General features: G+C 45.6%; 4 protein-coding genes across 5 annotated transcripts in view; 1 reads left to right on the top strand and 3 right to left on the bottom strand.

Annotated features, from left to right (window-relative positions):
* The window catches only part of cldn19 (claudin 19), an 8,767-nt gene extending 5,697 nt beyond the window's left edge, over nt 1-3,070 (bottom strand). The window contains exons 1-2 of the mRNA XM_068017481.1: nt 2,621-3,070; nt 840-1,004 (exon numbers count right to left, since the gene is read on the bottom strand). Coding sequence (XP_067873582.1) covers nt 840-1,004; nt 2,621-2,843 — 388 coding nt within the window. The 5' untranslated portion in view covers nt 2,844-3,070. The remainder of the gene's footprint in view (nt 1-839; nt 1,005-2,620) is intronic.
* A 37,835-nt stretch (nt 3,071-40,905) lies between these two features.
* On the bottom strand, nt 40,906-86,920 carry p3h1 (prolyl 3-hydroxylase 1). The gene is made up of 15 exons (XM_068017480.1): nt 86,397-86,920; nt 74,706-74,858; nt 73,559-73,748; nt 71,778-71,909; nt 70,227-70,366; nt 67,487-67,576; nt 65,411-65,463; nt 64,179-64,300; nt 62,486-62,613; nt 58,676-58,771; nt 57,337-57,487; nt 53,920-54,037; nt 50,162-50,237; nt 46,844-46,984; nt 40,906-44,344 (listed from the first exon to the last, which is right to left on the bottom strand). The coding sequence occupies exons 1-15, from the start codon at nt 86,841-86,843 to the stop codon at nt 44,015-44,017; spliced, it is 2,367 nt and encodes a 788-aa protein (XP_067873581.1). The 5' UTR covers nt 86,844-86,920; the 3' UTR covers nt 40,906-44,014.
* A 4,663-nt stretch (nt 86,921-91,583) lies between these two features.
* Nucleotides 91,584-123,226, top strand: c37h1orf50 (chromosome 37 C1orf50 homolog). The gene is made up of 5 exons (XM_068017479.1): nt 91,584-91,721; nt 97,087-97,202; nt 118,052-118,138; nt 120,998-121,129; nt 121,643-123,226. Exons 1-5 carry the CDS (start codon nt 91,631-91,633, stop codon nt 121,826-121,828), a joined length of 612 nt encoding a protein of 203 aa, XP_067873580.1. The 5' UTR covers nt 91,584-91,630; the 3' UTR covers nt 121,829-123,226.
* Nucleotides 123,227-134,019: 10,793 nt separating this feature from the next.
* ap5b1 (adaptor related protein complex 5 subunit beta 1) lies at nt 134,020-143,248 on the bottom strand. Of its 2 annotated transcripts, none has more exons than XM_068017476.1 (3): nt 143,171-143,248; nt 138,595-138,753; nt 134,020-137,409 (listed from the first exon to the last, which is right to left on the bottom strand). In XM_068017476.1, the coding sequence occupies exons 2-3, from the start codon at nt 138,739-138,741 to the stop codon at nt 134,779-134,781; spliced, it is 2,778 nt and encodes a 925-aa protein (XP_067873577.1). In that variant the 5' UTR covers nt 138,742-138,753; nt 143,171-143,248; the 3' UTR covers nt 134,020-134,778. The 2 variants fall into 2 exon arrangements, with proteins under 2 accessions (XP_067873577.1, XP_067873578.1); XM_068017477.1 differs by lacking the exon at nt 143,171-143,248 and adding an exon at nt 141,049-143,118.
* Nucleotides 143,249-144,179: the final 931 nt, after the last annotated feature.

The raw sequence follows: 144,179 nt of genomic DNA, 5'->3' as shown, positions 1-144,179 counted from the left end.
AGGACACCAGGAGAACTCCCCTGCTCCTCTTCAGTGGCATGGGATCTTTTACATCCACCCGAGGGGGCACTCTGTGCCTCAGTTTAATGTCTTATTCAAAAGACAGCACCTGCAACAGTGCAGAACTCCCTCAGTAACGCACTGGAATGTCGGTCTTGATCTTTGTACTCAAATCCTGGAGTGGAAGTTGAACTCATTACCTTCTAACTCGGAGGCAAACGTGTGACCAACAGAGCCCCAGCTGGCACAAAAGATGGCTTGAAATATTATGATGAGCACCAATAATATCTATAAGCAGTGAGCAAATGATTTCTAGTAATTATTACAGATGGAGGACAACGTCCCACGGTGGAGGATATCACCAAGCTCGAGAAAGGAAAGGAATGAGGTAAATAAAGTCATTTTTAGATGACTCCAGTTTTAAAAGCATTCAGATTGTAGGAGGGATGAAGGATTGAGGCAGGTCAAGAGTTCCAAGATTTTGTGGTTCTTGAAAAGAATGATTTGGAGAAGGGGTCCCTACAACAAGTTTACTTTAAACACAATGAGAAAGCAGGGAGGAGGATGGGGAGAGGCGATCTGGAGAGACACAATGAGCACAACCCCATTGATTGAAAAGAAACAAATAATTGGTGCAATCACAGTACAATCAGACTTCAGCAATTCACAATGATGTAGTTAAAGTTACTCAGTCGGGCAATCTTTATAAGATCAGAAACATAACGGGGGCGTCATAACAATTATAGAAAATGCCAACTTAGTCGTTGCTTCTAGTACATTATCTGACTCGATCCTCTTTTAATAATTTGATATAGATAAAAAAAAAACTATAAACTAACCAGCCATGAGAAAGAGCACCCCTCCTGAGATTGCAATCCTGCTTTTGGTGAGTGGATTATTGTCTCCTACTTTTGTGCACTTCATTCCCACCACACTGACAATGATGGCAATAAATCCAAGGACAACTGAAACAATCATCAGGGCCCGGGATGACTGGATGTGGGCTTAAAAAATGGAAAAAGGCACAGAGAGGGAAATTAATAATGATGCAGCATTCAGTCCTTAACCAGACATAGGAATTCTTTTAAATTCATTCTACACAATGCAATGTCGCCAATTCAGTTCACAAAATATCTCGATGAAAAATAACCATTCATAAATCCCTTCAAATGTGAACTTTCATCACACAAAAGATGTAACTTTTCTGCATTTTAAATTCAATTTTACAGTCAAGAATTTTGTTTTAACTATAAGATTTCTCTTCTGAACACTAAGAATAGAATTACGAAAACTGCTTTTAAAATGCATCGAACGTTTTATTATATGTATTAAACAATTCAGTTCAATCATTTATTTGCATCTTGTGATTAATGTATTTTTGTGCGGTTCAATTTTCAAATCCACTGTAAGTATAGTTGAGTCTCAACTTTCAATTAGTAAAGTTTCAGTGAGTGTGGAAACCCGGGGCAGGTAACTGCATGTGACAACAGGAGATGTTGGAAGTACTTGGCAGGTCAGGTAGCGAATGTGAATAGTCAGTGTTTCAGACCGATGACCTTTGAAAAGATCATCAACCCGAAACGTTAACTCTGCTTCTCTCTCCACAGATGCTGCCAGATCTGCTGAGTATTTCCAGCACTTTCTGTTTTTATTTCAGATTTCCAGCATTTGCAGCATTTTGCTTTTTGCGATGTGACAGCCCTGCATCACAAGGGGTGACCCTAATGGCAAGGCGCCACCCCCAGCCAAAAACACCTTTGTTGTAAGCTTCAGACAGCGTCTGCTGGTTAAAGTGGCAGTCTGATTTGGATCTTGAGAATAGATCTTGTGAGTTCACTCTGCCGCTGGCTGTGTTGAATCACCAACTCTGGTTGGACGTATTCCTGAAAGTTTCATCACACAACCACCCGCATCCGAGCGCCCTATCCCAAGCCTCCCGTCATTGTCCCATCCTCAGGGCACCCGGCCCTCCACCTGCCATTGGAAAGCAAGCATACTCTTTCTTGCCGGACTGGATGGTTCTTGACTGTCAGGCTTTTTAACCCCATCTCCAAAACGTTTATAACTAATAAATGAAAGTGTTCAAATAAAGTGGAAAAAAACACCCTTTTTAATCCCTTTATGATTTATCTCCCTGTTCCTCCCAGCAGGAGATTAAACTTTAATTCCTGGAGACTCGAGGACAAGATTGGAGAATTGGCAACCCCTGTTGAGGGGATATAAAAAAGCTGGCAGATTCTAATCGGTTTACTGTAGTAATCCCCAGTCGAATAACAGGCATTGCACTGGAACTAGTAACAAATAAATAGATGCGAACTTCCTTATAATTTGAAATTAACTGTGTTCATTTATTAAGAAAGCAGATAACACAAATGGCTTGTAAACTAGTCGCCGCTGTCTACAGTGACGTGTTGTAGTTTAAGCAGGCGGTGTTTGAACCTGTTCAATTTCACAGAAGGCGCCTTACAAACTCGTGTCAATTTCCACTTTAAGCCGAGCCTAGCTTGTCAATTTCACTGATAAGCGCGGACATCAAAACAACGCAGATCACAAGTCAAACCACTCGTAAACTGTATAATAAACACACACAGGCGTTGGAAGTGAAGGGTGCTTTACTCACCGTCCAGCAGCAACAGTGAGTCGTACACTTTGCATTGAACTTGCCCGGTGCTTTGGGAGGCGCAGGACATCCAGAGACCCTCGTACAGCCCCACGGCCGTGATAATCGCATCCCCGGCATAAGAAGACTGTTTCCACTGGGGTAGCGCCGTGGTGGAAATGATCCCCACCCAACCTCCCAGCGCCAAGAAATAGCCAAGCAACTGAAACCCCGAATTTGCCATCGCGAACCCTCTCCCCGAATTCTTTCCTTTCCCCCCCAGTTTCCGTTCAAACTCCAGTCAAGGGATAACTCTCCAGTCCATGCAGGGGCTCATCAACGTGGTCAGACGGAGGGAACTTCAATGAAGAGATGGATAATGGTGGGAATGCCCCAGAGATTGGTAACGGATTTTGAGTTGTATTGTGGCAAACAGCAGGCAGTTTGAAACACAAGAGCGGGGTCATAAATTTCTCACCAACAAAGCTTTTGACGTGTTGAAAGCAGATGGAGCCGGCCAAAGGCGATTGGCTCCCTTTGCATTTCAGTAACTCCCTCTTGGAGCTGTGAAATTAACTGAACCTGGGTTGTCAACAAGGGAACTACCGCTAAAACTGGACCAGCCCCTCAACTCTCACTGCCACCCAAAGACAAGCTGCATGTTGTAACTGAACGAAATATGTCTGCAGTTTGAATTTCTGATTCTATTGCATTCACATATTTAGTAGCTTTTCTCCCACTTTTTCTCCTATCCTCTCCTGCAGACTCTAAGTTATGGATCCACAAGTCACAATGGTTCTCCCACTCATTGTGTTGAACATCGAGATTTTAAGTGTTGCCGGGCTGTTTAATCGTGGAGGCAATCACAGCCTGAACCTCACCTTGTTCTCACCCAACATCCACATGCAAACACCGTGCAGCCATGGGGATGGTGAGAGAGTGGATAATGATCAGGGGCAGCTCATTTTCCCCTTCCACAGCTGAGGGATGCTGAGTCCCAACTGTTGCTCCAAATGAGATCAGCTAAATGAGCACAGAGTTGGGATCAAACAGGGGAGCCTCTAGTCTGCATGACTTAATGCTGTGTCAGCCACCAAAGAGGCCATTATATAAAATTACATCCCAGACAGTGACCCTCTCGCACATTTGGAAGAGGTGAGAGCATTGGCTGGAGCCAATATTGCACTTATTAAACTTTACTTTTAAAAGTGTAAAATAAGCACATTGATATGCGTAAAGCAGGTTAAATGTTAGTTTTTCACTTCTGGACATGGATTAAGATCCAGCCTAGACTAATGAGGTGAAAATCTGGTTCCACTGCCTCCCCCATATTGACATGGTTTGGTTAGCCTCAACACCAATCCTGATAGATGTGGGCCACACCACGGAATTGGCATTAACCTCACTAAGGAAAATCATGGGATAGCTGGTTTGGGAATAAAATGTGTTGCTTAGGTGCTATAGGGATTTTCAACTGAAAATGGGCTGAAGACACACTAACAGCATAAGATAATCCAAAGTGAGAAAGGACCATTTGGTCTATGAAGCTCACCCTTTCCAGGCCCATGTGGGATTATTCTTCCCTCACTGTATCAACACATGTTGATCTCCTACTTTAAGGAACGTGAAAAGGGAGATTTTCCACTGTAGCATCCCTGGTGCATGAACAAAAAAAAACCATGAGGTGGGGATGGACAACCTCCCCACAGGCACTGCTAACATGTACTAGGAATGCAACTGTAGAAAATATCCCTAATGTCCTGACCCCTACCCTCTCTGCTGCTTCATCCACCTACTCAACATATATCTATCCTGCTCTCTTTTAAAGGTGCTAATTGACACCAGATCAGCTTCCTTCTGTGGTAGTCTGTTCTGCATGCCCACTATTCTGTGGCAATATAAAGGTTTCTTTCTAACTTCTAACCATGTTCGAGGCTTGTGAATTTTGTATTTGTGTTCTCTATTGTTCATGTTAAATAGGTTGGCACTTCAATCTTATCTGCATCTTTCATTAGTTTAAAGACTTGAAACACATCTCCCAAGGTAACTAAATTCGAGACTTTATCCTCTCTTTATAACTTACTTTTCTAAGGCCTGGCATCATCCTGTTCACTCTTCGATGAACCCTTTCCAATGAACCCCATATCCTTTTTGAGGTAGAGTGACTAAAATTGTTCAATAGGCCGCACCATTCATCTGTACATCAATAAACCTTCTTCTGACTGTAATCTAATACCCTCCAGGCTCTGATTTAGGAACCTGGGATCATTAGGAACAGCAATAGGCCTCTCAAGCCTGCCCTACTGTACAATTAGATAGTTGGTGATTTGGACTTCAACTCCATTTACCTGCCTTTCTCCTATATTCCCTCATTACACTCACCTAACAAAACTCTACTGACCTCAGTCTTGCCTCATTAATAACTGCTTCTCACTTACCAGATGCTGATATGGTTGTTACAGAGCAGGGAGAGTTTAGTGGTGGCACTGGGTGCCTGAAATCTCCCAGCCTTTAACATTGAATGGACCACAGTAACTAAAGGAGCAAAGGAACCATCCATGATCAATGCAATACTCCCCCAGTATTTACAATGCGGACTGGTCAACACCAATGCTCATGGTGCTAACATCCTGCTATGCCTCCATTATACTTCTAGTGGTTGTGCAGAGCTGGTTGTCCTCTCTGCTCTTTTTGATCACCAGGATTTGGAATGCTTGCTATACCTTTTAGCTTTATGAATTGTACACAAAGGAGTGGGTCAGTAATCAGCATTTTGAGGTCGGCCAACCCCATTCTAGAGGGCTGTGACTGAGTCTTCTAGACCAGGAAGGTCCTATTTTTGATCACTGGTCTGTGCTTGAATCTGCTAATCTCAGATAGTGTGACAGTGGGAGTGCCATCACATTTCTCAATAATTCTGTGACAAAGAGGGAAACTAAAGAAATAGAGTTTCGATAGTGTTCCTGTTTGGAAAGTGTGCTTGTGTGGACGCTGGGTGAGGGTGAGATCAGGTTCAGCAATGATACCCCATAGTCTCACTGATCTTCATTATCCAAGTCCCTTCTGTGAGGTACCGGAGAGTTGCAGGACCCCATGAAATCCAACGTATGGGTCCCCATCTACAGGACAACCCAAAATGCAAAAAGTAAAACTTCCATTATGTGTCAGAGCACTGTCACTCAGAGGATAGAGCCCAGGTTCTCTGAATAAGAATGGAACTTGTTTCAGGGAGACAAAAACTGCAGTGTGATGTTATCCCATGTACTTAGCATTACCCAGCACCCCTGGTGGTTCAGGGAGCTGGGTAAAGACCAGGCTTGATACTGACCTGGTTGATCTCAGCCTGAGCAGAGGTGGAGAGCATTACAATTAATTTCAGCTCTCCTGGTTTAGGCAAGGCAAAACTGATCAAGGTTCCCACTCCTGATGGCTATGCAGAGGCCCCTGTTGAAAATGTGGGTGCGGATATCAGATGAGGACAGGATTAGCCTCAGTTATGATGAACCTCAGGGTAAAATAGCCTTTTGGCACTCAGTTCAAGCTCAGGTAAAATATAGTCTCTTAGTCAAGATATTAGACGGTGACCCAGGCCTGTGGAACCGGGGATAAAAACAGAAAGCGCTGGAAATACTCAGCTGGTTTAGTCGCGTCTGTGGAGAGAGAAACAGAGTTAACGTTTCAGGCCTGGGACCTTGCATCAAAACTGGCAAAGGATAGAAATGTAATAGGAAGTGAAAGGGGGAAGGGGGAAGAAAAACAAAAGGGAAGGTGTGTGATAGGAAAGAGGGCAGGAGAGATTAAATGACAGAGATGTTATGGAATAAAAGGAAATGGAGTGCAAATAGTTTTAGTAAAAGACAAAGCTTTAGTCCAGAGAGAATGTTAATGGCAGAATAATGAACGGCTCTGTCCAAAAGCAAATACATGAAAAACAAGTTTAGAACAGGCACATGGTTAAAAAGTAAAGTAAAATAAAATTTTAAAAAATTTAAATGGCAGTCAGGTTCTGAAATTGTTGAACTCAATGTTGAGTCTTGAAGGCTGTAGAGTGCCTAATCGGAGGATGAGACTGTTCATCGAGTTTGCATTGAGTTGGGGAACCAGGGTGTCAGTCTGAGAAACAGATGAAAATATCTATTATATAACATTCTGTCTGTAAGAGATGTCAGTGGACTGGTCAGTGGGCTGGTCAATCAGATGGTCAGTGGGATGGCTAGTGGACTGGTCAGTCGGCTGATAGGTGGGCTGGTAAATGGGCTGGTCAGTGATTTGGTCAATTGGATGGTCAGTGGGATGGTCAGTGGACTGGTCAGTGATCTGGTCAATCAGATGGTCAGTGGGATGGTTAGTGGACTGGTCAATCAGATGGTCAGTGGACCGTACAGTGATCTGCTCAATCAGATGGTCAGTGGGATGGTTAGTGGACTGGTCAGTAGGATGGTCAATGGGATGGTCAGTGATCTAATCAAAGATGGTCAATGGACTGGTCAGTAATCTGGTCAATCAGATGGTCAGCAGGATGGTCAGTGGACTGGTCAATGATCTGGTCAATCAGATGGTCAGTGGGATGGTTAGTGGACTGGTGAGTGGGATGGTCAATGGACTGGTTAGTGATCTAGCCAATCAGATGGTCAGTGGACTGGTCAGTGGGATGGTCAGTGATCTGGTCAATCAGATGGTCAGTGGACTGGTCAGTGACCTGGTCAATCAGGTGGTCAGTAGACTGGTTACTGGGGTGGTCACCATTACAAGAGGCAAGAACCTTCTTTGACAAACCGCAGCTTCTCTGGGCACATCCTCACCCTTGCCATTAAGATTGTATTTCCCAATGATGTCCACAGGAAGCTTCACCTTCTTCTCAAACACCTGCTGTTTCCCTCCTCCAACCAGCACTTTCCTTCCCTACTTCCATTTCCTAGCAGACCACTGTATAATATAATAGGCAGCTGAATTGATATTTATCCATTTTACACTATCACTCAAAGTCAAAATTACCCCCAGAAAGGCAAGATCAAGAGTAGTGTTCAGCTGAGGCAGGGAGGGCAGGAAATAATTGGACTGTTACAACCAAGTGAGAAAGGTATCTCGGGGTCCCTCTCAGCCTTCACCTGGTCTTACCGTAACAGGGTTTAATTTTTAAACACACCATGTTTTTAACTCCCCCTTGGTGAATCCTTGTTCACCGCTTTCCAATTATAAGGCAAAGAAACCAGCACAAACAGGTTTTCTTAGGTTTAAAGAAGAAAAGTTGAAATTTATTAAATTTGAAAAACTCGAATTCGGTTGACGCCTATGGATATACGACGTGCCCATACTAGCATGCACACGCGATACACACAAGCAAATACAGAAAAGAGCAGAAGAAAAATAAAGTGGAAAAGTTTGAGGCAATATCTGAAGAGTTTTTGTTACGGCTCGTCGAGCTCACTGTAGAGTCCTTGATTGTAGGTAGAGCTTGCTTTTTGTTGGGGCCCAGTATTCTTCTTAAACCTTGTTCGCTGTGTTTTCAATGGATTCAGAGGCTTGTGAGAAAGGGGTGGGAGCAGACAGGAGAGATCTTCTCAGTCCAGGAGCAAACAGTCTTTCTGAGTTCAAATTCTCTGTGGCCAGTTCAAAAGAAAACCCTGGAACAGCCAGTTAGTCATGTGACCAGCTGGTCTAACCAGTCCTGGGCCCTTGTAGATTGTATCCTCCTTAGCAGACCCTGGAATGCGCTTCCTCACCTTCAATATCTGTTAGTATGTAAATGTTCTTTCTCCAGCCACAGCTGATCTGTTTAACAAGTCATTTCCTCGCTCCAGCAACAGATAAAAATCAATGTTCATATGACAAAATCAATGTGCCTCATTCTTGGCAGGGGAGGGGCCTGCATGACATACCATGGTTTACAGATGTAAGATTTTTAATAAGCTTTAGGCTGATAAATAATATAAAATATAAATGTATTCAGATCCCATTTCAAAGTCTTATATTTGTTTTAATTTTTATAGAATACTTTCATTACCAACATATGAATGTATGCACATACGAACATATGAATTAAAAGCAGGATTAGGCCATTCAGCCCCTTTAAGCCTGCTCCGCCATTTAGTAACATCATGTATCAGGACACCCAGATCTCTCTGTACCTCAGAGTTCTGCAATCTCTCTCCATTTAAATAATATGCTCCTTTACTATTCTTCCTGCCAAAGTGGATAAGTTCACATTTTCCCACATTATGCTCCATTTGCCAAATTTTTGCCCACTCACATAACCTATCTATATTCCTCTGCAGACTCCTTATGTCCTCTTCACAACTTACTTTCCTACCTAACTTTGTGTCATCAGCAATTAGTAACCATACATTTGGTCCTTCATCCATTCATTTGATATAATTTATTGTTAAATAGAAAATCACTACAATTTGAGAAGAGGAGTAGAGTTGGTTGGAGCTTAAGAGCTTAACTGCAGTACGGGCTGACAAGCTGGCAGATGCAAAACAGAGGCATTACAATGCCATCATTTGCAAGATGGTGTAATTACGGTATAAGAAGTTTACATGAGTAACGTCCATTATAAATGTGGATATGGGAAATATAATGGAAAAGTTGAGACAAAAGTGTGGCAGAAATGTGACAACAAAAAACATTGGCAGGAAGTGCAAGTTACAAGCATTTTTTTAAGAGATAGATTGGATTTTTCCATAGTAATTATGGGAAAACTGTCAGTATTCACCGTCATTACACTGTCAAACTGACAGCAACTTCAGGAGTCCACATATGCGCAGTTAAATGTGGAAATCCAGAAGTTGCTGTCAGTGTTTCTACATTTCTCCATAAGCTGCATTGTTGAAGTCTCTGCAGACTACAATCAATTAGAAATCATTGAGATGATGAGAACTTCCACTTTCAGCTATCAGTCTCACTGTAAAGACCCTTGTTGAGTGAGGTGGAAATGGGTTTTTAACAGTGAATTAAGTTCATAATTGCTACTGAAAAACCTCTCTGGTTTTGAAAAAAATAGTTTTATATTTATGGAATGTCAAATTTCTCCATTATGACAAAAAAATTCCACATTTTAAAAATTCTTTCTTAGAAGGTTGTTTATGATACTTCAGCTTGTATATTAATCTGATGTGCATGACCCAATCATTTTTTTAATTCTCTCTAAAATGGTATTAAAAGTAAAGGATAATCCGTGCTTTTAACTTCCTGGTTTGCTGTCTGTGAGAATTCTTAAATGTGATTGGCTGCTTACACTGCTTGATGACATCACTGTTGCTGGATGTATGGAGCGCCCCTGGACTTAGCACCAGATTCAAACTAACGCCACCGAGATTGCTAGATCTTTGTGGGTAGCTTTTCTCAAGGTCAGCGGAGAGTGCCGTCACTCCACCTCTGAGCACAAAATCTGGGCCATCACGCCTTTAGATATAGACAATATATCCTGAATCTATAAAAATGATGACCTTGGAATTACTTGTTGGTGCTCCAGACCTCCTACCATAACGTCGGCAAGCAACTACGGGATTTCTCACAAAAAGGGCATAAATTACTATTTTCAGCCGCTCTGGAGGTTTCACCCATCTCCTGCCGAAGTCTAAGCAGCAGAACCAGGAAACTTTCACAGAATATTAGGACCCGTATGCCTGGTATGCATTTCCTATGAGGCAGTCTTCTTTCATGTTCTTCACACTTCGGTTGTCACACAGAAATTTCATGTACTGCCACTCAAAAAATAATAAAGAAGCAATGGCAGTCATTTAACACAGGAGTCAGAAAGTCTTGAGATCTGTGAGTGGCTTTAACAATCACACTTAAAAGAAATAAAGCCTGGGTTGCAAATTGCAACCGGTATAGCAATTAAACTCTGATGTCTCCCAATATTTGCTTAACAGCTACTAGACTTTGGGTCCTTAAAGGGCTTCAGGTTAGCAATAGAATAATACATGCTTCATTATATCGATAATCTTTAAAAAAAAATATTTGAAATTGGGAAAGAAAGTCAATCATTTGTAATATATGAAGAAACTTTGCCCGCGACAGAAGGCAGCTTTTAATTCATTTCAGAAAAGCCAATCTGTTCTCCAACTGATCTTCAGGAACTTCTTAAGAACAATTAAGTTTCAATTGTCCCAGCAATTATATCTTCTGGCCTTAAAGGGACATGCTACATTACACGCAACTGGAGTTTAGCAAGAGAATAATGCATTGTGCATCACATGGTAAAATGGTCCGGGCCTTCTAAAATAGTGACCTACAGTGAGCAACACCATAGGAGGTTTATAAGCATTCCTAAATATTGTTGTCATTTTGGAGCGAAATCAGGAAGTATATTTTCACGCAATTCGTAGTGGAAATCTGGAAAGGTTGTGGATGCTGAAACTATTTAAATTTTCAAGAGTGAGATCGGGAGAATTTCGTTAGATAAGGGTATTGAGTGATATGGAGCAAAGGCCAGTAAATGGAATTGAGGTATAAGTAGGTGAACTGTGATCTAATTGAATGGTAGAGCAGACTAGAGGGGCTGAGTGGTCTACTCCTGCTCCTATGGGGGAAAAAAACTGGTGTAATCTAATTGTCACTCTCATAGAATAATCTTGACAAAGCTATAGAACTGGACTGTGGCTTGTGTCTGTTGTGAATTCCAAGCCACCACATTTTGTAGTAGATGCATTTATTTTGTTGCATTTACGGGAAAAGGTCCTACATTGTGGGGCCAAGATGAACTTAAAATAAACTTTTATCTATAAATTTAGTGTCCCTTTTCAAACTTTAAGATTGTTGTCAGTTTCATTGCTATGTATGACTACATTGTGAATTAATAATTTAGGAATAAAATAATCGACTTATTTTAATTAATTATAAGGATATTAAATTATCTCAGCAAGATATTCTTGAATTTTTAACATTGAAGAGTTCTGATAATTGGCTCTGTTTCAATGAGCCTGAAGATTGCAAATCTTTGTAAACTGCAAAGATTTACATAAATGATGTGTTAACTTTCCTCGGTTGATGGAGTTGAAACGTTTGAGGCATATGTGCATTATAGAGAGAAGGGAGAGGGCAGTACAGTTGACCAGAGTTGGAAGAACAGAGGGTTTGAGTAATGAGAAAGGGCTGGAGGAGGTTGAAGAGGAATGCTAGTAGGGGTCCACTTAAGGATTTGTAGATAAGAATGAAAATTTTGAAGCATTTGCACTGAGGGATGGGAAGGGAGCCACTGGAGGACACTGAGACTAGGGTAGCGGGAGAGCAGAATTTGGTGCAAAATAGGAGACAGATTAGCGGAGCTCTGGAAGAGTTAGAGGTTATATATGATGGAGCTCAGTAAACCAGTGAGGAGGATGTTGGGAAAGTTACATATTTGTCACATGTTGGTTCTGGAAGTTCAAACTATTCTTGCATTTTCTCTCCAATGTGAGAAGATCTGACAGTGAGAGTAATCAGAATAGGACAGGATGGGTGGATTCATCCAGGAAGGATAAACACTTTGGTGAGCTACTGGTGGTCAGCGGACATCCATACTCCACCATTTTTTTTATTCGTTCGTGGGATATGGGCGTAACTGACAAGGCCAACATTTATTGCCCATCCCTATTTGCCCTTGAGAAGGTGGTGGTGAGCTGCCTTCTTGAACCGCTGCAGTCCATGTGGGGTAGGTACACCCACAGTGCTGTGAGGAAGGGAGTTCCAGGATTTTGACCAGCGACAGTGAAGGAACGGCGATATAGTTCCAAGTCAGGATGGTGTGTGACTTGGAGGGGAACTTGCAGGTGGTGATGTTCCCATGCATCTGCTTCTCTTGTCCTTCTAGGTGGTAGAGGTCACGGGTTTGGAAAGTGCTGTCTAAGGATCCTTTGTGCATTGCTGCAGTGCATCTTGTAGATGGTACACACTGCTGCCACTGTGCGTCATTGGTGAAGGGAGTGAATGTTTGTGGGCTGCTTTGACCTGGATGGTGTGGAGCTTCTTGAGTGTTGTTGGAGCTGCACCCATCTAGGCAAGTGGAGAATATTCCATCACACTCCTGACTTGTGTCTTGTAGATGGTGGACAGGCTTTGGGGAGTCAGGAGGTGAGTTACTCGCCACAGGATTCCTAGCCTCTGACCTGCTCTTGTATTTATATGGCTACTCCAGTTCAGTTTCTGGTCAATGGTAACCCCCCAGAATGTTGATGCCATTGAATGTCAGAGGGAGATGGTTAGATTCTCTCTTGTTGGATATGGTCTTCGCCTGGCACTTGTGTGGCACAAATATTACTTGCCACTTATCAGCCCAAGCCTGGATATTGTCCAGGTCTTGCTGCATTTCTACATAGATTGCTTCAACATCCAAGGAGTCGCGAATGGTGCTGAACATTGTGTAATCATCAGCGAACATGCCCACTTCAGACCTTATAATTGAAGGAAGGTCATTGATGAAGCAGCTGAAGATGGTTGGGCCTCAGACACTACCCTAAGGAACTCCTGCAGTGACGTCCTGGAGCTCAGATAATTGACCTGCAATCACGACAACCATCTTCCTTTGCACTAGGTATGACTACAACCTGCAGAGAGTTTTCCCCCTCATGCCCATTGACTCCAGTTTTGCTAGGGCTCCTTGATGCCATACTCGATCAAATGCTGCCTTGATGTCAAGGGCAGTCACTCTCACCTCACCTCTTGAGTTCAGCTCTTTTGTCCATGTTTGAACCAAGGCTGTAATGAGGTCAGGAGCTGAGTGGCCCTGGCGGAACCCAAACTGAGCATCACCAAGAAAGAAAAAGAAAGAAGAAGTGCCGCTTGATAGCACTGTCGACAACACCTTCAATCAATTTACTGATGATCGAGACTGATGGGGCGGTAATTGACCGGGTTGGATTTGTCCTACTTTTTGTGTACAGGACGTACCTGCGCAATTTTCCACATTGCAGGGTAGATGCCAGTATTGTAGCTGTACTGGAACAGCTTGGCTAGGGGCGCGGCATGTTCTGGAGCACAGGTCTTCAGTACTATTGCTGGAATGTTGTCAGGGCCCATAGCCTTTGTAGTATCCAGTGCCTTCAGTTGTTTCTTGGATATCATGCGGAGTGAATCAAATTGGTTGAAGACTGGCATCTGTGATGCTGGGGACTTCAGGAGGAGGCAGAGGAGGATCATCCATTCGGCACTTTGGGCTGAAGATTGTTGCAAATGCTACAGCCTTATGTTTTGCTCTGATGTGCTCAGCTCCCCCATCATTGAGGATGGGGATATTTGTAGAGCTTCCTCCTCCTGTCAGTTGTTTAATTGTCCACCACCATTCACGACTGGATGTAGCAGGACTGCAGAGCTTGGATCTGATCCATTGGTTGCAGGTTGCTAAGCTCTGTCTATCGCGTGCTAATTCCGCTGTTTGGCACGCAAGTACTCCTGGGTTGTAGTCTCACCAGGCTGACACTTCATTTTGAGGTTTGCCTGGTGCTGCTCCTGGCATGCCCTCCTGCACTCTTCATTGAACCAGGGTTGGTCCCCCAGCTTGATGGTGATGGTAGAGTGGGGGATATGCCAGGTCATGAGGTTACAGATTGTAGTTGAATACAATTCTGCTGCTGCTGATGGCCCACAGCACCTCATGGATGCCCAGTTTTGCATTGCTAGATCTGTTCTAAATCTATCCTATTTAGCACGGTGGTAGTGCCACACAACACGATTGAGGGTATTCTCAATGTGAAGACAGGACTTGGTCTCCACAAGGGCTGTGCGGTGGTCACTCCTACCAATAGTGTCACGGACAGAGGCATCTGCAGCAGGCAGATTAGTAAGGACGAGGTCAAGTATGTTTTTCCCTCTTGTTAGTTCCCTCACCACCTGCCGCAGACCCAGTCTAGCAATTATGTGCATTAGGACTCCATCAGTTCAGTCAGTACTGGGGCTTCCGAGCCACTCTTGGTGACGAACATTGAAGTCCCCCACCCAGAGTACATTCTGTGCCCTTGCTACCCTTAGTGCTTCCTCCAAGTGGTGTTCAACATGGAAGAGTACTGATTCATCAGCTGAGGGTGGGGGGGTGCGGTGGTAGGTGGTAATCAGTAGGAGGTTTCCTTGCCCGTGTTTGACCTGATGCCATGAGACTTCATGAGGTCCAGAGTCGATGTTGAGGACTCCCAGGGTAACTCCCTTCCGACTGTATACTACCGTGCCGCCACCTCTGGTGGGTCTGTCCTGCCAGTGGGACAGGACATACCTGGGGATGGTGATGGTTGTGTCTGGGACATTGTTTGTAAGGTATGATTCTGTGAGTATGACTATGTCAGGCTGTTGCTTGACTAGTCTGTGGGACAGCTCTCCCAACTTTGGCACAAGCCCCCAGATGTTAGTAAGGAGGACTTTGCAGGGTCGACAGGGCTGAGTTTGCCATTGTTGTTTCCGGTGCCTCATTCGATGCCAGGTGCTCCATCCAGTTTCATTCCTTATTGACTTTGTAGTGATTTGATACAACTGAGTGGCTTGTAGGCCATTTCAGAGGGCACTTAAGAGTCAACCACATTGCTGTGGGTCTGGACTCACATGTAGGCCAGACCAGGTAAGGACAGTAGATTTCCTTCCCTAAAGGACATTAGCAGACCAGTATGAGTCAATGCATCCTGTGTGGAGGGCAGGTAAGTGGAGGAAAATAATGGGAGTGATTTTTAATGAACCAAACAGCATGGGTAGTGTGCCTGCAATTTCCCACATTCATTTCCTGCAAACACTGCCCCCCATCTTCGAATTGCCCCTTATTTTTTGAAATTTTCTATAATTTGTGCACACCAAGATCTCACAAACAGCAATGAGATAAATGACAAAATAATCTCTTTTTAATACTGCTGGTTCAGGATAGATATTCGCCAGAACATTGGGGTGAACTTCTCTATTCACCATCAAATAATGCCAATGGGATCATTTATATCCACCTGAGAGGACAGACATGACCTTGTTTAACATTTCATCAGAAAGACAGCACCTCCAACAGTGCAGCACTCGCTCAGTACTGAAGCATCAGCCTAGAAGATGGATTTGAATCATTGAAGTTGGTGCTGAATCCACAATCTTCTGACACAGAGGTGAGGAGCCTCCCACTGTGACAAGCCTGGCATATAAATGACCTCATTTAGCAGTGATATTGCACACCGGGATTCACTTAGTATTCTCGCTAAACAACCTTTGATGCAGAAGGCAGTAACAGGTTAATGATCGCATTAAAATAGCACACAGTTGACTTTAACTGGGCCTTGGACAACACCCAGAGGGAATGAAATCTACAAGGAAGCATATTTTTCCAACAGAGATCTATATTTCCACTTATTTTCGTGCCTTATGATTTGGGGCTATTGGTTATTAATGTTTTCAATGAATTTGCGCCAACAGCAAAACAAATATCAGAACTCAATCCTATATCCAACCCCCTTCCCTACCCCCTGTCCTAATTCAATTTTCCAAAAGCTCTCGGTGATTTCAATCCCTAATTTTCCTTTCCTAAATTTCACTTTGAGTTTCCTCATCCCTCTTCTGATTATACTGACTTCTGCTGCAATACAATTATAGGTGTCAGTAAAGAGGCCAACCTTTGGACAGTGAGTGTTGGTGAGGCCATTCCACTGTGGGGGGAATCACAGCCACCAGTAACCTGTCCTCACCCAGTGACCGCACACCGGCATTCTACAGAAGGATTGCACTGATCCTAACTGATTTGTTTTCTCTTTTCTTGTAGGGGCATTGAGTCTAATTGTAGACCCCCCCCCCCCCCTTCACTGCTGCCCCTGAGGTCAACCAACTCAGTACAGACCAGGGGGTGTAATCTCAGAGCCCCCTAGTAAGCAACCTCCCCACCAGCCCTGCCCACCCCACCCCTGGCCTGTATGGCTCAGCATCACACTGAGCAGTGCAGTCACCAAGCTATGCCACCGGGAGAAGTAGAAAATATCCCCTGGTAGAGATATGAGCAAAAGAAAACATCCAGAAATATTTTCAGTGAGTGGAATGCACTCAATTCCACATTAAGATTAGCCAGGCACATTTAGCTTAATGCTGGGCTTCAATTGCTCAGTTTCTACATTACTGTTAGCTATTAACGCCTGGAACAAGGTGAAAACTAAAACATTAAGGCAACAGCGGAAATCCCCTAACAACAAGTATACAGATTGTTCAACTGGCTGAAAAATCAGCCAACATGTCAGAAATTCCTTTGTAGCTCCACCAGTTTGTGACCCTCTTCATTGACCCCTTTGTTTGATGCAGCTCCATAGATGCCATTCATCATTTGGTAGCTCAGCCAAGTACCAATCATCAGCTGTGATCCCGGAGAGTGAGTATCAGAGACTAATTGAACATGGATAAGCTTGATGCCCAGTTGCATGCTCTTCCAGTGAGAGAGGTGGTTTAATAATAGTGACCATAGGTGAGAACTCTGCCACGCTTGCTCCTCTCTAACCTGGGGACCCTGAGGTCGGCTGTTCCTCTCAATGAGATCAGCTAACCCAACACATACCAGGGGTGAGATCTGGAGTGATTCCTGGGCAATGTGGCTCTGGTTGAACTGGCTGAACTCAATCAACAGTGTCTCTTTAAATGCTCTCGTGACTGCACCCTCTTCACATTGAAACTCAATCTCACTGAGCATTGGGAGAGCTCATTTGTAATGTTAAAGGAATGACCAAACATAACATGACATCCTGTACCTTGAAACAGTCAGTTCCCAGTCGTGTGAAACTAACTGATTTCCCTTATTAGGTGTGGCAGTGAAAATTCATCAAGGATTCAATAGGTTAAAGAAAAAAAGATCTTTCATTTATATAGAGCCTTTCACAACTTCACACACCCTGACATTCCATCACATCCTAAAAGGGGAATGAGAGGTAGAGTTGCGGAGAGGTTTAGGGAGGGAATTCCAGAGCTTAGGGTTTTGGCAGCTGAAGTCACACACTGGGAGGCTGCATTTACTCATAAGGCTGTCTGGGAACCTTTCTTATGCTGGAGATGGAGCTGAGCAAAGTGCATAGAGGGTCATCAAGTTATTTAACCAGTTTCAACTCCTATATTGCAGCATCAAACATGCTGGAATGTTAATTATTACCATTAGAAAGTAATGATAGCTTTAAGAATGCAGGCTATTGCTGTGCATTAACCTCCATGGTGATTGGAATGACCATTTTATTTACCTGTTAATGTGATGTTAACCTTGGGCAAAGTAATAACCAACAAACAGCATCATTAGCAAGCTATGATTCCACACATAAACTATCCTGATGTGGCAGGAACTCTGCTGTGGTATTAGGTTGGCATTTCCTAGCAAAAGACAGAGGCAATTTAAAGACAAAAGCACAGCATATGTGAGGGCAACTTGCGGAGGGGTAAGTGTGCAAACTGAATGGAGGTGTTTCGCAAATCGGTCACCCAGTCTGCGTTTGCTCTCCCCAGTGTAGACAAGACCACATCGTGAGCATTGAATGCAGTATATTAAATTGAAAGAAATATAAATAAATCTTTGTTTCACCTGGATGGAGCATTTGAGACATTGGATGGTGAGAAGGGATGAGGTAAAAGGACAGGTGTTGCATCTCCTGTGCTTGCATGGAAAGATGCTGTGGGAGGGGAGGGGGTGTTGGGGGGTGATTGAAGACTGGTCCAGGGTGTTGTGGAGGGAACAGTCCCTTCAGAATGCTGAAAGGGGAGGACAAGGTATGTTTGGTGGTAGCATTGGACTGGAGATGGTGGAAATGGCAAAAGATGATCCGTTGAATGCGGAGGCTTGTGAAGACAAGGTTGACAGTCTATCCCCTAGAAATGGAGACAGAGAAATCAAGGAAGGGAAGGGAACAGTCAGAGATAGACCCTGACTTTGAGCACAGTCCACATTGGAAACATAGAAAAAGCCCTTAAAAGATCATCAACGATCTTTCCTTCTTTCCATAGAAGTAACATTAGTACATAAAGTGTGCCCTGTAGAATGTTAGTCCACTTCATCATAGTATTAACTGGACTACAATGGTCTGGGAGGCCTAAGTTTTAGTTTCCTGAATGGATAGCCTATACTTTATCAAGGTGTATCTCCCACAAAACAGAAATGCACAACACAGGGTCAGAATTACATCTCTTAGACCTGTTTAATACTTGGAGCAAAGCAGTAGGATTAGTGTTTGACCTATCCAAATGTACCATACACAATCTGCCCTCTAATTAGGATTACCACAAACTAGCTGAATGTAGCAATCACAGTCAAGAGGGCTTAACGTCAACTGCAGCACAAGTGAGTTTACTGATTAACCTAACAGTGGGAAGAGTACAGCATCACCTGCTCAGAAAGATCCTGGTAGAATGACCTGCGTTTGTGATTTTATTTTGAGAAACTAAGGTTGAAGGTCATGTCCCTGCATGCAGAACATCACCAAAGTTCAAAAGAGTAGGAAGAAAGAACCTGTTTTAATATAACACCTTATTGCATACTCAACACATCCAAAGCATTTTACAACCAAAGAATTATAACAGTTGTTGTGAAGACAGCCATTTTAAATACTGCAAAATCCCACAAACAGCAAATTAGTGACCAGTTGACCTGCTTCTGTTGGTGTTGATTGAGGGAGAAATTTCTTCAGGTCATTTTCCAGTCCTCACTGGATACAGGTGTGGTGCCGGAGGATTGGAGGACTGCTAATGGTGTACCTCTGTTTAAAAAGGGAGCAAGGGATAGACCGAATAATTACAGACCAGTCAGTCTACCCTCAGTAGTAGGCAAATTATTGGAATCTATTCTGAGAGACAGATAAACTTAGAAAGGCACAGGTTAATCAAGGATAGTCAGCATGGATTTGTTAAAGGAAGATCATGTTTGACCAACTTGATCGAATTTTTTTGAAGGAAGATTGATGAGGGTAGTGTAGTTGATGTGATCTGCATGGATTTTAGCAAGACTTTTGACAAGGTCCCACATGGCAGCGCAGTGGTTAGTACTGCAGCCTCACAGCGCCAGCAACCTGGCTTCAATTCTGGGTACTGCCCGTGTGGAGTTTGCGAGTTCTCCCTGTGACTGTGTGGGTTTCTGCCGGGTGCTCTGGTTTCTTCCCACAGCCAAAAACTTGCAGGTTGATGGTAAATTGGCCATTATAAATTGCCCCTAGTGCAGGTAGGTGGTAGGAGAATTGTGGGGATGTGAGAGGGAATATGGGATTAACGTAGGATTAGTATAAATGGGTGGCTGATGGTTAGCACAGACTCGGTGGGCTGAAGGGCCTGTTTCAGTGCTGTATTTCGCTATGAATGGCAGACTGGTTAAAAAAAAATCCCATGGGATCCAGGGAAATGCAGCAAGGTGGGTACAAAATTGGCTCAGTGGTAGGAAACAAAGGGTAATTGTTGACGGGTGTTTTTGCAATTGGAGGGCTGTTTCCGGTGGTGTTCCACAGGGCTCAGTACTGGGTCCCCCGCTTTTTGTGGTATATATTAACGATTTGGATGTAAATGGAGGGGGCATGATCAAGAAGTTTGCAGACGACACAAAGTGTGGTAGATAGCAAGGAGGATACCTGGAGGCTGCAGAAAGATATTGATAGTCTGTTCAGATGGGCAGAAAAGTGGTAAATGCAGTTTAACCTGGAGAAGTGTGAGGTGATGCATTTGGGGAGGTCAAACATGGCAAAGGAATACACAATTAATGAGAAAATACTGAGAAGTGTAGGGAAGTGAGGGACCTTGGAGTGAATGTCCGCAGATACCAGAAGGTAGTAGGACAGGTCGATAAGGTGGTTAAGAAGACATATGGAATCCTTTCCTTTATTAGCCGAGCTATAGAGTATAAGAGCAGGGAGGTTATGCTGGAACTGTATAACTCAGTGGTTAGCCCACAACCTGAGTACTGTGTGCAGTTCTGGTCACCTCATTACAGAAAGGATGTAATTGCACTAGAGAGGATGTTGCCAGAACTAGAAAATTGCAGCTATGAGGAAAAATTGGATAGGCTTTGATTGTTCTCCTTGGAGCAGTGAAGGCTGAGGGGAGATTATATTGAATTGTACAAAATTTTGAGGGGCCCGGATAGAGTGGAGGTGAAGGGTCTATTCACCTTAGCAGAGAGGTCAGTGACTAGGGGGCATAGATGTAAAGTGATTGGTAGAAAAATTAGAGGGGAGATGAGGAAAAACTTTTTCACCCAGAGGGTGGTGGGGGTCTGGAACTCACTGCCTGAAAGGGTAGATGAGGCAGAATCCCTCAACTCATTCAAAATGCACCTCAAGTATCGTAATCTGCAGGGCTACGGACCAAATGCTGGAAGGTTTTAGAATGGGTGGATCGTTTTTTGGTTGGCACAGACATGATGGGCCAAGTGGCCGATTTCTGTGCCTTAAACTTTCTGTGATTCTATGAGAGAACTCTCTGTTCTTCAGATGATTCCATGGGGTCTTTGGCTTGAATAGACAGATGTAGCCTTGACTTGTGACACCACATTGCGCCAGTACTGCACTGAAGTGCCAGTCTAAATGATAGGCTCAGGTTGTGGAATAAGCCTTAAACCCAAAACTTTCAACTCCAAGGTGAAAGCACCACAGCCTGAAACAAACTGTTACTTGCAGAAGATGTCGCTAGAAGAGATAAATATAGGTCACCAAGTAGGTGTTAGATGAGATTCGGGTTCCAACGACTGAAGATTGTAAGAACAGTTGTGATTTAGCCTTTCCCAAACATGTAGTCCAACTGCTTACTGAAAAAAAAAACAGTCTCTGAAATCTTCAATTTCCCTTCTCAACAGATATGTATACAGCTTCCCATTTGACAGTTTCAAAGGTCTCTCATACGTCTGACCTTCGACCTCTTCCTAAGACAAATGTTTCCTCTACTGAAATAAACACTGAAAATGCTGGAAGTCTTCAGCAGATCCGGCAGTTTCCATCCACATATGCTGCCCGACCTGCTGAGTATTTCCAGCATTTTCTGTTTTTATTTCGGATTTCTGTCTTCTGCAGTATTTTTCTTGTGTATTCGTGTCCCATCTCCTGCTTTCTCTGGACTGTCATTGGAGCTGTTGATCAGACTGTCAGATATATTTTTAAAATGGAATAGATCAGTATACGACGTCATTCTATTACTTAATTGGAGAATTATCTCCCAAGACTGAGAAAATTGTGGTGCCTGTTATTTAAGTAGAGAAATAATTGGCGCCTTCCACTTTAAAGTTACAGAAAATTTTCCTAAGTCATTCCCAATCTCATTTAAAAGAGTGAATAAATGGGACTCAGTCAATAGTTTCCATGATTGCAACCAAACAGAACTATGAAAGCAATCAGCTGAAGTGGGAGAGTTTTCTGTGATGAAGGACTCACTGTTCCTAGCAGGTTCTGCACTAAGTGTGTGCAAGCTTGTTGAACTGAAAGAGCCTCACAGTTGTCATTTTATCAGAGTACTTGGACTTGGACATTAGACTGCACATCAACTTGAACCAAAGAAATACTCTTACCAAAGCTACGGGCTCTGTAATTAGTTAAATATACTATATACACTGGATGTTTTCCAAGGCTTTAGGATTAAATGTTTGAACAATACAAAGCCGCACGTAACATTAAATCCTTAGAAAAACTCTTGGTGGGAGAGGAAATGGTCTTTTTCACATGCTCCTTGAGCCGCTGGTACTGAATGCATCAGTGATTTGAAAAGTGGGTATGACCTAAGTGCCTGGTAGTGCAGCTGACTCACAGCGAGGGATTGTTATATGTCTTCTGGGATGTGGGTTATGCCAGTGAAGATACATTTGTTGCTCATTCCTAGATGCCTCAAGAAGGTCAGGGTGGGCTTTCCCCGTAGCAATGGTTTGTACAACTCATCTCACTTGTCCCCTTCCAAGGGGATTAAAGGTCAATTTGTTTTTTTAAATGAGAACTTAAACTGAGGCCCTGACTGCCCCCTCAGGTGGATGTAAACGATTCCATCACATCACAGAGCAGGGGAGTTCTCAACTGTGTCAGGGCCAATATTTATCCCTTAACCAACATCATTTTTTTTTTTAACTAATGGTTTGGCCATTATCACTTTACTGTTTGTGGGAGCTTGCTGTGTGCAAAATGAATGCTGCTTTTCCTACATTAAACAGTGACTACAAGTCAAAGTACTTGATCAGCTGTGAAGCTCTCCAGTGCAAAGAGCTGTCCATGACTGAGTGTTGCAGACTGGCACATTCCAAGGTCCAGGACTATGTGCTGAGGGAAGCATTAAAGCTTGGGGCAGCCGGCGCACAGGCTCAATGGGGAAAGACCACTGTGTAAGGTCCTCCCGCCATAGTAAACCAAGGGGCTGGAAACTGTGTAAAACCCCTCGGGCTGTATACACCCCAAATATGGTTTTGCTGTAAAATGTACATTGTATGTAAAATGGAATGGAAGGGTTGTGAGGCAACTCACTCCTGTATTGAAGAAAACTGATTTCCTTTGCACTTTCTGGAATGTCAACTGTTTTGAACTGTTCTGTAATGTATTTTTTTTTATAGATTTGTATGAATAAAGTATATTTTTGGGGAAAATTAATGGGCGGCACAGTGGTTAACACCGCAGCCTCACAGCTCCAGCGACCTCGGTTCAATTCTGGGTACTGCCTGTGTGGAGTTTGCAAGTTCTCCCTGTGACCGCGTGGGTTTTCGTTGGGTGCTCCGGTTTCCTCCCACAGCCAAAGACTTGCAGGTTGATAGGTAAATTGGCCATTATAAATTGCCCCTAGTTAGGTAGGTGGTAGGGGAATTGAGGGAAGGTAGGAATATGGGATTAATGTAGGATTAGTATAAATGGGTGGTTGATGGTCAGCACAGACTCGATGGGCCGAAGGGCCTGTTTCAGTGCTGTCTCTCTAAATAAATAAATTAAAATAAATAAACAGCTGTGAAGCACTTAGGGACATCCTGAGGTTTTTAAAGGTGCTATATAAATGCAAGTCTTTATTTCTTTACAGTGTGGACTGAAGTTGTGTGTAGGCTGTACCTGCTCGGCCTTATAGGTTCCTTCCCTGAATGAAAGTAATGAGCCGGTTAGGCTTTATAACAGTTTAGTGTAACTTGGGATGGGTAATTTGGGATTTCAATTCACAACCATGAGTTGCACAAGAGCATATGAACAATGACAGACTGGAAAAGATCCTCTGGTCCACCCAGCCAGTCCCACACAACAGTGATGCCTTGTGTATCACAACATATCTACACACTCCACTCAGAGGCAAAGTGATCTCCTGGAAGAGGTGAAAAAGCGGATTAAAAATCCAGGCCAAGTAGGAAAGAAAATCTGCAAAATTCTTCTCCGAGCCCTCATAAACAATCAAAACTAGTCCAGGAGATCACTCTGACCCTGCGGCTTAGCCACTATATTACCAATATAAGGAGGATGACTATGATCCAATGCACTCTGGGCCATTTCTTAGCATCCTCCTGGACCTCAGCATTAAAGAGCTCCCGGCATTCCTCCCAACCATGATGTTACACCCCACTTAGGTGGCGGGGAACAGCTCGCTTTCCCTCTCAACCTTCCCAACCAGGATATTGTGGCATGAGACTTCCTGACAAAAATAGCTGATTCTAAATCATGTGCAACTCTGCAAACTGATCCCTATACCTGGCTCCTGCCAATAGCTGACTCGCCTCATCGCAATACTCGCCGTATAGCCCAGGCAACGTTACAGAGGTACACATACTGGCCCTGTCCAGTATGCAAGTCTATGGTGACAAAGCCATAAATTCATCAAGAAGTACACTCAACTATTATTTCAAACTACTCTATAAGGCTGAAGAGTCACTCCCTGTCACAGTGTGCCATATAAACCGTATCATGCATATGTAATGACAACAATGCATATCCAAGCCTAAAGCTGAGTTTACTAATAGTTGGGCCAATGGTAGATGTCCTCTTTGCTGATGATGCTGCAGTAACATCCCACACAGAAGAGGGTCTGCAGAGACTCATCGACAGGATTGCGGCTGCCTGCAATGAATTTGGCCTAACCATCAGCCTCAAGAAAACGAACATCATGGGACAGGATGTCAGAAATGCTCCATCCGTCAATATCAGTGACCACGCTCTGGAAGTGCTTCAAGAGTTCACCTACCTAGGCTCAACTATCACCAGTAACCTGTCTCTCGATGTAGAAATCAACAAGCGCTTGGGAAAGGTGTCCGCTGCTATGTCCAGACTGGTCAAGAGAGTGTGAGAAAATGGCGCACTGACACGGAACACGAAAGTCCAAGTGTATCAAGCCTGTGTCCTCAGTATCTTGCCCTACGGCAGCGAGGCCTGGACAACGTATGTCAGCCAAGAGTGACGTCTCAATTCATTCCATCTTCACTGCCTCCAGAGAATCCTTGGCATCAGGTGGCAGGACTGTATCTCCAACGCAGAAATCCTCGAGGGGGCTAATATCCCCAGCTTATACACCCTACTGAGTCAGCGGCGCTTGAGATGGCTTGGCCATGTGAGCCGCATGGAAGATGGCAGGATCCCCAAGGACACATTGTACAGTGAGCTCGTCACTGGTACCAGACCCACCGGCCATCCATGTCTCCGCTTTAAAGACGTCTGCAAACGCGACATGAAGTCCTGTGACATTGATCACAAGTCGTGGGAGTCAGTTGCCAGTGATCACCAGAGCTGGCGGACAGCCATAAAGGCGGGGCTAAAGAGTGGTGAGTCGAAGAGACTTAGCAGTCGGCAGGAAAAAAGACAGAAGTGCAAGGAGAGAGCCAACTGTGTAACAGCCCCGACAATCAATTTTATCTGCAGCACCTGTGGAAGAGTCTGTCACTCTAGAATTGGCGCTGCTTCACAAACCACTGACCACCTCCAGGCGCGTATCCATTGACTCTCGAGACAAGGAGGCCAAAGAAGAAAGAGTGCTGAGTTTGCTCATTGTTGGGCCAATGGTAAATGTGCTATCATTAACTTTAGCCTGACTGGGTCATGAAGGCAGAAAGATCAGCCCATTCCCTAGTCACTATTTTCATGGAAAACAGAAGCAAGACTTACATTTATACAGAACTTTACATGACCTCCCAAAGCACTTTACAGCCAATGAAGTACTTTCGAAGTGTAGTCCCTTTTGTAATGTAGGAAATATGGCAGCCAGTTTGTGCACAGCAAGCTCCCACAAACAGCAATGTGATAGATGACCAGATAAAGTTTTTAGTGATGTTAGTTGAAGGACTAATATTGGCCAGGATACTGGCCGGTGGGGGGGAATTCCTCTGCTCTTGTGTGAAATAACATCATGCAATGTCATCCACCTGAGAGGGCAGACAAGGTCTCAGTTTAACATCTGAAAGACAGCACCTGCAGTAATGATGGAGTGCTGCACTCAAGCTTCAGCCTGAGTTTTATGCTCTCAACCCTGGATTTGAAACCCCAACCGTCTGACTCTGAGGAAAAAGTGCTACTCACCGAGCCACGGCTGACAACACATGTGGCTGTCAGTTGATGACAGGATTGGGCTTTGAGTACAGTGCTGCCACAATGAGAAACCTGCTGGCACTGAAATGTCTCCAACATGAAGGGGGCCACTTGGGCAAGGTACCCGTGGAACAGTAGTCCTGCGGGAATCGGCACCATCAGGGATGCAGAGGAGAATATGGAGGACCTTTTTTTAAATTGAAGTATTTTGTCAGTCTCCACAAACTGATAACATTATGTTTTGATGGCACTGAAGTTAAAAGCAATATGTTAAAAGCAAGAAAGGAAAATATATTTGCATGTTTCACTTGATATCAGAGTCAGCTTAATTCACTTGGTACGCTCTTGCCTTTAAGTCAGAAGGTTGTATATTCAAGCCAGGCTCCATGATTTGTGTGTATAACCTCAGCCAACACTTTAGTACAGTACTGAGGGATGTGCTGTTCTTTGAATGAGGTGCCAATCCAAGGGGCTCACTGCCTGTTAGAGTGGATGTCAAAGATGCTTTGCCACTATTCAAAGAAAAGTAGAGTTCACCCAGGTTCTGATCCCGCCACTGCGGAGAAACAGTCACTTGTTGGGATTTTGACCGAGGCGCCCACTTAATTGGCATGGAGACAGGCTGCCTGCCCAATTAAGGGTAGTAGGTGGTCTCTTGAAGCTGGAGGGTCAATCAAAGGTCTTCCAGCTTTAGAAGAGTAGCAGGCTGTAGTAGAGGGTAAGTAACTGAGAGGGTGCTTCAACATGGAGGTGCCCTCTCACCAACTGTTTTAAAAATCAAATAAAAATATCAAAAAGGTAGCTAGGCAGACAATGTTCAGGGTGGGGAGGGGCAATCCCTCTACAGGACAGCCTTTGGTTGCACCCGCATCCAGGCAGACCTGTAGGCCTGCCTGGAAGCGCTGGCCCCAAGCCTGCAATTGGGAGCCCATGTCCAGGCAGTTAAACTACCCCACCATTGCATTGAGAAACTAAAAGCCGACTGGAAAATCCCAGTCAGCCTCCTGAACTTACCTTTAACAAGGCTCGGAATAAGCCTAATTGGCTGCCTAGCTCGTGGGAGTGGGAAGCTTTGCCAGGCCCCGAACCTGCATCCTCTAAAATGGCTGGTGCTCGGAATTATGTCAGGAAGCTGGCACTTTGGCCAACGTCAGTATTTTCAGCCCAGTACACCTCCATTCCCATCCTCGATGAGGCCCATCCCTAATTGCCCTTGAGAAGGTGGTGGTGAGCTGCCTTCTTGAACCGCTGCAGTCCTTGGGGTTTAGCTACACCCACAGTGCTGTTAGGAAGGAAGTTCCAGGATTTTGACCTAGCAACCGTGAAGGAACGGCGATATAATTCCAAGTCAGGATGGTGTGTGGCTTGCAGCGGAACTTGCAGGTGGTGGTGTTCCTATGCATCTGCTGCCCTTGTCCTTCTAGATGGTAGAGGTTGCAGGTTTGGAAGGTGCTGTCGAAGGAGCCTTGGTGAGTTGCTGCAGTGCATCTTGTAGATGGTACACACTGCTGCCACTGTGCATCGGTGGTGGAGGGTGTGAATGTTGAAGGTGGTGGATGGGGTGCCAATCAAGCAGGCTCCTTTGGATGGTATCGAGTTTCTTGAGTGTTGTTGGAGCTGCACTCATCCAGGCAAGTGGAGAGTATTCCATCACACTCCTGACTTGTGCCTTATAGATGGTGGACAGGCATTGGGGGTACAGTACGTGAGTTACTCACCACAGAATTCCTAGCCTCTGACCAGCTCTTGTAGCGACAGTATTTATGTGGCTGGTCCAGTTCGGTTTCTGGTCAATGGTAACCCCCAGGATGTTGATAGTGGGGGATTCAGTGATGGTAATGCCATTGAACATTTAAGGGAAGATGGTTAGATTCTCTCTTATTTGAGATGGTCATTGCCTGGCACTTGTGTGACACGAATGTTACTTGCCACTTAACAACCCAAGCCTGGATATTGTCCAGGTCTTGCTGCATTTCTACACGGAATACTTCAATATCTGAGGAGTCGCGAATGGTGCTGAACATTGTGTAATCATCAGCGAACATCCCCACTTCCGACTTCATGATGGAGGGAGGTCATTGATGAAGCGGCTGAAGAGGGATAAGCCTAGGACATGAACCTGAGGAATTCCTGCAGTGATGTCCTGGGACTGAGATGATTGACCTCCAACAATCACAACCATCTTCTTTTGTCCGAGGTATGACTCCAGCCAGCAGAGAGTTTTCCCCCGATTTCCACTGACTCCAGTTTTGCTAGGGCTCCTTGATGCCATACTCAGTCGAATGCTGCCTTGATGTCAAGGGCAATCACTTTCACCCCACATTTGCCAACCAAAGTCAGTGAGAACCGAGTTCTGGGCTTCTCTCTCCTCAGATCCACTCCTACCTGACCCACAACTGCCAATAGATTGACCCACCAGTATCCTTGTGAATCTAAATTAGAATGTAGCTGGTGCAAGTCATGAGCAATTTCATCCTTCAAATTAGCATCATGATTCTGGGTTTAGATACCCAGTTAAATCCACCAGTCCCTATAGAACTGTATTGAAAAATGGAAAGATTTATATTTATCTAGTGCCTTTGCCTTCCAAAGCTACTTGAAGTCCTTACAGGTCCTTCATTTTCATATTTAAATTATTTCTAATCCTTTCAAGAAAAAATATTTTTGGTTTGAAAAGCAGTAGGCTACATCAAATATAATCCCACATATTAACATTTTTGGGCCATATTGGAAAATAAATCAGTGCTCACATTCTCCTTCATTAAGTTGTAAATCCAAACAGTGCTTTTGGTATATTCAGGGGTTGATCCCCCAGAATAAAAGTGATGAAATGTTGGCTATCTCTGACAAATCTATCTTCTTACTTTCGTGTAGTCTTCCAACATATATTCAAAGATGTTAATGAGTTGTCATGGTTTTTTGAAGGTACCGGTCAGCTTTTGTTAGCTTCTAGATGACATTTTGGGTGAGGTACTCTGAGAGAGGCTAGGGTGCATTGGGCCATATCCCATGGTGCCTCAGTGCCTTCAGCAGAGGAGGGGAGAAAATTGATAATTAAATGAATAAAATTACGCAGCAGATTTTGACAAAAAGGGGCCGAAATGGGGGGAGTACAAGCAAATTTAAAATAAGTTTTCACAAAAACAATTGAAAATGTACTAAGGAGAAACATGAACAATTACAAAGACCTGATTAAGGGGAGGGGAGGGGGAACAAAATTGACTGGAAGAGAGAGACAAACTGTAAAGTGCGGCAAAACAAGCCACTGGAGCTCAGAGCAACAATCCGTGAAGTGATTGTACCACTTCCAAAATGCTTCCTGTGGGCCTACTACAATGGATTAAACACGATGCAGAGTTAATCTCCTTTGTTATAAATGCCAGAAAGAGTCACTGTAAACTGCAGGCACCTGCTCCAGTCCTGGCAAATGTTCTCTTAAAGCGCCATAGATCCTAAGCACAGCCTCCCCTTGTGTTCTGCATTCCACATTTAAAGAATCTGAGGCCTGCTGAGTGAGCTGTAATCCTTGAGTAAGTGTAAGTGCATGCTGGGCCCGTCTCCATGGCAACTGGTGAAGGGGGTGGGGGGGGCTTTCATCTGTAGATTTACCCAAGTAAGTTTGAAGATTTCCAAAGTATAATCAGCTCTCAAAGGCCACATTTAGCGTTTGTTGGTTATCGGTTTTCTCAATAGTATAGCAACTGACTTACTTTCTGTGCTCAGTTTCCTCCTTAACCATGTAATAGATTTAGTCTTTATGAGTTTTTAACTATTGTGTATTATTGTACCACACTCACTGGATTGCGACCTGACCCTTTTCCTGAGCAAGCATCATTAAAGAAAACGGAGGAGTTTGCTATTATCATTAATTTAACGCTTTTGCTTTCATCCAGTTTGTGTTGTGTTAACTGACATGAGAGGAGCGGTGCTATAATTTACCTCAACTCAGGAGGATGAAAAATATCAACCAAGGCCCTTATATGTCACAAGATTATTCTGGTTGAGGAAGGCCATTCGGCCCTTTTTAGTTCATTAATCCATAATAACTCTAAAGTCACATTGGTAGTCAGCTGGTTCTTAAAGATGCCAGGATTTTCAGCTGCTCTATTCTCTGTGGGAGTCTAATGTATTGATGGTGCTTTGCATGAAGGAGGACTTCCAGATATGAGCACCAGCTTATCTTCGAATAGTTTGACTCTTACAATTCAAAGTGATTTTCCATATTTGCTTTTCCCACATTTACCAAAGAAAGATCCTACATTTTTATAGCACCCTTCACATTCTCAGGACCTCCCAAAGCCAACGAATTACTATTGAAGTTCAATCCCTATCCTTATGTGCAGCAACTAGTTTGCACACAGCAGTGCCCCATGGGATAAACAATCAGTTAATCTGCTTTGGTGAGAAATAAATGTTGGCCAGAACCCCTGTACTATTCTTCGAATAGTGATGTGGGATCTTTTACATCCACCGGTACAGGCAGATGACAGCTTGGTTTAATATCTCCAACAGTGCAGCATTCCCACAGTAGTGCATTGAAGAGTCATAGAATGATAGAATAATAGTCATAGAGCACAGAAGGAGTCCATTCAGCTCATTGTATCTGTGCCAGCTCTTTGAAAGAGCTATTCAATTAGACCCACTCTCCTGCTGTTTCCTCATAGCCCTACAATTTCTTCCCTTTTTAAGTGTATATCCAACTCCCTTTTGAAAATTACTATTGAATCTGCTTCCACCGCCCTTTCAGGCAGTGCATTCCAGATCACAACAACTTGCTGCGTAAAAAAAATTCTTCTCATCTCCCTTCTGTTTCTTTTGCCCTATCCAAACACCTCATCATTTTAAATGCCTCTATTAAATCTCCCCTTACCCTCCTCACTCTAAGGAGAACAATTGCAGCTTCTCTAGTGTTTCCACATAACTGAACTCAGTTTAAATTACATACTTAAGTCTTAGAGTGGGAGTTCAAAGTCCATCATCTTGGCAAAAATGCTACTTTGAAGTCAAGTTGGCACTTATTATAGTCTTCTGCAACCTCTATAAAATTACCTCTCAGGCAATGTGTCCACTAAGCTGTGGGGATGCGCATCTGTGCAGCAATCAGAAATGTATCATGCAGGGAAAAAAGAGGCGTGCGCAAGCAACGGATCCCTTTAAGATAGACACATATGCGGCAACAAGCCGACTGCATACAGCAAACAGAAGTTAAAGGGAACATTACTCACAGGTACCCCCAGCTGGTGGTTGGAAGGGGCGCCTGTGTGTGATCTTGGTTAATGTATGCAGATGGGGGCTGCTTACACCCACCATCTATGCTCAAGCAAAAATGTCTACTTTGTCTAGTGTCATGCTAGGCCACCTGCCAAGAATGAGACATATTGTCATGAACATTGATTTTAAACTATTATTGGAGTGAAGGGAAGACTTGTTAAACAGATCAGCCGTGGCTGGAAAAGACATTTGCATATTAACAGACAGTGTTTGGAAGGACAAAGCAGCCATTCCCTGACACATTCAACCCACAATGGACTTTTGATCACCAGGTGTTGAAGGTGGGGGAGCTCACATTCCAGGCTGACTGCTAAGATGGCCGAATACACAAACAGACATGGTCAAACCAGCTAGTCACATGACTAACCTGCTGGGCAACCTAAGTTTTTTGAATTTGTAGTAACAGTTTGGGAAAATAGCAGAATGCTCCTGAACTGAGAAGATCTCTCCCCTGTCTGCTCCCATCTTTTTCTCACAAGCCTCTGAATCCACTGAAGACACATAAACCCCAAGAGAGAAAAGTCTCCTACAGTGAACAAGGTTTAAGAAGAATACTGGCCCCAACAAAAAGCAAGATCTACCTACAATATAGGACTCTACAGTGAGCTCGAAGAACTGTAACACAAAAACCTCCTCAGATATTGCCTCAAATTTCTCCACTTTATTTCTTCTGTTTTTGTTCTGTCTCTATCTGCATGTGTGTATCACGTGTGCATGCTAGCTTGGGCACGTCATGTATCCGTAGGCGTTAACTGAATTAGAGTTTAGGTTTAAGTTTAATAAATTTCAACTTTTCTTCTCTAACCTAAGAAAGCCTGTTTGTGCTCATTTCTTTGCCTTGTAATTGGAAAGCGGTGAACAAGGATTCACCAAGGGGGAGCTAAAAAACATGGTGTTTTAAAAATTAAACCCTGTTATGGTGAGACCAGGTGAAGGCTGAGAGGGAAGCCTAGACACCTTTCTCACCTGGTTGTAACATTAGGTACTGGAAACCAGCTCAAGCATGTCAAACTGTACCTGGGCATCTTTTATGGAGAGGGTGAGAATAAAGAAGGAAAAATAATAGCAGTGTTGGAGAGACTTTGCAGAGTTGAAACTGCAGCGACAACATTCCATGCCTTGGAAAGGTCATCCAATGTGAGCAAGTATGCTGGAGATATTTAACTAGAAAGTGGTGTGCTTGGAAACCTCTCACACAGAGCTACGTGGTTCTGGCTGGAGTGGTCGCTTCAGGGTTAGGTCACACCTTATTATAATGCAAAGTACAAACCTTCTAGGCAAATCTAATCTGCATAAATTAACTTCCATTCATTTAACCATGTCATCACCCACAACCTCTTTCTAATGTTCAGACGCAGTCTTATAGAAAGGTACATTGTTTGAAAAAAATTCTAATTTACATTATAAGGAAGTTATAGGAAAGCCTGCATTTATATAACACCTTTCACAACCTCATGATGTCCCAATGTGCTTTACAGCCAATGAAGTACTAGTAGTCACAGTTGTCATGCAAGAATATATATCGTAATGTTATATATAAAAATGAAATCTAACGTAGTTCAATCTTACCCCTTCTCCCAAATGTTAGATTGTTTTAAATTGGCAGACTAGCAGTAATGTGGGTTAGAAACATGCCTTCTCTGCTCTGCCACCTGGGGTTCGCATTCTGACCCGACTGAAGGCTGAAGCTTTTCTCTGTCTGCTTGATGTTAGGGTCCTTTGTCAACCAGTCTCAATCTAGTTCCCAGTGGACAAAAGCTGCCCACAATTTACTGTTAATTGGCACTCTCACTCAGTGAGACTGCAGGATGGCTGGTGAGAGAAAAGGTAAACAGTGTCAAACTGGTGCAGTAGGGAGCCACTCATCTGAGGTTGGGGCTGGGTTGCATTGTTGGGGCAGTACAGGACAGCTTTACTCTGTGCCTACCCGAGCTATTCCTGATCTGGGGGCTGCTGGATGACTGGCGACGGAAGTGGGGAAAATGTCCCGCCCCTTACCTTGATAACCACAAAATGTACTGAAAAGCAATTATTCCTCATCCATAATCATTTGAGAACTAGTTAAATTCCTGTGTGGAAAATTAATGTTCCTGTTCTTTCATTCAGGTACTTCTGTGAGTCAGCACTTATATTCTTTGATCCTAGTTCTAGAATAAGTTTAATGTTAGGTGTGAGAAAATAGGTAGCTTCAAAGGATATCTGATATTCTGAAAGTGAAAGAACTTGGATTTATATGGCATATTATCCTTATGATGTCCTAAAAGACCATCCATGGCCTGAATTTTACCGGCACCCGGTAGGCAAGAACAGTGGAGTGGGGGTGGGGCTCGGTAAAATAGCAGGGAGCCACGTCAGCACGGTAGCACTCTCACCTTTGAGTCAGAAAAGTTGTGGGTTTAAATCCCACTCCAGAGACTTGAGCCACATAAGCCAGGCTGACACTCCAGTGCAGTACGGAGGGGTGCTGCACTGTCGGAGGTGCCGTCTTTTTGAGATATTAAACCAAGGCCCCGTCTGCCATCTCAGGTGGATGTAAAAGATCCCTTGAAGAAGAGCAGGGAGTTCTCTCTGGTGTCCTGGCCAATATTTATCCCTCAACCAACATCACTAACAATAGATGATCCAATCATTTATCTCATTGCTGCTCGTGGGAGCTTGCTGTGCGCAAATTTGCCATGGCATTTTCTACATTGCAACAGTGACAACACTTCAAAATGACTAAATTGGCTCACAGAATTACCTGAATGCTTTGGGATGTCGTGAGGTTATGGAAGGCGCTATATAAATGCAAGTCCATTCTTGTTAAAGTTGGCTCCGGCTACAACCTGTTATGGCAGTTTATTCTCCAGTCCCGAAGGCTGCATCTGGCTCACTGGTACCACTATGTGGTCTTTGTAGGAATAGCAACATTTTTATTTTAAAAATCTGAAATAACTCCCTGAAAGAATTCACATTAAAATAACAGCTTCTCACATCCCATGGTGCCATTGCAATCAATGGATTACCTTTGAAGTGCAGTCACTGCTGTTATATAGGCAAGCACAGCAGCCAGTCTGCACACAGCAAGATCACACAAACAACAAATGAGTGAATGATCAGACAATCTGCGTTTAGTGGTGTGGTTGAGGAAGGAATGTTGGCTAGCACACTGGGAGACTCCCTGCTCCTTTCTAAATAGTGGCATCAGACCGGTACATTCACCTTGTTGGCCTGTGATTCTCCACCCAGTAAACTTAAACCTGTCCCAAATGCAGCCACTCATCCCCCCCACCCTCGGTTCCGCTCGCCCTGGGTCCTTACAACCCCCAACACACTTACTTGACAACCTCATCTTTAAGTCCTTCTAAAGCTCTGCTCCATCCTTTCTCTGCATCTCTTCCAGCCTTACATCCTCTCTCGCCAGCACTTACTCACCCTCCAAAGTACTCTCCCTCCAGGGCTCAGTATTTCCATCTATGAAATGGCCTGAGGTGTTTAGTCTGTTAAAGGTGCTTTCTAACTGCTGGCGATAGCAGTGTTAACAGTGCTGATTGTCCATATTCCAATCTGGTGCAAAGCCACATTCTGAAAGCATCCAGGCAGACGATCATTTTAATTCTGACAGTATCGTTCAGACACTGGGACTTTGGCTGGAATTTTAGGTTAGGCGGGAGGCACCGCCCATCGGCCAAAAAGTCGGGGGCGAGCCCGCCTCTGCTGGTCCAGGGTAGCCACATTGGGATTTTACACTCCCCAGGCCCTTAATTGGTCTTGGGCTGGACTTCCATCTCCTTGAGGCAGGAAGTCCTGCCTAATGGAGCTGCTGGCCAATCAGTGGGCTGGCAGCTCTCAGTCCCAGCAGCGCCACCAGGAGCAATGGCCAGTGCTGAAACTGCAACCCAGCCACAGCAGCAAGAGGGACGACAGCCCCAGAGTTATATTTTTGGGGCCTCGTCGAGGACAATCGGCCAGGCCCTGGAGAGGCAAGGGGAGGTCGGTTGGTGGGGGGGAACGTTCTTCCAGTGGGGGCAGTTGGGGCTTTGTGGGCAGCCCTCTGTGGGGCACAGGGTGCCTGATCAGGAGGCAATCCCCCCCCCCACCACCCCCAGCCCGCTAGAAGGCTGCCAGATTTTTTGCGGTCTTTTGGAGGCCTGAGCATCCCACCGTCGTGCCATGGGTAAAATACCAGAGGCGGCAGGAGGAGGCCCTTAAGTGGCAATTAATTGGCCACTTAAGGGCCTTGATTGGCCTGGGGTGGACAGACAGGCTGTTTCTCGCCGCCGCCACCCCTCATAAAATTGCAGCAGGAAGCCATCAGGAATGACACCCCACCTCCCACTCAATTTTACGGCCAACCCCCCCACCACCACCACTAGCCCGCTCCTGTGGGGGGCCCAAAAGATTTCAACCCCTGTGCTTGCACAGCCTTTGCCAAAGCCCCCAACTGATGCGCAGCTGGCAGTGTAACTCTGGTTTGCTGTGCATTCATGAGGAAGAGAGCTATGTGGATAGCACGATTATAGATGTGGTCACCCCACAGCTTAAGAGTATGCAGGGAGAGAGGGATTGGGTGACCACCAGACAGTCAAGAAGGAACAGGCAGGTAGTGCAGGAGACTTCTTAGTGAATCTCACTCTCCAACAGGTGTTCAGTTCTGAAGACAGAGGAAAATGATGGTTCACCAGGGGAGTTCAGCCAGAGCCAAGGCCATGGCCATGGCGCCACAGCTGGCTCAGCTACACAGTGGGGTATAGGGAAGACTGGAAGAGCCATAGAGATAGTTGATTCAATATTCACAGGAACAGACAGGCGTTTCTGTGGCCGCGGACATGAATCCAGGATGGTGTGTTGCCTCCCTGGTGTCGGGGTCAAGGATGTCACTGAGTGACTACAGAGCATCCTGAAGGGGGAGGGTAAACAGCCAGCAGTGGTGTCCACATCGGAACCAACGACATTGGTAGAAAGAGGGATGTGGTCCTGTAGTCAGAATTTAGGGAGCTAGGTAAGAAAGTAGTCATCTCCAGATTAGTCCCAGTGCCAGGCGCGTGTGAGTATAGAAATAGAAGGATAAGGCAGATGAATGCATGGCTGGAAAGATGGTGCAGGAGGGAGGGCTTTAGATTCCTGGGATATTGGGACTGGCTCTGCGGTGATGGGACCTGTACAGGCTGGACGGGTTGCACCTGAACAGAGCCGGGACTGAGTTCCTAGTGGAACATTTTACTAATGCTGTTGGAGAGGGTTTAAACTAGTTTGGCAGGGGGATGGGGTCCTAAGGGTAGATTCAATAGGGACAAAATCAAAAATGAAAATGGAAGGCAGAAAATTAATGGAGTGAATTTTTTGAAGAAGTAACAAGGAAGATAGATGAGGGAAGTGCAGTTGATGTGGTCTACATGGATTTTAGCAAGGCTTTTGACAAGGTCCCACATGGCAGACTGGTTAAAAAAATAAAATCCCATGGGATCCAGGGAAATGCAGCAAGGTGGATACAAAATTGGCTCAGTGGCAGGAAACAAAGGGTAATTGTTGGCAGGTGTTTTTGCGACTGGAGGGCTGTTTCCAGTGGCGTTCCACAGGGTTCAGTACTGGGTCCCCTGCTTTTTGTGGTATATATTAACAATTTTGATGTAAATGTAGGGGGCATGATCAAGAAGTTTGCAGATGACACACAGACTGGCCGTGTGGTTGATAGCGAGGAGGATAGCTGTAGGCTGCAGATAGATTTTGATGGTCTGGTCAGATGGACACTAAAGTGGCAAATGGAATTCAACCTGGAGAAGTGTGAGATGATGCATTTGGGGAGGTCAAACATGGCAAAAGAATACAACAATAATGGGAAAATACTGAGAAGTGTAGAGGAAGTGAGGGACCTTGGAGTGAATGTCCACAGATCCCTGAAGGTAGCAGGACAGGTCGATAAGGTGGTTAAGAAGACATGGAATCCTTTCCTTTATTAGCCGAGCTATAGAATATAAGAGCAGGGAGGTTATGCTGGAACTGTATAACTCATTGGTTAGGCCACAACTTGAGTACTGTGTGCAGTTCTGGTCACCTCATTACAGAAAGGATGTAATTGCACTAGAGAGGGTTCAGAGGAGATTTACGAGGTTGTTGACAGGACTGGAAAAATGCAGCTATGAGGAAAGATTGGATAGGCTGCGGTTGTTCTCCTTGGAACAGAGAAGGCTGAGGGGAGATCTGATTGAAATGTATAAAATGTTGAGGGGCCTGGATAGAGTGGAGGTGAAGGGTCGATTCACCTTAGCAGAGAGGTCAGTGATGAGGGGGCATAGATTTAAAGTGATTGGTAGAAAAATTAGAGGGGAGATGAGGAAAAACCTTTTCACCCAGAGGGTGGTGGGAGTCTGGAACTCTCTGCCTGAAAGGGTAGTTGAGGCAGAAACCCTCAACTCATTCAAAAGGAGTCTGGATATGCACCTCAAGTGCCGTAAACAGCAGGGCTACGGACCAAATGTTGGAAGGTGGGACTAGAATAGGTGGATCGTTTCTCGGCCAGCACAGTCACAATGGACTAAGTGGCCTCTTTCTGTGCCTTAAACGTTCTATGATTCTATGGTTGTGCATTGCATTCCTCAGATATAGGTCTAAGACTGGTGGCTCCAAGACTGCTACAACCTGATGCAATACCTATTGGCCGACATAGAGTTATATACCACAATCGTGTTCGTTACCTTGTCGCACACCATTCACTTTTGGTGTGAGGTACAGTTGCCACAATGATGTAGCAAACCCAGCAGCCGATTTGCACACAGGAAACAGAGAGTCGGGATAAATGGGTCTTTTTCAGGTTGGCAAACTGTAACTAGTGGAGTGTCACAGGGATCAGTGCTGGGGCCTCAACTATTTACAATCTACATGAATGACTTGCATGAAGGACCGAGTGCATTGTAGCCAGATTTGCTGATGATACAAAGATAGGTATGAAACAAATTGTAAGGAGGATGCTAAAAGTCTGCAAAGAGATATAGATAGGTTAAGTGAGTGGGCAAAAATTTGGCAGATGGAGTATAATGTGGGAAAATGTGAGGTTGTTCACTTTGGCAGGAAGAACAGTAAAGCAGAATATTTATTGCAGAATGCCCGAGCCATTTTCCGCTTTATCTGGAGATGCAAAATGGACCAGGTCCAGAGGGACACAATGCTCAAACCTCTGGATAAAGGTGGGAAAAATGTACCCAACGTCGCCCTCCTCCTGATGACCACCTTCATGTGTGGCTGCATCAAGCTGTGAGTACAGCCCCAGTACGCAAACACCAAGTGTCACTACTTGCTGAGGTTCTATCTGTCCCCGGTGTTGTGAAGGATGGGTTTGGTCACATTGCCACGGAACGCTCCATCCAGTTGGACCATGCCGTACCACCTATCCTTCATGGAAAATTTTCTGCAGGAAGAGCACCTATGACCATCAATCCATCAGGCAGTGGTCTGCACGGAGTGCCCTCAAGGCCCTACGGGATAAGGAGATGGTGGATCCAGTCGGATGGTTCCCCGAGCAGACTGCCAAAGTCATTTAGCAGAATGCCTCATCACCAGAAATTTCAAACAAGCACCAAGACGTAGCTTGGCTGGTGGTGAGAAGGGCCCTCCCCATCAGATCCTTCCTTCACACCCGAAGTCGCGCCCCCTCCACACGCTGCCCTCAAGGTGGCTGCGGTGGGGAAGAGACTGTTGCCCACCTCCTTCTGGAATGTGCCTTTGCAAAGCAGGTGTGGAAAGAGATACAGTGGTTTTTGTTGAGGTTCATCCCAAGCAGCTCTGTAACACAGGAGTCTGTGCTCTACGGGCTGTTCCCAGGGACACACATCGAGATAAACATCAACTGCTGCTAGAGGACCATCAATTTGGTGAAAGACGCTTTTTGGTCTGCCCAAAACTTACTGGTCTTCTAGCACAAAGAGTTGTCCACGACCGAGTGTTGCAGACTGGCACATTCCAAGGTCCAGCACTACGTGCTGAGGGATGTACTAAAGCTTGGGGCAGCCACTGCGAAGGCTCAATAGGGAAAGACCACCAACATAGTGAACTGAGGGGCTGGACCCATGGGAAACTCCTCGGGCTATATACACCAGATTTGGGTTTGCTGTAAAATGTACATGCCATGTAAAATGGAATGGAAGGGTTGTGAGGCAACTCATTCCTATATTGAAGAAAACTGATTTCCTTTGCACTTTCTGAAATGTCAACTTGGTGCTGCTTTGAACTGTTTGTAATGTATATTTTACAGAGTTTTATGAATAAAGTATATTTTTGGAAAAAAAATCTGGGTGTCCTTGCACATGAATCATAAAAAGTTAGCATGCAGGTACAGCAGGTAATTAGGAAGGCAAATGGAATGTTGGCCTTTATTGCAAGGGGGATGGAGTATAAAAGTAGGAAGTCTTGCTACAACTGTTTAGGACATTGGTGAGACTGCACCTAGAGTACTCTGTACAGTTTTGGTCTCCTTACTTAAGGAGGGACATACTTGCATTGGAAGCAGTTCAGGGAAGTTTCACTAGGCTGATCCCTGGGATAAAGGGGTTGCCTTATGAGGAAAGGTTGAGCAAGTTGGGCATATACTCATTGGAGTTTAGAATAATGAAACATATAAGATCCTGAGGGGATGTTTCCCCTCATGGGGGAATCTAGAACTAGGGGCACAGTTTAAAAATAAGAGATCTCCAATTTAAGATGGAGATGACGAGGAATTTCTTCTCTGAGAGGGTCATCAATCTTTGCAATTCTCTTCCCCAGAGAGCAGTGGAGGCTGGGTCATTAAATATATTCAAGGCCGAGTTAGACAGACTTTTGATCTACAACGGAGTCAAGATCATGGGGGGCAGGCAGGAAAGTGAAGGTAAAGCCGCAATCAGATCAGCCATGATCTTATTGAATAGTAGAGCAGGCTCGAGGGGCCGAATGGTCTACTCCTGCTCCTATTTCTTATGATCTCACTCTGTTAAGAGTGATATCAGTTTAAGATATTATTTTACTGGGGTTTTTCTGTTTTGTTTTCACCAATTTCAATAAAGGGACTGACCCAGTTTCCCTCCCAGTCCTGCTGCAGCATTTTTCCCCAACACAGAAACACTGATCGATCATAACACTGACAGACCTGCCATGTATTTCCAGCAACTCCAGATGTGGAACATAGGAATGGGAGTCGGCCATTCAGCTCCTCGAGACTTTTCTACCAACCAATTAGACCGTGTTTAATCTGTATCGTAACTCCATTTACCAGCCTTGGTTCCATATCCTTTAATATCCTTTGCTAACAAAGATCTTTTCAATCTCAGTTTGACATTTTCAGTTGACGCCCCCAGCTTCAATAGCTTTCTGGGTGAGAGAGCTCCAGATTTCCACTACCCTTTGAGTGAAGCAGTGCTTAATAACATTACGCTGAATGGCCGAGCTCCAATTTTACAGTTATGTCCCCTCGTTCTGGACTCTCCCAGCAAAGGAAATAGTTTCTCTCCATCCACCCTGTCATATCTTTTAATCATCTTAAACACTGCAAAGCTAACACTCCTTAATCTTCTATACTCTAGGAAATTCAAGCCTGGTCTGTGCAACTTGTTTTTGATCTTGTAAAAATACGCCTGTGCCTCTTTAAAACAAACAAGGATGACAAGTCTGTCCAGACAAGTAACAAATTGGAGTCACACTGAGGTACACAGCAAATAAAGTACCATTTATTTGTGGATAAAACTCCACAAGTGTTCAGTACAGAAACATTGACGGGTTATGCACCTGAACATTGGGACATTTAGATTAAAAACAAGGCACGCAGTGTCAGACTTGCACTGAAGTGTCACATTGCATTTGCGTGACTGAGTACAGTAACAAGAATAAATATCACCAGCCATTGAGGGACAGCAGGATAGACATGGTCAAGGAAATGTTTGTGTATTCACCCGAGATAGTATGGAGTGTGAAGTATGTTCTCAGTTACTGGAAGGTCAGGCTGCTGAACGTCTAGTCTGTCTGTTGCACAGAGGGGATGTTCTGCTGGAATTGTAGTTTCGTTTGGAACTACATGGCGTAGGTTCATGAGATAATAAATTTGTAAAAATTTGATGTATTGTTATTCCTAATTTTCTCCCCTCATCTCCTGACGGTCTTGGCTCCTTCACCATGAGGATGAAGTCTGGTCACCTGGAGCAGTCACCATGGCTGATTTTCTTTATGCTGCCCTTGCACCTTGGGCCACATGGAGTACAAATCCTTTCGGAGCTGCTGCAGGGGGAGTTTGCTGGTTTCAAAGCCCTTCAGGCTCACAGAGCCCAAGCACTGAGGCCTAGTATAGTGCCTAAAACTACTGCCTGTGTGAGACCAACAAACTCAGCACAGACAAGCCATCAAAACGGGGACCTTGTTGGTGTGCATGGCTCTGGGAACAGCACTGACTGCCTGAATCCTCAGAGCAGCACACAGACCAGTTGTGGTGTCAGGTGTGGGTGTGGTGTTTACAGCCAATCAGTAACACCATGTGACTGCTCCCACTGCCTGGTGTAGGCCAGAGGCCCAATCTGCAGCCCTGAGTCCCAACCAATCTGCTCCTTGGAAACCTCAGTCATATTTCCACTTATACCTCTTATCCACTTATACCTCTTATCCCTGTTTGTGGGCCTGAAGTTTTGGAAAGGCTGTGTTTAGTGCCATTACCTCATTGGATGGGTCAATTCTACATCAGAACACCAATGTCCCTTCACATCAGCAACTTCCATCTTTATACTAACTAATGGAACTGGAGATCTAAACTTAACAGTGGCCCTTGAGCCAGCATGGATAATGGGCCCAAAGAGTCATAGAGTTTTACAGCACAGAAACAGGCCCTTCGGCCCAACGTGCCTGCGCCGCCCATCAAGCATGATGACGAGCAACTTGGACACTCTTGGTGTAGAGCATTCCCTTAACGAACTATCCTGTGCTAATTTAGGGCTGATATAGAGACAGCTTTGTACTGTGGGCCCAGGCTCACACGATTGACTCCTTCCCCGTTAACTTCCCCTCAGACCTTCACAGTTAGAGGAGACTTCAGCCTCGGCTGGATCTGAATTCAGGCCAGGAAGATCAAGGCTTTGTCCAATGGCTCAGGTGGCGAAGGGATTGATTGCTGAGGCACATAGAGGTCTCATGTTCAATTCCTGGCCTGTCTGATTTCTGCAGGGAAGGTGCTCAGAGTGTTGTAATTGGCTTCCTGGAGAGGAACATTATCCATGGTTCTGTCTCCTATCTGCTATTGAGTAATCCCTGCTAGAAAAGTGTGTGTAACTCAGTGTGTGTATGAGTGTGTACGTGTGTGGATGAGTGTCCATACATTCAATGAGACTGGGATTGGGTTAAGGTAGGGAGATCTGTAGTAACCAGTGGCCCTACCTGGAAGCAGACAGGTGTGGTGTCAGGTTAAGGACGGAACCCAGCTCAGCCTGAACCCACTGCCCAGGCCACACAGGCAGAATGGCTCATACTGAGGTACCACTATGTTTCCAACACCCCTTGGGATTGTAACACAAGCACAGTTCATCAGGAAGATTACAGGAAGCTTCAGGGAATGTAAACAAGCATGGTGTTGCCATGAGTAAGCGTTCCTGGTGTATTGGAGCACACGGCCTGTATGAGATAAGCAGTCCATCGCTTCTTCCTGCACATGTGCCAACATAAAAGGCCTTCTAAAGTTTAAAAGCTGCCCCCTTCACTTGTGTCCTGTAGCTTGATAGTTTGTATAGTTTGTGCTACAATTGCGTCATTTGTGACACAAGGCACAAGGCAAGTTGTGTGGGGGGGTGGGGGGGGGGGGGGGGCGGTGTTGGTGGCTGCTGATATCAGGGCTCCCCCTTCCTGATTGCCACCAAGTGACCCTCCCCACTGCAATCAGCATAGGAACAAAGGTCAGACCACAGCAGGATCAGGGTGAGCTGTGACGCTCCCTCCAGTGGAATAGCTTGCCCACACTCAATGCCTAGGCTCACAGCTGAAGAAAGGCTTCTGAGAGGGTGGACAGCAGGCAAGAAACAATAGCCCCATCCCCACCCCAGCAAGAATCAGAACCTTCTGAAGAGGGAAGGAGGAGACTGGGATAAGGGAATAGACAGTTTAAAATAATGGAACAGAGTGGCTGAGAGACACTGGTCAGTGTGCATACAGCTTCCTTTAGAACCTGGAGGAATACAGGACAATGCAGTTGAAATCTTTCCCCTTTAAAGGACAGTTGACAAATGCTTTGATGTTAACGGTGTGACAATGAATCCACTTTTCCTTCACAGCACCACTGTCTTATTAAATGTTTAACACTGCAAAACTTGGAGTGGATGCAGCCCATGGCACTGGGTTTTGGTAGCCCAGACTGTTCCAGTGATAGTTGAGGTCAGATGAACAACTTGGAGCTCTGTTGCCTGGCAGGCTTGTGTATTAATGGCTGGAATCTATGACCATTTGTACATGACCTCTGCACGCTAAGGGAGGGACTTGCTGTGCAGTGGGCAAAGATGTGCGATCTCGCCTGCCAACCTGGATAGAGAGGCAAGGCCCCTAGTGTGAGGACATCACCATGGGTGAAAGAATAGGGGAGAAGATGAGACCAGTCAAGATGCCAAGCTTTAGGTTTCGAAGCCTGCAGCCTGTAGGAGGAAGAAAAGATTGAAGGAGGTAATGGGTTCCACAGTTTTGAGGTCCTGAATTGGAAGATTGTTACCATGAGCAACTAAATAAGCAAAACAAAGGGCTTGATATCAGACCAAACTGAATGGTACAGTCCCATTGTGTGCACTTGTAAGTAGTATTACAGCTCCTGCTTTCCAGGGGGCACGTTCACAGCTGCTGAAGCCTTTTGATCTAAAACAGGAGGTGGTGTATCCTGAGAGGAGTCTGATGTGGCAGAGTCGGACCCTGGGACTCCTTTGCTTTCTGCCCTTTGCCCCTTTGCATCGGCGTGCTCTGGCGGGGCTCTTCTGTCCGATTCTGCCGCCTCCTTGGTGTGTGTCTCGCTCATGGACTCGGTGGCCGGAGCCTCGATTGGCTTGTGATCATCATTGATAAGTCCTTCATCATGTTGTAACTCCTCCTCTGCCCCAAACAGCAGCTTCACCAAATCATCGGCTGCAATCCTCTCCTGTGTGACACAAAGTGGGCAAAGAGCAAAGTCAGCACATTTGCACACTTACCAGAACCAAGATGAGGCCCCAACTTCACTCCATAACAACCTAGAGTCCAGATTAAGGCCACTCTTCCTTTCCAATCCTCCTGCTGCCTCTCATGAAGCTGGTGATTTAGACTGAGCTAGTTCCCCAGGTTCTGGTTGCCCTCTGACCACTGCAGCACATTCAGCTGTTTGCTGGACAGCTCTGCAACCAGCTCCCTGGGAGAATTGCTGACCCACACTGAAATCCATGTAGGTGCTCTGGGACACAGGAACCAACTGAAAGGCTGGAGAGAGAAGGGAACTCAAAAATAGAAGAGAGGGAGTGAGTCTGCACAAGGCCAGAAAATTTTCTATTAGGTAGCAGGTGAGGAAAGTGCTTAGAACAAAAAACACCCACTGTGCCCCCCTCCCTGACACTGTGTCCCCTCCCCCGACACTGTGTCCCCTCCCCCGACACTGTGCCCCCTCCCCCAACACTGTGCCCCCTCCCCCGACACTGTGCCCCCTCCCCCGACACTGTGCCCCCTCCCCCGACACTGTGCCCCCTCCCCCGACTCTGTGTCCCTCCCCCGACACTGTGATCTCCTCCCCCGACACTGTTCCCCTCCCCCGACACTGTTCCACTCCCCCGACACTGTGCCCCCGCCCCTGACACTGTGCCCCCTCCTCCAACACTGTGCTCCCTCCCTCGACACTGTGTCCCCTCCCTCGACACTGTGTCCCCCCCGACACTGGACCTCCTCCCCCGACACTGGACCCCCTCCCCCGACACTGTGCCCCCTCCCTCGACACTGTGTCCCCTCCCTCGACACTGTGCCCCCCCCGACACTGGGCCCCCTCCCCCGACACTGTGATCTCCTCCACCGACACTGTGCCCCCATCCCGACACTGTGCCCCTCCCCCGACAATGTGCCTCTCCCCCGACACTGTTCCCCCTCCACCGACACTGTGCCCTCTCCCTGACACTTTGTCCCCTCCCCCGACACTGTGCCCCCTCCCTGAAACTGTGTCCCCTCCCCCGACACTGTGTCCCCTCCCCTGACACTGTGCTCCCTCCCTAACACTGTGTCCCCTGCCCGATACTGTGTCACCTCCCCCGACACTGTGTCCCCTCTCCCGACACTGTGCCCCTCCCTCGACACTGTTCTCCTCCCCTGACTGTGCTCCCTCCCTAACACTGTGCCCCCTCCCGCAACACTATGACCCCTCTCCCGACACTGTGCCCCTCCTCCCGCAACACTATGCCCCCTCCCTCGACACTGTGTCCCCTCCCCTGACACTGTGCTCCCTCCCCAACACTGTGCTTCCTCCTCCAACACTGTGCTCCCTCCCTCGACACTGTGTCCCCTCCCCGATACTGTGTACTCCTCCCCCCACTGTGCTCCCTCGACACTGTGCCCCCTCCCCCGACACTGTGCCCCCTCCCCTGACACTGTGCCCCCTCCTCCAACACTGTGCTCCCTCCCTCGACACTGTGTCCCCTCCCTCGACACTGTGTCCCCCCCGACACTGGGCCCCCTCCCCCGACACTGTGATCTCCTCCACCGACACTGTGCCCCCACCCCGACACTGTGCCCCTCCCCCGACAATGTGCCTCTCCCCCAACACTGTTCCCCCTCCACCGACACTGTGCCCTCTCCCTGACACTTTGTCCCCTCCCCCGACACTGTGCCCCCTCCCCGACACTGTGTCCCCTCCCCCGACACTGTGTCCCCTCCCCTGACACTGTGCTCCCTCCCTAACACTGTGTCCCCTGCCCGATACTGTGTCACCTCCCCCGACACTGTGTCCCCTCTCCCTGACAATTTGTCCCCTCCCCCGACACTGTGCCCCCTCCCTGAAACTGTGTCCCCTCCCCCGACACTGTGTCCCCTCCCCTGACACTGTGCTCCCTCCCTAACACTGTGTCCCCTGCCCGATACTGTGTCACCTCCCCCGACACTGTGTCCCCTCTCCCGACACTGTGCCCCTCCCTCGACACTGTTCTCCTCCCCTGACACTGTGATCTCCTCCCCCGACACTGTGCCCCTTCCCGCAACACTATGACCCCTCTCCCGACACTGTGCCCCTCCTCCCGCAACACTATGCCCCCTCCCTCGACACTGTGTCCCCTCCCCTGACACTGTGCTCCCTCCCCAACACTGTGCTTCCTCCCCGACACTGTGTCCCCTCCCCGATACTGTGTACTCCTCCCCCCACTGTGCTCCCTCGACACTGTGCCCCCTCCCCCGACACTGTGCCCCCTCCCCTGACACTGTGTCCCCTCCTCCAACACTGTGTACACCTCCCCCAGCACTGTGCCCGTCTCCCGACATGGTGCCCCTCCCCAGACATTGTGCTTTTCTCACCCTGACACTGTGCCCCCTCCCTGAGACTGTGAACCCTCCCCCCAGACACTGTGCCCCCTCCTAAGATTAGATCACCAGTTTTTGACCATATTCTGCAGTGAAATGCTGCAAAGTGCCGTACCCGTTCCTTATGCCGTGGATCCAGAGTGAACCAGAGTGCCACTGCACACCGCTGCCCTTTTGTCACGGCCTGTACCCCATGCGGATTCTCCGCCCCCGAGGAGAAGCCCACCACACGGCCACACTTCGGTTTCACTGTTGCCTGAACAAGGAGAGATCATTAGAAATAATATCTTAAAATACTTCAGTTTGTGAAACTGAGGTTAAATGTCAAGGGTCGTAGTGCGGGATGCCACCCTGAGACTGAAAAGAGGAAAGGAGAGGATGCAGTAAATCTATATGAATGTGGTGATGGCAACTTTGGCTTTTCAAATTCTGTAGTCTGTAGGGCGAAGGGAAGACTTGGGGGAAGCAAATTGCTCCAAAGATCTGAGGTCCCGGATAGAATGAGTTAAAATAGGAGATGGTGCAATGAGTCATGTTTCAGGGTGAAGGAAGAGTGTGTAGGAACAAGCATTGATAGCAGCAATGACCATAGCAGCATCGATAAATTAGAGATAAGACATAATGGAGAGGAAGAGGTCAGGTAGTAAAAGTGAGAGAGAGGCATTTGCCTGTCATCTTTTATGGTCTCCTATCAGGAGTACAAGAGAGGTACTGGAAGAAGCTGCCCAGATGAGGGAGCAGGACTCAAGTCCTGAATGGACTTGGGCTTTAGAAACAAGTAAGGATCAATGGATAGGAAAATGTGTGTTTGGCAGGAAAGAGGAAACTGAGCTGCTTGGAAGGAGGGGTTTCCACAATGGAGGAGATGTGGGAGTTCTAGCTGAGATCAAAGGAGATAATGAGAACAAGATTAGGTTCTGATGCATGAATTTATCACTATAAATGGAAGTCAGCTAACTCTAATATAAAGTTAATGCTTTTACAAGTACCAGGTTAAAAACTAAAGCCTGAACCTCTGTCAACTTGCCCAGGAGGGTGGGAATGCAGTAGTGCGGTACTTCCATCTGCCATACAGGCCCCATCAGGACCCTGCCCCAAAGCGGGATCAGTAGAATATTTGAAGCAGGCCGGGGCTTCCGGTGCCGGGCTGACAAGGCGAGGGTGACACCCCTCCCTCAGCCTTTCGGAGACCCCCAGCGCGATTCAATGGTGCTTAGGCAATTATCTGTCCAGCGCCGGGGTTTCTGTCCTTTTAAAGACGGGGATCCCACGTCCCAGAGTTGCTGGCCAATCAGAGGACTGGCAGCTCAGTAGTATCGGCAGCGCCACCCAGAGTGGTGGCCACTGCCAGTACTACAGAAGGCCTGGGACCCAGGCCCAGCACTGGAGCCCCGGACCAGAGGTAAATGAGGCGAGGTCATCGGGGCCAGTCCGACAGGACCCAGCGATGGGGGGTGGGGGAATGGAGGGGCAATGAGGGTGGGGGTGGATGCTTGCTACTGGAGTGGCAGTCTTTTCTGCTGGGAGCCTTCCGTGGGCCACAGAGTTCCCACATAGGAGGTTCTGCCCCCAAGCCCACAGGGAGGCCACCTCCTTTCACTGGGCAACATCCCCGCGTGGTGGAGGAGCCCCCCCCCCGACCCACCCCCCACAACTGGTGTAATTCCAGAAGGGGCAGAAAGAGGCCCTTATGTGGCTACTGATTGGCCACTTAAGGGCTTCAATTGGCCTCTGTGCGGGAAGGCCATCTTAAGCCTTTCCCGCCTCTGACTTTATCGCAGCGTGACGGCAACCGGCCCTCTGCCCCCTGCCTTCTGTCACAATTCTATGGGGCCCCCCGCCTCCTGGCCCATCTCAGGTGGGCCCATTAAATCCAGCCTGTAGAATGCGCCAGAGGTCCCCATCCCACTGTCCCAGCAGAATGGGGGGAGGGGGAAGCCTGAGGCCTTTAATCGGCCAATGATCAAAGAAAGTCAAAAAGAAAATTCTCCCCTCAGGGAGCTTAGGCCAATATTTTAAGATAAATGACGGGGATGGAAATACTGGCATTGCCCCCAAGAAATGCCGCTGGGATATAAGTGGGGTGCGAACCTTGTGCAATTGGGTTCTCCCCCAGATACCAAATCTTCCTCAGCCACAACTCAGCTGAATTGCACCCAGCAGGGGATTGGGATTTCTTGGAAATTCAATGCATCCGATGTAAATGGAATCTTTCTTGCATAAATTAAATGCTTATAGAGACTGGCTGGAGCAGAGGGTCAAGCAATTTTGCGTCTAGAATCATAGAATCATACAATGGTTACAACACAGAAGGAGGCCTTTCAGCCCTTCATGTCCATGCCGGCTCTCTGCAACAGCAACTCAGCTAGTCCCACTCCCCCACCCTTTCGTCGCAGCCCTGCAATGTTTTCTCTTCAGATAATTATCCGATTCCATATCCAGTGGGGCATTCCAGATCTTGACCACTCACTGCACCAAAATATTTTTGTTCATGTCGCCTTTGGTTCTTTTGCCATTCACCTTAAATCGGTGTCCTCTGTTTCCCGACCCTTCTGCCAATGGGAACAGTTTCTCTCTATCTCCTCTGTCTAGACCCCTCATGATTTTGAACACCTCCATCAAATCTCCTCTCAACCTTCTCTTCTCCAAGGAGAACAAGGCCAGTTTCTTCAATCTATCCTCATAACTGAAGTCCCTCATCCCTGGAATCATTCTCATAAATCTCTTCTGCACCCTCTCCAATGCCTTCACATCCTTTCTCTAGGACCCCGACTGATGGTTAAAATGCCTCGGTGAAATGAGATAAGGCAGACTTGATAGGCAGAGACCTACAGCTCAAACTATCCCTTACTTAGGTCCTAAATTGCCCATCTCACTCAGAGAGGTGGTATACGATAGGTGGGATTGGAAATGGAAAAATGGCAGCCTGGTACAAGTGGAGGGGTGGCGGAGTGGAGCGCGGTTTTGAGGTGGGGGTGGGGAATTTACTCCACATCTAACCATGAAATTCCTGGCCTTTGTGCTGCCTGAAATGAGAAAGAGTTAGAAACATAGAAACATAGAAAAATAGGAGCAGGAGTAGGCCATTCAGCCCTTCGAGCCTGCACCGCCATTCAATACGATCATGGCTGATCATCCAAACTCAGTACCCTGTTCCCGCTTTCTCCCCGTATCCCTTGATCCCTTTAGCCCTAAGTACTATATCTAACTCTTTCTTGAATATATTTAATGATTTGGCCTCAACTGCTTTCTGTGGTAGAGATTTCCACAGGTTCACCACTCTCTGGGTGAAGAAATCCCTCCTCATCTCAGTCCTAAATGGCTTACCCCTTATCGTTAGTTCCAATGCCTTACTTGATGAACAGAAATAACATTTCTTTAAAAATGTTTAAAAACTGTAAATCATCGAAACAAATGATGAATAAAAACTTACTGTAATAATTTTCGCATCAATTTCCGTGAATATGAAGTCCCCACCTTCAAAATCCTGATTTAAATAAAGAATAGCGCTGGAAAAAATACAATCGTTGATCATTAAGAATCTGTACCAACCACTTGTCAGCATTCACAGAAAACACTGTGTGCACAGGTGAGGATTTACTGGCAGTCCCTTTGCCAACAGTGGAGGTGCTGGCCAAGGGAACATGGCTACGTATAGAACTGTGCCTGAGGTTAGCTGATTCAGCACAGAACAGAGATTGAGCCCAAAGCCTTTCCACCTCACACATCTCAACTACTCACTACTGTAACTCGCTGACCAACTGGGGAGCTGGCACATGGTGATGCCAGACAGTGTATTTACCACTGAGTCACTGGGGAGCTGGCACATGGTGATGCCAGACAGTGTATTTACCACTGAGTCACTGGGGAGCTGGCACATGGTGATGCCAGACAGTGTATTTACCACTGAGTCACTGGGGAGCTGGCACGTGGTGATATAACACGGTCTATTTACCACTAAGTCACTGGGGAGCTGGCACACGGTGACGCCACACAGTGTATTTACCATTGAGTCACTGGGGAGCTGGCACACGGTGATGCCACATAGTGTATTTACCATTGAGTCACTGGGGAGCTGGCACATGGTGATGCCAGACAGTGTATTTACCACTGAGTCACTGGGGAGCTGGCACGTGGTGATATAACACGGTCTATTTACCACTAAGTCACTGGGGAGCTGGCACACGGTGACGCCACACAGTGTATTTACCATTGAGTCACTGGGGAGCTGGCACACGGTGATGCCACATAGTGTATTTACCATTGAGTCACTGGGGAGCTGGCACGTGATGATGCCACACAGTGTATTTACCACTGAGTCACTGGGGAGCTGGCACGTGGTGATATAACACGGTCTATTTACCACTGAGTCACTGGGGAGCTGGCACGTGGTGATATAACACGGTCTATTTACCACTAAGTCACTGGGGAGCTGGCACACGGTGACGCCACACAGTGTATTTACCATTGAGTCACTGGGGAGCTGGCACATGGTGACGCCACACAGTGTATTTACCACTGAGTCACTGGGGGGCTGGCACGTGGTGATGCCACACAATGTATTTACCACTGAGTCACTGGGGGGCTGGCACGTGGTGATATAACACGGTCTATTTACCACTGAGTCACTGGGGAGCTGGCATGAAAAATATTTTGTGAAAATGATATAATTGGGTAGGATTCAGCCGGATGATGAAAGAGCAACAATTACACTCTGGGAAAAGTAGGATCTTATTTTCAATATCTGCAATTCAGCAGAAGAAATGAGACCTTTAATAAACATACTTTTCATAACAATATAGAATTCTTATGTAAGCATAAGTAGGTATAGTATGAGGCTACCCACAGAAAAGGGCCAGAGAAACACTTCTTAGCAGTCAGGGTCATCACTGGCATAGGCAAAGATAGGGGCCGAGGAGTATGACATTCCCAAAGGGGTCATGTAGAAGCCACTAGACACCGTAGACATTCCTAATAGGATCGAGTCTTCTGATGCCTTGCGTACCCTCTTACCTATGCAAATGCCTAGCACAGACTAACAAATGGTCTCCAGTATGAGATAAACTCAAGCTAAAGTAATGGACAAGGGGGAGGTGACCACCCCAACACTTCGGGTACCTGTCCTGTAGTCATTAGTTAGAAGGGTTCGAACAAGTGATTGACATAGGGTGAACTACCAGCTCCCAAAGATAAGGTATACTCGGAGGGGTAGGGGGCATCTTCACCTAGCAGAGGGCAGAGGGCAGAGAGCTTCCTAACACCTCAGACAACTGGAGGAGGCGCAAGACAAAGAGAGAGAAGAAGACGGTTGTTAGCAAACGCGGAGGTGCCACTTCCAGCTGCACAGATCAGTTACATTCACTCACTTCTTCTCCGGGATGGGTAAACCGCTCTCATCTGTTATGGGTCATCTATTTTTCCTTTTCATTTAGCTTATGCATCTATCTAACTTGTTGCTTCTTAATAAACGTAATAAATTATTTCAAAATTACTGATGAATTCTTGAGCGCCTATTTGGGTAATCTGTGACTCCCGAACCTAAATCTTACAATATGAGAGTTTAATCCGTAACAACTTACATTTATTTAAGGTAGCAAAACATTCTAAAATGTTTCACAGTTTGGGGTCCAAGTCTAGCATAAATAGGAGGGGGATGGGGATGGGGATGGGTTAAGAGCAGATTGTCAAGAGCAGAATCTCCAACCTCATTCAACTTATTAGGAAGTGGACCATTTTCCCTGGAACAGAGTCATAACATGGAAAGAATTCCCCAGGGGATTGTTAACTGACTATAACAGACAGCTCACATGCAAAAGGGCATCCTGAGATTCAAGGCTACATTCATTTTCTTATCTCACTGCTCTCCAGTGGGTGGATCCTGCTCAAGACATGGGACCAGTTACCAGGCTGCCCCCACACTACCTCAGTTCTGGTGAGGGTAGGACCAGTGGCACCACCCCCTCCTCTCCCCACTACCCACCCCATTCATCTGTGGTCCTCAGGACACCTAGCAATTCCAGCCTTCACATAGCCAATGAAAAGGACCTTAATAAATTAGGAACCATTTAATAAAATTATGGATCCAAATTTTTTTTTCTCTCCCTGTTCATAAGTAGCTGCCCTCACTTGGACACAGTAACATCACTGAAATCAAGAGCTCATTGTGGGGGGAGTCATCTTCCATCCTCCCTAAACTTTAGTCCATCCAAAAATCTGCTATCCGTATCCTAACTCTCACCAAATCCTGTTCACTCATCACCCACTGTGTTCACTGATCTACATTGGCTCCTGGTAGACCCACGCCTCGTTTAAAATTCTCCACCATGTGTTCATATCCCTCCACAGTCTCACCCCTCCCTATCTCTGTAACCTTCTTTCAACCTACAGCCCAAGAAAACTCTGCATTACTCCAAATTTGGCCTGTTTCTGTATTCCCGATTTTCATTGACCACCATTGGCAGCTGTGCCTTCAACTGCCGAGACTCTAAAGTCTGTAATCCCCTCCATAAACCTCTCAGCCTCTCTGTTCCTCCTTTAAGACCCTCCTTAAAACCTACCTCTTTGACCAAGCTTTTGGTCATTTTTATTTTTTTAATTTATTTAGAGATACAGCACTGAAACAGGCCCTTCGGCCCACCGAGTCTGTGCCGACCATTAATCACCCATTTATACTAATCCTACACTAATCCCATATTCCTACCACATCCTCACCTGTCCCTATATTCCCCTACCACCTACCTATACTAGGGGCAATTTATAATGGCCAATTTACCTATCAACCTGCAAGTCTTTTGGCTGTGGGAGGAAACCGGAGCACCCGGAGAAAACCCACGCAGACACAGGGAGAACTTGCAAACTCCACACAAGCAGTACCCAGAATTGAACCCGGATCGCTGGAGCTGTGAGGCTGCGGTGCTAACCACTGCACCACTGTGCCGCCCATTAGGGTCATCTGCCCTAATATCTCCTTATATGGTTGGGTGTCAAAGTTTGTTTGATAATACTCCTGTGAAGCACCTTGGGATGTTCTACTCTGGTAAAGGTGCCATATAAATGCAAGTTGATGTTGTTAATGGTGCAGTGTCCCTGAAAGTGGCCCTTGAGGAAGATTTTGCTTGGCATTGTAACCCTTGACAAAGTGTTAGTGAGTAGTGCCCTTGCAGGTCAGGCACTGACTTGGTTCAGTTTTACCTGTAATCCCGCTCGGTGTAGGCCGGATGTTCTTTGCGACACTCCAGGGCCTCCGAGTTTAATATGCAGTTGTCAACATGGATTGAGTGGCTCAGATCTACCCGGTTGTCCTGGATTCCTAAAGGAGGGAAGGAGAAAGCAAGGATTCAAATTTAATATCCCACAGAAACCTGGATCCATGAACAATTCAAAGAGACAAAGAAAAGGAAAGACATAGTGAATTCTGGAAGTTTGGAAAAAAAGCAGGAAAAGCTGGAAATACAAAGCTAGACCATCAGCATCTGAAAGGAGAACTTCAGGTGTACAGGTATAGAAGACAGCAAATGGTGTAAAAACATAAATCCATGGCATTACTGCAAATTAAAGTCTGACCTTAGATCAAGGTCACTTTGCCGAGGGGTAAATTACGGGACTGATGTCATGTATACAGGAATGGAATTTTGGGAAGGCTGGTGGAGCCAAAACCTCTGGAATTATTTAGGAAGCTGTTGGGTGTTGTGAGGGCGAATGTCGTGTTCTTCCGGATGGAGAAGGTATAACGGGTTGATTGGCTGCTTTCACATTTATCTATCTTACTTCCTCTTTCAGATGCTAACAGTACAGCTGTGTATTTCCAGAATTTTCCATTTTTATAACAACTTATTTACATTAAATTCTCAATGTCCATCCAGTTACTTCATAGAGATTGTGAAAATAGTCATTCATGTCACCCCAGTGGCTCAGTTTGTAAATGTATTGCCCAGCGAGGTACTTAGGAACATTAGGAACAGGAGAAGGCCATTCAGCCCCTCGATCCTGCTCCACCATTCAATTAGATCACAGTTAATCAGTACCTCAACTCGATTTACTGCCTTAACTCCATATCCCTTAACACCCTTACCGTACAAAAATGTATCCACCTCATCTTGAAACCTTCAATCCATAGTCTATTTGGGGTGAGAGTTCCAGATTTCTGCTACCCTTTGTTTGAAAAGGACTTTAATGGCCTGGCTCTAATTTAAAGGTTATGACCCCTCATTCTTGATACCCCCATGAGAGGACATAGTTGCTCTGTATCTATATCTAATCTACTGAATCCTTTTAACATGTTAAACACCTTGATCACACATCACCACTCAATCTTCTTCTTCTTCTTCTTTTGGGCCTCCTTATCTCGAGAGACAATGGATACGCGCCTGGAGGTGGTCAGTGGTTTGTGAAGCAGCGCCTGGAGTGGCTATAAAGGCCAATTCTGGAGTGACAGGCTCTTCCACAGGTGCTGCAGAGAAATTTGTTTGTCGGGGCTGTTGCACAGTTGGCTCTCCCCTTGCGCCTCTGTCTTTTTTCCTGCCAACTACCAAGTCTCTTCGACTCGCCACAATTTAGCCCTGTCTTTATGGCTGCCCGCCAGCTCTGGCGAATGCTGGCAACTGACTCCCACGACTTGTGATCAATGTCACACGATTTCATGTCGCGTTTGCAGACGTCTTTATAGCGGAGACATGGACGGCCGGTGGGTCTGATACCAGTGGCAAGCTCGCTGTACAATGTGTCTTTGGGGATCCTGCCATCTTCCATGCGGCTCACATGGCCAAGCCATCTCAAGCGCCGCTGACTCAGTAGTGTGTATAAGCTGGGGGTGTTGGCCGCTTCAAGGACTTCTGTGTTGGAGATATAGTCCTGCCACCTGATGCCAAGTATTCTCCGAAGGCAGCGAAGATGGAATGAATTGAGACGTCGCTCTTGGCTGGCATACGTTGTCCAGGCCTCGCTGCCATAGAGCAAGATACTGAGGACACAGGCCTGATACACTCGGACTTTTGTGTTCCATGTCAGTGCGCCATTTTCCCACACTCTCTTGGCCAGTCTGGACATAGCAGTGGAAGCCTTACCCATGCGCTTGTTGATTTCTGCATCTAGAGACAGGTTACTGGTGATAGTTGAGCCTAGGTAGGTGAACTCTTGAACCACTTCCAGAGCGTGGTCGCCAATATTGATGGATGGAGATTTCTGACGTCCTGCCCCATGATGTTCGCTTTCTTGAGGCTGATGTTTAGGCCAAATTCATTGCAGGCAGCCGCAAACCTGTCGATGAGACTCTGCAGGCACTCTTCAGTGTGAGATGTTAAAGCAGCATCGTCAGCAAAGAGGAGTTCTCTGATGAGGACTTTCCGTACTTTGGACTTCGCTCTTAGACGGGCAAGGTTGAACAACCTGCCTCCTGATCTTGTGTGGAGGAAAATTTGGAGGAAAAAGTCTTTGCTCGAGTCGCTCTGAACAGGCTCCAGAAGCTGGCCGAGCGCGTCTACCCTGAGGCACAGTGTGGCTTTCGTGCAGAGAGATCGACCATTGACATGCTGTTCTCCCTTCGTCAGATAAAGGATAAATACCGTGAACAACAGATGCCCCTCTACATTGCTTTCATTGATCTCACCAAAGCCTTTGACCTCGTCAGCAGACGTGGTCTCTTCAGACTACTAGAAAAGATCGGATGTCCACCAAAGCTACTAAGTATCATCACCTCATTCCATGACAATATGAAAGGCACAATTCAACATGGTGGCTCCTCATCAGAGCCCTTTCCTATCCTGAGTGGTGTGAAACAGGGCTGTGTTCTCGCACCCACACTTTTTGGGATTTTCTTCTCCCTGCTGCTTTCACATGCATTCAAATCCTCTGAAGAAGGAATTTTCCTCAATCTTCTATACACAATGGAATACAAGATTATGCAACCTGTCCAATATATCGACCAAAATGTCCTAGGTTTTATTCCTGGTTTACACTGTGTTGGCTGATCGCCTGTAGCCCACAATAGGGATCTTACAATTGTCTTTGGTGCCCCTGCCCCTGGGCTAGGGAAAGGAAAGGGAACAAAATCAGCTGTGCTTTCTACTCCTCAGAAGTGCTCCATTGAAAGCACCTTCCAAACCTGCAATCTCTACCACCGAGAAGAACAAGGGCAGCAGACGCAAGGGAATATCACCACCTGCAAGTTCCCCTCCAACTCACGCACCACCCTGACTTGGAACTATATCACTGTTGCTTCATTGTCACTGGGTCAAAATACTGGAACACCCTCCCTAACAGTGGTGGGTGTCCTTCACCAGATGGACTGCGAATTTAGCTCACCTTCTCAAACAGGGTGGGCAAGAAATATTGGCCTTGCCAGCAATGCTCACATCACAGAAACAAATAAAAAAATACTGCTCCCACAATTTAAGTACCCTCTGTGCACTGCTCTCTGGACAATCCCACCCTCTTTGCACTCACTTGAGGCAGCCTTAGATTCCTTTCCATGTGACAGCCTGCTTATACATCCAGTCCTGGTAAAGTATAAATGACGATAAACCTCTCCTGTATATTGTTACATGGTATAAACCCAATTTAAATTCACAGCAAGAAAAGAGACATGTTACCACCCCAAAGCTAAGACATCACCTTCCACAGCAGTCCGACAGACGAGGTGCGTGTAGGAGAAGTAAAGCGGGTTTTCCAGTCGGAAGTAAGACTCTAGGATCCTTCGGGCTTTCTCACTGATGTTGTAAAACAGCTTTGATGTTTTCAGTGGGATCCTACCTTGCTGACTGAGCTATCAGAGAACACATGGTTGTAAATGAAAGAGAAAACCAGAAACGGGAAAAGGTGGCCCAGCAGTTAATTCAAAGAAGGAGCACCAGTCCTCAATGAAGATCATTCACAGCAAAAAAATCAACAATGGAATGACTTAGAATACCACAGCAGGCAAGTATAAAATGTTTGGGGATGACTGAAATGACAAGTAAATTTATTAAAGACTGAAATTCATCAATTGAAATTTATTCCCCTTGTTGTTCAACATTTTTACGAAGTGCTGCTGGATTTCCCTGTGTCTTCAGTTCCCTGTTTGGAATGCCTGTTTCCACATTATGGCAGGAAGAGGGACTTGTGGGGTTCAGTGCCTGCATTAAATTTATTAGACAGTACGTTAAAACTGAAGGGAACTGTTGCAATTTTGGAATTTTTATTACTATTACAGTTAAAATAGCAGTGAGAGTCAAATATTGGTTCTTAATGTACTAGTTTACTTCTGTATAATCATATTCCACATAAATAAATTCATCTGTTAACCTAGCCTGAATGACACCGTCCGATAGTATGATATTTGTTTTTGATTTTGCATGGATAGGTGTGTCTGCATGGTTTTTTTCAGTGGTTAAGACTGTGTAATAAGTGTGATTGCTAGTTCAATGACACATTTTTTCATTTACAACATGCATAAAGCTGTAGTCTTGAGGTCATTGGAGTCATGGTATCTAATTATGGAAATTGCCATTTGCTGTAAACATGAATAAGAAATGATGAGGGAGAACCTGAATTGTAACAATTGATGGCAAATAAAGTAGGATAACCATCACCTGCAGACCAAACAGTTTCTCAATGCTTAAAGTAAAATGCTGGAAGTGAATAACAGCAATACAGCACAGGAAAAGCTGGACGGAACATTAGCCTATCTGACAGTGGAGCAAAAAGACAAGAGCCATGGGTAACAAGATAGAAATGATTAAAACTAGAGGCTAAAACAATGGCACAAGAGGAGATTGAAGAAAAGGAATGGAAGCTCCCAGCAAAATGAAGAGCGAAAGGAGAGCTAGACGGGTACTAGGTGGAATTAAAGGAAACACTGTGCAGACATAAGGTAGGGGGAAAAGATAAGACTTCATCGTTGTTCACTTGTACTGGTTGGGAGCTGAGAGTCAGGTTGTGCTGATTCAGTTTATAATCATCATGAATCACCTACCTTTAATGCTTTGAGGACTGTCACTCCCTGGAATCGCTCATTTGGTGTGTGAGGAGAGGGTTTCCCTTGGTAACCATCACCCATTGAAGCAGCAGCCTGGAAATCCAGCATTGTAATGTTAAGGATGTAAGAATAGTTCGGAGTAGAAAAAGATATTAGCCCCAACAAGCCCCTCCCTGCTTGGTAGTCTTCCCATCATTATCCCTGCAATGAGTTAAATTGCCACATGAACCTAAAAGAAAGAAAGACTTGCATTTAGATAGCGCCTTTCACGACCACCAGACGCCTTTACAGCCAATGAAGTACTTTTGAAGTGTAGTCACTGTTGTAATGTAGGAAACGCGGCAAGATCTCACAAACAGCAATGTGATAATGACCAGATTATCTCTTTGTGATGTTGACTGAGGGGTAAATATTGGCCAGAACACCAGGGATACCTCCCCAGCTCTTCTTTGCAATGGTGCCACAGGATCTTTTATGTCCACCTGAGAGAGCAGACAGTGCCTCAGTTTAACATCTCATCATAAAGATAGTACCTCCAACAGTGCAGCACTCCCTCAGTATTGCACTGGAGTGTCAGCCTTGAATTCTGTGCTGCAGTGCTGGAATGGGCCTTAATCCCACCACCTTGTGACTCAAGGGGCAAGAGTTCTACCAACTGAGGCAAGGGATTATTACTCGGGTGAAAATTTCCCCCTACTTGTAAACCTCCTGCAATCTGAAAAGTAGTTCCCGTGTGTGTTGAGTATTACAATCAGATGAGTAATGTCATGCGTACATATGAATTAGGAGCAGGAGTAGGCCACTCGGCCCTTCGAGCCTGGTCTGCCATTCAATAAGTTCATGGCTGAACTGATTACTCACACATTTCCACCAACCCCCGATCGTACAGGAAAAGATCCTCTGGTCTATCCAGCCTGTCCCACACAATTGTGATACCTTGTGCATAAAAATATTTACACTCTTCACCCCATCTGAAACCTTGTGATTTCCTGGGATAGGTGAAAAATCAGATAAAAACTCAGGCTAATTAATATTGGCAGGAATAAAATCTGGGAAATTCCTTTCCAACCACCCCTCCAGGGTGCCAAACCTGTGCGATGCCCTCTCCTACAGAGCCCATAGGCTGATCTACCTCAGTGTCCGACACTTAGCGTGGCCACGGTTAGATCTACTTTATGCAAATGCCAAGCCAACTGTAGAATACTCCATGTGGTCCTCTTAATCCATTCTGCTTCCTCAATGCCACTGTAACCAACAAGTTTAAAAATTGCAAATACTTGATGCACACTCTGAGTTACCAAGAAATTAAACTTGATCAGCATTGAATTGAACAGTGGGACTGTTTGAATAGATTTCAAATAATCACTCCATGTTTACACTCTGTGATTGGGGAGGGAGTGAGTGGCTGCACTCTCTGTAGGGCTGAGGCAGGTAAGAAACTGACTTTCCTCAACAACTTCTCGGAGCTTCCTCCTGGCCCTAAAACTGGTAGTTGATGCAAATGTGTTCCTCCATGGTCCCTCCCTTCATAATAGGGTTGCCAACTCCAGTTGGATGCATTGCTTACATTTTCATTGCATGACGTCCTGCCTCCAAATGCCCTCCCCAGGTCAAACAGTCCCTTTTTTCCCCATCTGCCATATTTTTAGTGCCAGTAAACTAAAGTGTTGAAAGAAAATAGGAGAAAAACAATTTCTTTTGAACACCTCTATGATTTTTCTCCTGGGCTTTGCTCAGAGCAATGTTCAGGAGATTAAGCCTTAATTCCTGGAGACTCCAGGACAATCCTGGAGGGTTGGTAACCCTAACCCATAAAGGTTTCTTTGACTGGATCTCACCCAAAAATTGCTTCCTTGTTTGAAATTTGCATCCCCGCCTCACCCCTCCCCCACAGAGGATTCCCCTTCCCTGCAGCTAAGTAGCGACCTCTGACCCAGCTCCCCTGCATAGTCTTCCGCAACAATAAAAAGGATTGTTTTCTATGACAGCCTCTATCTGCCTACCCCTGGGATCATTATCATTGATGTTATGATCCTTAATGGGGAGCTGATTTACTTCATTTGAGTTGAGTGGTCAAGTGAGGGGCTATCATAAAGGCCTGCTACTCGACCCGAACCCAACGGGACCCGACAACATGTTTCGGGTTCGGGTCGGCTCGGGTCACTCTTCCGGGTCCGGCTTTCGGGCTCATGTCGGGTTGGGCTGGGTCTGGGTTGGACACACAGCAAGTCGTGTTAAAAGTAAAAAACTTACCTGAGCTGCGAGTCCGGGACGTCAGAGGGAAACTCTGAGTCTGCGCAGTGAGCGAGTGAGGGTCTCCATGACATCATCACGCTCATGCTGCAGCTTCCTGCAGATTGGGAGTCACAAAGTAGGTAAAGGGAATATTCCAGTGGTCAGGTCGGGTTGGGCTCGGGAAAAAAATGGAGGGACTCGGGCCGGGTCGGGCTCGGGTCCGATGTGGTTCTGTCGGGTTCGGGTTGGGCCTTATTTTCGTGACCTGAGCAGGCCTTTAGGCTATCACTCCTGGAGGAGGTCAGATAGGGACCTTTCACTCCTGCACTGGGTCAGATGGGGATCTGTCACTCCTGGAGGAGGTCAGATAGAGACCTTTCACTCCTGCACTGGGTCAGATAGGGACCTTTCACTCCTGCACTGGGTCATATGGGGAGCTGTCACTCCTGCACTGGGTCAGATGGGGAGCTGTCACTCCTGCACTGGGCCAGATGGGGAGCTGTCACTCCTGCACTGGGTCATATGGGGATCTGTCACTCCTGCACTGGGCCAGATGGGCAGCTGTCACTCCTGCACTGGGTCAGATGGGGAGCTGTCACTCCTGCACTGGGCCAGATGGGGAGCTGTCACTCCTGCACTGGGTCAGATGGGGATCTGTCACTCCTGCACTGGACCAGATGGGGAGCTGTCACTCCTGCACTGGGTCAGATGGGGAGCTGTCACTCCTGCACTGGGTCAGATGGGAGCTGTCACTCCTGCACTGGACCAGATGGGGAGCTGTCACTCCTGCACTGGGTCAGATGGGGAGCTGTCACTCCTGCACTGGGTCAGATGGGAGCTGTCACTTCTGCATTGGGCCAGATGGGGAGCTGTCACTCCTGCACTGGGTCAGATGGGGAGCTGTCACTCCTGCACTGGACCAGATGGGGAGCTGTCACTCCTGCACTGGGCCAGATGGGGAGCTGTCACTCCTGCACTGGGTCAGATGGGAGCTGTCACTCCTGGACTGGGTCAGATGGGAAGCTGTTACTCCTGGACTAGGTCAGATGGGAAGCTGTCACTCCTGGACTGGGTCAGATGGGGAGCTGTCACTCCTGGACTGGGTCAGGTGGGGCTGTCATTCCTGGGTCGGATCATAGGGGGCTCGTCACTCCTGGATCATGTCAGGTAGGGAACTTACAACCCGAGGGCTCAGCTGAGCAGGTGACTGGCCACTCCTGGGCCAGGATGGGAAGATGATGACATTTTGGAAACATCCTCTTGTGAAGAATTTCTTTGGCTGAAAACTCTGAGAAAAGTTAAGGAGTCTCTGTACTGAAAGTAGACGGTTTCAATCTCTCATTTCCTACCCAAACAGACAGACCATCTGACTGTCTCTACTTGCACCACTGGCACACATTCTGCTCCTTATACTTATTCATCCACACTCTCCCCTGTTCATCTGCTGGAGCCAAAATGGATGTCCCTCTCACTTCATTAGCGTCAAAGTGCTCTATAGTACTTCAGTACCATTCACACAGACATGGAGCACCTGATAACAAATAGGACAAGATGGTGGCTGGGGGTACTCACATTGGAGAGGTAGCGGAGCTCCTCACATTCTTTCTCTGTGATCACACCATCGAGCACCACTCGCTGTGTTCCATTCAAAAGCTTTGCATTCATTAAAACCTTGACTTCATCATATAGCAAGGGGCCCCCTGGAGCAGAACAAAGGAGTTTAGGAATATTTAGACAGTACATCACTGGGAAGAATGCTAGAGTCAGGGGTCACATAATGGAATAAAGGCTGCAGGAGATTCTACTGACAGTAAGGTTGTGTGATAGTGCCCTGCAGCACTCATAGGCAGTGCTTATGAAGCAGTTAGACATTGCTTCAATCCATAATTCCCTGCAGGATGAGTTCCTGATCTTATATTTCCAGACCTACACAGGAAAGAAAAGAGTAAAATCCCCTTAACCAATCCTGTTTTCTGTCTGATTTCTACTGTTTAAAATGGCAGCAGTCACTCACAGTAAGACCCCCATCATAAAGTTGGCATTAAATATTCATTAAATTTTCCATATTAGGACTGATTTTATGGTCCCATGCTTCCAGAACTGTGCTCACAGGAAGCATGAGTCTGAGATAAAACAGGAAGGAAAGAAGAATTGTGTTTATTTAGTGCCTTTCATGATCTCAAGATGTCCATCCGCAAATCTGCCAATGTATTGCTTTTGGAGAGTAGTCACTGTTATAACGTATGGAAAAACAGCAGTCAATTTGCGCACAGCAAGTTCCCACAAACCAATTACCAATTAAACTATTTAGTAACTCTGGTTGAGGAATAAATATTGGCCAGGACTCCGGGGAAGAACTTTCTTCTTTGAAATAGTGCCTTGGGATTTTTATGCCCATCTGGGGGGATAGACAGGGCCTCGATTTAATATCTCATTCGAAAGTCGGCACCTCTGACAGTGCAGTGCTCCCTCAGTATTGCACAGTAGTTGCAGATTAGGATATGTGCTCAAGTCTCTGGAGTGGTGGTTGAACCCATGACCTTCTAACTCAGAGGCAAGAGCACTACCAACCTAGATACCGTCGTAACACTGTAGCACCAATTCTCAAATTCACAGGCCTCGTTGACGTGGCTTCCTGTTGGAAGCATGTGACCTTTACTCTGGACCATCAGCAGGTGTGTGTGTACTCCAGACAACAGTGGGACCAGGCTTTGATGTGGCATTCTCCATAGTCCAACATTGCTAACATTCATTCAGTATCCCACATGAAGAACGGCCTCTTGAGGAGATGCCTGAGGACTGTTGGGATCAATTAATCTGTACCCCAGCCAGAATCAGTGCCCTCAGAGGGGAAATGGAAGGGATTAAATGGGGTGGGTCGTGGGCGGGAGGGGATGCTGGGGGCGGGGAGAGGAAACCTTCTCATATAAACTTCTAAAAATGGTTTTGATGTGGGAGAAATATTAATTTGCAGAGCTCCACAGCAAAGCTTTGTTAGAAGAAATAGCCGCACTGGTGTGCTGGCAATGCCCTCGCATCTACATGCCCGCTCCATAAACAGGAATCTCCTCTCTTCCTCAGTCTCTAGGATGGGTGAGGTGTAAATATTATTGGCCAGTGGCCACACTATCACCTTAATTCAGAACCCCTCCCTCATTTAGTATGGGATCTGGCAATATGGATCAGCTGGTTGTTCCTGAACAAAGGTGTATACCAGAAGCCAAGAGTCACCAGCCACTGAATCTTACCAACACACGATGCTTACCCTCTCTCACCATCTTCACAATCTCAGATGATTCCTTGGCTTTCTCATCGACCAGGTGCTCAATCTCTTTCATCAGGTTTCCAATTTCTTCGGTGATCCGAGCAGCCGTCTCTCGCTCTGCCCTGTTTCAGAGGTTGTTTTTTTTTAAAAAAAAGAATTGTGAGAGAACAAATTTTTAAGAGGTTCTAGAACTTTTCCCCCTTCCTCCCCTGGAGGCACTGACTTATGCTGCAGTAATCCTCCAGTTCACCCATGGTATCGACTTTCGCATTTGAGTCTTCGCAGTGAACGTTTCACCATTTGAGACTGGGGTGTGGATAATGCGGCAGGGCCCAATCCTTTTCTAACCTAACTTCGATACACTAGCACTTTTCCAGGAGCCACTGGAGGCTAGGCTGATTTATACCCCCTCCCCCCGCACTCTCTTGCCCAGAGTCTGTAACATCTTACCATCAGCCTGCCTGAAATCAGCTAACTCAGCATAGGCTGGGGCCTGAAAATGGGGCCTTCCTACTCTCAGTGTGGCTCAGTACCAACAAGCCAGCACCGGGAGTTTGAAAACAATTTGAACAAAACACAAGGCCTGTGGCGCCAGTGGAATAATACCTGCCTCCGAACCAAATCCTAATAGTTTCCGGCATCAGGTCTCTCTCCAGAGGGTGAATTCCAAGCAATTACAGTGCGCAACACAAGAGGAATTTATGTTTATTACTTCACTCCAGTCAGGAACCAACAGTTACTCAGGTTACCAGACAAAATGAATCTTAAACATTTGAATCTCCTCTCGCCACAAATTTTTCTACTTTATTTTTATGATATATTCAGAAGTAGTTTCTCCTTTTTTTATTTTGTTATTTTCATCTACTTTTCTTCTTCCCCCAGGCTTGGACCTATTAGGGAGTCTGGATGTCAGATAAAGGACCAGCTCAAGATGTCCTCTTTACCAAACTACAACCAGCTCCCTCCACTATATAGTAGCCTGCCCTGCGCTCTCTTTCACCCACTTCTAGCATCATTTCTAGCATCAATAAGATGGCTCAGGAGATAATCACGTATGGTTCCAGACAGAGGATACAGGCAAGATGACAGGTTAATGAGAATCATCAGGGAAAACAGGACCAGTTCGATTAGGGACAAACTGCAACGGTCATTTCAAATAAACAGACTCTTGTTTCTGGCCTGGCCTAAATCGCCCACTTCAGCTTGTCTCATGGTGAGGCTCTGAATCTTACTTTTGCTTCTCTTTGAGTTTAACAGGCATCACGTCCTCTGGAGTCCACTTGTCCTGAAAAAGCAGCGAATGTTAGTCAGTCACCTACTATTGGGATCCTTGGGGTCATTGTGACTTTGGGCGATATAACAGGCAATATCGGATCAGCTGTCTGTTATACCTCTCTCCTCATTTCATTTCTTTTGGCTTCAACAGGAGACTGAATTGATATCACTTGTTTTACACTATAGGCCAAAGTCATAATTACCCCCTACATTTAGATACTCCCACATTATTCGCCTCCCCCTCCCCTTCACTCATGGGAACAGGAAGACGCCATTTAGGCCCTTGAGCCTATTGCGCCATTCAATGAGATCACGACTGATCTGCGTCCTAACTCCGTATACCCGCCTTTGCCACATATCCCTGAATACCTTTGGTAAATAAAAATCTCTCAATCTCAGATTTAAAATTAACAATCGATTAACATCAATTAACATCATGATCACCCATGGTCAAGTTACTCCCAACCCTTTGGCCAATCCTAGTGGCTGGTCACAGAGAAGCACCAGCAGATAAGGGTTGCCTAGGTTACAGCACACCGATTGCAAGCTCACTCAAAAGCCACTTCCACATTTTCATAAAGGATCCCAGAGGAGCAGGGTCCAATTAGGATGCATGTAATGTTCTCCCCTCTTTACCTTACTTGCCTTTGCTGGTCCAAACAAAGCCTGTTGGAGGTAGAAAGCTGTTGCTAAAAAAGAGCGAATATTGGCTTTGTGTATTTAGTTGTAAGCTCAGACTCATGTCATGCAAGTCCCCACCTGCCAAGAATGAGGCACATTAATCTTGTCACATGGACATTAAATTTCAAATTGTTGCTGGGAAGAAGAGAAGGCCTGTGACAAGGGGTTGGCAGGCCCCTGGCTGGAAAGACATTTTTGCATATTGACAGGCAGTCTTGAAAGGACAAGACAATCCACAAAGCCAGAAGTGGTTATATCAGTCGGTCACGTGATACCCAGCTGGCCAACTTGGGGAGTTTTAAATCTTAGAGACAGTGTTTGAACTGGCAGAAAACTCTTTGCTCCTGGATTGAAAAGGTCTCTCCTGGCTGGCTCACCACAGCCTCTCCTGTCTGCTCCCATCTCTTTCTCATGGAACTCCAAAAACCGAGTGAAGACACATGAACACCAAGAAAGAAAAGTCTCCTACAGTGAACAAGGTTTAAGAAGAATACTGGGCCCCAATGAAAAGTAAGATCTACCTACAAACAAGGAATCTACAGTGAGCTCGAAGACCCGTAACGAAAACTCTTCAGATATTGCCTCAAACCTTTCCACTTTATTTTTCTTCTGATCTTTTCTGTCTCTATTTGCATGTGCGTATCACATATGCATGCTAGCATGGGGTGCAGTGTGTATCCGCAGGCATTAACCAAATTAGAGTTTTAAGTTTAAGTTTAATAAAATTTCACCTTTTTTCTTTAAACCTAAGAAGGCCTGTTTGTGCTGGTTTCTTTGCCTTATAATTGGAAAGTGTGAACAAGGACTCACCACAGGGGAGCTAAAAACACGGTGTGTTTAAAAATAAAACCCTGCTACAGTAAGGCCAGGTGAAGGCTGAAAGGGAACCCTAGACCTCTTTCTCACCTCATCGTAACACTCAGCAATAGCTTCTGTGAGCTGCTCTGTAGGTCTACAGAGTTTGGAGCCCTTGATATGAAAGAGCGCAGTCAATTATAAAGATGTTAGAGATGCCACAAAGTATGACTGGTGAAATGGGGACTTTTTCTGAGGTTGGGACTAAGGAGAGTTTACTCTGTATTTAACTGCGCTACACCAGAACCGGGTTGCTTGACGCTGACACTGGGTGATAAAGACTCAGTCTCCCAGTGCTAACATCAGTCCACTTAATGAGCACAGAATTGACCAACAGAAAACCATCCTTGGTGTCTAAAGGTGGGCCCCGTGCAGCAGTGCGCTTTCGCAGGCAGACACTTCAGACATTCAAAACATTTGTAACTGCTCGGCAGATCAAACTGGAGTTCTTGTTGTTTTCTCCCGGGTGATGTTCAAGCAGCAGATTGGACACTCACCGGATCTATAAAGGTGACTCCAAAGATTTCATTGGCAAAGTAGAGCAGCTCCTTCTCCAGCAATGAGTTGTTGATATATGTCTGGATATACTGTGGGGAATGATCGGAAATCGTCACAGTCGAATAAATCACAGCGGCCCATGAGATTCAGGCAGGAACTTGAATATTTCTAATAACACCTTTTACACTAAATACAAAGGTCCCAAAATTGCACAGGGAATGTGCACACCAGCATCTTCCTACCCTGATCCCTAGCTGGAGTTAGTGGGGTAGGGGTCAGTTGAAGGGCCCATCATTTGCACTGTGCCAGCAGGCAGAAACACCACTTGGTAAGCCTCTGTGGCCTGTCTACCTGCTCTGCTCCATGGGCCTGGATACTAGGGCAGCCACCTGCCTGTTACCCAGCCCCCACCCCACCATCCCCACATATCCTCCGAATCTGGCCACAGCTGGCGGGCTGCCCTAGGAATTTTATGTTTTAAATGTTGTTCTCTTTGGGGATCCTGATGTCTAGCCATACTGGGATGGGGAGGGGGCCACATGTACCTCCACAGTCTCCTTGGCCTCATCTTTCTCAGGATACTAGTCGCCACTGATACAATGGGCAACTGTCCAGAGACAGGTTCTCCTGACTTAGCAAGTCCATGCTCCTGTCCCTCCCCATCATTTGTCTTGGCAGAAGTGGGGGAACCCCAACAACTCCCCTATTTCAGCCAATTTCCCCCCTACGTTACAGCAGAAGTTAAGGGGATAAAGGGATATGGGAACAGAGCGGACACATGAAATTAGGATTAATGCTGGCATGGAAGATAAATGCCATCGTTAATTAGTTGGGCCAAATGGTCAGGTCAAGATGTTGCAATATCTGTGTAATTCTATGTATAGTCCTCCAATCTTATCCAGAAGTCTCAAAATTACCTGTGCAATTCCCACTCCCTATGTTGCAGGCATACATCTAATGCAGTCAAAAAGTGATTGGGATCCTCCCAGATGAATTGAGAGCTATGTTGTTTTGAATGATCAGAAAAAAAATAGCATAAACTCCTACTCAACTCTATTGAGCCCTGTATTAATTTAATTACCCAATGCTCCTAGTCTGAACACATTCTGAATGGATCTCATCGTTGGTTGGATCTACCACAAAGTGGCTGCAATATAGATACACAAGCAGTGGAGGAGGGATGTTTCCAGTGGTTTGGTCCACCTCTTCACCTATTACCAATTGGAAGTAAAAAGCCAATTTCAGGATCCAGGAGTAGGTGGACAGACATTGACTGAAATTAGAGGGCACAGCTATTTTGAGCTTGCTGTGCCAAAGTTTCCAGTTGTTAACCCAGTAGAGGGAGGGTGAGAAATTAAAAGACTTGCATTTCCACTGAACCTTATTACATCTTTTAGAAACATCTTGAACTATTTCATGTAAAATGTTTACTTTAAAGTATGGTGATTATTATTGCGTATGCAATTCGCCAGCCAAGAATAGTCCTACAATTGGTAATGACTAGTTAATCTGCTTTTTGGTGGTGTTGGTTGAGGGAGCAATGTTGTCCAGGAGATTGGGAGAAATCTTTGCTCTTGGGCAGACTTCAGTTTTGAGGTACTTTTTCCCTTGCCTACTTGATCTGTGTCCCCGTGCCATACACCATCCCTGGAGTGTGTGAACAAGCAACCAGCTCTCAACCCCTGCAGCTGGCAACTAAGAATTGCACTCGTGTAGCGTGGGCAGGACCTCCTTCTGGAGATTCCCTCCCCTATTGTGGCTTTGATCAATGCTGCCATGCACTGATGTAACAGAGCGTGGAGGACTGTAGGCCCAAAGTGGCACTTCGATTATTATTGCTTTAGGGGACGTAGTGGTAATGTCACTGGACTAGTAATCCAGAGTCCAGGCTAATGTTCTGGGAACATGGGTTTCCAATCCAATGACAGATAGTGAAATTTGAAATCAATTAATAAATCTGGAATTAAAAGTCTAATGATGACCTTGAAACCATTGCCAATTGTTGTAAAAACCCATCTTGTTCACTAATGTCCTTGAGGGAAGGAAATCTTACTGGTCTGGCCTACATGTGACTCCAGACCCACAGTAATGTGGTTGACTCTTAAAATGCCTTCTGAAATGGCCTAGCAAGCAACATCAATTCAAGGGCAATTAGGGATGGGCAACAAATGCTGGCCTAGCCTGAGACGCCCACATCCCACAAATGACTAATAAAAAAAAAGGTAATCTGTGGCTCAGTTTGTAGCACACTCACCTTGGAGTCAGAAGGTTGTGGGTTTAAGTCCCCCTTCAGGACTTGAGTGCTGGTGCTCTGTGCAGTACTGAGGGAGTGCTGCACTGTTGGAGATGTCATCTTTGAGCTAGGATGTTAAACTGAGGCTTTATCTGCCCTCTCAGGTGGATGTAAACAACCTCATGGTATTATTTCAAAGAGGAGCAGGGGCATTCTCCCTGATCTCCTGGCCAATATTTATCCCTCAATCAACATTAAAAATTATCTGGTCATTATCACACTGTAGTTGGGGGTGAGCTTGCTGTGTGAAAATTGGCTGCAATGTTTCCTACATTGCAACAATGACTACACTTCAAAAGTACTAAATTGGCTGTAAAGTGCTTTGGGCATCCTGCAGTAGTGAAAGGTGCTATATAAATGCAAGTCTTTATTTCTTTGAAAAAAATACTTGAACTGGGTGAAATTGAAGCAAGATATTGAAGCCTCCATATCTGGAGTAGATGTACCTCTCTATGACTGAGGTTCTTAGCCTGCTCTTCTCCCAGCACTGCTTGGTAATACTGCAGGTTCTGGATCATTACTTCATCATTCGGATGGAAAAGCAAATAGGTTTTGGCGCATTCAATGGCCTTGGAGTACTTTTCAGCTGAAAGGAGAATAGACATAAAGTTGTTATTAAAGAGCAGATCCTCTGAAATGAGAATGAGTATTTTATTGAACAGAATAAGACAATTAAACTCAACAATCCCATTTTTTTTAATAGTCCAACCGATAACAGGGAAGGTCAACTATTGCCACCTTCCAATCCTACTTCCCAAACTCAGATATGGCAACTTTTACTCAATACCTGTTGGTGAATCCTAAACTTGTAAACTCAAGTATTTTCCAAATCTGTATTAATCACAGAAAGAGGCCATTTGACCCATCATGCCTGTACCAGCTCTTTGAAAGAGTTATCTAATTAGTCCCACTCTCCCGTTTTTTTTGCCATAGATCTGCAAATCTTTCCCTATCAAATATATCTCATTATCCACAAAACACATGCAGTAAAATCCGCATGTACTTTTTTACAGGGGTGTTTGGGAATGTGGCCTCTTTGTTTACCACAGATGTGTTTAATTCAACCACTGAGGCAGATGGCTGAAGTGGTGAGGTTGGGAGCACGCTCTTCTCCCTGCTTAGTGCTCATGATATGTAGGGTTAGGAAAGGTTTGGACATGATGCTCCAGAAGGGCTAAATATCCCAGCAAAACCCATTGCCCAGGTTCACACATGAAGTACCACCACTCGAGAAAGTACTGAAGGGCAGCTGTTTTTTTTTATTCATTCATGGGATGTGGGCATCGCTGGCCAGGCCAGCATTTATTGCCCATCCCTAATTGCCCTTGAGAAGGTGGTGGTGAGCTGTCTTCTTGAACCGCTGCAGTCCACGTGTATTTGCTGCCCTTGTCCTTCTAGTTGGTAGAGGTCGCAGGTTTGGAAGGTGATGTCTAAGGAGCCTTGGTGCATTGCTGCAGTGCATCTTGTAGATGGTACACACTGCTGCCACTGTGCGTCAGTGGCGGAGGGAATGAATGTTTGTAGATGGGGTACCAATCAAGCGGGCTGCTTTGTCCTGGATGGTGTTGAGCTTCTTGAGTGTGGTTGGAGCTGCATCCATCCAGGCAAGTGGAGAGTATTCCATCACACTCCTGACTTGTGCCTTGTAGATGGTGGACAGGCTTTGGGGAGTCAGGAGGTGAGTTACTTGCCGCAGGATTCCTAGCCTCTGACCTGCTCTTGTAGCCACGGTATTTATATTATGTAACCCGCAGAACTCTACCTCAGCGTCAGTTGATGTCTTTAGGGAATGGGAGGAAATGAAATGTCATTAAAAATGCATACATGCAAAGACCTCCCTCTGTGATCCAACTAACAGAGGGAACAGAACAATTTTCAGAGCAATTTGGTTCTGGAACCCAACCTGCCTAAAAATATAACTCCATCCCACTCCCCTGGCCCTAGCAAGATGACACCAGCCCTTTAAGGCACATGTAGCAAGGATATTAGACACTCACAGTTGTAATAAGCAAATTGAAGATAGTCAAAATGGGCGGGGAGGAAGTCATCAACTGGTGTTTCTCTGTCTGGCCGACTTGCCAGCTCTATTACACAATTCTGTTTGCAGTTCAGCACCTGGATATAGTGATCTGAAAGCAGATAGCAAAAGAGAGTAAGATGGACAGAATCACACTATAGTGCGCCAATCTATGTACACACAAACCTGAAACAGCACTTTGCTCCAGGCATATTCACACACCTTTTCTCGATCTCCAAGGAGATTTGGTGCAATTTTGTACAAGAAGCTGTGGGCAAAGCTGCAAAGGCCCCTGCCAACACTGGTGTTGCACTTGCCTGGCAGCCAAAGCAGGAGTGGTGAGTGACAACATTGGAGTCGTGTTTGGGTAGATACCCATGCTGTAATGATGACAATCGTTGCCAATGCTAGCCCACACCCTATGAATGGTACATCAAGAGATGAGAGCGGACATATCTCTCTTGGACCTGTGACCATAGATAGGAGTATCTTGGGCTCCCCAGTGGCTCAGTTGGTAAATGCAGTGTCCTGTGTGGAACTGAACCACACAGACCAAGAGGATCCCAGCTTCAATCTGTGCCCTGCACTAAGTTAGAAGCTCTCCATTTGGCAATGGTTGAGGTGCTACAATTAGCATCAGTGCCTTGGACCACAAGGAGAAAGTTGAACTGGGGTTCCATGCATGATTGCTATCCAGTGACAGCTCCTCCCCCCACCACTGCAAAGTTCTTGTCTATATATAGTCTTTGCTGATGACACAATTGTACACAGCAAGCTCCCAAAAACAGCAATGTGATAATGGCCAGATAATGTATTTTTTTTAAGTGATGTTGATTGAGGGATAATTATCAGCCAGGACAACATCACAGCTCCTTTTTGACATAGTGCCATACAATCTTTCACACCCACCTGAAACAGTTTAGTATCTTATCTAAAATGTAGCACCTCCAACAGTGCAACACTCCCTCAGTACTGCGCTGCCATATTAGCTTAGATTTAGGTACTCAAATCACTGGAGTAGGGCCTGAGCCCACAACCTTCTGACTCAGTGATACCAATGGAGCCAAGGTTGAAACAGCTGATAAAAGATTCCTACATACAAACATATGAATTAGGAGCAGGATTTGGCCACTTGGTCCCTCGAGCCTGCTCTGCCATTCAACAAGATCATGGCTGATCTGATTGTAACCTCAACTCCACATTCCTGCCTACCCCGATAACCTTTCATCTCCTTGCTTATCAAAAATCCATCTACCTCTGTCTTAAAAATATTCAAAGACTTTGCTTCCACCGCCTTTTGAGGACGAGAATTCCAAAGACTCACGACCCTCTGAGAGAAAAAAATTCTCCTCATCTCTGTCTTAAATGGGTGATCCCTTATTTTTAAACAGTGACCCCTAGTTCTAGATTCTCCCACAAGGGGAAACATCCTTTCCACATCCACCCTCTCAAGACTCCTCAGGATCTTATATATTTCAATCAAATTACCTCTTACTTTTCTAAACTCCAGCAGCTACAAGCCTAGCCTGTCCAACCTTTCCTCATAAGACAACCCGCCCATTCCAGGTATTAGCCTAGCAAACCTTTACTGAACCGCTTCCAACACATTTACATCCTTCCTTAAATATGGTGGCCACAATACTTCAGCAGTGGTCTGACCAATGCCCTTGCATTGTATTCAATTCCCCTTGCAATAAACAATAACATCCTGGATCATACTAGCTTTAAGAGAAAAAGGAGGCAGCTGAAATGAAAAGTTACCTGTTATAGCCTGGAACAGGTCTGCATTGTAATCCAAGTAACTGTAGCCATCAAAGTTGTATGGGCCCTCGCAGACAGCACGACACTCTGTATCTGCCTTGAAGTATTCCACCAATGCATTTTCTAAATACTCGATCGCAGGCTCAAACTGCTCGTCTGTGTAAAGCCAGACCGCTGTACGGAAAGCTTCCTGAGAAACAAGGCAACAGAACCAAGATCAACAGAATACCCACCCAGAGTGAGCCACACACAATACCCAACTGCCTCAGAGTCCTGGCACACACATCCGAGCTCTGGTTATACTCCTCATTGCAGGGCAGAATTCAGAGTATCTGTTGTGATGCTAAAAATTCTGCATGTGTGCACATGTGTAACCCCAGACCAGAATTCCCAGGTCATGTTTGTTTTTATGGTTGCAGAATATCCACCTCCCCTGACACCACCCCACCCCCATCTCCCAACCACCCCCGCCCCCCTCCCATCAGTTAGAGGACTGACAGGCCAACAATACAGATAAGCTAGCATGCCTTGTTCATACTGCAACGCTCTAATATAAATGGAGGGTTAACCCAGGTTGTGGCCAGCATGAGCGCACAGCACAGAACAGTCCATAATTCAGCATTGATGACTATTAAATCGACAACTTCAGTCAATAAAGTTATACTGATGGCTGATGTAGGAACTGTCTTGGGATTTTGGTTCATTCAATCTCAGGTTGTGGGCACCACTGGCAAGGCTGGCATTTATTGCCCAACCATGGGTGTCCTTGAGAAGGCGGTGATGGGCCTTTTCTTGAAATAGCAGTTTGATACAAATGAATGGCTGGCTAGGACGCTGAAGAGAGCGCTTAGAGTCAACCACTTTGCTGTGGGTCTAGACCAGGTAAGGATGGCAGATTTCCTTCCCTAAAGGATATCAGTGAACCGGTTGGGTTTTTAATGACAATCCAACAGCTTCATGGTCATTTTTATCGATACCAGATTTATGAAACTTAATTCAAATACTCAAACTGCCACAGCGCGATTCCAAACTCACACTTTATTAGTCTAGGCCATTAGACTACTAGTGCAGTAATATCATCACTACACTGCAGTATCCATCCTACAGCTTTGCCAGTTGTAATGTTGGATCAGTAGTGAGTCGTTACCATGTGGGGTTTGGCTTCCAAGTCCTTAAAGTCTGAATCCTTCACACCAGCCATCAGCCTGTAGTACTCCAGATTCTGCCTCATCTCCAGGTGTTCCGGGTTCACCACATAGAAGGTGTGAGCTGCAGCCACAGCCTTGTGCAGTTTCTTAATCTGTAACACAAAACACAGGGGGCACATTGTACCCACCATCTTAAGAGCTAAAGAGATGTAGAAAATGCAGGAAGTGCACAGCAGGTCAATCAGCACCTGAAGAAATGATGTTCTGATAAATATATCTCCCCATCAACCAGAAAGGTCCCACTATTGAGCCATGGCCGAACCTTACCGACCTCAGAACTCGGGTCCTATTATTGGCCACAGCGCCCCTAGATTAGTGAGGGGGAAACATCTGCCACAGGTCTCAATCTTGATTCCTCCTGCTGTGCATGGACATTGGGCGAGAACAGGATTCAGTTCGGCTAAGAGGTCCTCCACTGTTTAACAGCCTGTTGACACTAACACGTGAAGAATGGCTTCCTGGGCAAGACGCTGGCTGGTTGTTGGCACCAAAAATATTGAGCAATTGAGAAAAATAGAGGGAAAAGGGCAAAGAGAAAGAATCAAACTAAAACTTCTATCTGTCTCTCTGATGTTGATGGATCAGAATTCTAATACTTTCTGTTTTTATTTTAGATTTCCTTCATTTGCCTTTTTTGTACCGACTATAAGTTAAACAGAGGCTGCAATTTTATCCCAACTCTTTAACAGCCCCTTGTCGACACTAAGGATAGTTGTTAATGGAAAGGGAGAGAGAAAAAAATACCTTTTACATAAATTTTCTACTTCTCAAAATGAGCGATGCTGGGTGCTAGGGAACCAAGGATTCCCTCAGCCTTAGTTTAAACAATATTCAACAAATTCGCCCAGTCCATGGCTCATTTTAGCCATTGAGTCAATGAGCCATACAGACCAGCAATGTCACTAGTTTGATGCCCAGTCGGTGCTGAGTGAGCTGATCGTCTTCAAGGCTGTGGAAGGAGTGTTCCAATTGGATTCTGCATTCCAGGTTAGGGAGAGGAAAATTGACCAGGGAAGATTACACACGTGGACATTAGGTGAGTACACGATTAGTCTTTGCTCAGATGGTCCCCTGGCACTGCTCATTGCTAAGGTGCACAAATGAATAATGGCCGCTTGGGATGGCCAGAGCCATGGAAGGTTATCCAAGCATCAAGAGTGGAAACTGGGATTACAGCATGAAAAGACAGGAGTATATAAGTTAGTCTCATGCTTCACATGATGTCCAAAAGGAGCTATAGATTAAGTCCCCTGGGATACACAAAAACAACAATTTGCTTATCTACAGCACCTTTAATATTGAAAGCTCCAAGCCCCATCACAGAAGAAAAAGCAACAGATGTGGGAGAGTTAAAAGAGGTGACTGAAGGTTTGGTTGAAAATGTGAGGTTCAAGGAGACTTTTGAAGGTAGGGAGGGAAGTAAGGAAGCAGAGGGTGTTAATTGTGTATCAATTGTTTAATTATATGCAAGTGGAGGGTGTTAATTGGTGTCTTACTTGAGCACTTGTAAGGACACGCTTACTGGGACTGGTGGAAGGCTTGAGTGAGGAGCTATGTATTTGTAATCCTTTTACTCTGCACAATAAAATGTGAAACTGACTAAAGATAGGCTCCAGCATTATCCTTCCACAACATCCTTTCCGAAATTTAGCAAGCTGAAGGTTGGAAAGTAGGATTTATTTTTTACATAAAAAACTGAAATCTCACTGGCTATTGTGGAAAATATGGCAGAAAGCAAGTGTGAATTGTCAGGGTATGATTACTCTTTGATGTTCTCTGAGTTTGAACCATATGACCAGTGGAAGAATTAAGTGGATATGTGGACACGGGTTACGTCCCTACCAAAGAGGAAACACGTTATGGCCTTGGCGTTGTCACTTCCTACCAAAAGTAAAATCAGAAGTAAAGTGTTTTATGAACTGGATGCTTGTCAGTTGGTTACTGATGGAAGTCTGGATCTTCTGTTAGAATTCTTGGATGGCCCATTGAATGCATATGAGGCATGGTCAACTTTGATAGATTTTGGAAAACAGATGGTTATTCAATGGAGAAATATTTCATGGTATCCAGCACGCCCCCACCTGCCAAGAATGAGGCACATTAATTTCACCGTATGGACATTAAATTTCAAACAAAGTGATTCTTGACAGCACAGCTGGTCGCTGACATTATCAGACTGCGCCAATCTGCACACGTGCGCAAACAGGCTCTTGCTCTCTGCACGTGCGCTGCGTTCTGCATTGCCAGGACTAGTCGGCGCATGCGCAGATGAAGACATCGAGTAATGCAGCTGAGAGAACAGCCGAAGACCTTGGTGGCGGCAGCGGCTGTGGGTGTGCTCTCCTCTTCCCCCCCCGCCCGCTCTCTCCACCCCAGCCCACTCTCTCCCCCCACCCCCCACCACCACCCGCTCTCTCCCCGGCCCCTCCCCGCTCTCTCTGACCACTCGCTCCCCACTTCCCCCACCCGCTCTCTCCGGACATTGTGTGCTGACATGGGTTTACGTTGCCTTTGTGTGATTATTTGAGCAGCGCCATCTTTAGTCCTGGCAGCTGCCTGAACATTGCAGTCTGTGGTATTTTAGTGGAACAGGCTGCATATGCGCATGTACCAGTGCAGTGCCACCTAGTGGTTGCGTTGTCAGCAAACGCAGCCATCCCCTGCTCCATTTCAATCCACAAACAGACGTGGTCAGACCAGTTAGTCACATGACTAATTTGCTGTTGCAGAGTTTTGAACTGAGAGTCTGCGGAAGGCTGAATACTCCTGGACTGAAGCAGACCTCCTCTTCTGTCTGCCTGCTCCCATCTCTTTCTCACGGAACGCCAAAACCCACTGAAAACATATGAACCCCAAGAGAGAAAAGTCTCCTACAGTGAACAAGGTTTAAGAAGAATACTCCGCTCCAACAAAAAGCAAGATCTACCTACGATCAAGAACTCTACAGCGAGTGCGAAGAACCATAACAATAACTCGTCAGATATTGCCTCAAACCTTTCCATTTTATTTTTCTTCTGCTTTTCTGTCCCTATCTGCACATATGTAACACATATGCATCCTAGCATGGGTGCGTCGTGTATCTGTAGGCGTTAACCACCTTAGAGTTTAAGTTTAAGTTTAATAAATTTCACTTTTCTTCTTTAAACCTGAGAAAACCTATTGTGCTGGCTTCTTTGCCTTATAATTGGAAAGCGGTGAACAAGGATTCAACAAAGGGGGTGCTAAAAACACAGTGTATTTAAATATTAATCCCTGTTACAGTAAGACCAGGCGATGGCTGAAAGGGAACCCTAGACCTTTTTCTCACCTGGTCGTAACAATGAACTTTAACAGACTGTATAGAAGATTGAGGAAATTCAATATGGAGATCCCTGGTTCAGTGCTAGCATTTAAATTGCTAGATTATGTTAGAGTGTCACGTTTGGACAGGCTCATGGATCCATCTGGGGTTTCGGTTCTTGGAAAAGACTCTCTGTTAGATATGATGTCTGCTGCCTTAAAAAAATTCCTGGGGAAACAGTCATTTCCTGCAGCCCTGGTAGAACAAATGGCATTCTGCAGTGACACAAAGAATGGACGACTCAATGTTTACCGGATTTTGAAATGGTCCAGATACTGGACGCTGGAATAAGTACAATGGAACAGTTAAAAACAGAAGGAATGAGGATGAAAGCAACTTTAGCAGGTATGACTATTACAGCAGAAGACAGAATTGGAACAATAATTATCGGCAAACGAATTCCCGGGAACGCCCAAGGAAAAGTTAATAGGTGCTTCAGGTGTGACTCAAAGTATCATTATGCAATGAGTTGCCCAAAGCAGAGGGGCAGAGTGCTCGACATAACACAGGACAAAGAGAATTTGAGGCAGAAGAGGAAGATACTGTTGAATCTGAACGAGTTGTACTAGTCACAAGGAGTTTTAGTCCTGTGATAAAGTGTTAGTTGCGGATTCATTCAACTGTGCTGTATTAGAAAATGCTTGCACGTCGACAGTATGTGGAAAAGATTGGGTACAATGTTATCTGGATTCACTCAGTAGTGAGGATCGACGCAAGGTTAAGGAGTATAAAAGTACGACCAGCTTTTGGTTTGGTGATGACAACACATTGAAATCACTGAAGAGAGTAGTAATTTGATGTAAAATAGCTGGAGTAAGCCATTTTATCAATACTGATGTAGTCTCTAGTGAGATACATTTACTGTTGAATAAACCTTCAATGCAAAAGGCACAAATGAAACTTGATTTAGAGCATGATAAGGCAATTGTTTTTGGAAAGTCAGTGAATTTGCAGTTTACCCAGTCAGGGTATTATTGGATCCCCTTAACATAACCTGATGTTTCTAGTCAAGAGCGTTTAAAAAAAGTATTAATGGCATCAGGTGATAAGAATCATAGATAAAAAGAAAATTGTGTTAAAGTTATGCAGATAATTTGCTCAAGCGTCTTATTAAAGATTAAAAACCCAGCTAAAGGATGCAGGCGTGATTGATGAAGAGTATATGAAGATAATTGAAAAGATTTGTGAAAATTGTGAAATCTTTAAAAAGTATCAGAGGCCACCATCATGTCCTATTGTTATCCTTCCATTGGCACGTCACTTTAATGAGGTAGTTGCCATGGATTTAAAGATGTGGGACAAATACAAGAATATTTTCATTCTACATTTTATAGGCCTAGCAACTAGATTTAGTTTTTCTACAATAATAGCAAGGACAAAAGGGTGATTATTGATAAAATCATGGAGAAATGGATAGGGACAGGGCTTGGGGAACCAGCTAAGTTTCTGACAATGGTGGGGAATTTGCAAATGAGTTCAGAGACATGTGTGAAAGCATGAACATTATTGTTATGAATACAGCAGCTGAAAGTCCTTTCAGCAAAGGGCTCTGTGAAAGGAATCATGCAGTGATTGATGAAATGCTGCATAGAATCTTAGCTGACCAGCCAAACTGCAAGTTGACAACTGCCCTGGCATGGGTGGTTCATGCAAAGAATTCACTTCAAATGATTGGGGGATATAGTCCCTATCAATTGGTCTATGGGCAAAATCCTAAATTGCCTTCTGTACTGTGTGATAGTCCTCCTGCTCTAGAAGGTATTACAATTAATTCAATTTTTTCTGCCCATTTGAGGGCTCTACTAACAGGGAGATGGGCTTTCATCAAGGCTGAGGTCTCTGAGAAAAGTCAGAGAGCTCTGAGGCATCGTATAAGGCCCTCCGAGGCAGCATTTAATTCAGAAGATTAGGTGTATTATAAAAGAGAGGGGCATAGGGAATTGAAGGGTCCTGGTAAGGTAATAGGTCTGGATGGTAAGACAGTAGTTATCAAGCATGGAAATCAAACTGTTAAGGTTTATTCCTCACGATTAATTGGGGTTGATTACAAAATCTCAGAATCGGAGTAGTTGATAGAGGGAAACGAGGCACCTTGTACCTCAAATGATCATGTATTTTGTGATGAAGGTCCTGAGGAACAGAATGAGGTAGATCAAGAGTTGGATAGTAATTTGAACAATCATGATGCTCAAAAAAGAGCTAATGCATCCAAAGGACAATTGCCCCGAGTAGGTACTTGGGTAACATATATTCCAGGGGGTCTGATAAATGGAGGGATGCAACAATTGTGGGACATGCAAGAAAATCTACTGGCAGGTTGAAATATTGGTTGAATGTTCAAGATGATGGCCAAGAAGCAAGGTATGCGGACTGGCAGAATGGGGAGAAAGAGTGGAGGGTAGGAAAGCACAGTGCAAGTTCTAATAGTAGGTCTGGAAGCGACTCTTGCATCAGGAAACGATCCCGTACTGGAGAAAGAGCCTCTGTTAATGTACGAGGGAGATCTTACAGCAGTAGTCCCGAAAGACAACAAAGTGCTAATAGAGGCTGTAGTTTGAACAAATTCTACAATGAAACAAAGGCTAGAAAATAATGTCGGAGTAGAACTAGAAGCAGAAGTCCTCATGACCATGACCAAGTTTTAGTGGCTGCCAATAAACTTGAGGATAAACTAATAAGAGAAGCAAAACATAAGGAATTAGAAAGTTGGAGAGAGTTTGGAGTTTATTCTGAGGTACTAGATAGGGGACAGCCGGCCTAGTCACGTAGATGGATTTGTACTGGAAAAGTCCTTACCAATGGGACTTATAAGGCTAAAGCGAGGTTATTTGCAAGGGGTTTTGAAGAGCGACTGGGGGATACCGTTAGAGTGGACTCTCCCACAGCTGGAAAAGTAATCTTGAAAATCTTTTTAACTCTTTTGGTCACAAATTCATGGGAGTGTAGATCCATTGACAGAAAAGCTACATTTCTGCAGGGTAATACTTTTCAAAGAGAAGCTTCTGAAACCACCTAAAGAGGCAGTAGATGCAGAAGGAAAACTATGGAAACTGAATAAATGCATCTATGGCTTTAATGATGCTTCCAGGGTGTGGTATTTCTCACTGAGATCGGTTTTGTTGAAAATTGGTTGTGTTCAGCTAACAGCAGATCCTGCAATGTTTTATTGGTATCATAAAGGGAAACTTTCAGACGTCTTCATGATGCACGATGGTGATTTCTTATGGGGTGGTACTGCGGAATTTGAGAAATATGTTAAGATCAGGGCGGAATATAAGATTGGGAGTCAGGCTGGTGGGGCCTTTAAACATATTGGTTTAGATATTAAGCAGACTAAGTCTGGAATAACTTTAAATGAACAATCCCATTTAAGAGTATTACTCCCATCCCGGTTCATCATGTTAGGTCATCACAGAAAGACGGTGATATATCTAAATCAGAGACTGAGCAATTGCGAAGCTTGATTGGTCAATTAAGTTGGTTGTGCTCTTAGACTGGGCCTGATGATAGTTTTGATGTGCTGGAGTTAAGCACGATGATGAAAAACCCGCAAGTTGAGAATGTTTTCAGGGAAAATAAAACATTAAAAAAATTTAATCTTGAGAAATGGATACTGTAGTTCCCATCCTTCGGTGACCCAGAGAACATGAAGCTAATAATTTTTAGTGATGCTTCACATACTAATCTTGCTGATGTGGTTTTGAGTGCAACAAGCTTCATAATATTGCTGATAGATGAAAATGGGAATAGTTGTCCTTTAGCTTTGGAAACTAAAAAAATTAAAAGGATCGTTAAAAGCACTTTAGCTGCAGAAACACTGGTTCTTGTAAAAGCAGTGGATATGGGGTTCGATTTTTCAAATATTTTAGGTGAAATTCTGAACAAGGGACATCCTGAAGATAGGATACCCAATGAATGTTATATGGATAATCATTCTTTGTGGGACAATGCACACTCTACAAAAAGTGTAAGTGAGAACAGACTATGTATTGACCTTGCTGGATTGAAACAAATGTTGGAGAGAAAGGAAATCTCCAAACGTAAATGGGTAGATGCAAGTTATCAGCTATCTGATTGTTTCACAAAAGGATATGCTAGTACAAAGAAACTGTTAGAGGTGCTAGAGGAGGGGCATCTCACAATGTAATACTTTGTACCAAATATGGAATTTATTTTGATTTATTCTGAAATGTCCTTTGAGCATGTTAATACTTTGTACATAATATGGAATTTATTTTGAAATGTTGTCTGAGCATATTAATCTAAGTTTTATTATAAAAGAAAGAAGGGAATCTGTTAATTGTGTGTCAATTGTTTAATTATATGCAGGTGTCAGTGTGAACTGGGGTCTTTCTTATAAGGAGACACTTACTGAGACTGGTGGAGGGTTTCAGTGAGGAGCTACATGTTTGTAATCCTTTTATATTGTATAATAAATGTGAAACTGAATAAAGATAGGCTCCAGCATTATCATTCCACAACAAGTGGTCTGGAATTTAACATAGGGTTTTAGGGGTGGCAGGGGGAGCCTCAGGACTGAGATAATGATAGGCCAACTCTTACATATTACCTACCAGTGAGAATTCCATAATTTAAACTTCATTCCAAACAGAATGACCAAAGGTACATGCTAGACAAGTTTATACATGAATCTAATCACGTACATAGCCCAGATTCATTACAGTGTAGTGTGCAGCAGTCTGGAATCTTGTGCAGTTAAGACCATAGGCTCCTAACAAGATTATTGTTAATTTTAGGCCTTAGGCTCCTGCTGATCTATGACCTGACCTGTCACCTGTCGTAAACTCTGTAACTGGGGCCAAAGACTCCAGCTCAGGACAGGGAAAGTGAACAGATAGTTTAGATCTAAATACTTCACACATTGATTGCCTAAGAAGACTGTTACAATGCAGGCTCCTTAACGCTTTAAGTCAGCATCTATAACATATGTTTCTTATGCTGGGATAGCATTGCGACAAGGTGGACAATGGACCCTTCTATCGTTAGGCTATTCACCAAATATAGTGAAGCAACCCACTGTGTTCCCCAGATCTCTCCAAACAGGCAGGAAACACCATGCTGCCAGACTGCACAGCTCTGTCTAGACACTACAGATCATTATTATTAAGAAAAAAGATTATACAGGACAAATATTTGGTCAGCAGATTAGGTAGCAATTCTATTCTTAGTTTAGTTTAGTTTAGTGATACAGCACTGAAACAGGCGCTTCGGCCTACCGAGTCTGTGCCGACCATCAACCACCCATTTATACTAATCCTACACTAATTCCATATTCCTACCTGTCCCCACATTTCCCTACCACCTACCGATACTAGGGGCAATTTATAATGGCCAATTAACCTATCTCCCATTATTTTCATCCTTCCATTCTTCAAGGCTGAGGTAATTTCCACTCAGATTTCTGCTATCTCACCCCAATTCCCATCCTTCAGCGAAGAACCTTAGACTAGTCAGCAGGCCATTTGACCATAGGGAACGTCATAGTTGAGCCCAATCTTGTCGGTACCCACGCAGGCAAGGCTTTCCAGGAGGAAACAGGAGTGGGGCACCTTGCTTCACTTTTTCCTTCCCTAGGCTTAACAGCTTCACTCGGCGTGAGCCACAGATTGTACCACAGACCTCAGAACCAACCCAGGAACTGCAATCAGTAACTAAGCCATTAAGGGTGATCCAACTCATTTTCCTTATTATGTAATCTTCTAATTAGATTAGAGATACAGCACTGAAACAGGCCCTTCGGCCCACCAAGTCTGTGCCGAACATTTATACTAATCCTACACTAATCCCATATTCCTACCAAACATCCCCACCTGTCCCTATATTTCCCTACCACCTACCTATACTAGTGACAATTTATAATGGCCAATTTACCTATCAACCTGCAAGTCTTTTGGCTTGTGGGAGGAAACCGGAGCACCCGGAGAAAACCCACGCAGACACAGGGAGAACTTGCAAACTCCACACAGGCAGTACCTGGAATCGAACCCGGGTCCCTGGAGCTGTGAGGCTGCGGTGCTAACCACTGCGCCACTGTGCCGCCCTAATGTTACAGGATATTTATATACTCATTCTTTTTGCACATCCAGCTGCGATTTTTCAAAATTAAGAAGCCAAGTGACAGGCCAAGGCCCGTGTTGTATGATATTTCCAGGATTGAAATAATAGGTGAGAAGATGAAGGAAATAAAGCAGATAAAGATGAAGATTGGTGTCAGCTGTGATGCAATGGGTAGCGTTCCTGCCTCTGAGTCAGAAGGTTGTGCGATCAATCTCACGCCAGAAGTTCCTGCATAAAATCTAGGCTGACACTCCAGTGCAGTATTGAGGGAGTGTTGCACTGTCAGAAGTACTGCTTTGTGGATGAGATGTTAAATCGAGGCCCAGTCTGCTCTCTCAGGTGGATGTAATAGATTCTATGGCACCATTTTAAAGAAGAGCAGGGGAGTTGTCCCCAGTGTCCTGGACAATATTTATCGCTCAACCAACATCATTAAAAAAAGGTTATCTGGTCAGTAGAAAAACATAGAAACAGGACTAGACCATTTAGCCCCTCAAGCCTGTTCCACCACTCAATGAGATTATGGTTGATCTGCGACCTAACTCCATATACCCACCTTTGCCCCATATCCCTTAATATCTTTAGTTAACAAAAATCTATCAATATCAGATATAATAATAATAAAGGGCGTAGCATCATATCCTACCTGCAGAAGAGCATTCCAAACTTCTACCACTCCTGAAAGGCCTGGCTTTAACTTTTGGACTATGTCCCCTTGTCCTAGAACCAACCCCCCACCCCCCCAACCAGTGGAAATAGTTTCTCTCTATCTACCCTTTCTGTTCCCCTCAATATCTTGAAAACTTCAATCAAATCATCCCTCACCCTTCTAAATTCCAGGGAATACAACCTAAGTTTATGGGAACTTGTTATGTAATTGCAACTTTTTCTATTCAATTTTAAAAACACATAGTAGTGGTTCGGTGATGCTAATCTTGCAGGGAAAAGGAACGATGAGGCAGATTCAGAATGTAAAACTGTGTAAAACATGGTGAGGGAAAACACTGTACTAAACAGAATTGGGAGGCTGACAAAAACTCACTAGTTAGAGAAATTTACAACAACCAGCTAGCACATCTGCAAACTGAATTAAAGCTTTTTTTAAAACAACATCCGAATTAGACTGTTCCTATGGAAGATACAAGCTGTCTTTTTATTTCATTTTTAGACATAGAGGCCTGGACTCCTCCAAAGTTCAGTAGGACTTTTTATGTTTGCTTGCTGCAGGCAGTAACGGAGATTTTCGGCCGACACCCGACTCCTACGTGGCACTCAGGCTGGTGGGCTTGGCTGGGGGAGGGGAAGGCACAGCTACAGCTCTCCATGTCCCGTCAGAATGAGTAGGCAGCAAAGGAACCAAGACACGATTAAAGCAGTCTAAACATGTCGTTAGAAGGCGACGAGGCCGGGGCAGATATCATATTGCATCCCCATCAGCGCCAAACGAAGCAAATGTTACAAGAATGGGTCTTAATGTCCACAACGTAGCCCAGCTTTCAGCCATAACTCAGCTGGTGCTCAAACATGTAAATAAAATCCGACACAATTCTACAGGGTACAACACGGCAGAAAATAGTTCTCTACAACCTGCAGAGGGTTCAAATTAGGTGGGAATAAGAGAAAGGAGCCGGCGAGCAGTCTCAATCTGACATTCAGTGCTGACAGTATTCCAGATCGCTGCTAAAGCTGGATCAAACCGCAAGAAGACTTTATCGTTCTTTGGCCTATAAGTTATCGCCTACTTCTGCAGAACATTGTAGGCTCGAGGGGTGAGGGGATTTCACGACTGTGACTTTCTCCATCTCAACCCAAAAGCTTTTAACATCTTGAGTATCTGACCTGGCTGAAGGAGCTGGGTAGTTTTGAAACTGCAGAAGTCTCCAGCCCCCAACACTACCACCCCTCACTATAATGAGCACATAAACTTACCACTTCTACTTAAAGTGCATGACGAAGCTAGAGATGAGTCGTTAGAGAGAATCCTTTAAGATTCAGCTCCCATGGGATTTCAGAAATAAAAATGTCAACTATTATTGTAAGCTACTAATCGAGGCGACTGGCTCGAATTGATTGCAGAAAGGCCCCAGAAATCATAAACAATGCTAGAGCTGGTCTAACTGAAAATAAATTTGAACAGTGATAGGAGAGTTTCCATCCAGATGAAGATACAGATGTGTTTGAAAGCATGGTGGACAGTTCTGATTAACGTTACCTTGAAATAAGCCATTTGCAGGTAGTTATAGGGGGTCCTCTTCTGGAACTCAAGTAGAAGTTCCTCAGAGATCTGGTGCATGGAGTAGGGCCCCAGCTTGTCTTCCTCACACTCCTTCAGGCAGTCAGCCTTCCTCAGCACCGTATTGAAGAAGTTCATGTCGAAGAAGAAGTCCTGCCCGCTGTTGGAGATGACAAACCTTGTCTTGTTGTTGCAGTGGGTCCAGCAATGGACCTTAAGCCGGCGCAGGCCCGCTTGGTTCTGTAGTGCCCGCTCCATGTTGATGATCACCCCTTGCCAGTCATTGCGGTAATAAGCATCCACCGCCGCACTGAACAGGCGGTCGTATGACTCCAGCGGGGTTCGGCTTGGCTCCCGCTGTTCAGCCCTGCTCCCCCCAGCCAAGGTAAGAACAAGAAAAATAGACCAAGAGAGCCAGAGGGCCATGTTAGAGGTGGAGAGGGAGAGAGAGAGAGAGAGAGAGACAGAGGCACCACAGCGTTGTGAGGAAACGGGAGTTAGGATGAAATTTGAACTGGAGAGAGTGCTTCCTCCCTGAAGGAGGAGCCTAGGCCTGTCTCCTCCCCACAGCCAGTCAATGGAGAGTACTGGAAACACAGCTCACAAACTTTTAAACTCTTTCAACATGGAATACTTTTTGGTAATGATATGTGAAGGTTGGCGTTAAGCCTGAAGTAGGAGAGCAGAATTGCCGGAAATGGAGGGGAGAAAGGACTCACTAAATAAAAATCAAAGACTCCTTTTACCTCCACCTCTGATTTCAGGCTGGGGGCTGAGTTCAATACATTCCTTTCCACTTCTGAAACTCTCGTTAAAAATCTCCCTCACTGGTCACCTCCCCTAACCCCCCTCCTGGACTGCTTCTTGCTGCCCAATTCCCTCTTTGTAGAAGGCCTTGAGATATTTCACTATGTTAAAGCTGCAATGCAAGTTGTCATTTTAAAACACTCAGGGCTGTTTTACCCAAAAGGTAAGGTCTGCGTATTGCACCCCAGTTGTTTTGCTGGCTCTCCTCATGTTACAGGGGGCTCTCCACTTCTCTGTTCAAATGTTCTGGAAACAATGGGAGTTGAAGTGTGTGCAAAAAGATTAATTTACAAATCTGAAGGCAGGAATTTCTATCCTCTGATCCCATTTTGTTTGTTTCAGCAAATTGGAAGGAATGGGGATCCGTTGCTTACGTCCATTTTACAGAAGCTAAACAATCCTCTTGTATCACTTTGGCTCTGAATGGTTGAGAAGGGCTTTTATCTAAACAGTGTTCTACTTTCCCACCCCCTGGCCATCTTGAGATTTATGTGATACAGGACCCGTCTATGAAAACAGTGGTTTCTAATCTGTGTGCGCTGGCGGTGGAGGAGGGGTGGCTGGAGCTGCCCATCAGGAGCTGGAAAATGTAACCCTTTCTTCTCCAGCCAGGATTTTGATTTGACCAAGTGTTCACGGTGGTATAGTAAGGGCTGCCAACCCTTCAAACTTGTCCTGGAGCCTCCAGAAATGAAAGATTATTCCCCTGAACACAGCTGACAGCAAAATCCAGGAGAAAATAATATTACGAGAAATTGGGAGGGGAGTAAAAATCTTTTTTTTTAACCTCTTTAATTTATTAGTTTAAAAAATATTGGAGATAAGGCATATGGATTTATCAGGTGGGGCAGTCGGTAGGAGGAAATCTCTGGGAATAAGCCCCAACGGAGTTGGCAGGCTCAGGTATCATGCATAGGTTTTCAAACTGGGGTTCCCAGATGCTTGGGTCTCATTGGGTCCATAACGTCATCAGACTTCTGTTATTTTTTTAGTCTTGCCATCGAATAATTCCCATTGAAGTATTTTAATTAAAAGCAAAAGTTAATGAGGCAAGAGATGAGGAGAAATTCGTTTATGCAGCAAGTTGTTCTGATCTGAAACGTGCTGCCTGAAAAGGCGGTGGAAGCAGATTCAATCGTTACCTTCAAATAGGAATTGAATAAATTCTTGAAGGGGATAAAATTTACAGGACGACAGGGAAGGGCAGGGGAGTGGGGCTAATTGAACAGCTTTTTCAAAGAGCCAGCACAGGAACCGTGGGCCAAATAGCCTCCTGTGTGCTGTATCATTCTATAAAGCAATAAAAGGAGGGCCAAACAGAATTGATACAAGACTGTGACATAATTGTAGTGAGAGAAATAGGAGTATTAAAAGCGAGGCAGAGCAACCAAAGTATTAGAGCTGAGAGAAACACAGTGTTAGAAGTGAAAGCAGCTGGCGTAATCAAAGAAGAGAATCAGCCAGGGATATGCCTCCTGATCACAATCAGCTGACTGCTGCTGCAAAGTGAGCGTGTGTGCACAGGATAGCTTTTTTTCCCCCCAAAATATACTTTATTCATAAAAATCTGTACAAAAGAGTTCAAAACAGCACCAAGTTGACATTCTGAAAAGTGTAAAGGAAATCAGTTTTCTTCAATACGGGAGTGAATTGCCTCACAACCCTTCCATTCCATTTTACAGCAAAACCATATTTGGTGTATACAGCCCGAGGGGTTTCCCATCGGCCCAGTCCCTCAGTTCACTTTGGTGGGGGAACCTTACACAGTGGTCTTTCCCCATTGAGCCTTTGCAGCGGCTATCCCAAGCTTTAGTGCATCCATCAGCACGTAGTCCTAGACCTTGGAATGTGCCAGTCTGCAACACTCGGTCGTGGACAACTCTTTGCGCTGGAAGACCAGCAAGTTTTGGGCAGACCAAAGAGCGTCTTTCACTGAATTGATTGTCATCCAGCAGCAGTCGATGTTTATCTCGGTGTGCGTCCCTGGGAACAGCCCGTAGAGCACAGACTCCTGTGCTTCAGAGCTGCTTGGGATGAACCTCAACAAAAACCACTGCATCTCTTTCCACACCTGCTTTGCAAAGACACATTCCAGAAGGAGGTGGGCAACTGTCTCTTCCCCACCGCAGCCACTTCAAGGGCAGCGTGTGGAGGGGGTGAGACTCCGGGCGTGCAGGAAGGATCTGACGGGGAGGGCCCTTCTCGCCACCAGCCAAACTACATCTTGGTGCTTGTTTGAAAGTTCTGGTGATGATGCATTCTGTCAAATGACTTTGGCAGTCTGCTCAGGGAACCATCCGACAGGATCCACCATCTCCTTTTCCCTTGGGGCTTTGAGGACATTCCGTGCAGACCACTGCCTGATGGATTGGCGGTCAAAGGTGTTTTCCCGCTTAAGCTTATTTTCAAGGCTCACAGGTGAGGAATGGCCACTTAATAGAGGGAGCAGGGGATTGCCAGGGCATGTGGAGCTCATAACACAGCAAGGGTCATTATCTTCAGGAGAGGAGGGGAGAAGATTTCCGGAAAAACACTGCTGCAAATCTGAATATAAGATATTAAAAAACACAGTTTAAAAAAAAAATCAGTGAATCTGAAATCTGGTCAGAATGAGTTTCACACTGATTTTCTGTTCACATTGACATGCGCCCATGCACCAGTATTAATCCAATCCCCAATAGCAAGGCCACCCAATCAATTGTCTGTCTGTTCCTCTCCTGATGGTCTTTACCTGAGGCATTTACGCATGCCCTTTCCAGCAGGAATTACTGCGAGTTATGTGGAATGGGAACCCTGGAAAATTGTCTTCTCCTCTTCTCCTTCCCCTGTCTCTCTAGCTTAGGAGCACTGAGATAGAGCGCAGTGCAAATGAAGATCGAACCTGAGATTGTCCTGGCCTCTGCGGCTCAGTATCGCACCGTGTGGGAGCACATGGACAACAACTAGCCATCTTTCTCACCAGAATTAAATATTTCAAAATGATTGCTCGAGACTTTGTGACTCTAATCTCTGAGTCAGAAGGTTGTGGGTTCGAGTCCCACCCCAGAGAACTGAGCACAAATTCTAGGTGGGCGCTTTAACGCAGCAGTGAGGGAGTGCTGCACTGTCGGAGTTTCCGTCTTTTGGATGAGAGGTTAAACCAAGACCCCACCTGCCCTTTCAGGTGGACGTAAAAGACCCCATGGCACTATTTCGAAGAACATCTCCCCAGTGTCCTGGCCAATATTTATCCCTCGACCAGAATCACAGAATTGTTACAGTGCAGAAGGAGGCCATTCGGCCCATCATGTCTGTACCATCTCTCCAAAAGAGCAATTCACTTAGTTCCATTCCCCCACCTTCTCCCTATAACCCTGCATATTTTTCCTTTTCATATAACAGTCTAATTCCCTTTTTGAATGCTTCAATTGAACCTGCTTCCACCATGTTCTCAAGCAGCGCATTCCAGACCTTAACCACTCGCTGCTTGAAGATGTTTTTCCTCATGTCACTTTTGCTTCTTTCAACAATTACTTTAAATCTGTGCCGTCTCGTTCTCAATCCCTTCACAGATGGAGACAGTTTCTCGCTATCTACTCTGTCCAGACACCTCATGATTTTGAATACTTCTATCAAATCTCTTAGCCTTCTCTCCTCCAAGGAAAACAGCCCTAACTTCTCCAATCTATCTTCATAACTGAAATTCATGACCCCGGAACCATTCTCGTGAATCTTTTTCTGTGCTCTCTCCAAAGCTCTCACGTCTTTCCCAAAGGCCAACATCACTAAAACAATTTGTCTCGTCATTACCTTACTGCTGTTTGTGGGATCTTGCTGTGCACAAATTGGCTGCCATGTTTCCTACATTATTACAGTGATTACACTTCAAAAGTACTTAATTGGCTGAAAAGTGCTTTGGCATGTCCTGCAGTTGTGTACGGCGCTGTATAAATGCAAGTTTTTTCTTCTAGAATACAATCACAAGGTTTTTTTTGTACAACATTCTCTTTGCTCTCAGTTTGTGTCTGTGTACTTAGTGATTTTGCTGTGAATGTGAGTGGGCTTGCTCCACATTATGTGTTCTGCTGTGTTCCTGCCTCTGCCAGTTTTAGAACACATGTGTCTGTTAGGTAACAAATAGGGTTACACAAGCTAGCACTGGCAGGTAGGTGCCTACCACTCCCCTGATCACAATGTTCATCATCTTCTGAGATTTAGCTCTGCGGTTAATGCCTACAATTTTTGTAGCTCGGTTTCCGTGCATCTGCGCTTTCATTGCTAAGTCTTTAGTCACATTAGCACTGTGGAAAGGGAACTAAGCATTGTTGTTTTGTTTTAGGAGCTGTGAGGACAGCTGTATTAGAGAAGGAAGGTCCCCAGTTATAAGAAGCTGTCACCAAAGGCTGGAAGCAGTTAGTGTGGGGAAAATGACAGAGAGTGAGAGTGCCAGTGACTTTGTAACCAGAGGCAACATGAGCCATGTTAACCCTGACAACAGCGTGACAACCAGCTCAACTGGTAAGAAGGCGGCCAATAGCTGGCTACATTATTATTATTGATGTGAATGTTACTGAAGTGTAACCAGATGTCATCAGTTCCGTATGTTTACAGCCAGCTGTGTGTGTCTCAAGTACTGTAAACAGGTGAAAGTGACTGATTTTTTGATCAGTCAGAAACCAGAGTATTCACTGCCTTGGAATAATGTAAACTGTAGGTAGTCACCAAAATTCAGTCCCGAATGAGCATTTAGATCCACTCAGTGATAAGGAGATGGGCAGTCAATGCTGTGTTGAAGATCTTTATAATTCCAAGTGCAGATAGCGCACAGTGGTAACTCTCCAGAGTTAAGACAGCAATAATGCTAACACTCCTGGGTTCACACAGGTTCAGCGCTAACACTCCCAGGTTCACACAGGCTCAGTGCTAACACTCCCAGGTTCACACAGGCTCAGTGCTAACACTCCCAGGTTCACACAGGCTCAGTGCTAACACTCCCAGGTTCACACAGGCTCAGTGCTAACACTCCCAGGTTCACACAGGCTCAGTGCTAACACTCCCAGGTTCACACAGGCTCAGTGCTAACACTCCCAGGTTCACACAGGCTCAGTGCTAACACACCCGGGTTCACACAGGCTCAGTGCTAACACTCCTGGGTTCACACGGGCTCAATGGTAACAAACCCGGATTCACACAGGCTCAGTGCTAACACTCCCAGGTTCACACAGGCTCAGTGCTAACACACCCGGGTTCACACAGGCTCAGTGCTAACACTAAAATAAAAGCAAAATACTGCGGATGCTGGAAATCTGAAACAAAAACAAGAAATGCTGGATTCACTCAGCAGGTCTGGCAGCATCTGTGGAAAGAGAAGCAGAGTTAACGTTTCGGGTCAGTGACCCTTCTTCGGAACTGACAAATATTAGAAAAGTCACAGATTGTCTACCAATATCCATTATAAGCCCACTGACTCCCACAGCTACCTCGACTACACTTCTTCACACCCTACCTCCTGTAAGGACTCCATTCCATTCTCCCAGTTTCTCCGTCTCCGACGCATCTGCTCTGATGATGCTACCTTCCATGACGGTGCTTCTGATATGACCTCCTTTTTCCTCAACCGAGGATTTCCCCCCACTGTGGTTGACAGGGCCCTCAACCATGTCCGACCCATTCCCCACACCTCTACCCTCACCCCTTCCCCTCCCTCCCAGAACTGTGACAGGGTTCCCCTTGTCCTCACTTTTCATCCCACCAGCCTCCATATCCAAAGGATCATCCTCCGCCATTTTTGCCACCTCCAGCGTGATGCCACTACCAGTCGCATCTTCCCCTCCCTTCCCGTCAGCATTCCGAAGGGATCGTTCCCTCCGCGACACCCTGGTCCACTCCTCCATTACCCCCACCACCTCGTCCCCGTCCCAGGGCACCTTCCCTTGCAATCGCAGGAGGTGTAATACCTGCCCATTTACCTCCTCTCTCCTCACTATCCCAGGCCCCAAACACTCCTTTCAGGTGAAGCAGCGATTTACTTGTACTTCTTTCAATGTAGTATACTGTATTCGCTGCTCACAGTGTGGTCTCCTCTACATTGGGGAGACCAAGCGCAGACTGGATGACCGCTTTGCGGAACATCTCCGCTCAGTCCGCAAGCAGGACCCTGAGCTTCCGGTTGCTTGCCATTTCAACACTCCCCCCTGCTCTCATGCTCACATCTCTGTCCTGGGATTGCTGCAGTGTTCCAGTGAACATCAACGCAAGCTCGAGGAACAGCATCTCATCTACCGATTAGGCACACTACAGCCTGCCGGACTGAACATTGAGTTCAATAATTTCAGAGCATGACAGCCCCCCACTTTACTTTCATTTTTAGTCATTTTTAGTTATTTTTTCTTCCTTTTTTTTGCATTCCTTTTTACATTTTTTACAATCTTTTTTTGCATTTATTTCATTTCATCTTAGTTTGTTCAGTTTGCTTACCCACTGTTTTTTTCAGGTTGTTTTTCTTCAGGTTTGCACTTGCTGATGTTCAATATTCAGTATATTCACACCTAATCTGTACTAATGCTTTGTCTTTCAACACACCATTAACATATTGTTTGCCTTTGCTCCGTGACCTTTTGGTCAGCTATGTGGCCTGGTCCAATCTGCACCTTCTCCTTTGTTATCTCTTGCCCAACCCCCACCTCACTTGTTTATAATCTGTGACTTTTCTAATATTTGTCAGTTCCGAAAAAGGGTCACTGACCCGAAACGTTAACTCTGCTTCTCTTTCCACAGATGCTGCCAGACCTGCTGAGTGAATCCAGCATTTCTTGTTTTTGTCTCAGTGCTAACACACCCGGGTTCACACAGGCTCAGTGCTAACACTCCCAGGTTCACACAGGCTCAGTGCTAACACTCCCAGGTTCACACAGGCTCAGTGCTAACACACCCGGGTTCACACGGGCTCAGTGCTAACACTCCCGGATTCACACAGGTTCAGCGCTAACACTCCTGGGTTCACACGGGCTCAATGGTAACACTCCCGGATTCACACAGGTTCAGCGCTAACACACCCGGGTTCACACAGGCTCAGCGCTAACACACCCGGATTCACACAGGCTCAGCGCTAACACTCCCGGGTTCACACAGGCTCAGCGCTAACACACCCGGATTCACACAGGTTCAGCGCTAACACACCCGGATTCACACAGGCTCAGCGCTAACACTCCCGGGTTCACACAGGCTCAGCGCTAACACTCCCGGATTCACACAGGCTCAGCGCTAACACACCCGGGTTCACACAGGCTCAGCGCTAACACACCCGGATTCACACAGGTTCAGCGCTAACACACCCGGGTTCACACAGGCTCAGCGCTAACACACCCGGATTCACACAGGCTCAGCGCTAACACACCCGGATTCACACAGGCTCAGCGCTAACACTCCCGGATTCACACAGGTTCAGCGCTAACACACCCGGGTTCACACAGGCTCAGCGCTAACACACCCGGATTCACACAGGTTCAGCGCTAACACACCTGGGTTCACACAGGCTCAGCTCTAACACACCCGGATTCACACAGGTTCAGCGCTAACACACCCGGATTCACACAGGCTCAGCGCTAACACACCCGGGTTCACACAGGCTCAGCGCTAACACACCCGGGTTCACACAGGCTCAGCGCTAACACACCCGGATTCACACAGGCTCAGCGCTAACACACCCGGATTCACACAGGCTCAGCGCTAACACACCTGGATTCACACAGGTTCAGCGCTAACACACCCGGATTCACACAGGTTCAACGATAACACTCCCGGATTCACACAGGCTCAGCGCTAACACACCCGGATTCACACAGGTTCAGCGCTAACACTCCCGGATTCACACAGGTTCAGCGCTAACACACCCGGGTTCACACAGGCTCAGCGCTAACACACCCGGATTCACACAGGTTCAGCGCTAACACACCCGGGTTCACACAGGCTCAGCGCTAACACTCCCGGATTCACACAGGTTCAGCGCTAACACACCCGGGTTCACACAGGCTCAGCGCTAACACACCCGGGTTCACACAGGTTCAGCGCTAACACACCCGGATTCACACAGGCTCAACGATAACACTCCCGGATTAACACAGGCTCAGCGCTAACACACCCGGATTCACACAGGTTCAACGATAACACTCCCGGATTAACACAGGCTCAGCGCTAACACACCCGGATTCACACAGGCTCAACGATAACACACCCGGATTCACACAGGCTCAGCGCTAACACACCCGGATTCACACAGGCTCAGCGCTAACATTCCCGGCTTCACACTGGCTCAGCGCTGACACTGCCGTGTTGCCACGGGGGCGGCGCTGACCCTGGCGGGTTCCCACAGGGGCAACGCTGACCCTGGCGGGTTCCCACGGGGGCGGTGCTGCCACTGCCGGGTTGCCACGGGGGCGGCGCTGCCACTGCCGGGTTGCCACGGGGACGGCGCTGCCACTGCCGGGTTGCCACGGGGACGGCACTGCCGCTGCCGGGTTGCCACGGGGGCGGCGCTGACACTGCCGAGTTGCCACAGGGGCGGCGCTGCCACTGCCGGGTTGCCACGGGGACGGCGCTGCCACTGCCGGGTTGCCACGGGGACGGCACTGTCCCTGCCGGGTTGCCACGGGGGCGGCGCTGACACTGTCGGGTTGCCACGGGGGCGGCGGTTGACACTGCCGGGTTGTATGGATGTCTCAAGAGTATTCAGAGCATAGCCGGGGACGGAAAGGGTTCACGTTCCTGGTGGTGGCGGTGGTAGCAGACTATTTCACAGGCCTGGTAGGTGGGTTGTGGGCCCATGTTGCACTTGCCGGCCTGGAAGGAGGCAGGTGTCCTCCACCTGGTGCCAGGGCAGCATCAGCTGGTGGCAGACCTAGAGGTTGTTGCCTTGGTCACAGAACCTGTAGGAAAGATATTGGAGGTCTGGAAGTCTGGAGGATGGTCGGGGCCAGGGAGGAGTAAGATCCACAGAGGGTTTATCTCCGGCCCCTCCCTGCTGCACTCTCAGCTAATTAACTGGCTATTTATGCTGCAGCCAAAGACTTGGTTTCTCTGAGTTTGCTGGAGCTGGCTGCTTCAGGGCAAACCAAGGTTGCAACAGGACCTGAAGAAGGCTTTAGGCCTCTTATTTGCATATGGAAAGGGCCTAACAGGCGAGAGTAAAGATGTCTCTATTTTGCCCGTACCCAGTACGTTGGGTGGCACTCTCCAGGTTGGAAGTATGTGCACTTCCTGCCGACATATCTGGGGACTAGGGGCCACAGAGCCTCCATTTTTCAGCCCAGTTTCTAGGCCAGTGTTTTTTTACAGTACAGAGTGCTTTGGTACTTTTTTTTTATCTGCTCCGGGATGGCCTCCTGGTTCTTAGAACCTTTCAAATAACAGCAAAACCATGAACAAATATTCAAATACAGGAGGCCTGACCTTTGTACAGTAAATACAACAACATTAGCAGGTTCACGTGATCAGACTGTCACATGGTCAAACCTACAGGCATGCTTTGATTCAACGCCCTGTTTTAGGTGATTTATCTTTTCAGCTTCTCCTCTCCTCCTTCCTGAAACTCAAGCATTCTTGGGGAATGACCCCCTAGGCACCGGCCTCCCTTTGCACAAATCTCCATTCTTCAAGTGCCAGCTTGTTGACTGATTTCCAGCAGGGGTGAAAGGTCAGATACGAGAAACCTGGGGTGCTGAGGCGAATTGCGTCATTGGTTGAGATCAGTTAACAGTGGCATCTGTGACCTTCCACACTTCCTAGTCCTCAGTTCCACACTAATTGGTGCATTCATTCATTAATCCATCCGGCGGAGTTGACAGAGGCTGATTGCGCTCTTTAATGGTTCTTGTTTTGTTTACAGTGGCACTGGTGGAGAGCAATGCCAACCCTGCAGGCCTGCAGCTGGTCAGCACCTATCAAACCAATCGGGTTGGGGACCCCCTCGACCTTGTAGCCCTGGCAGAGCAAATCCAAAAGGTAGGGATTCCCCCCCCCACCCCCACCGTCCTCCCCCACTCCCACTGTTTACACCTTCCCTTCCCACCCAAGCTGCTGTCTACTGCTGGGCTGCAGCTCCGTGAGTGATAATTGCTCTTGAGTTTTTTGCCCTCGTGATTGTTCTTCATGCAGGGACCATGATGGGATGGAGGACCCTCAGCCCTTCACCTTATCCAACAGGTACAAGGTTACCTGTATAGATAAGAACAAGGAGCGCAGGGAAGATGGGCAAACTGACCTTGTCACTATGGTGCAGGGGGCCATCCAAGTGATGGGGGTAGGGGTGGGGAAAGAAAGGAATGTGGTAGGCAACAGTATAGTCAAAGAAATAGATAGGAACATAGGGCTTGATCTCCTATCTGTGATCGGCTGCCTGTCTGCTGCCCCAGTGAAGGATAACTCATCAAGGCTTAAGAAGAATTTAATGTGGGAAGGGGAGGATCCAATTGTCATGGTCCACGTAGGAACTAACGACATAGAACTAAGAATGAGGTTCTGCGGGGGAAGATTGAGGAACTAGGTTCTAAATTAACAAGCAGAACCTTGAGGGTAATAATCTGTGGATTACTAACTGAGCTACGTGAGAATTGGCATGGGGTCAAGCGGATCAGAGAGTTCAATGCGTGGCTCAAAGAGTGGTGTGGGAGGAAGGGGTTTTGGTTCATGGAGCACTGACACCAGTACTGGGGAAAGAGGGAGCTGTTCTGGTGGATCAGGTTCCACTTAAACAAGGCTGGGATCAGTGTCGAATAATTTGGGTAGTAGATGGGGCTTTAAAAGGACGCGGGAGGGGTGAGGTACAATAAATGTAGAAATCTGAAGTGAAAAGTCAAGACAATAGAGCAGTGTAGTAATTTGGGTAAAGAAAAGCAGAGACTGATGGGAAGGGGCAGAGAGTTTTAATGTTTCTTGTTCATCTGCGAAAAAAGCCCAAGCAAGGAATAATAGTTTAAAAATTAAAATTAAAGGATTTTTATCTGAATGCACAAAACATTTGTAACAGGATAGACGAGTAGCAAAGGTAAACATTGGTCCCTTAGAGGCTGAAACGGGAGAAATTATAATGGGAAATAAGGAAATGGCAGAGATGTTAAACCAGTATTTTGTGTCTATCTTCACAAAAGAAGACACAAAAAGAACCGAAGGGCTAATGAGAGTGAAGAACCTAAAGGAATTAATATCAGTTGAAGAAAGGTCCTAGAAAAATAAATGGGACGAAAAGTTGACAAATCCTTAGACCTGACAGTTTACATTTTAGGACTCCAAAAGAGGTAGTTGCAGAGATAGTGGATGCAGTGGTTATGATCTTACAAAATTCCCTAGATTCTAGAATGGTCCCCATGGATTGGAAGTTAGCAAATGTAACACCACTATTCAGGAAAGGAGGGACGGAGAAAACAGGGAATTACAGGCCAGTTAACCTGACATCAGTCATCAGAAAAATGCTGGAACCCATTATTAAGGAAGTCTTAACAACTTAGAAAATCATAGTATGATCAGACAAAGTCAACATGGTTTTACGAAAGGAAAATCATGTTTGACAAGTTTATTAGAGTTTTTTGTGGATCCAGTTAGCTGGGTAGGTAAAGGGGAGCCAGTAGATGTGGTATATTTGGATTTCCAAAAGGTATTTGACAAGTTGTCAGACAAAAGGTTATTACACAGAATAAGAATTCATGGGGTTGGAGATAATATATGAACATGGATAGAGGACTGGTTAGCAGACAGGAAACAGGGAGTAGGGATAAATGGGGCATTTTCAAGTTGGCAGGCTGTGAGTAGTGGAGTGCTGTAATGGTCAGTGCTGGGGCCTCAGCTATTTACAATCTATCTGAATCTATGACAATGCAACCACTAGGTGGCGCAATACTGGCACATGCACAAATGCACATCACCCACTGAAACATCGCTGTCTGCAACGTCTCAAGCAGCTGCCAGTAATAAAGATGGTGCTGCTCAATTTGTCACAAAAAACAAAATCAGCCTTAAACCCAAATTCCCACAGTGGCTCCAATCGTCGCCGCCATCCCACCCCCAACAGTATCCCGCTCCCTCCTGCCATCGCGCTTCTCTTCGCCGCTCCCTCCCACGCCCTTCTCGCCACTCGTTCCCTGCCTTGCCGCTGCCTTCCCTCAGCCACTTGTTCCCGCCCTCGTCACTTCCCCACCTCGGCCGCTCGCTGCCCGCCTTATCGTTTCTGCCACTCGCTCCCCAACCAGCCCCCACCCCAACACCCCCCCCCCTCCTCCCCCCCCCCCCCCCAAACCCTAGCCGCTCGCTCCAGGCCTTGCCACTTCTATTCTCCTGGTCACTTGCTCCTGCGTCGCCACGTCACCCCCTCGGCCGCTCGCTCCCCACCCCCTGCCGTTTCTGCGGGCTGTGCAGCTGGGAGTGCTTGGCCGAAATGAGGAGCAACGAGGCGAGGAGCAAGTGGCTGATGGGGAAGCAGCGAGGCGGTAAGCCAGTGGCCGAGGGGAGAAGCGGCGAGGGTGAGAGCAACTGGCTGAGGGAATGCAGCAGCAAGGCAGGATGGAGCGGGAAATTGAAAGTGGGGATGGCGGGAGGGAGCGGGATATTGTACGGTGGAATGGAACCAGGGATTGCGGCTATTGAGGGGTGACGTCAGCGTGCACATTCATACTGGCAAGCTGGAAAATGTTTGCATGCACTGAGGACTTCCGCGATCGCTCTGAGCATGCTCTGCATTGTCAGGACTCACCTTGTATTAGTTGAAGGCACCGAGAGTAATGTATTTAAGTTTGCTGGTGATTCAAAGTGAAGGCGTGCTACCCGACCTGAACCCGACGGGACCCGACATCATGTGTCAGGTTCGGGTTGGGTCAGACCCCTCTTCCAGGTCTGGCTTTAGGGCTTGGGTTGGGCCGAGTCGGGGTTGGGGTCGGGTCGGGTCAGGCCAGACACACACGGTAAGTGCTTTGCCGGTAAGTATTAAAAATAGAAAACTTAGCTGAGCTGGGAGTCCGGGACGAAACGGAGTCTGCAACGTGAGCGAGTGACATCACTATGACGTCATCACGCATGTGCTGCGGCTTCATGGAGCTTCCCAGTCAGAAGGAAAGTAAAGGGATGGTCGGGTCGGGCTCGGGTCAGGTCGAGTGGGGTTGAGCTCAGGTCGGGTCGGGCTTGGGGCGAAATTGGAGGGACTCGGGCCGGATCGGTCTCGGGTCTGCCGTGGATCGGTCGGGTTCGGGTCGGATTCATTTTCCAGACCTAAGGAGGCCTTTAATTCAAAGCTAGGTGGGACAGTAAACTGTGAGAAGGACACAAAGAGGTTGCAAAGGGATATAGACAGGGTAAGTGACTGAGCAAGAAGGTGGCAGATGGAGTGTAATGTGGGGAAATGTGAGATCATTCGCTTTGATAGGAAGAATAGAAAAGCAGAATATATTTTAAATGGTGTGAAACCCTTAAATGTTGATTTTCAGAGAGATTTGGGTGTCCTTGTACAAGAAATACAAAAAGTTAGCATGCAGGTACAGCAAGGAAGGTTAATGGTATGTTGGCCTTTATTGCAAGGGGGCTGGAGTACAAGAGTAAGGAAGTCTTGCTGAAATGTACAGGGCTTTGGTGAGACCACACCTGGAGTACTGTGTATAGTTCTGGTCTACTTATCAAAGGAGGGATAAACTTGCCTTGGAGGCAGTTCAGCGAAGGTTCACTCGATTGATTCCTGGGATGAGAGGGTTAACCTATGAGGAGAGGTTGAGTAGAATGGGCCTATACCCTCTGGAGTTTAGAAGAATGAGAGGTGATCTCATTGAAACTTATAAGATTCTAAGGGGGCTTGGCAGAGTAGATACTGAGAGGTTGCTTTCGCTAGTTGGGGAGTCTAGAACTAGGCGGCAAGGCTCAGGATATGGGTTTGATCATTTAACACTGAGATGAGGAGGAATTTCTTCACTGAGTGTTGTGAATCTTTGGAATTTTCTATACAGAGGGTTGTGGATGTTCAGACATTGCGTATATTCAAGGCTGTGATTGATAGATATTCGGACTCCAGGGGAATCGAGGGATAATGGGGCTAGAGTGGACAAATGGAGTTGAGGTCAATGATCAGCCATGAACTTATTGAATGATGGAGCAAGCTCAGGGGGCCCTATGGCCTGCTCCTGCTCTTAGTCCTTATGTTCTTCTGTCAGCGAATGCCAGCAGGGCATTCAACAATGGAAAGCATTACATCTGAGCCCAATCCTGCTTTCATCCAACATTTACGCATACATACTTCCAGTCTGAGTTCCTGGGTCACAATCATGAATGGGAGCCAAGCCTGATTTTGTTCTTGGTTAGCCCAGGGAGAATGACAACAATTCCCTCTGCTGCAGCCCAAGATGAGATTAGCTTCCTCAGGACAGACTACGAATTGGAACCATAATTTATTTCATGGTGTTAGTGCCACCTCATGTAGTGTGCTTGCCCATTGGGCCCATTAGCATTCAAATCCAGAGCATACTTCTACTTGTCATTCGTTCAATGTGACTGTGGCCTGGTACTGGGGCTCCTATTGTAAAACACCCATTCCCTTCAGCCTCTCACCCATTATGTGTCTGTTGGGGGGTTGGGTTAAGAGAGCGATGCCTACTACAGATATAGACTGAAAACTACTGAGACTAGAACAACTATTAACGAGAGGCTCCTTGAACTAGCAAAGGAGAAGAAAGTGGTAAAGAGGCTGATTCTTATCTGAAGAATAACATCCTGTGGGAACTTTATTTGGAAGTTACAAGGGAAGATGTAAGGCTGCTTGCTGTATGGAAAAGTTGATGGTAATGGAACAAGATTCAGGCAAAGAAAAACATTGCTAGACAGTGTGATGGGATGGGCAGATGTAGAATCGAGAGCTCCAGCTGTACAAAGTATGCAATGTGGTGGTCACCAGACTTCAGAGGAGGTAGAGTGGAATGCAAGATTATTACCTTCAATCTCCTGGGGTTTCCCGCTTGCCCTTTCACCAGCATGAGGCTAAAAGTGACAGCAAAAAACTCAGCTAAGGCCCTCCTACTCTCTCCTTTCCCTCCACTGTCTCCATACCTACAATCTGGTGGTTTTGTTCAAACTTGCCAGTATGATGCATTTTAAAAGAATGCCACAGTGCTTGGGTGTAAGGATGCATCAGTTTCAATCTGAGAATTTAGGGGCGATCCCTTAACATCAGTGACAACATTATCAATGTTACAATTAAGCATTCAGTCAGTTCTTGACCAAAATTGTCCTATTCGAAATTGTTAAACGACACCATTTTAGTCACAGGCACTAATTTTAGTAGAAAACACTTCACACACAATATGGATAAATGTACTTCACGCATCTATATTTACTTAACGAACATCTCTTATCATTCAGTAACCAAGGCGGCACAGTGGCGCAGTGGTTAGCACCGCAGCCTCACAGCTCCAGGGACCCGGGTTCGATTCCGGGTACTGCCTGTGTGGAGTTTGCAAGTTCTCCCTGTGTCTGCGTGGGTTTTCTCCGGGTGCTCTGGTTTCCTCCCACAAGCCAAAAGACTTGCAGGTTGATAGGTAAATTGGCCATTATAAATTGTCACTAGTATAGGTAGGTGGTAGGGAAATATAGGGACAGGTGGGGATGTTTGGTAGGAATATGGGATTAGTATAAATGGGTGGTTGATGTTCGGCACAGACTCGGTGGGCCGAAGGGCCTGTTTCAGTGCTGTATCTCTAATCATAGTCATAATCAATCATAATCATAATCGAATGAAGCACGCACAATGATAAAAAAAAACACTCGCACACTACTTTTTCTCTAACCATTTTACCGACAAAAGCACAAAAGGCTACAGTTCACTTGCATATCCGTGTGAATACGAGTAATCAAGTATGCGATTAGTCCCACTGGGATTCCCAGATAGTTACATGTGACCAGTGACTAATGTATTGGACTAGCATGAGGAAAGAGAGCAGTGATGTGGCTGATTATGATCTGAAATGAGTTAATTGGTCTGCAAGTCAGAATTTACAGGTAATCAGTGAGCAGCTGAATAGAAGGCTGTTGTCAAACATAAGAAATCTAATATAAAATAAAAACAGTGCTGGAAATACTCAGCAGGTCTGGCAGCATCTGTGGAGAGAGAAATAGAGTTAACATTTCAAGTCTGTGACATTTCATCAGAACTGGCAAAGGTTAGAAATGTAATAGGCTGTTTCGTCTTTATGTTGTTTCTGGTTCCCAGATGTTGGAAAGAATCACACTTAAACTTGGAAAAGGCTGGAGTCAGTCTTGTTTAATTAGCACCATGCTTTGTGCTGTGGAACCTGGTTGAACTGGTTCTTGTGTTACACATAATATGACTCCCCAGTGCAGCCGTGAATGAGGCCCCCACTGGAACACTTATACATGACAATTAGTTCCTAACACTTTACAGATAGTATAACAATATATACATATATAACATAGGCTTTGAGCAAGAGAAAAATGGGAGGGGGAAGAAGAACAAAAGGGAGGGTGTGTGATAGGGCGGAGGGCAGGAGAGATTAAATGACAAAGATGTCACTGATTAAAAGACAAAGAGAGTGCTAATCATTGTAGTTAAAGACAAAGCATTAGTCCAGAGAGAGTGTTAATGGCAGAATTGTGAACAGCTCTTTCTGAAAGCAAAAACATGAAAAAACAAGTTTGAGAGAGGTACATGGTTAAAAAATAAAATTTTTAAAAATGAAAAAAAATAAAATGGCAGTCATGCTCTGAAGTTATTAAACTCAATGTTGAGTACAGAAAGCTGTACAGTGCCTACTCAGAAGATGAGGTGCAGTTCCTCGGGCTTGCGTTGAGCTTCACTGGAATGCTGCAGCAGGCCGAGGACAAAATGTGGGTGTGAGCAGGGTGTTGAATTAAAATGGCCAACAACCGCAAGCTTGGGGTCATACTTACAGACTGAACGAAGGTGTTCTGCAAGGTGGTAAACCAATCTGCGTTTGGTCTCCTCAGTGTAGAGGAGACCACATTGTGAGCAGCGAATACAGTATACTAAATTGAAAGAAGTACAAGTAAATCACTGCTTCACCTGGAAGGAGTGTTTGGGCTCTTGAATGGTGAGGAGAGAGGAGGTAAACGGGCAGCTATTACACCTCCTGCGATTGCATTGGAAGGGGACGAGATGTCAGGGGTGCTGGAGGAGTGAACCAGGGTGTCGCAGAGGGAACAGTTCTTTCAAAATGTTGACGGGAGGGGAAGGGGAAGATGTGTTTGGTGGTGACATCGTGCTGGAGGTTGTAGAAATGGCAAAGAATGATCCTTTAGATGTTGAAGCTAGAGGGGTGGAAAGTGAGGTCAAGGGGAACCCCATCGCAAAGGAGGGAGGAGAAGGGTTGAGGGTAGAGGTGCAGGAAATGGGTCGGACATGGTAAGGGCCCTGTCAACCACAGTGAGGGGGGGTGAGGAGGGGAGTCCTTGGTTGAGGAAAAAGGAAGACATATCAGAAGTGCTGTTGTGGAAGATTGCATCATCAGAGCAGATGCGTCAGAGATGGAGAAACTGGGAGAATGGAATGGAGTCCTTACAGGAGGCAAAGTGTGAGGAAGTGTACTCGAGGTAGCTGTGGGAGTCGGTAGGCTTATAATGAATATTAGTGGACAGTCTATTCCCAGAGCTGGAAACCGAGAAGTCGAGGAAGCGAAGGGAAGTGTCGGAGATGGACCATGTGAAGGTTTGAGAAGGGTGGAAATTGGAAGCAAAGTTGATAAAGCTTTCCAGTTCAGGGCGAGAGCAGGAAACAGCACAGATACAGTCATCAATGTACCGGGAAAAGACTTGGGGGAAGGGGCCTGAGTAGGACTGGAACAAGTAATGCTCAACATACCCAATAAAAAGACAGACCTAACTAGGACACGTCTGGGTACCCATAGCCAGGTGGAGGAGGGGACTGGTTGGGCCTCTGTTTGAGGAAGAAGCGGAGAGCCCTCAGACCGTCCTGGTGGGAGATGGAGGTATAGAAAATTGGATGCATATTATATAGGAAATTTAATTGTGTTTCTCTTTATCGTTAGATTCGGAATTACTGGGAGCCTAAAATCAGAACATTAGGGTAAATCAGACGGCTGATGTGTTTGGGGCGGAGTGGGACAGGCAGCTGAGGAACAGAGCTAGAGAGGGGCCGATCCATGGTAGGCCCAGGGTAGAGGATGAAATGGAATGGAAGAAACCCAAGGCTGTGGAGCTCCAATCTTAAAATAAACCCACGATGTGTGGCAGCGGCAAGTTAAGAAATTCAAAATTTAATTTAATAAATAAAACCTCAAATGCCACCTAGAGCAACAGATCTGGAGAAATAGGATCTTGGAAAAGCAACAGTGCCACCTAGCATTTAAAGTATATATAATGATGCGTGAAGGTGAAAGTGATATCGAGGCCTTGCTCCAGTATAACAAACAGGAAGCATGCACTAGACTCTTCATGTAGGTAAGATTTTATTGTGTTACAGATTGTCTCTCTGAATTTTATATGGTGCCCTTTTAAACCAGCCAACTATGAAGCCATTTATTATTGTGATTCCTGAGTATAAGAAAGAAAAAGACTTGCATTTATATAGCACCTTTCACAACCTTGGGACATTCCAAATCACTTTGGAGCCAATGAGGTACTTTTGCAGTGCAGTCACTGATGTAATGTAGTAAATTTTCACACTACAAGCTCCCACAAATAACAATGAGATAAATGACTAGACAATGTGTTTTAGTGATATTGGTTAAGGGGCAAATATTGGCCAGGACATTAAGAACACCCCTGCTCTTCTCTGAAATCGTGCTGTGGGATCTTTTACGTTCAGCTTAGAAGGCTGGTATAATAGTTTAATGTTACATCCGAAAGACAGTCTTGCACTGGTGTGTCAGCCTACATTTTGTGCTCAGGTCTCTGGAGTGGGGTTTGAACCCATAGTCTTTTGACTCAAACAAGAGTGCTACCCGCTAAGCCACGGCTGCCACCTGATTAGATATGAAAAATAACATGATAATACCCACTTGGTTTCCTGTGGCTTGTTGCAAGCCATGGTGCATTTCCTTTAGAGTCTCAGGAGGATGTTTGTCTGCCTAGTTAGACGCTGAACAGAAACAGTCTTTTAAACAGAAGTGAAACTTCTTTTTCTCACTTACAATCATGTGGACCAGGTCTGGTCACGCAGAGCATATGAACATACGAATTAGGAGCAGGAGTAGGCCACTTGGCCTCTCGAGCCTGCTCTGCCATTCAATAAGATCATAGCTAATCTGATTGTAACCTTGACTCGACATTCCCGCCTACCCCGGATAACATTTCACCCCTGACTTATCAAGAATCTTAAAATATTTAAAGACTCTGATTCCAGTGCCTTTTGAGGAAGAGAATTTCAAAGACTCACGACCCTCTGAAATTTCTCCTCATCTGTCTTAAATGGGGGACCCCTTATTTTTAAACAGTGACCCCGAGTTCTAGATTCTCCCAAAAGGTGAAAGATCCTTTCCACATCCACCCTGTCAAGACCCCTCAGGATCTTATATGTTAAAGAACAAGGACTTCCTTTATCAAGTATTCACAACATCCCAAAGTGCGTCACATACAATGGAGGTTGAGTAGGCAAATGCATCAGCCATTTTGTACACCACAAAGTCCCATAACCAGCAAATTAGATGAAAGACTTCCAATTTTGAGCGCCTTACATGATCTTGGGATGTTCCAAAGCGCTTTACAGCTAATTAAGTATTTTTGAAGTATAGTCACTATTGTACTGTAGGAATGGTTAATTTTGTTTTGGTTGAAAAAGTGTGTTGGTCAGAACACTGGGAGAAATCACCCATGTTCCAGTTCTTGGATAATTGGACTGCATTCTGGGGAAGATGGGACCTGTTCAAACAGGACGGGCTGCATCTGAACCAGAGGGGCACCAATATCCTGGGAGGGAGGTTTGCTAGTACTGTTCGGGAGGGTTTAAACTAGTTTGGGAGGGGGATGGGAACCGGACTTGTAGTCCAGGGACCAGTGGGTCCACTCAGAAAGACAAAGAGTGTAGTGAGGTATTGGGGAAGGTAGCACTGTCGCAGAGGACAGATGGGCACGGAGAAGGGTTAAAGTGCGTATACTTCAACGCAAGAAGCATCAGGAATAAGGTGAGTGAATTGAAGGCGTGGATGGGCACTTGGGACTACGATGTTGTGGCCATCACTGAAACGTGGATAGGTGAGGGGGAGGAATGGTTCTTGGAGGTACCTGGTTATAGATGTTTTCATAAGATTAGGAATGGTGGTAAAAGAGGTGGGGGGGTGGCATTGTTAGTTAGAAATAGTGTAACAACTGCTGAAAGAATTTTCGAGGAGGATCTGCCGACTGAGGCACTGTGGGTTGAGGTCAGGAACAGGAAAGGAGCAGTCACCTTGATGGGAGTTTTCTATAGGCCCCCCAATAGCAGCAGGGAGGTGGAAGAGCAGATTGGGAAACAGATTTTGGAAAGGAGCAGAAGTCACAGGGTAGTAATTATGGGGGATTTCAACTTCCCAAATATTGATTGGCAACTCTTTAGATCGAATAGTTTGGATGGGGTAGTGTTTGTGCAGTATGTCCAGGAAGCTTTTCTGACTCAGTATGTAGACTGCCCGACCAGAGGGGAGGCAATATTGGATTTGGTACTAGGTAATGAACCAGGGCAAGTGATAGAGCTGTTGGTGGGCGAGCACTTTGGAGATAGTGATCACAATTCTGTAGCATTCACTGTGGTAATGGAGAGGGATAGGTATGTGCAACAGGGCAAGGTTTACAATTGGGGGAAGGGTAGATATGATGCTGTCAGGCAGGAACTGAGGAGCATAAGTTGGGAGCATATGCTGGCAGGGAAGGGCACGGTCGAAATGTGGAACTTTTTCAAGGAGCAGATAGTAGGGGCCATTGATAAGCATGTCCCTGTCAGACAGGGAAGGGATGGTCATGTGAGGGAACCGTGGTTGACAAGAGAGGTTGAGAGTCTTGTTAGGAAGAAGAAGGATGCGTATATAAGGTTGAGGAAAAAGGGCACAGGCATAGCTCTGGAGGGATACAAGATGGCCAGGAAGGATCTGAAGAAAGGGATTAGGAGAGCTAAGAGAGGGCATGAAAAATGCTTGGCGGGTAGGATAAAAGAAAACCCCAAGGCCTTTTACGCGTATGTCAGAAATATGAGGATGACTAGGGGGACCGTAGGTCCGGTCAAGGACAATAGCGGGAGACTGTGTGTTGAGCCGGAAGAGATAAGTGAGGTTTTGAATGAGTACTTCTCTTCGGTATTTACGAATGAGAAGGGGTGTATTACTGAAGAGGACGGTGTGAAACAGACTGGTAAGCTCGAGGAAGTGCTCGTTAGGAGGGAAGATGTGTTGGGGTTTTTGAATAACTTGAAGATAGACAAGTCTCCCGGGCCTGACGGGGTATATCCAAGGATGTTATGGGAAGCAAGGGATGAAATTGCAGAGCCGCTGGCAATGATCTTTTCATCTTCTCTGTTGACGGGGGTGGTACCAGGTGATTGGAGGGTGGCAAATGTTGTGCCCCTGTTCAAGAAAGGGAATAGGAACAACCCTGGGAATTACAGGCCAGTTAGTCTTACTTCGGTGGTAGGCAAGTTGATGGAAAAGGTGCTGAGGGATAGGATTTCTGAGCATCTGGAAAGACACTGCTTGATTCGGGACAGTCAGCACGGTTTTGTGAGGGGTAGGTCTTGCCTCACAAGCCTGATTGAATTCTTTGAGCAGGTGACCAAGCAAGTGGATGAGGGTAAACCAGTGGATGTGGTGTACATGGATTTTAGTAAGGCATTTGATAAGGTCCCCCATGGTAGACTTATGGAGAAAGTCAGGAGGCATGGGATAGTGGGGAATGTGGCCAGTTGGATTAAGAATTGGCTAACTGATAGAAGGCAGAGAGTGGTCTTAGATGGTAAATACTCAGCCTGGAGCCCAGTTACCAGTGGCGTGCCACAGGGATCAGTTCTGGGTCCTCTCCTGTTTGTGATTTTTATTAACGACTTGGATGAGGAAGTCGAAGGGTGGGTCAGTAAATTTGCAGATGATACAAAGGTTGGTGGAGTTGTGGATACCGAGGAGGGCTATTGTCGTCTGCAAAGGGACTTGGATAGGTTGCAGTGCTGGGCTGAAAAGTGGCAGATGGAGTTTAACCCTGAAAAGTGTGAGGTCGTCCATTTTGGAAGGACAAACACAAATGCAAAATACTGGGTTAACGGTAGGGTTCTTGGGCATGTGGAGGAGCAGAGAGACCTTGGGGTCTATGTGCATAGATCGTTGAAAGTTGCAACTCAAGTGGATAGGGCTGTGAAGAAGGCATATGGGGTGTTAGCGTTCATTAGCAGAGGGATTGAATTTAAGAGCCGTGAGGTGATGATGCTGCTGTACAGGACCTTGGTAAGGCCTCATTTGGAGTACTGTGTGCAGTTCTGGTCGCCTCATTTTAGGAAGGATGTGGAAGCCTTGGAGAGGGTGCAGAGGAGATTTACCAGGATGTTGCCTGGAATGGAGAATAAGTCTTACGAGGAAAGGCTGAACATTCTAGGCCTCTTCTCATTAGAACGGAGAAGGATGAGGGGTGACATGATAGAGGTTTATAAGATGATCAGGGGAATAGATAGGGTAGACAGTCAGAAACTTTTTCCCCGGGTGGAGCAAAGCGTTACAAGGGGTCATAAATTTAAAGTGAAGGGTGGGAGATATAAGGGGGATGTCAGGGGAAGGTTCTTTACCCAGAGAGTGGTCGGGGCATGGAATGCCTTGCCTGGGGAAGTTGTTGAGTCAGAAACTTTAGGGACTTTCAAACGGCTTTTAGATAGGTATATGGATAAGGGAGAATGATGGGGTATAGATTAAATTGTCCTTGACAGAGGACAAAGGATCGGCACAACATCGTGGGCCGAAGGGCCTGTTCTGTGCTGTATTTTTCTATGTTCTATGTTCTATGTCCAATATTGCCTGTAGCTTTAACAACCACCAGAAGAGGTAGACAGGGCCTCGATTGAACATCTCATCCGCAGGACAGCACCTCTGACAATCAGCACTAAAGTGACAGTCTAGATTATATATTCAAGAAGTGGAGTAGAGCTTGAATCCACAACCTTCTGACTGACAGCCAACAGCCACTGAGCTTAGAAAGCTCACTAAATGTTTGCTAATTTTCCCCCAATTTATTTTGTACTCAAATCCATAAAATCCAGTATTTTTCACAGCCAGTCACAAGGTTACTAGATAAATTTGCATCAGGAAGCCCTTTGTTCCATTCAAATATCTTTCTAAGTACCTGGTCTACTGTTTCCTCCTTTCAGAAGTCCTACAATTAAAAAAAAAAAATTCTTTCATGGGATGTTAGTGTCGCTGACAAGGCCAGCATTTGTTGCCCATCCCTAGTTGCCCTTGAGAAGATGCTGGTGTACTGCCTTCTTGAACCACTGCAGTCCATCTGGTGTCTTCTTCTTGGCATTTCTTCGTGGAGGACGATTTTGGGAAGATTGTAGTCATCAGTTACAGGCCCGCTGGTGGCCAGTCAAGCCTATCCGTGACCGGCAGATTCTCCTACAGCAGATACAAATGAAGGTGTAGTCGCTGCTGGGGGTAATTGGATCTATTCTTTGCCTCCTTTTCTCTTTCATGCTGGTTCTTCGCTCAGTTTCAAAGGTATCTGTCGCCCTCCTGATGTAGCATCTCCAGGCACCATGATCTATGGCCTGTGCTTCCCACTGGCGATGGTTGATGTGGCACACAGAGAGGGACTTCTTCAGGGAGTCCTTGAAACATTTGCATGGACTCCTCTGTTCCATTTACCCGTGGTCAGCTCTCCATACAACACAATTTTGGGCAGGCGACTGTCATCCATCCGGGCAACATCACCCGCCTAATGCAGTTGGCTTTGCAGGAGGATGGCCTCAATGCTGGTGATGTTGGCTGTTTCCAGGACTTCAATGTTTGTGATGCGGTCCTGCCAGCGGATCTTGAGGATGCTGCGGAGGCAGCACTGATGGACGTGCTCTAGAAGGTGTACATGATGGCGGTATACGACCCATGACTCGGTCCCATACAGAAGGGTGGTGATGACTATGGCTTTGTACACTTTTGAGTTTGGTCTGTGCTCTGAGGCTGTGGTTACTTCACACGTTTGTAGAGTCTACCGAATATACTGTTTGCTTTTGAGAGCCTATTGTCCACTTCTTTGTCTATGGTGGCATCAAACGAGATGACGCTCCCCAAATAAGTAAATTGCGTGACAGCATTCAGCATTCAGCTCAGTTCCCTCGATGACAATGGTTGGTGGTCTATATTCTTCTTGGGGTGCAGGCTGATGCAGGACTTCAGTTTTCTTTAAACTGAATTTTAGTCCAAAGAGTTGTGCCGCCTTGGAAAAATGTGTTGTTCTACATTGTAGGTCTGATTGACTGTGGGCCAGGAGAGCACAGTCATCGGCGAAAAGAAGTTCACGTATTAGTTTTTTGTGTGTCTTTGTGTGTGCCTGAAGACGTCTGAGGTTGAAAAGGCCTCCATCAGTCTGGAAGCTTACATAAACTCCCTCCTTAAGGTCTTCCATTGCCTGCTGCAGCATCATGCTGAAAAAGACGATGAATAGGATCGGGGCCAGCACACATCCCTGCTTCACACCATTGGAGATACGGAAGGGACTTGAGAGGTCGCTGTTTTGCTTGAATTGTCTGTACTGATTTTCATCAAACTGCTTCACCATGGCCAGGAGCCTGGGTGGGCATCCAAGTTTTTCAAGGATTTTCCAAAGTCCATCTCTGCTCACAGTGTCGAATGCCTTGGTGAGGTCTACGAAAGTGACGTACAGGCCTTTGTTTTGCTCACGACACTTTTCTTGTAATTGTCAAATACCATGTCTGTGGTGCCTCTGTTTGCTCTGAAATCACACTGGCTTTCTGGGAGGTTATCTTCTGCAATTGTAGGCACAAGCCTGTTCAGAAGTATTCTAGCCAGGATCTTCCCAGCAATAGAAAGGAGGATGATCCCATGGTAGTTGGAGCAGTCTGACTTTTCTCCTTTGCTTTTGTACAAGGTGATGATAATGGCATCACAAAGATCCCGTGGAATCCTGCCCTGTTCCCAGCAGACCGTGAGATACTCATGGAGCTTGGTGTATAGGGAAGGGCCACCATGCTTCAAGGCTTCGGGTGGAATTCCATCGGCTCCGGGGGCTTTCTTGTTCTTTATCAGGTTGATGGTGATCACAGTTTCCTCCAGAGTTGGGCTCTCATCCAGGTCTTCTTTGAAAGGCTGTCGTTGGATGTGATTGATGGCAGTGTCATGCACTGTGCACTTAGCGCTGAAGAGAGTTTCAAAGTGCTCTGACCAGCGATCCAGGACTGACTCCTTGTCGGCGCTCCTCAGGGAGTTTTGGGTTTGATATGCTGGCCCATAGACAGATTTTAGTGCTTCATAGAAACTCCTTATGTCGCCAAAATCAGGGTACAGTTGAGTTTTTTCCACAAGTGCAATCCACCAGTCATTTTAGATGTTCCTCAGCTTACACTGAGGGTGCTGCATGCTTGACGATAGGCTGTCTTTTTCTCTTGACTGGCCGGCTGAGCCAAGTGAGCCTGATGAGCTGATCTTTTTATTTTTAGCAGAACTTGAATTTCCTTGTCATTTTCACCAAACCAGTCCCGATTCTTCTTGGTGCTGGGTCCGATGACCTCATTGGAAGTATCCAGTACTGCAGCTTTGTTGTGTTCCCAGAGTTCTTCTGGAGTGGAATCAGCAGTGAGATCAGGGTGTTCCAGTCTAGTCTGTAAGGTTGTTTGATATCTATCTCTGCAAGATGGGGTTTGCAGGTTGCTGACTCAAAATTTAATTGGTGGATTGACTCTAGGCCTGTTCTTGGGCCTAGGCTTGAAGTGGAAGTTCAACTTTGAGTGAACGTGCCTGTGGTCTGTATGACAGTCTGCACTGGGCATGACTCGAGTATGCAGGACGTCCTTTAGGTCACACTGACGCACCAAGATATAATCTATCAGGTGCCAGTGTTTAGAGTGGGGATCCATCCATGTGGTCTTGAAGCGATTGTTTTGCTGAAAGAAGGTGTTGGTTATGGACAGCTGCTTTTCTGCACAGAGTTCCAAGAGTAAATGTCCGTTTTCATTACTGTTGCCAACTCCATGGTTTCCGAGCACTCCCTTCCATGCCAGGCTGTCACAGCCCACTCTGGTGTTGAAATCGCCAAGGGTGACTATTTTTTCCTGGGGGGGGCGCATTCTGGAGGAGTTCACGGAGATCTATGTAGAACATATCTTTGTCAGCTGGGTTAGCCTCCAGGGTTAGAGTATAAACGCTGATGAGGTTTGCACGCTGCTGCACGTCTGGTGTAGGTACACCCACAGTGCTGTTCAGGAGGGAGTTCCAGGATTTTGACCCAGCGACAGTGAAGGACCGTCGTTGTAGTTCCAGGTTGGGATGGTGTATGGCTTGGAGGGGAACTTGCAGATGCTGGTGTTGCAATGCTTCTGCTGCCTTGGTTCTTCTAGGTGGTAGAAGCCTCGGATATGGAAGGTGCTGTCTAAAGAGCTTTGGCAAGTTGCTGCGGTGCATCTTGTAGATGGTACACTGTGCGTCAGTGGTAGAGGGAGTGAATGTTTAAGGTGGTGGATGGGGTGCCGATCAAGCGGGCTGCTTTGTGCTGGATGGTGTCGAGCTTCGTAAGTGTTGTTGGAGCCGCAGCCATCCAGGCAAATGGAGAGTATTCCATCACACTCCTGACTTGTGCCTTGTAGATGGCGGACAGGCTTTGGGGAGTCTGGAGCTGTTTCGGTTTGGGGGTGAGTGAGTTTTATAACAAGGAGTGATAAAATAAAGTGAAACCAAGTAACAATTACAGGTGCCTTTGAACTGTTAATGCTGAAGGTGATCTAGATTTTGTTATCATTGATGGAGATTGTGCAGACCAGGCCTATATTCCCTAGAATTTAGACGAATGAGAGGTGATCTCATTGAAACATGTAAAATTCTTAAGGGCTTAATAGAGTAGATTCTGGGAGGATGTTTCTCCTTGTTGGGGTGTCTAGAACTAGGGGTCACAGTCTCAGATTAAGAGGTCGACCATTTAGGACTGAGATGAGGAACTAGTTTGTCGCTCAATGGGTTGTGGATCTTTGAAATTCTCTACCCCAGAGGGCTGTGAACACTTGGTCATTGAGTATATTTAAGACAGAGATCAATGGATTTTTGGATACTAAAGGAATTAAGAGATATGGAATAGTGCAGGAAACTGGCGTTGAGGTAGATCAGCCATGATCGTATTGAACGATGGAGGAGGCTCTAAGGGCTGATTGACCTACTCCTGTTTCCTCTGTTCTTATTCAAAAGTTTATTTTCTTTGAGAAGAGCAATGTGTCCACATTGGTGTATCTGTGAATCCTTAGTCAAGAAACAAAAGTTCCTTGTCCTGTAAATGCTTGTCTGATTCTCAGGTGCGTGCAGTTTAGTTTAAATGATTGATTACTAAAGAACACGGCATCTGAAACTCTGATGTTCTTAGTTTCTAACCAACTGACAGAAATGACAGCGCCCGTTGTGGTCTGCTTCCTGCCTATCATTGGATGTTGGTGCTCTGACTCCACCCAATACTAATTTTCTGGTTTGTGCCCACAGTAGCTTCTGTGGCTGTTTTCTATTAGTCACCAGATAGGGTAGCAGCAACTGATGCTTTTCTGATTAAACCGGTATGTAATTTGCTGCAGCCTGTATGGATCTGGCATTTTTGTACATTAGTGTTTGTTAAAATGGGTTCCCCTGTTTTTGGAGGAGAGGCATTCAGCCATTTTTAAAAATTAATCTTCGGGATCCGGGCATCACTGGAAAGGCTGTAATTTAATGCCAATCCCTCGTTGACCTAAGAAGGTGGGCTGCCTTCTTAACCTGCTGGTAGCTGATACAACTGAGCAGCTTGCTAGGCCATTTCAGAGGGCCGTTCATGTCCATGTGGGATTGGAGTCACATATCGAACAAAGAACAGTACAGCCCAGGAACAGGCCATTCGGCCCTCCAAGCCTGCGCCGATCTTGATGCCTGCCTAAACTTAAAACCTTCTGCACTTCCGGGGTCCATATCCCTCTATTCCCATCCTATTCATGTATTTGTCAAGATGCCTCTTAAATGTGGTACCTGCTTCCACCACCTCCCCCGGCAACAAGTTCCAGGCACTCACCACCCTCTGTGTAAAGAACTTGCCTTGCACATCCCCTCTAAACTTTGCCCCTCATACCTTAAACCTATGTCAGCTAGTAACTGACTCTTCCACCCTGGGAAAAAGCTTCTGACTATCCACTCTGTCCATGCCACTTATAACTTTGTAAACCTCTATCATGTCGCCCCTCCACCTCCGTCGTTCCAGTGAAAACAATCCGAGTTTATCCAACCTCTCCTCATAGCTAATGCCCTACAGACCAGGCAACATCCTGGTAAACCTCTTCAGTACCCTCTCCAAAGCCTCCATGTCCTTCTGGTAGTGTGGCGACCAGAATTGCACGCAATATTCTAAGTGTGGCCTAACTAAAGTTCTGTACAGCTGCAGCATGACTTGCCTATTTTTCTATTCTATGCCCCGACCGATGAAGGCAAGCATGCCATATGCCTTCTTGACTACCTTATCCACCTGCATTGCCACTTTCAGTGACCTGTGGACCTGTACGCCCAGATCTCTCTGCCTGTCAATACTCCTAAGGGTTCTGCCATTTACTGTATACTTCCCACCTGCATTAGACCTTCCAAAATGCATTACCTCACATTTGTCCAAATTAAACTCCATCTGCCATTTCTCCGCCCAAGTCTCCAACCGATCTACATCCTGCTGTATCCTCTGACAATCCTCATCACTGTGCGCAACTCCACCAACCTTTGTGTCGTCCGCAAACTTACTAATCAGACCAGCTACATTTTCCTCCAAATCATTTATATATACTACAAACGGCAAAGGTCCCAGCACTGATCCCTGCGGAACACCACTAGTCACATCCCTCCATTCAGAAAAGCACCCTTCCACTGCTACCCTCTGTCTTCTATGACTGAGCCAGTTCTGTATCCATCTTGCCAGCTCCCCTCTGATCCCATGTGACTTCACCTTTTGTATCAGTCTGCCATGAGGGACCTTGTCAAAGGCTTTACTGAAGTCCATATAGATAACATCCACTGCCCTTCCTTCATCAATCATCTTTGTCACTTCCTCAAAAAACTCAATCAAATTAGTGAGACACGACCTCCCCTTCACAAAACCATGCTGCCTCTCGCTAATAAGTCCATTTGTTTCCAAATGGGAGTAAATCCTGTCCCAAAGAATCCTCTCTAATAATTTCCCTACCACTGACGTAAGGCTCACTGGCCTATAATTTCCTGGATTATCCTTGCTACCCTTCTTAAACAAAGTCGGTCAGACCGGGTAAGGACGGCAGGTTTCCCTCCCTAAAAGGCAATCTGACAGCGTCATGATAGTGATATCAGCCTGATATATCCAAACTGCCATGGGACATAAACTCAAGTTCTTTGAATCATTAGGCCAGACCTCTGGATTACCAGTCCAGTAACATAACCACTAACTACAGTACCCCACCAGACCCTATTGTGGCTATGCTTCATCCCCAAGTTATCTCATTTCCCTGCTCTTTCCCTACAACATTTAGTACTTCTGTTCGTCAATTGGAAATTTAATTCCCTCTTAAATGAGATTGAATCTGTGTCAACAACATGAATGTGCAAAAATTCCTTCCAACATATCCCTCGTGCCTGATCTTATTTCCTTACGTTGTTTCTGATGCAGAATTGATCCCTGTATTTCAGTTTGTACTTTATATCTTCCTGCCATGTGTGAAGCAGTCTGAGGTTTCAACTTTGGCCCTGTTGTATTTTGGGTGTTTTCCAGTCAACGTTTAACTTCATTTTTTTTAAAACTTTTTTTTACTCCAGTTGTTTGTGGTTGCAAAAGTTTAAAGTAAAAAAGAAAACTTTTCAAAATGCCGCCAGTGATGAAAGTGCCCTCACTACAGCAAGACTTTAACTGCGCTGGCTGCCAGCTGTCCTTTGGTACCTCATCGACTCTTTTTACTTGTGAGCCTGAACTGTGAAAATTGACAAGCTACAAGATATTAAGCCTGGTCCAGCTAAATCCTAGTAGGATTTTGACCAGGATTGATCAGCTGATTATATTTTTTATTCCCCCCCATCCTGTCCCAAGCCCATGGGCACTGAGGCCAATTGTAGCACCCCAATTCATGCCCTGGCTCAGATCAATTAACTCAATACAGACATTTGCCCACTTACTCATCAGGGGGAGTTGCCCCAGTATTTCTTAAATGTCAAATCCATGTTTATTGTAAACCTTCAATAGTGCATGACTTGGAAGGGAATTTATTGGGTATTTCCAGTACACAGAAAAGTGTGTTCATTTTACAAGCTGTAAAATAAGCTTAATGTTAGAGCTATGACATTCAGGGCTGATGTCAAGATGCACTTCTTCACACAAAGGGTAGTGGAAATCAGGAACTCTCTCGCCAAAAGGCTGTTGAGGTCAATTGAGAATTTCAAGACTGTGATTGATAGATTTTTGTTAGGCAAGAGTTATGGAAACAAGGCAGGTAGATGAAGTTAAGTGACAGGCCAGCCATGATCTAACTGAATGGCGGTACAGGCCTGAGGGCTGAATTCCTATGTATGCGATTAGGGTCAAAGTAATGGGTGAATTACAGCCAGTGCAGTCACTATTCCGATGATCATACTGCCAGAGCAAGATGGGACATGTCTTATCGTTGGGCCTACTTAGGAATTTTGCTGCACTAAATTTTAAACACTTATATTTTCCAGGCAGATGACTTTGTTCGTGCCAATGCCTGTAATAGACTGACTGTGATCGCTGAGCAAATCCAGTACCTCCAGGAGAAAGCGAGAAAGGTTTGAGAAGTCTTCAAGTTATGTATTATCTTCACTCTCTGTTCTCAACTTTTCAGCCTCTTCCCCTTCCCCAGGTCCTCAACCTCACGCACAAGAGCCCAGAAAGGTGACCTGGTCCCCAGGTCTCGTTTAGTCTCGCTCAGTAACTGGCTGACAGATGCCCAAAAGAAACTGACCAGAAATCACTGTGCAAGGTTGTATTTATAACACATTTGTGGGTTGGTATATCTGGTGGCATTGTGAATTCACCTTGTATACATTGCTGGGTGGAATTGAGGTCATTTGGATTGCAGGAATCGCAATTGTAACTTGTGGCCCTCCCCAGTGTTGGTACATTTTAGTACAGGCTCAGCAATTACTGGGTGTGGGAACTGGGTGGGTTGATCTCTCAGACTGCCCGGGACCAGAACAAAATGATGGTATCTGGCCTCCAGACTCATTTGCGTTTGTCTCTGGTGCTTTTCCACCATTGGTGACCATGCCTCCAGCAGTCATCTAGGCCCTACACTCTGAAATTCCTTCCCAAACCTCTTCATCTCTATTATATATTGGGAGGAACTTGTAAAGAAAGACCAACACCAAGATGGCGTGCTGACATGTTAAATCATTCACTGGGCATGCTCATAACATAGGAATACATTACAGCCTCTCTACACCTCTCTCCTCCTTTATAATCCACATAAGATCTGCTTCTTGTGGTCACCTGTCCTAATGTCTCCTTCTTTGGCTTCATATCAATGTTTGTCTGATTTACTATCCTGTAAAGTGTCTTGGGACATTTTATTACGTTAAAGGCGTGATATATAGACAAGTTGTTGTGCTGTCTCTGGAGGCAACCGTGGAGACCTGGTTGTGTTGAATGTTGCTGTTGGTCTTTAATTGCTAGAAGAGCTGCTGATTTCTGGGTTACAATCATAATCAGAATGTCAGCCTTGCTGTGGTCAATAGCGTGTTACCAAACTCTTGCCTGAAATGCTTTCTTTGTGTGTGTCAAATGGCTGGATGTCTACACATTTTAAATACCACTACTTCCTCCACTGCCATGGCTGTATTGTGTACTGTCTACAGCAGGGGGTTCTCAACCTTTTTGCTTCTGAGACACCCACCACCCTCGCCACCGTGTTATCAAAACGGACCCCCTGTAGCACAACGCAAGTATTTTTTCTGTATAAGAAATTGTTATGCAGTTAAGCATATATATTTATTTTTTATTTTTGTTTTGCTTACTTAACATGAAACATGCTGTTGGTATCGAGTGGTTCCTGTCAGATAGCAAATTCATACACAGCAAGATCCCATAACAGAAAATCAGATGGATCACCATGTGCAATGGGGAGCTAAGCTCCAGGCTCATTTCCCAAATGCAAAATGGTGTACTCCATATATTAAAAAAAGCCATCTTTCATGGCTGTCTGCACCTCACGTGAGGCATACTTTGGACTCGGTCCTGGGACCCAGGGCAGTGGCAGTGGGCTATCTTATCAGCCTCCCATGCTGTGCTCAATTCTGTAAGCACCTGCCACAGAAATGCAGCAGTCAGCTGCCTGAAGAACAAAAAGTGAAGTCAATTAACATTCGCTGACACTCTGTTTAAACCTTGGCCCATTTCCCCAGAAAAAGGACATCAAACCCCAAGGACCTGTTGCTCTGCTTACCTGATTTGTACATAGCGGGCATGAGAGCACGAACTGCCAGGAAAAGAACCCGCTGTCGATTGTCTCTAACAGATTTGGGGGAGGAGAGGGGGTGGGATCTCCCCTCTCCTCTCCATCAGCAGCAGCGGTGGTAGCGGCACATCTCTTTCTACTTTTCTCTGTCATCCTATGTTTCTCCCTATGCTGGGAGTGTGTGATTTCATGAACTGTACTCCCACTGCATGCAGCTGAATTTTTATCACATAATGGGATTTTTAAAAAGACTTTATGCTGGAAAGATGCTGATTTAGCAGACTCCTTGAAACCTTCTCGCAGACCCTCGGTTGAGAACTCCTGATCTACAGGATGTACTGCAGCAACACGTCATATTTGAATGGCGAGTAGGCTCGACGGGCTGAATGGCCTACTGCTGCTCCTATGTTCCTATGTCAAGGCTTCTTCGGCAAACCTGTGACCTCTAACACCTGGAAGGACAAGGGCAGCAGGTGCATGGGAACACCACCACCTCCAATTCCATTCCAAGTCACACACCATCCTGACTTAGACATATATCGGCAATTCCTTCATCGTCACTGGGTCTTGGAACACCCTCCCAAACAGCTCTATGGAAGTACTGCCACCGCATGGACTGGAGTGGTTCAAGACTGTGGCTCATCACCATCTTCTCGCAGGCAACTAGAGATGGGCAATAAACAAATGCTGGCCTTGACAACGATGCCCATATCGCAAGAATGAATTTTTAAAAACACCTGCTTCTTATGCCAATGAATCTATCCTACAAGTGGTGGGAAAATACCATCCAGAGCAGTTTTCTTTCCTCTTGGCTAAGTGCACTTTGAGTGACTTCATACCTGAAATGAATGACAAAATTCAAGCCCATGCGAATCCAAAACTGCTTCATGTCAGCATGTGTTCCATAATGGGCCTTTTACACTGCAGCAAGTGGTCAGGATTCACTTATGCAGTAGGAGCAGTGAATAAGAACTGATGCCACTAAATGTTGAAGGGTGAAAGGTTAAGTCGTAATTAGCCAGATTGTTTTCTTCATTTTCTTTGTCAAATTAGAAAATGTCAGTTTGAACTCTTAAAATGAAAATAATTTTGCCCCAGAGTTTCCCTATCGCTCTTGTTGGTGCCAGCCTTGTGCACAGTGCTAACCCTTGATGATCTGCTCCTGTGCTTTCTCCTCACATGTTCTGTTCAGGTCCTGGAAGAGGCCAAGAGGGACGCAGATCTGCACCACATTGCCTGTAATGTTGTGAAGAAACCTGGGACAGTGTATTTCATGTACAGACGGGATTCCGGGCAGCGATACTTCTCCATCCTTTCTCCAAAGGTCAGCAGGTTTGAATATTTCCATGTCGTCAGTAAGTGAAAGGAGGTTCTGATTAAATGCAGATAAACTGTAATGTAGTTTGGGGAAGATCAGGAGCCGGGTTTGTTCGCTGAAGCAGGCAGCCTGGGAAGGTCCCAGCCGAGGCTCAGTTGTTAGCATGCTTGCCTCTGAGTCAAAAGGTTCAAGCCTCACTCCAGAGTCTTGAGCACATAACCTGGGCTGCCACTTCAGTGCAGGATCAAGAGTGTTAGAGGTGCTGTCTTTCAAATGAGATGTCAGGTGGAACATAAAAGATCCCACAGCACTATTTGAAGAACAGGGGAGTTCTCCCTGGTGTCCTGGATCCTGGCCAATATTTATCATTTAAACAACATCACTAAAACAGAGCATTTGGCCATTATCACATTGCTGTACTTCATTGGCTGTAAAGTATTTTGGAATGACATGAGGTTGGGGGAAGGTATAATTGTCTTTTTTTTAAAATTACATCTTGATTTTCACTATTCATATTAGGAGTGGGGGCAGAGCTGCCCACATGAGTTCCTTGCTGCATACAAGCTGCAGCATGACATGTCATGGACACCGCACAAGGAGATTGAGAAAAGAGATGCAGAAATCAGTCTCATTGACAAGCTCCTGACGCAACAGCAGACACTGCCACAGAGCACAGAGCCCAACTTCCGGGGACTGACCCAATGAAATGGCCTTCCAGTTAGAACAGTCTCAAACATTCGACATGTCCTGAAGAGCAGGCTTTGATTTCAGAAAATACGGTGTATCCTGATGTTTACACGAGACCATTTTAACAGTTGGTTTTCTGCTGTTTCCTTTGCAGTTTTTGCTTCTTCCTCATTTACACTACAGCCTTGAAATGATGTGTGTGATAACAGTAGACAAACACTTGATGTGGTCGTATGACTTTTCTTTTGTCTACCGCAGATGGTAGATAGTATTCTATTTAGTTTAAATGGGCCAGCGCCTGCATAAAATAGCACACACGAGAATAGCAGGGGCGGCACAGTGGTGCAGTGGTTAGCACCGCAGCCTCACAGCTCCAGGGACCCGGGTTCAATTCTGGGTACTGCCTGTGTGGAGTTTGCAAGTTCTCCCTGTGACCGTGTGGGTTTTTGACGGGTGCTTCAGTTTCCTCCCACAGCCAAAGACTTGCAGATGATAGGTAAATTGGCCATTGTAAATTGCCCCTAGTGTAGGTAGGTGGTAGGGAGTATGGGATTACTGTAGGGTTAGTATAAATGGGTGGTTGTTGGTCGGCACAGACTCGGTGGGCCGAAGGGCCTGTTTCAGTGTTGTATCCCCAAATAAATAAACACATTAAGAATTAGTCTGTTAACAGCAAACACTAGGCTAAAAAGGGAAGATTTCACCTTGTTGTCAACCAACACTCATACTTACAATCATCTGGGAATCTCCGATCCATAGAGGAAATTCAGCAAATTGGACTAAGTAATCCTCGAATTATATCATATTAGCTTGCACTTTGCATATTGTAACTAGTGACTGGGTTTATGACTTGCTTACACCAAGGTTATCACCATTGTAACTGGGTTTATTTAATGTATCAGTACAAGCTACAATTGGAAATGACTGCTTAATCCAATGAATTTAATGATCCACAATATCCTTAATTCATCCCCTCATAGAGACGAAGGAACAGGAATAAGCCATTCAGCCCCTTGGGCCTAATCCACCATTCAATTAGATCATGGCTGATCTGTATTTTAACTTCTACCTGATTTGATTCTGTAACTCTTAATACCTTTGCCTAACAAATTGTTTTTGATCCCAATTTTGATAAGAATATTAAGAATTCTAGAGAAGATATCTCTCCAAAGCTTAAACTCTGTGCAGAGCTTGACACTTATACTGTGTACTGAGATTGCTCCCCACATTTGTGACAAATCTGCAACCATCAGTATTTCAGACCAATGTTCTCCCACTCTCCCAAATTTGAAGGGACAAAATCTATAATTCTAGTGCTAGATGTTGTATCAAACGGCTATTGTGTTTCACCTTTTACACAGCCTTCAGTTTACTGAAATCCTCATGACAACAGAAATAAATTTGGAGTGTTGAAAACCGGCAATGAAAGAGGGAACTCTGTTATGCCTGTTACAGATGAAAGTAACATCATAGACAACAGATCTGCAGCTACAATTCTGCAGAGCTACTTTTCGTGGGGAAGGCAGAGATAAGTCCAAAGTAAAAAAAAAACATTTGGGTAGTTTCAATCCAGGCCCGAGTAGGCGTTGGTGCAGAATCTGCCATGATTCACCACTAAAATGGCTATCAGGGCTGGTGTTGGAATTTGCAAAGTATCACTCTGGTATATTGTGTGGGTGTTTTTCTAAGATTGGCGTTGAGGTACATTACCAGAGGGCACCGTAGAAGGAGCCATATTCTGCATCCAGCCTGACCTGGGCATGCATGATGCTTTTTTTATTCATTCATGGATGGGAGTGTCACTGGCAAGGCCAGCATTTATTGCCATCCCTAATTGTCCTTGAGAAGGTGGTGGTGAGCCACCTTCTTGAACAGCTGCAGTCCATGTGGTGTCGGTACACCCACAGTGCTGCCAGGGAGGGAGACCCAGCAACAGTGAAGGAACAGTGATGTAGTTCCAAGTCAGGATGGTGTGGACTTGGAGGGAAATTTGCAGGTGGTGGTGTTATCATGCATCTGCTTACTTATTCTTCTAGGTGGTAGAGGTTGCCGGTTTGGAAGGTGTTGTGTAAGGAGCTTTGGCAAATTGCTGTAGTGCGTCTTTTAGCCAGTACACACTGCTGCCACTGCACGCCAGTAGTGGAGGGAGTGAATGTTTAAGATGGTGGATGGGGTGCCCATCAAGCAGGTTGCTTTGTCCTGGATAGTGTTGAGCTTCTTCAGTTTTCCAGGTAAGTGGAGAGTATTCCATCACATTCCTGACTTGTGCCTTGTAGATAGTGGACACACTTTGGTAAGTCAGGAGGTTGAGTTACCCATTACACAATTCCCAGCTTGCTCTTGTAGCCACAGTATTTATATGGTTGGTCCAGTTAAGTTTCTGATTGATGGTTATGCCCAGGATTTTGATGTTAGGGGAATTCAGTGATGGTAATGCCATTGAACATCATGGGGAGATGGCTAAGATTCTCTCTTCTTGAAGATGGTCATTGTCTGGCACTTGTGTGGCACGAATGTTACTTGGCACTTATCAGCCCAAGCCTGTATGTTGTGAGGTCTTGCTGCATGCAGGCACGGACTACTTCAGTATCTGAGGAGTTGCGAATCGAATGCAATCATCAGCGGACATTCCCACGTCTGACCTTATGCTGGAAAGTCATTGATGAAGCAGCTAAAGATGGTTGGGCCGAGGACACTACCCTGAGGAACTCCTGCAGTGATGTCCTGGGGTCTCTAATAACCACAATTCTCTCTCTTTGTGCTAGGTATGACTCCAAACAGTGGAGGATTTTCCTCCTGATTCCCATTGACTTCAATTTTGCTAGGGCTCCTTGATACCATACTCGGTCAAATGGTGCCTTGATGTCAAGGGCATTCACTGTCACCAGACCTCTGGAATTCAGCTCTTTTGTCCATGTTTGGACTAAAGCAGTAATGAGGTCTGGAGGTGAGTAGCCCTAGCGGAACCCAAATTGAGCATTGGCGAGGAGTTTCTGATAGCTTGATTGCACTGTCAATGACACCTTCTATCACTTTGCTGATGGTTGAGAGTAGACGGATTGGGCAGTAACTGGCCAGATTGGATTTGTCCTGCTATTTGTGGACAGGACATACATGGGCAATTTTCCACATTGTCAGATAGATGCCAGTGTTGTAGCTGCACTGGAACAGCTTGGCCAGAGGTGCAGCTAGTTCTGGAACTCAAGTCTTCAGTACTAAGGCTGGAATGTTTTCAGGGCCCATAGCCTTTGCTGTATCCAGTGCCTTCAGCTGTTTCTGGATTGAATCAGGTGGATTGAATCAAATTGGCTGAAGACTGGCATCTGAGATGCTGGGCACCTGAGGAAGAGGCCGAGATGGATCATCCACTCCCGGCTGAAGATGGTTGCAAATTCTTCAGCCTTGTCTGACTCTGGATGTCTTAAATGGAGAGTTCCTCATCCCAGCACAAATATTCATTATCTTGTTGAGCACAAAAGAAAGTTTTCTTTGTTCCTAACCAGATTTTGAGAATGTGAAATAACAAGATCTACAGGAGACTAATGGAAAACAAAAACAAAAAATAGTTGTACAAGAATAGGAGCGGCAGGTCTTAATTAACAATATAATTTTTTTTGTTTGTTCATAAGAATCCAGGGCTGACTCACTCCCCAAGCCTGATTAAAAAAAAAGTGAGTTAAAATCCCTTCAGATGGCTGTGATCCTTTCTGTTTGGCAGGCAAAACAGAACAATGGGCTGCCTTTGTAGAGGAGATATACAGACGAGGTACACATAGGGAAACCAAAGCCAGGACTCCCTGGATGACGAAAGAGATACAGAGTAAGATGAAGCAGGAAAAGGGAGCGTACGACAGATGTCAGGTTGATAATGCAAGTGAGAACCAGGCTGACTAGAAATTTCAGATGGTAGTGAAAAAGGAAATGAGAGAGGCACGGAGACTGGCAACTAACATTAAGAGGAATCCAAATGTCTTCTATGGGTATATAAATAGTAAAAAGATAGTAAGAGGAAGGGTGGATCTGATTAAGGACCAAAAAAGGATTTATGCATGGAGGCAAAGAGCACAGCTGAGGTACTAAATGAATACTTTGCATCTGCCTTTACCGAGGAGGAAGATGCTGCCAAAGTCATAGTGAAGGAGGAGGTAATTGAGATACTGGATGGGTTTAAAATTGGAAAAAGAGGATTTATTAGAAAGGCTGGCTGTACTTAAAGTTGGTAAGTCACCAGGACCAGATGGGATGCATCCAAGGATGCTGAGGGAAGTAGGGTAGAAATTGCAGAGGTATTGGCCATAATCTTCCAATCCTGCTTAGATATGGAGGTGGGGCTGGACTACTGGAGAATTGCAAACATTACAACCTTTTTTGAATAGTGTAAAGATAAACCCAACAACTACAGGCCAGTCAGTTTAACCTCAGTGGTAGGAAAGCTTTTAGAAATTATGATCTGGGATAAAATTAACAGTCACTTCGACAAGAGTGGATTTATTAAGGAAAGCCAGCACAAATTTGTTAAAGACAACTCATGTTTGACTAACTTGATTGAGTTTTTTGATGAGGTAACGAGCTTGATGTGTATATAAAATTCCAAAAAGGTGTTTGATACAGTGTCACATAGCAGTCTTGTCAACAAAGTTTGAGGCCTATAGAATAAAAGGGACAGTGATGGCATGGACACGAAGTTGGCTTAGTGACAGGAAACATTGTGAACGGTTATTTTTCAGACTGGAGGAAGACATACAGTGGTGTTCCTCAGAGATCAGTATTAGGACCACTGCTTTTCTCGATATATATGAATGACTTAGACTTGGGTGGACAGGGCACTACAGAGTACAGGCAATTTCAGAATTTGCAGATGGCACAGAACTTTAAAATATTGTGAACTGTGAAGATAGGGATAGACTTCAAGAGGACATAGGCTGGTTGAATGGGCAGACACATGGCAGTTGAAATTTAATGCAGAGAAGTGTGTAGTAATATATTTTGGTAGGAAGCACGAGGAGAGGCAAAAGGATACAAGACTTGGGGGCATATGTGCACAAATCGTTGAAGGTGGCAGGGCTGGATGAGAAGGTAGTTAATAAGACATATGAGATCCTGGGCTTTATAAATAAGGGCATAGAGCCAGGAAGTTATGATAAACCTTTATAAAACACTGGTTCAGCCGCAACTGGAGTGTCGTGTCCTGTTCTGGGCACCGCACTTTACGAAGATGTGAAGTCTTTAGAGAGGTTGCAGTAAAGATTGATGAGAATGGTTCCAGGAATGAGGGACTTCAGTTACGAGGATAGATTGGAAAAGCTGGGGTTGTTGTTCTTAGAGAAAAGAGATGGTTGGGCGGAGATTTGATTGGGGTGTTCAAAACCATTAGGTATTTAGATCGAGTAGATGGAGAGAAACTGTTCCCTTTGGTGGAGGGGGTCAAGAAAACATTTTTTTTATGCTGCAAGTGGTTAGGATCTGGAATGCACTGCCTGAGAGCGTGGTGGAGGCAGATTCAATTGTGGCTTTCAAAAGGGATTTGGATAAGCACCCAAAGGTAAAAAAAATTGGGAGGGTTACAGGGAAAGGGCAGTGGGACTAGTTGAATTGCTCTTGCAGAGAGCTGGCGCAAACTTGGCAGGCCAAATGGCTTCCTTCTGTGCTGTAACCACTCTATGATGGTCACTAATGAGCCTACAGGAGAGAAAGCAAATGTTATTAGGGACAGTTACTTAATTTAAAAAAAATTGGCATTACAGGCCTGGGAACAAATGCTGAACTATTCCACTGCATCATACTTGCTGTGTTATGATGTAACTTCATCTTATGAGGCAAGCATGTTGACCTGGTACAGTGTGTTTAGAAGGCCATTAGTGACAATAGTGGTTGTGGCATCAGATTGGGAATCCGATGATAAAATGGGTCTCTACCACTGTTGGTTTAACAGGAGCTGGTAAATTGATCTGATGAGTCATCTTTGGCCTCCTTATCTCGAGAGACAATGGGTAAGCGCCTGGAGGTGGTCAGTGGTGTGTGGAGCAGCGCCGCCGCCTTCTTCTTTGGCCTCCTTATCTCGAGAGACAATGGGTAAGCGCCTGGAGGTGGTCAGTGGTGTGTGGAGCAGCGCCTGGAGTGGCTATAAAGGCCAATTCTGGAGTGACAGGCTCTTCCACAGGTGCTGCAGAAAAATTTGTTTGGGGCTGTTACACAGTTGGCTCTCCCCTTGCGCTTTTGTCTTTTTTCCTGCCAACTGCTAAGTCTCTTCGACTCGCCACACTTTAGCCCCGCCTTTATGGCTGCCCGCCAGCTCTGGCGATTGCTGGCAACTGACTCCCACGACTTGTGATCAATGTCACAGGACTTCATGTCGCGTTTGCAGACGTCTTTAAAGCGGAGACATGGACGGCCGGTGGGTCTGATACCAGTGGCGAGCTCGCTGTACAATGTGTCTTTGGGGATCCTGCCATCTTCCATGCGGCTCACATGGCCAAGCCATCTCAAGCGCCGCTGACTCAGTAATGTGTATAAGCTGGGGATGTTGACTGCCTCAAGGACTTCTGTGTTGGAGATACTGCCACCTGATGCCAAGTATTCTCCGGAGACAGCGAAGATGGAATGAATTGAGACGTCACTCTTGGCTGACATGCGTCGTCCAGGCCTCGCTGCCATAGAGCAAGGTACTGAGGACACAGGCTTGATACACTCGGACTTTTGTGTTCCGTGTCAGTGCGCCATTTTCCCACACTCTCTTGGCCAGTCTGGACATAGCAGTGGAAGCCTTTCCCATGCGCTTGTTGATTTCTGCATCTAGAGACAGGTTACTGGCGATAGTTGAGCCTAGGTAGGTGAACTCTTGAACCACTTCCAGAGCGTGGTCGCCAATATTGATGGATGGAGCATTTCTGACCTCCTGCCCCATGATGTTCGTTTTCTTGAGGCTGATGGTTAGGCCAAATTCATTGCAGGCAGCCACAAACCTGTCAATGGGACTCTGCAGGCACTCTTCTGTGTACAATGGAAAAAAAAATTCTAAAAGGTGTTATTCGTACCACAGCTGGCAAATTACACCCCACCTTTGTGCTGTCTGCATTATGAGATATACCGCTGCATGGCTGGGCACCTGCCATGTGCTTCGCATGATAACTCTCCCCATTGGGAGCACCAAATCACAGTGGAACTCCTTCACAGTGCTTCACTTGGTCAAGTCCACAGGCTAGTGGTGCTCAGCTAAGTCGAGCAGGAAAGGCCCAGGTGTGATTGCTGGTCTGTTCTAATCTCCCAATGTGTTGTATGGGGTGTTACAATTAGCCTCAATAATTCGGGGCTAAGAGAACAAATTCTGACTGCCTTCCATGAACTCTTGCTGGAAAGCGTGTGTGGACGTTGCGTAATAAGCTAGAGTGAACAATATCTGCAGGAAGATAGTGGTAATACGCTCACACATCTTATGGTATGATACTTCTCCTTGTGAGAAGTTCCTAGTGTCCACTATCCACCTGACAAGGACCAAGCCTGCACTGGTAAATTGTCAGATGACTATCTACCAGGGAATGGAGAAAGGTAAATAGGGTAATTTGGCTCTAAAATGGCTAAGTATCTCCACAATAATCACTGCCCTGGGTCACATGAATAGACTTTTTGTGAGGTGGCAGAAAGCACACATTCAGTGCTGTATCTCTAATCTAATCTAATCTAATCTAACACTGTTGGACAATATCTTACTGTGTGTCTGTGCCTTTGGAGTCTGGGGGTTTATGGTGGATGGGAACAGTGAATATTAAAAAAACTTTCTTCAGTAGACATTAAGATACACTACTAGTAGCAGCCAAACCATTTGCTGTCCTAGCCCAGATCAAATTGGTACTTAGTTTGATGTGATTGTGTGATGAATTGAACCCAACCTGTGTATTTTGGATTTATCTTTGAACCCTTTTCAAATAGGATTATTTCTCCAAGTGCCCCTTTGCTAGGACACTGGGTGCCATAACACTGACTTCAGTCCTACAGCCTGGATTTAACTCAGCCTAGACTAACGGGAAGATGAATGTCTCCTTTGTCCCCATCACTCAAAGCTGCCCCATTTGGCACTAGATTAGCAATCTCCGTCAAAAAGGAATTCCAGAGCTCAGGCCCTAAACAGCTAAAAGGAACAGTGAAAGAAATAGGGGATACCCAAAAAGCCAGATAAGAGGAACACACAAGAGTTCTTGAAGAGTTGTAGGGCTGGAGGGTGGTGGGATTTAAACATGAGGATAAAATTTTTAAAACCGAGGCTTTATTAGACTGGGAGCCAATGTAGATCAGCAAAGACAAGGGCAATGGGTGTATGGGACATGATGCACATTAGCATGCATGCAAGCAAGCAGAGAGTTTTAGATGAGATTAACTTTATGAAGGGTGGAAGATGTTAGACCGATCAGGACAGCATTACAATAGTTGAGGCAGGGGTGGAATCAGGCAATATTATGAAGGTAGAAGTAGGCAGTCTTAGTAATGAGGAAGGGATTGGAATGCTCAGCTCAGAGTCAAAAAGGACCTGGAGGTTGCAAACAGTTTGTTTCCACCTGAAACAGCGACCAGGGATGGGGATGGAATTGGTGGCTGGGAAATATGGTTTATGGCGAGAACAAAAGACAATAGCTTCAGTCTTCCCATTGTTTAATCCAAAGAAATTTTGACTCACCAGGATATCTAATGTCAGTCTGATTGTCGGATAAACAGTTGTGTTTTCTGATGAGAAACAGGAAGGGGTCGAGGATATGTACGTTGAACCGACTCAATACGAATTTATTTATGGAGATGTTAAGTTAAATTGATATTAGTAATAATTTGTAGTTATACAGCATCTTTAACATAATAAAATGTCCCAAAGTTCATCACCAAACTACATAAGGGAGATATTTGGGCAGATGATTAAAAACTTGGTCAAAGAGGTAGGTTTTAAGCAGCGTCTTACAGGAAGAAAGAGGGGTTTAGGAAGGGAATTCCAGAGTTTAATGTCTTGGTAACTGAAGGCAGGGTGGAGGGTTGTGGGGCTAGAGGAGATAACAGTAATAGGGAGGGGCAAGGCCATGGAGGGATTTGTGAACAAGGATGAGAATTTTGAGAGGTGTTGCTCAACTGGGAGCCAGTGTAGGTCAGCAAGCACAGGGGTGATGGGTAAATGGGACTTGGTGGAATAAGAATATAGGCAGCAGAGTTTTGGATGATATCAAGTTTATGTTGGGTCGAATGTGGGAGGCCAGCCAGGAGTGCATTGGAATAGTCAAGTCTGCAGGTAACAAAGAAATGTATGAGAGTTTCAGCAGCAGATGAGCTGAGGCAGGTGTGGAGTTGGGCATGTTACGAAGGTAACAGGCAGTCTTAGTTATGGCATGAATGTGTTGGAGCTCATCTTGGGGTCAAATAGGACACCAAGGTTGAATACAGTCAGGTTCAGCCTCAGACAGTTGCCAGGTAGAGGTATGGAGTCATGGCTAGGGAAAGGAGTTTGTAGCTGATGTCATTTGAGCGTGACCGGAGGACCTGTTTCAGACCTCTGCTCATGGAACTGCATGCTCCCTCCCTGCCCTTCTCCTCCATCCTATAAGAAAGCCAATTCATTCAGCCAAGATTTGGGGGAAGTGGTGGCAGGAAGAGCAGAGGGGAAAAGACTGAAGTAGAGAATTAGGGTTTGATTGTATTGTACGTAACCACTACACTACCAAAGAAAATGAGTTCAAATCTCATGGCAGTTTGAGAAAATGAATTTCACAGAAGCACAGAACTGTTACAGCATGGAAGGAGGCCATTCAGCCCATCATGTCTGCATCGGCTCTCCGTAAGAGCAACTCACTCAGTTCCATTCCCCCGCTTTCTCCCCATAACCCTGCACATTCTTCTCATAACAGTCTATTTCCCTTTTGAATGCTTCAATGGAACCTGCCTCCACCACACTCTCCGACAGTGCATTCCAGACCATAACCACTAGCTGTGTGAAAAAGCTTTTCCTCATGTCACCTTTGCTTCTCTTACCAAATATTTTAGATCTGTGCCATCTCATTCTCAATCCTTTCACGAGTGGGAGTTTCTCTCCATCTACTCTGTCCAGACCCCTCATGATTTTGAATACCTCTATCAAATCTCCTTTCAGCCTTCTCTTCTCCAAGGTAAACATCCTAACTTCTCCAATCTATCTTCATAACTGAAGTTCCTCATCACTGGGGCCAATCTCATGAATCTTTTCTGGACTCTCTACAATGCCCTCACATCTTTCCTAAAGTGCGGCACCCAGAACCGGACGCAATACTCCAGGCAAGGTCTTATACAAGTTCAACATAACTTCCTTGCTCTTGTACTTTATGCCCCTATTAATGTAGCCCAGGACATGGTATGCTTTATTAACTGCTCTTTCAACCTATCCTGCCACCTTCAATGACTTGTGCACATATACACCTAGGTCCCTCTGTTCCTGCACCCCTTTAGAATTATACTCTTTATTTTATATTGTCTCTCCATGTTCTTCCTACCAAAATGAGTCACTTCACATTTCTCTGCATTGAACTTCATCTGCCATCTGTCTACCCATTCCACCAACTTGTCCATGTCCTTTTGGAGTTCTACACTATCCTCCTCACAGTTCACAATGCTTCCAAGTTTCATATCGTCTGCAAACTTTGAAATTGTGCCCTGTACATCAAGGGCTAGGTTGTTAATATACATCAGGAAAAACAAGGGTCCCAACACTGACCCCTGGGGAACTCCACTACAAACCTTCCTCCAGCCCGAAAAACATCCATTAACCACTACTCTTTGTGTCCTGTCACTCAGCCAATTCTGTATCCATGTTGTTATGTCCCTTTTATTCCATGAGCTGCAACCCTATTCACAAGTCTGTTGTGTGGCACTGTATCAAACACCTTTTGAAACTCCATGCACACATCAACTGCATTGCCCTCATCAACCCTCTGTTACCTCCTCAAAAAAACTCCAGGAAGTTAGTTAAACACGATTTTCCCTTAAGAAACCCATGCTGGCTTTCTTTAATTAAGCCACATTTGTCCATGTGACTATTAATTTTGTCCCGAATTATTCTTTCTAGAAGTTTCCCCACCACTGAAGTTAAACTGACTGGCCTGTAGTTGCTGGGCTTATCTTAACAACCTTTTTTGAACAAGGGTGTAATGATTGCAATTCTGCAGTCCTCTGGCACCACCCCTGAGTCTAAGGAAGACTGAAGACTAAAAAAAAAGCTGCTAATAGTAAAAGGTGATCAAAAAAGTATCAGACTGGTTCACTAATGTTCTTTAGGAAAGGAAACCGGTCATCCTTACTCAGAATGGCGTATACCAACTCCAGTCCCAACCCAACGTGGTTGACTCTTAACTGCCCTTTGAAATGGCCTAGCAAGCCAAGCAGTTGGATCAAACCACTACATGCAGTGGTTCAAGAAGGCACTACCATGGCAACTAAAGATGGGCAGTACATACCAGCCATGCAAGTGTCACCTACAACCAGAAAACAGATTTTTAAAACTAAAGTGAGGAAAAAAAGTAATTGTGTTCCAGTGACTGTGATTACAAAAGTAATCAAGGGAGGTGCAGAATGTCATGCATGAATTGCAGATCAGGCTAAATATTTAGGCAATGGGTGCTGAGGTCACAGAATGCAGTTAATGATGTATCCCACTGTTATAATTCAAACAGATAGCAAATGTAGTACATAATGTAGCTCAGACTTCTTATACATCAAAAGGATCAAATGGTTATTTTAGCAAGGCCACAACAGGAACTTAATGGTGTATTGGTTTAACCCGTTCACCCAACAGTGTTCCCATTGATCCAAATTGTACAGAAACTCTACTCTGGGAAGGTTTAAGAGACAACTTGATTTTCTTCTTTGGAAAGTTAGTGCTGATACAGGGCAGTCAGACAGCTGCCACAAGAGATGCCCAGAGTGAGTAGTGAACAAGGCACAGTTACAGCAGGGAAGGCTACAGTACTTCACCACCAATGTTGCAAGTTAGCTACCTTTCCAGTTTAGCTGTTTCAGGAGAAAGAGGCACTGCTGCCTTGTCCTTACGATGAACTGTCAAACTTTAGGTTTTGTGCACTGTGAACTGGGTTTGTGTGTTTTACAGCGGGCCTCTCAACAGTGTTCAGCTCCCTCCCTTCAGAACTCCGTGCAGGAATGGGATGAAATGTTAAAGAAAATCCATCTGTTTCAACATCTGGAAAGTACTGAGCCGTATATAAAAATAATTTATTTGTTTCCTGTAGGTACAAATTCAAGAAGGAAAACTGCAAACATTAGTAAATACTGATCAACGCTCCGTGTATTTCCGCGATTTATTTTCCCCATCTCAGTTCCTCCCTCCTCTCCTGAAGATTTCACCTCCTTCCTGGAGTACGCTTCCACAGGCATCAGTTGCCCTCCTGTCCCTTACCCAACTGGTCATACTTCATGCATAAATCTAGACAGGAAGCACAGCAGACTATCCAACTGTGGAGGGCATCACTGCCAAGCCTGATTCTGTCCTCTGCTCAAACCTCAATTTTCAGTACGGGATCACTTTATAGGAATAAAGAACTAGAACCACGGCCAGTTTGATGTTAACCTAATCTTAGGGCGCTGCTTATAAGTGCTTCGATCATGGCCCGAATAAAGATCAACCCAGACAGGTTATTGAACTGGGAACATTCTGGTTCAAGCACTGAAGTTCCCTGTACACTTTAGACTTGCTATCTTTAGTTCTAGATCTTTAAGCATATTCACTTGTATTAATAAAAACAGAATTACATTAACATAGCATAAAAGTGTCTCAAAATGCTGCACCCACAATGACTTTACAGCAGATATCCTGCACACAGCAAAATCCCAGATGTAAGACAATTTTGTACTTTGAATAGGGAAGTTTGTATTCAAAATGGTACTGAAATTAAATAGTTTCAGAATCCTCGGGTGCGCTGTGCCACAAATGACTAGGTTTGTAGCAGCCACTGGTGCTATTTTTCAGATGTGATATCAATCAAGTAAGAATTAATGAATGGTAAAAGTTTCCAGTTATCGGTGACAATGTTGACCTTCGCCATATTGTCCATCTGCTCCACATTGAACAAAACATTAATGCGAGGGGGCAGGAAAAGAAAGATTTGGTAAGACTCTGGGTCAGATTGCTGTGAAACCACATATTTCTGAAAATGCAAGTTTACGAGTTCACTCAGAGGTCTTAGAGTTGTCTTGAAGCAGAAGCGACTGAGAACAGACTGGCTGGATTCTGGCTGGACCAAGGATGTCCACAGCTGGTTAAAGAGGCTGACCTTGATTTTTGATGGCCAATTGGTTGGCACAGGAAGGGTCAGAAACAAACGGGAGAAACCAACATCGACAGGCTCGAGCTGACTGCAACACGTGCTGCCATCCTCCCTGGTAAAGATGGCGCTGGTGTATAAAGTGATAGGGAAAGGTAGGCGTGGCTTGAAAGCCAGAGAGAAAACGTGAGGCTCTCTGTTGAAGAAGAGGCAGGGTACGTGGAGATCACTCAGTGGCTCATAGTGCATGTTCCTCAGATCAAAGTGTAGGTGTATGGTGAAGACTTTGTGATACTCGGGATCAACTTGCTCTGCAAAAGTCAAATAGAATTTCATCACAACTGTAGAAGCAAATCCAGCATTATGGAATTGATCCAAGTATTTTTCTAGGTAATCTTCCTTAGAGTCCTGATCGCTGGTGTCTCCAGCAGGATTGAGGTTGGGAGAATCATCTTCTGGAACTGGAATGAGTTTCAGTACGGGGTGCTTGATTGAAAGAACAGAGATAGAGTGACCTGCAGTCTCCGACATTAGGGATGAGAGTGATCGCATCTTTGCCCGACTACAGTTCCCTGTCCCCACCGCCACAATTCCAGCGAGCTTTTCACTGGAGAGGCAGGTGAGCAATGCGTAATAGAAATGAGCATGATCCTGAATGTCGATATCTTGGAATTTGAGGTGGATGTGCTGCAGGAGGTCTGCAAGGTCGCTGAAGATGGGTTCCAGGTTCTGGTAATGCAGAATGCTTCTGCACACGGACAGGACTGCGTTACCCATTCGCCAGTCGCCCAAATCACACAAGTCAGAAGCTTGAAAGATGTTCAGCAAAAACTGAACTGCTGCCTTCTGCAATATCGTGGTTTCTTTGGCTACTCTTGCAAGGAGCTTGAGATGCCATATGAGTTTATGATGGGTCAATTGCTTTGATGGGAGCTCCACTATCAACTTCTGCAAAGCCTCTGCTAATGAAACAGGCCATTTTGAGTCTTCCACAAGGTTTTGGGTGCTATTTATGAGGTTAATCATGTGTGGAGCTAAGGTGCAATGCCTCTGGTACAGTTTGACCATATAGTTGGTCAACTCTGCCATATACCTTTCATTGGCATGGAAGTAACCCACAAATATATACACAACATGGAAAAAGGTCACAGTCCGTTCTCGGCTTCCATTGGCATCTACCAGTTTGTATAAAGACATGAGGTAGTCAAAGATCTCAGCAAGTCCTCTTTCCTCTTCATCATTCTCCAGGCACATGAGACTCACCAGGTTGAGACGAGACAGCATTGTACTGCTTTCATTAAATAGTGTGGGAAAGAGGCAAGCTGCCATCTTTGGGGTGAACAAAACTGGAAGATTCTCTTCCAGGTTAGAATTAATGGGGCGGTTTTCAGGGAAGTGAAGTAGGCAGTCCATGTAGAAGAGTTTGAGAGGATTGCTCAGCAACGGGTGCTTGGCCATGCAGACTAGACGTTTCAAAAGGAAGTTCTCGTCCTCAACAGTGAAAAGACTGTCAGTAAAGGTTGCCTTCATGTGCAGCAAAGTGTGCAGCAAGGATATATCCATTGTTCCAAACAGGCGCAGTAACTGGGATCTGAAAATGGCAGGAGGAAGTGAGTGCACCATAAGGACTACCTGGATCAATTCTCGAAGTAAAGCAGCTTGGGATACTGGAGTAAGAAGGAAGGACTCCTCCAGTAGCAAAGACACAGAAGACTTCAACTCCTTTGTTTCGACAGTAGAAGGGAGCAAAGAAAGATTGGTTGTTATGGTGACAGCCGATAATTCCTGCTCTTTCTCCTCCTTCCATTTGATCTCTTCATTCCTTGCCAACATCTCGCGGATGGCACCATCTGACACATCGTGTGCCTGCGAGAGCGTGCGAATTGCATTTTTCAACACTTGACTGTACAACAGTGTGTAGGCCTGGTGCAGAGGAGTGACCTCTTTTTGCTGGAGAGTATGTAGGAGCTCCAGTTTTCTCGACAGGAGGCCTGGGTAGCATGTTTCAAATTCTCGAAGGCAGTCACACGCTATGGCCCTAAGGGGCCTAAAAGTCCCACCATATTTGCGATCGTTTGTGTCACACACTGCATCAAGCAGCTGTCTCATCAAGTTGTTCAATAGTTTTTCGTTGCTGATCAGATGATCAGTCGCAATTACTATGATAGTTACTGAGAGCAGCAGGTGGCATTTCAGACTTACTGACCTGGGTACAAAGGGTAGCTGCGAGTAGATGCAGAAAATTGACTCGACTGCCTGTTCTGCCGCCTGCGAGTTGATGAACAGCAGTGTAGGAAACTCCTGCATAATCCCTAGAATCTGCACCTGAAATGTAAATACAGACAAGGAAATGTTAGAAACCATAAGCTCATATTTTTCCATTAAAGCCCACCAATCATGTTAAAACTCTGCCAAATTTTCATCCAAAATTTCTTATTTTAAAAATCAGGAAACCCAACTGAATGGCCAAGACCTGCGGAGCCACAACCTAGGATGAAGTTAGTTGAACAGAAATGAGGTAAATCAAGATTTTGTGAATAGATTATGCCAAACTTGAATGCTAAAAGTCTGCAGATTTTAGGAAGGGACAGATTATGGTACCAATAAACTCCTGAAATTAGGTTTTAGGGATGTATGAGTTACAGTGGGAGACGAGACTTGATTTCAACAAATTGAGGATGCAGGGTGCATGAAGAACATGTGGGACAACATTTTAGAAGCTTAGGTAGAACAAGTAAGAAAAAGAATATAAGATCAATCAAATAGTGATTAAAAGCTTGGGTTTTAAAATCCTGTAAAGAATATATGAAAGATCACAACAGAACAATGAAACATCCTTGTGGGACTTTACATGGATGGAAGATGGCATTGATACTATCCCAGTATGATCTGAAGTGTTTTCTTTATCATTGTCCTCTGGTTTTCTTATATCCATATGAAATGATCTCTAAGCCAACAATGACTGCAACTCAGAGGACCTGATCCCTGGCAGAACACAAAGTTTGTGCTGTTAACTGGAAATGCTTTGTTTTACAGCAAAAAGACATCAAATGAACAAGGATCTCCCTGCTAGCCCAGTTTTTAAGCATACAGCCCAGCCTGATAGTTGTGCAGACCAGGAAGGTCCCAGGTTCATCCCCTGGCCAGTGCTAAGTTGGCAACCAATGGTGAATAGAGTTGGTCTCACTTCCCTCTCCCCGCAATGCTATCCAGCTGAAAAGCATGCAAAGGGTGGACACTGGATAATGCATTGTGCGGACTCAACTGTGGGGTCAAACAGTCTGCTGATACTCAATCGGTGGGCTGAGACATAACAAATGGCCACTTGGGTGAGGTATCAGATGGCAGCCAGTGCCTGTAAAACCACAGCAAAATATGAATTTGCATCAACCCAAGGGGGAAATTAAAGCATTAACAAGGTGCTGCACTTCAAGCCAATCCATGTGTACTCAATATAGCAAAACTTCAATCAACTGGGACACAAAGATATAGGACAGGGTAGCGTAGCACCTTAATGTTTTCACCAGTCTTCTCATCTGTCAGGACCCTCAGCAGATCACACACAAAGTTCTCGGTTGTCGTACTTGCAAGAAAATGTGTTGGATTGGCATAGAATGCTGCTACCTTCTGGGACCATTCATAATTAGACACTGCCATGGCACTGGATTACTGCAAAAGAGAATAAGGTACAAAGTGAACACATTATTGATGCTTCCTCTTCCACTCCTCCTTGACCTCAGATGGTCAGCAAGACAGTAATGAAGTAATACCATCCATTACTATTCTGGGTTCTTCTTGATATTTTAGTGGCACTGAGATTATTACTCAGTCCTACCAAGGTGCCTGCTGTGCCAGATCACAGCTTGTTTAGGGTAGATGTCCATCACTCATTCTTAGTACACTGTCATGGAATAATACTCCCTAACCACACACCCATAAAGAGCACCGCACTGTTACTCAGGGTTGTCCAAGTTTTATCTGTGGGACACATAGTGCACATTCCCCAGCCTGATGGGGGTGGTAGGGAGGAACGTAAAGTGGAAACTCCTGTATCTATTGTGTTGTATATATCTCAAGTTGCTGATACCAACAGATTCTGGTGGTTTGATTGAGGATTTATCTACCAAAGGGGCATCAGAACAAAAGCAACTCCTCACCACAGGCCCACAAAAATTCGAATAAGACAAACCAGCAGATAAGTACAAATAGAGAATGGATTGCTTGGACTTCAAGGGCCAGACTGCCTGGCATAGGACAAGAGTTGGGGAGGGGCGGTCACGTACGTGGTTCAAAGATGGCAGTTTGCATACCCTACCATAGATGAAACTTAGGGTAAGCAATTTGTTGCTGGAAATAATTTATTATTGATCGGAAACACTTTAGTAGTTGGGACAGTAAATTGCACTACACTGGGTAAATATAGAAATTCACAGGGTTTTTAGTGTGACCTTCTGCCTAATCATTTCCCATAATAAACTGGCACTTGTAGAACCAGTTTGCCTCCAAAAATATTCACTGTCCAGTTCCAAAAGTGCAGCACTGAGGATTCCTTCTAAATGACTAGAACAAATGGATCTTTTGAGAATGTCACATTCAAGTACAAGCTGGTTTGTGTTCTGCACTGCATAGAATATAGCTGAGTGAACTGGCTCCAAAAGATCCCACCCATAATATTAACCATCTTCCCCTAGCTTTCAGATGCTGACTCATCAGCCTGTGCACTTCCTGCATTTTGTGTTCACTGCACATTGAGACAGTCTGAGAAGCATGTATCCAAAGTTTAACATTCACCGACATAATGAGTTACTGTACTTTAACACAATTCGTTGTATGAGAAATGCTTTTGGATGTTTCGGAGATTTGACGAGGCATATGAATACAAGTCCGTTTTAATATTCACGAAGTTGCTACAACTGAATCAAATTCCAAAAGGAGCAAAATGAGCATCATCTGGTATCTAGGTGACAGAAGACAATATAAATAGAGGTTATAATCTCCAGGGTTATTGACCTATGCCAGGGGCGTCCAAAAAGGCAGCAAAGACATGCACTACGGAGCCTCCGCTTGCACTCGCTATTCCCATTATTTTACCTATATCCCAGGTAGCGCGTACCAACAGATCTTTGGGTTTCAATTTACGATTTATCCACCATTGAGGCAACACGACTAAGAGGAGACCTTTCCGAACCTCTAAGGCCATGACCTTCAAATATGACAAGCTAGCAAATAAAAAATACAGGTGCAAATAGGGCCGTGTTGCCAGGTCTTCAGCGACAAGACTGTTAGGGTTTGGGGAGCGCATGTGCCAAACAAACTATGTAGACATTCTTGCAAGGAAAATCGGAGAGGAATCCTGTGTATAAAAATTAGGGCATCAAAAGGGGGAAATTCCTGCTGTCAACAACTTTGGTAAAAAAGTCAACAATTTATGTTTATATAGCACCTTTAACATAATAAAACGTCCCAAGGAGCTTCACGGGAGCATTAAAAAGCAAAATGCGACACCCAGACACATAAGGCGATTTTAGGGCAAGCGACCAAAAGCTTGGTCAAAGAGGTAGGTTTGAAAGAGCATTTTAAAAGGAGGAGAGAGAGGCAGAGAGATTTAGTTAGTACAAGTATCATGTATGTTTAAAATGCTGTTAAGAAACAAAGATGTATAGCACGTTACACCTCAGGATCTCCCAAAGTGGTTTAAAGCCAATGAAGTACTTTTGAAGTGTAGTCACTGTTGTAATGCAAGAAATTGGAATGAATGATGTTGAACATTCAGTTGGGTCAGCTTAGGAACATGACTGCGTGTACTTGTGCTTGTACAAATGTAGGCAGCCTGAGAGAGACAATCACCACCAGAGTGGGCAGTAAGTAGGACTGGGCTAGAGAAGCAATCTCTACATGAGACAGTCAACAACTTGAAATTTTATATAAATTATGCATATATTTATTGGAATTTTTGCCCATTACCTTGTGCTTTGCAAGAGAGTCTCCGATGTTAGAATTGCTGGATTCTTCAAAAAAAACTAACAGCCTAATTAATATATAATCTCATCAAACCAAACAATATCTTTCAAAAGGGAACTGAATAAATATTTGAAAAGGAAACATTTGCTGGGCTATGTGGAAAGAGCAGGAGAGCAGGATGGACTGGACAGCTCTTTCAAAAGAGCTGGCACAGCCACTGTAGATCGGATTTAAATTCAATGATTTGATGAATGCTTTGTAATTAATACTGATTGCACAGGCTCCACCCATGCCTGGTTGGTAAATGCATTGCCCACTATAGCACTAGACAAGGTAGACCAAGACCAAGTTTGATGGTGCAGAGTTAGTTGATCTCAGCCAGTGTGGTAGTAAAGGCAGCAACAATTAGCCACAGATGTGATCTAGCTAGGCCGTAACACCGTTTGAAGATGGGCGGCCTCCCAGCATTCACCAAGGCCAACACCTAAAAAAAGACATTTCAATAAGATACTCCAGAGCATCCAGTTAGGGAGTCAACACCTTCAGGAGGGGGAAAGGAATGTAGGTGATACAATTGGAAGAGAAAAATCAGGGGGAAAAAAGTGCAAAAACTGTTGCCATGTAATACTGGAAGAAAACCAGCAAGGACGGCATCTGTACTTTCTCTTATGCTTTCCTCCTAGTCTGAGCCCAGGCAGCCCCTACACATCATTTGGGTAAAAAAGCATAAAACCCAAGGAGGGATAATTCGGGGGGGAGGGGGGCATATTCAGAGCAAAGACTATAGCAGCCAAAACAGAACTGAAAGACTCACTAAGCAAGGATGACATCAGATTTGAAGACACTTGCTACCTAGGCTCACACATGAAGAATGACCACATGGCTAAGGCAAAGAAAGACTTGCATTTTGTACAGTGCCTTTCTTATCAGGAGACCCCAAAACACTTTGTCATCCATTCATAAAACTGCACTCGCTGTGATGTAGGCAAACATTGCAATTAGGATACAGCAAGATCCCAACGGCAAATAAGTTACATGACCAGTTAATCTGTTTTTGGGTGATGGGGACTATGCCAGCAAGGCCTGGACAACGTATGTCAGCCAAGAGCGACGTCTCAATTCATTCCATCTTCACTGCCTCCGGAGAATCCTTGGCATCAGGTGACAGAACCGTATCTCCAACACAGAAGTCCTCGAGGCGGACAACATCCCCAGCTTATACACCCTACTCAGCCAGCGGCGCTTGAGATGGCTTGGCCATGTGAGCCGCATGGAAGATGGCAGGATCCCCAAGGACACATTGTACAACGAGTTCGTCACTGGTATCAGACCCACCAGCCGTCCATGCCTCTGCTTTAAAGATTTCTGCAAACGCGACATGAAGTCCTGTGACATTGATCACAAGTCATGGGAGTCAGTTGCCAACGATCGCCAGAGCTGGCGGGCAACCATAAAGGCAGGGCTAAAGTGTGGCAAGTCAATGAGACTTAGCAGTTGGCTGGAAAAAAGGGGAGAGCGAACTGTATAACAGCCCTGACAACCAATTTTATCTGTAGCACCTGTGGAAGAGTCGATCACTCTAGAATTGGCCTTTATAGCCACTCCAGGCGCTGCTTCACAAACCACTGACCACCTCCAGGCGCATATCCATTGTCTCTCGAGACAAAGAGGCCAAAAGAAGAAAAAGAAAAAGTTTGGTGGGGAAATGTTGATTAGATATCAGAACTTCCCCTTGAGATAGCACCGTGAATCTTGAGCTGATGGGACCTCAAAGTCTTATATAAAGTATCACATCCCCGATAGTGCAAGCACTCCCTCAATATTGCAGAGTACCAAATCTAGATTCTAGGTTCAAATCCCGGAGTGGGCTCGAACGCACAACCTCTGGCTCAGGCAGAGTTTTACTGACGGAGCCAAGCTGGTCGGTGTCCCTGGATCTATAACCCAGGCTGGGCCTTCAGGGGCTGAGGGAGAGTAAAACTATCCCGATCTCAGAGAACCCCAACTCAGCACCACGCCTGAGGTAAGGCCCTGCTCCTTTTTTAGCCGCTTCGGCCCCACAAACCCAAACCCGTCAAAGCTTCTATTTAAAAGTACCCCCGCCCCCCCAGGCCGTTGTTCTCACCGTCCCACCAACGCCGCTCCGCTCAGGCCCGAACCACATGACACCTCCGCCATCACATGACAACACAGAAGTGACGCCATTGCGGGGCAAGCGCCACCCTGGACACGGTGATCGAGTGCTGGGCGGCGCCATCTTTAATATGGGCAGAAGCATCATTGGCTGAAGTCAAAGGCAACTTTTGCAATATCTCCTCCTCATTGAGCTATTATGTCTTTTTTTTTTAATTAGCCTTTTCCTGTAATGGATCTATTTAATTTTTAAAATTAAAGGAAAGGCAGCTATTTGCTATAAATGACAAGGATTGCCCAGAGGTCTGCTGTGACTATTTATTTAAAGAATGTATTATTTTAAAACTAGCAGAGACCTGCAAAACCTTTCCGGTGAAATTAATATCTTTATTGCAACATTGCATCTTTAAATCCCCATCCCGTGTCATTATATCCTTCCTATGCCATCCCTCTCATGCCATACCCAACCCATTTCTTTCATCCCTCTCATATCATACAATCCCATTTCTTTCACCCCTCTCATATAATCTCCATCTACATCCCCCATACCTTCCCCTCCTCCTATGCCATCCTCATCCCCCATTCCTCATCTCCAAGGCCATTTCATGCTCCTCCCCGATGCCATCGTCCTCTTGCCTCTCAAATGACGTTTCACGCCCCCCCCCATGATATCCTCCCTCCGATGCCATTCCCCCCCTTCATTCCGTCACATCCCCCGCCATTCCCCCTCCCACCCCATGCTGTCCCTCCTCCCATCCCATGCTGTCCCTTCCCCCTCTCCCTCCTTGCAATGCCGTTTGCCCCTCCTTCCCATTCCATCACCCCTTCCCACGCCTTCCCCCCAACACCCTCTCCCCATGCCATTTCCCCCACCACGACTCCTCCATTATTGTCACCAGCCCAGTAACTGAGGCCAGGGAGCATTGAGAGCTGGGGCCAAAGCCCAATAAGTGATGCCAGGAAGCTGTGGGGGCTGGAGGCCAGAAAGCAAGGAGCGGGCG

The sequence above is a fragment of the Heterodontus francisci genome, chromosome 37 (assembly GCF_036365525.1).
Source record: "Heterodontus francisci isolate sHetFra1 chromosome 37, sHetFra1.hap1, whole genome shotgun sequence".
NCBI lineage: Eukaryota > Metazoa > Chordata > Chondrichthyes > Heterodontiformes > Heterodontidae > Heterodontus > Heterodontus francisci.
Note: the sequence above shows the minus strand (reverse complement) of the source record. Positions and strands in the feature narration are given on the sequence as shown.

What these genes read in the sequence shown, in the direction of transcription:
- ap5b1 (XM_068017476.1), bottom strand. Translation starts at nt 138,741, where the DNA reads ATGGCAGTGTCTAATTATGAATGGTCCCAGAAGGTAGCAGCATTCTAT. An exon ending in AGACTGGTGAAAACATTAAG is followed by an intron (nt 137,410 to 138,594) that starts GTGCTACGCTAC and finishes TTTACATTTCAG; the next exon opens with GTGCAGATTCTAGGGATTAT.
- p3h1 (XM_068017480.1), bottom strand. Translation starts at nt 86,843, where the DNA reads ATGGCCCTCTGGCTCTCTTGGTCTATTTTTCTTGTTCTTACCTTGGCT. An exon ending in TACACCGAGCGGGATTACAG is followed by an intron (nt 50,238 to 53,919) that starts GTAAAACTGAAC and finishes TATTTTTTCCAG; the next exon opens with CGCTATTCTTTATTTAAATC. An exon ending in ATCCACGGCATAAGGAACGG is followed by an intron (nt 44,345 to 46,843) that starts GTACGGCACTTT and finishes TGTGTCACACAG; the next exon opens with GAGAGGATTGCAGCCGATGA.
- c37h1orf50 (XM_068017479.1), top strand. Translation starts at nt 91,631, where the DNA reads ATGACAGAGAGTGAGAGTGCCAGTGACTTTGTAACCAGAGGCAACATG. An exon ending in CGTGACAACCAGCTCAACTG is followed by an intron (nt 91,722 to 97,086) that starts GTAAGAAGGCGG and finishes TTTTGTTTACAG; the next exon opens with TGGCACTGGTGGAGAGCAAT. An exon ending in TGGCAGAGCAAATCCAAAAG is followed by an intron (nt 97,203 to 118,051) that starts GTAGGGATTCCC and finishes TATATTTTCCAG; the next exon opens with GCAGATGACTTTGTTCGTGC.